The sequence below is a fragment of the Hippichthys cyanospilos genome, chromosome 12, assembly GCF_059441005.1.
Source record: "Hippichthys cyanospilos isolate Australia breed blue-spotted pipefish chromosome 12, RoL_Hcya_1.0, whole genome shotgun sequence".
Classification (NCBI taxonomy): Eukaryota; Metazoa; Chordata; class Actinopteri; order Syngnathiformes; family Syngnathidae; genus Hippichthys; species Hippichthys cyanospilos.
In genome coordinates this window covers 13220374-13352500 of record NC_142380.1, presented here as the reverse complement: position 1 = coordinate 13352500, position 132127 = coordinate 13220374, and the positions used below count along the sequence as shown (strand labels likewise).

Below are 132127 nucleotides of genomic sequence, written 5' to 3'. Positions count from 1 at the left end.
AATGTCGGTTTCTGTGAAGAATCCAGAGGAAATGTCTTGCTTGATGTGTTTTCTCTCCACATGATCCATCTACTCCCCACTCTTAGCTCATTTTTAAACAAAGTAGTTTATTTGTTAATGCCCCCTGTGAATGTGTCAGCACAGTTAATGTGCATTATTGCTTGTGTCGTTTTTTTTTCTCCTCATCATGGTTAGTCATTCTCTTCATCCGGCTTTCTGTGTCTGCCAAGATAGTGTCTAGTCGGGATTTCGCCCGATCCAAAATCGGGGGCTTTTATTTTCCTCCTGGGAGAGCCTCACACAGATTTGTCATGGATTTGATTGTTGGAAATGGTGAATATCGGTACTGGCCATAAGAAAGTGACTTACTATGCTATTTTTTTTTTCTTTTTTTAAATCTGCAAAACATAAAAAATCTTATCTGCCGTTCATAAAGAAAAAATCACACCATTTCTTCTTTCTTTTTTACTATATTATTGGTTTAAAAGAATCAAAATTAGTATTTCTTCACGGCTCTGACATTTTGGTCACAGACATATATTTACTCTCATTTATTTAAGTAAGGCACCAGTTTTGTTCAGTCCGATGTGCTAAAGTTTTAAATTATGAGGGATGTTTGTGAGATAATGAAATATGTTGTACTGATGGTTGTACTCAACATGTCACCATAATTTTACCGGAGGTTTCCAAGGTAACGTAATCAGAGACGCTTACACTACGTGCTGCGATAGCAACTTGATTATTTGCTTGATTAAAACTTCACTGAGCTTTACTGACAGTTTTTTCATAGAATTTTGAAAACAGCAACATGCATTTTATTCCGTCTGACGATGTCATCAGACCACGATCCTGATTTCTGATTATAGCCTTAATATTGTGACATATGTCCTCCACATCCAGTAGCTTAATTCCGTTTATTTAGTTGTTTAGTTGCACATTATGCTCTTGTTGGGAAACAGGAACTGTACGATGTTACTTTGTTGGCAGGGTAGGACAGTCAGTTGTCAAGTGTCACCACAGGGTTCTTGGCATGTAGAATGGGAGACAGAAAAACTGAGGAATCTTTGAGAGGGCAACTTTTCCCAGCCAGAAAGAGAAGCTATTTGTTTTCCACATTTGAGCTTGAGTTACTTAGACAGCGAGAGATTACTTTTTCCTCCATTTTGTTACTTCCGAACATCATTCATTTATCCAATGTCTCTAAAATGGACCTGAAGCTGAACTTGCTGTCGCATAGCATGTGTCTTTGATTTGCTTCAATTTTTTTTCTTAACAGCTTATCAATTAATATTGCTAAAACATATGGCTGCCTATTTAACCATTAACCAATGAGCATATCTTGTTTTATTTCTCCTCTCTTTTTATGCTTGCATTCAGTGGCTTAAAGCCAAGGTAAGAGATAGTTACCTTCTATCTTCCCTTTACCACAATGTATTAAAATTCCATTCTTTCATAATATGCATGCAACTTTCACCCATTTTAAATAACGTAACTGTGAATGGGCATTTTGCTCTGTAATTATGAGATTGGCATTTGTGCTGTCAGCGACAATTGGCACAATGTTAATCAATTGGTTTTAACCGGTCCTTTTCTCTCCAGCAAAATGGAAACAATGCTGCAGGACGAGGAGGAGGGACACTGTCAAGGACCAATCCACCAACCCAGAAACCCCCAAGCCCCCCAATGGCTGGCCGTGGTACCCTGGGGTAAGAGTTGATTAAAAAATAGCGTGTTCATCAATGAGCCCAAGGGTGTTTGTCTGTATGCTTGGTTCTGAATAATGATATCTAATTCAGTACTGTTTATGTGTTTGTACTGCTGCTTGAGTTAGTTAAATGGCCTCTTAAAAGTTTTTTTTTTCTTTTTCTGTACATAGCGCTCATTTAGTCTCCATTCTTAGGTATGGAAAACAGATAATTGTCATTCATTTAAAAACAAACCAAAAAAACAAACAAAAAATTAAATGATTCAATCCCAACGATATTATAAGAGCCCAGGCTTTCATTCCCAGGTACAGTATTTACATTTTTATTAAGGTTTCTTTTCCAAGTGCTTGCATAGGCAAGATCTAAAATGACTGGTAGTAAATACATCATGAACTGAAGTAATCAGTTACTTTAGTACATAATCAATTTTAGATCGATTTCAATCAAGTGTCAAAGTTATGGATTTAGGCATTTCAGTGTAAAAGTAATGGATTACTTTGGTACCTAGGTACTAAAATAATCATTTATATAAATAACTTTAGGGAATTAAACATGGACATTTTAAATATTTGATTACTTTAGTACCTATATTTACCTACCATAATGAATTACTTTAGTTCATAATGCATTTAGTACCAGCCATTTTAGACCCATTTTACCCAAACTCATGAAAAATATATATATACGATATATAAATAAGTACCTGGAATTAAATGTCCGGACTCTTAAAAAAACGCAGGACTACGCCTTTGGGATTGAATGAGTTAAAGGGTGGATTAAACCAGTAGTTCTCAAATGTGGATATGATTAGTCCAGGGGGTATGTGGGATTTTAACAGGGTTTGTGCAGATATTAGCAATTCTCACACCATGCTGTTTGATGCCACCACAGAAACAGGACACTTTTCTTTCAAATTAAGAGCAAATTAATAGGAAGATGAGGCAAGTAATTTCCAAACTGTATTATGATGAAATAAAACAAATTATTTTATACTGCATATCTTCCGGAGTTTCGAAATAATATAAGCCTATAAATTGTGCCAAATTGTTGTTGTTTTTCCATGCAAAATTGCTTGACACTGGTTATTGAGTACTTGACAGAAAAAAAAAAACACAGGGTATATTGGATATCATTGAAAAAAAAGGTACCACTTGTTGGGACTTCTCTGGAAGACACAGAAAACTGAAATCAAGTCATATTCATATTCATTTATCTTTGCCTAGGCGCAATACCCCCTACAAGACACTGGAACCAGTAAAGCCTCCAGTGGTGCCTAATGACTACATGACAAGCCCAGCCAGACTGGGCAGCCAGCAGAGCCCTGCGCGCACAGCCTCACTCAATCAGAGGCCCCGGACACACAGGTAAAGTTGACCACATCTATGCAAACACACTTAATGAAAATTAAATTAGCCTCCTCTGACAAACATTTTTGCTTAGCACACGTTATAGCAAATTATAACAAAAAATATTCATTAATGGAGCTTTTTTAACTTTCTAAATATGAGAGGATAGAGGAACCAATATGAACAGTTAGAAATGTGCACACGTACAGTATCTCTTCTCATTCAGAAAACAATAAAGGCCTGAGGTGGCCGTTCCTGATCAAATAAAATAACTTTTAATTTGTAAAATTTTCCTTGCAAAACTGCACTGCATGATCCCAAGTGCTTTAAGGCCTGGTCAATATGATTTTTAGAGGCAATTTTCAGGAAAAAATACAGGTCACCAATTAATCAGACGGTTTTAAAATTTACAATATAATGATAATATAACATTTGTTTCTCTCTATTGTGTTTCAATGGGCATTATCACTATTCGCTGGCCTGAATTTGTTTTGTTTTGAATGACAGGTGTTTTGAATGATAATTATCAACAAATTTCATGATACAAATTTAAGGATGCAAGACTTTGGCATACTGCATAATGTAGATGGATGTTTGATGAATAATGATATCTATGTTTCCTGCTGTTTCAAACAGATGACTATATGTACATTTAAAAAGTTGGCAAGAATCAGTTATTTTATTGCTTAATTCTGGCCAATGTTTGCCCATTATGTCCAAATGGTTGTTTCTCTCAATCTGACGGGATAGCCAACAGTGTCCTTAGGTTTGTCTCATATATCTTTTTAATAGGTCTTTATTCTTTTATGTGCAGCGGCAGCAGTGGTGGTAGTGGTGGCAGGGAGAACAGTGGAAGCAGTGGAGTGGGTGTCCCCTTGGCCGTCCCAACACCTTCTCCTCCCAGTATGGGCCAAGGTGAGGCCTTGTGGCTCTGAGATACATTCTCTATGCTTTTATTTGAAGTCTGTTGAACATGTTTTCTTATGAAACTAAATAAGACAACAAAGTTTTCAGACTAAAGCGCTATTACTGCTCCTACAGTGGCGACATCTTCTGCGTCGGTGCCACAAGGTCCTGGACTCGGTCCGATCCCCATGTCCCAGTTTGGGACCATCTCTCGGCAGATCTCACGTCATAACTCCTCCACCACCTCCTCAGCCTCCATGGTGTCGGCCACAGGGACGTATCGGCGCGCTCCCTCTGTTTCTTCTCAGCAGCCCCATGTTAACGGCGGGCTAGCATTCACACAAAATTCAGGTGATTGTGGGTTTTTTTGTGTGTTTTTAGGAATTCATTCATTTGTAAGACTTAGGACCCTATTTTGCTCTTCGGGCATACTTCTGGCACAGTGTGCAATCTAAAATTTTGCGCATGTTAGATTTGGGTGAAACGGGGCGTTTGGTGGGACAAAACCAACCGAGTCCGGGCCAATCCCAACTCTATCCCTCATTGGCTTTAGGAGTCAGGATGTGGGTAGAGCAGGCAGTTTGTCGCTGCACAAGTGGCACAATGTTGTGCGCTTTTGCACAGCCGTATCCCTTTGTTTAATTTGTTTTACAGATTAACATATATTTATAAATTATTGTATGATAAAGTCCCAGTTGCATGTTCTTCCCGTGCATGCGTGTCAAATTGCCCTCAGTTGTGATTGTGAGCTTGAATGGGTTGTTTATCTCTGTGTGCCCTGCGATTGGCTGGCATCCAGTCGAGGGTGTTCCCTGCCTACTTACTACCAGCCACCCTAGCAAAGATAAGCGGCTAAAGAAAATGGATGGATGGATGATAAATTAATTCAGAAGGATTGTCACGTTGTCGTCAAATGTATTGTAATATAATTTCCCCCTCAAATGAATTAAAAAAATGGATGATTCTATTCAATCCATTATTTTAATTCATTCATTGAATTAATTTTGAGAATAATTTAGGGTTCAATTGTACGTCTCCCCTGCCCTCCAAAGGTTATGTGTCGACACAAAGTGCTATGAAAACATATATCAAATGGTGACCCCCCCGCCTCTCCTCCTTCTCCCACCGTGTCAGAGTGCTATTGAATTGTTTGTAAAATTATCATAATTATAATTTTTCCAGTGACATGAGTTGTATATATTTAGGGGGATTTTCCCACGTCGCTATCCACCTATCATAGAGCACGGAATCTGTTCACCTCTGCCTACCTCTAATCCACCAAAATCCCATCAGCACCGCCTGCGTCACGTCAATACCATTTGTGCTGCAAAATAGAGCACATTTTAGTTAAATCTAAAATCTAGGCTACCTTTGGAAACCAATATAGCTGTTGTGCCGAACGGTGAGTTCCACCGTGTTTGCCAGTGGGACGTATCCAACCCACCAAATTCACAAACATGCTGAACTAGTCATGTGCTGGCATGAAATGTAAGATGCTCCCCCATTTTTGATAAGCGCAGTTCACAGGGGCAACCATATGTGTGCCGTTACACCCAGACTCGCAAAACTCCACCCCCAAGCACGGTAGACTAGACCTGCGCTGTCACCAAATTGAGGCTGCGCACAGATTTTTGATTGAAATATTAATCAGTGGGCTTTTACAGCAAGGCAAGGAGACAGTTAAGTGCACAACAGCTGCTTGAGAAAAAGAGAAACCCAGGCATTTTGCTTTGTTGTTTGATTGGAGAAAAGCACAGTTTATCTTGGCAGCATCACTCTGAGCCCCTTTCGTCTAATGGCTTTTCTCGCAGGATACATAAAACAGAAAGGGAGGAGGTTTTAGGTCTCATATGGCATGAGATAAAGACCTAGAGCTACATCAGCAGACTACCAAAACTGGGGCATCCTCTTTGAGATTGTTGAGATGTTTTTACAGCGAAGGGACATATGCAGTACATGCTGCCTGGTGTAATGTTGACTTTTTTTACAGTACAAGCAGTCAGATCAATGATGTCTCCTCAAGTGAGTAGAGTGGAGGGCAAATGTGTCTCTACAGTGATTTCTTTGAGATTACAGGCTCCCAGTACAATTCATTCACATACAGTACATGTGTACTGATATATTTATATGAGCATAGCTGCTTTCATATGCCTATTATTTTCTTTGGGTTTATTTTTGAAAAAAAATTTGAAAAAATTTGAAATTTGAAAAAAACAAATCCCAAAATGGGCCTATTTTACAATGCCAGATCACCTCTGTATAAAATGGAGTTTGAGGAGTCAAATAATTGGACACCTGGCTCATAAAGCTTCTTGATGTCATTGTATTTGGCTGTGTCCCTTATTGTGAATTTGGTCTTATGTAGAAACAAATGTAAGATTTGCTTTCCTTGCGATTTCCCTTTCCCAGTGATATATTGTTGTTGTTTCTGGAAGTCAAATCAGTGATTGTTGGGTAAAAGCAGTTTTAAATTCAGTGCTAGTATTCATTTCTATTGGGGATTTTTTTTTAATTACAATATCTCAGGATCTGTTGATCCACTCAATCTGAAATTTTAAATTCTGACTAACCATTTTTATGAATTACCCCGACGCCAAATCTCACTGAAATGGAAGTGTTGGAGTTTTAAAATGCCATTTTTATGGCTGATTTGAGATGGACCCGAAGTTGTTATTGTTTTAACAAATGTATTACATAGTGATCTTTTGGATCCATAAGAAATTCTGAAACTTTTACTGCTGTTTACTTGTTAAAACCATAGCTGTTCACTCATCGGGCAAACAGTCGAGATAAGAACATTTATCATGGAGTTTGCCTATGCTCTAAAACAAACATGTGCCACATTGTTGCTATCCTACAGAGCTATCGCAATCTCACCTCACGCCCATACAGAAGATTGCTGATAATTCCTCTATATGCCCTCCCTCACATACTTAATTGTTCTCTCGTCATTCTTCATTCCTCCCTCTTCGGGGGCCCTATCAAATCCATATGGTGGCTTCGCTCATCACTTGTCCTTTCTCTGTCTACCACATCAACATTCTCTCCGCTGTTGCCTCTCCTCGTCTGGTGGGTTGGCGCTCTAGTGTCTGTTGCTCCTCCGCCTCCTCCGATGGTCCAGCTGACACCACAGATCCCTCTGACCGGCTTTGTGGCCAGAATGCAGGAGAGCAGTAAGTACTCAGTCAATACGTTGCTGCTGGGTGTTGAATTTGCAGATGCGCTTATCACTATGTCACCATGCTACCTTCTAACTGTTATACTTTATTAAATGACGCATCTGAACATTCAATTTGATAACAAGTGCTCGTGTTTTGTTATGACGTATGAGTAGACACACCTTCCCTACACACTCCCAGTGCATGTACTGTTTCTCAGTATCCACATGCTGCTTAATAATGACTCAGCTTGCCTGGCGACTTTTACACTCATACCGCTGCTTGCACTATTTGCCCGGTCCCTGGGATGTCTGTCTGTTGCCATGGCAATGGATCACATAAAGCTTGCGACCTGTTCTAGCTCCAGTGAGGGGTGAAAATGTGATGTGACGCCAGTTCCCGTTCCATCATTTGCCTATTTGCAGAAATACCGGGTTGATATCTATAATACAACACCGCACACTGAATGTCCAATAGACTTCTTGAGTTTGTATTAAAAAAAAAAAAAGAAGCTTTTATAACAGTTGCAATGTAGCAATCAGTGTTGGTTGACATTGTCAGCGATTCATTCATGTTATGATGTTTATATTGTATAGGTGTGTACACTACACCCTACTGCAAGCAATCCGCACCTCAATACGAGAACTGTAATAGTAATACAAATAATAATGCTGTAACATGCTGCCCCAGATTTTAAACATGTGAATTATGTTGCCCTCTACTGAGCAGAAAGATCACTGCATCCTTTTAATTCATCTTCGTTTTTAACGAGGTTGCTGCAAATTTATAGGGACTTAATATTGCTGAATTAATTGCGTGATATAATTAGTTGCCTTGATTATCATCAGATAAAATATGAAAATGTGCACTTTGGCACTCTTTACCCATCGTTAATACAGCACACCATTTTACAATGCTTACACATGTGGAAAATGTTCAATTCTAGCCATCTATGTTCCGTGACTGCGCTCATTATAGTGTCGGGTGAGTTGTCTGTGCAAGAGGACGAGGTTCAACCAGGGTTTGGTCGCCATGGCACAGGTAGAGCAACAACCACTCACATTCACAGCCCATTTGGAGTCCGCATTTAAATGAGGATAAATGTTTTGCGGGTGTGGGAGGAAGCCAAACGACCCAGAGGAAAAATGCACTCAAGCACAGAGAAAACATACAAACTTGGCGAAGGATGTCCGGAGCTCGGATTCAAACCTCAGAACTGATTTGCTAACCATGTGTTTATCTTGCCATCAACAATCTAAAGCAAATGAATATATAGACCTCCAAATCATGACAGTACTATTTAAAAAAACAAACAAAAAAACCTTTTTCCAATTCTCAAAACTTTTCCTCGAGTGTTTTTGCTTTTTCAGTGTTGTTCATTTTGATTCCACTTTGACTTTTGTTTTTTGAATTCAGTTATTTGAAAGGAACTTTTCTAATATCTGTTTTTAATTCTTGAAAATATTTTAGTTTGGTTTTAACATTATTTTTTTTTCTAAGATACAGTATGGAGTTTTTGTCGAGATAAAAAGTGAAAGGTATTATCTAAGCCTAAACAGTCAAAATGAAACTAAATATGAAGTGGAGTAAACTACAATTCCCAAATGAGTGTTCTTTTTTTAACCAAATCTAATACATTTAAAATATTCCCAATAGCTCATCTATGATATTAGCTGGCAAAAGACTAAAACAAACTTGCTTTTTGTTTCGATTTTGCTTAATGACATATTTTTCTTTCAGTTTAGGTTTTTTCCCTAGTTTCCATGAAGTATAAAGTAATAATAACTTGTGCTCTTGTTCACCTCCAGTAACAGACAGCCCAGCTCCACCTCCTCCGCCTCCACCCGAAGACATTGGTGTGTTTGAGGAGCCCTCACCCCCACCCCCCCCTCCGCCTGTCGACTATGAAGAAGAAGAGGCTGCAGTTGTACATTACAGTGACCCCTATGCTGATGGAGATCCCCACTGGGCCCCTAAGGCCTATTTAGAGAAAGGTTTGTTTAAACAAACTCGTTTTTGACGAGTGCGCACGTTTTTTTTTTGTTTTTTTTTAATGCTATCTTCTGTCATTTTGTAGTTGTGGCCATCTATGATTATAGCAAGGACAAGGAAGATGAACTGTCCTTCATGGAAGGGGCCATCATTTATATCATCAAGAAGAATGACGACGGCTGGTTTGAAGGCGTCTGCAACGGCGTCACCGGACTATTCCCGGGAAACTACGTCGAGTCCATCATGCACTATGCTGATTAGTCAGAAATCGCTCCTAAAATGGGCTCTAAGGTAAACCAGTGAAGGTGTACAGATGAATGCGGATCTTACAGCTCTCATCTCTCCTTTTCAATGAAGTGCCATGGCAAAATGTTTGGAAATTTAACATTCTGGATTGGGAGAAGCACAATGGCTGCGAGTTCTGTTAGTTTACACTGTTGACATGAAGGGGGATCAGCGCAGCAGTTTTTATTCCAAACTTCAACTGTTTGCCTCATCAGAAGTGAGAAGGCTGAATATTTGTAAATGTTTGTGTGAATATGTTAGTGCAGCACAGCCAGTGTCATATTTGCAGTGATAAACCCCAGTTCTTCCACAAGGTGTTGCATCACTGGGAATTCAACTTATCAGTGTGTTAGTGCGGCCTCTTGCAGACCGGCCACATTCCAAAGCCGTTCCTGAAAATTCCATTCTACCTTATCAAGACTGAAGTTGGAAAAAAAAAAAAAAACAGAGAAAAACATCATCATGAAGTGCTTTGGCACACAACTGAATGTCAAAACTTTCAGGGATTCATTGCGATATCACCTAAAACACTGAAAATGTTTTCATTCAGGGTGCATACAGCACTGGAATGATCGACAACCGTTTACAATGAACCAAACCTCATGCTTTTCAAATGCGAGTAAAATCAGACTACCTGGATAAAATCCCCTATAAATGCACGAAGAACTCCATACAGAAAGTTTAGAGCCCAGCTTTGAGCTCAGAACCTTTCATTGTGTGGCATTCTAGCCACCCGCAACGGACAAAAAAATACACATTGTGTCACCACTTACTGTACCAGCTCTTCTGAAAAGTACATTACACATTTTCTAATGTTTTAGATGATATTTGTAGGATCCCTTTAAAATGGTGAACTGGGTATATGTAGAAAACGAACAAACTAAACAAGCACTCCTTATTCTTCGCTCTAACTTGTACATAAAGTGTGACGTGAGGAGCTAACAGTACAGTAAAGTGCGTTTGTCTGTGTTTGATTTCCCCCTTGTGAATTTCCATCCGTTTCAGTGGAGGTGGTGCCAAGAGTAGATTACACATTTTGATTATTTTGACTTGAATGTGCATTTTCTTCATCGGCCAACAGTGCCGTCGAATGCGTACCGTGGTAACCGTCAGGCAAACTTGTCATTGCCACTGCATATTACTGATGTGCTGTCCAGCCACTGTAGCAAAGTCGTGTCTTGTCTTGAAGTACGTGAAGCAGTGAGTGTGCGCGAGAACGCCGTGTATGAATAGCTGCGCTGTTTTGGTCCTGTCATTTTCGGACTGCATCAGACTACAATCTTACACATACTGTACCTGTTGCCTGCTGGTTGAGAGCTTGCTGTTGTGGTGCTTTACATTGGTGCTTAACAAACAGTAATCATCAACCCAAAAAAACCTCAAATCAAAATTGAAATGTAACATGGTAGCCTTGTTTGTGTGTGTGCGTGAGTGTGTTTTTTTTCTCTCTCTAGTGGGTGAACAGTCACCCAAGTCGATTGTCTCTGCAATATTGTGAATGTAGTTGATTTAAGAGCGGTGTGATTGGCACAAAGTTCAAACTGTATGGACAGAAGTATGGTAGCCCTGAAGTGAAAGTCACAAAAAACAAATTACTTTAGGAAAAAAAATGTAATTGCAAACATAAATCAAAAGCACATTAAGGAAAACGAAGCAAACGCAAATCAAGGATCACAAATGAAACAAACAAAAGAAAATTATTGGCAAGCAAAACACGAAAACACATGACTAAAGATGAAACAAAAGCATATCAAAAATCACAAAAAAGAAATCAAAAAATGAAAATAAAAGCACATTGCACAAGATGAACCACTAATCAAAAGTCAAACAGAAAAATAAAAGAATATGAATGAAAAACACCGTAGAGGATGAATATTCAAAAAAAAAAAAAAACTAAATGCAAAAAACGCAAAAACACATTACGATACACAATTACATTACATTCATGATTGTATTTTTGTCTTTTGTAATGTTGTTGTTCTATTTTTGTTTTTTTTTGCGATATATAATTTGCATTTAGGTGGCACAGTGCGGTGCCGCGATCACGGTTTTGATCCCAGCTCTGGCCTTCCTGTGGGGAGTTTGCATGTTCTCCCCGTGCCTGCATGGATTTTCTCTGGGCACTTCTGTTTTCTTCCACATTCGCCAAAACATGCATGTTACTCATATTAGACACTTCAAATTGCCCTTAGATGTTTTTGTGAGTGTAAATGATTGTTTGTCTTTGTGAGCCACATGGTCGGCTGGCAACCAGTTCAGGGTGTACCCCGCCTACTGCCCAAAGACTGCTGGGATAGGCTCCAGTACTCCTGACTAATGATAATAAGCGGATAAGAAAAGGAATGGGCAATTTGTGGTTGTATTTTGTGATTTTGTATTTTGTTTGCAATTCATTTTCTTTGTGATTATTGAATTTGCTGAGGTGTTTCATCTTGCGTTTTAGGTTTTACGCTGTGATTAATTTGTTTGTTTTTTGTTTGTGATTTTTGATTTGTGTTGAGGTTCTCCACGATTCATTTTGTTTGTAATTACTTTTCTTTTGTGTTTTAGTTCTTTGTTTCTAATATTTGGACTTCAGGGCCACCATACGCAATTATTGGGGCTCACATTTCCAAATAATCTCCTAAAATCAGATGTATAGTATTTAAGTACCAATAGTTCAAAGGGTGTGCTTTAACCCACAAGGGATCTAACCATTCGTTGAGTGGCTATATTTGAAAAACTTTTTTCCATACAGTGTATGTCATGAGCTGCACACAAAAACCCCAATGCAGCACATAACAAGACTCTTCACATAGTTGCTGCTATTTAAAACAGAATACCTGGTAAGTGGTAACCTGCTGTCTGATGCTATTAAACAATCATATACAGCTCTTCACATAAATGAGTACACCTCAAGTTTCCTTTCAGAATCAATATATAACTGGTATCGAGTCTGTACAATGTTTTGGCCCAACGCCCGAATTTTCTCACCACTTGTAGCCATGTAATGGTAGATGCGCGTCACATGGCCGAGTTAGTTGCTGTCAATACCCCCACAGATGTGCACCTTTGATTGTAAATAAGATGTGTTGATTTGCATAGACAAAAAAAATGGCTACACGTTGTAAGCCTAAAAAGACAACTATAAATATAAAATTAATTGAATTCCCAACATTTTCAATTATGTTGGGTTGAGTTTTCATCAGAATTTTGAAAAACTTCCAGTTTCTTCCAGAGTTTTTATTATAATTTTCAATGGGGGTGCACCCATTTATGTTGAGAACTTTATGCTAATGGGGCTTAATTGTGAACTTTAGTTCAGAAAATGAACAAAAGTGAACAAAAACATGCTGCCAATTCAGTATTTATTCATCCACATGCATGAACATTTGTAAACGGTGAACACATCCCATTTATGATTGTACTTTTCCATCATGCTGTGACTTGTGCTGAAGTAACTAAAATTACTTTTCTATGTATTTCTAGCTTTGCATTCCACTTGTTTTTACATCTACTGTGTGTTTGGAGCAACGGGCAAACATTTGCTCGCAATTTGTATGTAACAAATTTATTTATACTTTTTCATAGAGAAATCATGAGGCAACCACTGGTGTGCAGAATTTTGTAACGTTTTTCGCGTAACATTTCAGGGCATCAGAGGTGTTGACGCCCACTTTTTTTTTATGTCTGTGTCTTTCGTATGGCGGGGAAAAAGTTTGGTAACATAAGTGTTCATGAGAAGACAACTGAAAATTTGTCTGCTCCCAGTTTGTACATAAATTGTGTTCATTGAAATTCGTGTACAGTCTTTTTGTAATAAACACTTCATTGAAAGAAAATGTGAATTCCCTTTTTTTTTTTATCTTTTGAGAAACTGAGATCCAAGTCATTTTACCTTTAAGTACGATAAACGTTTCAGATGGAGTGCAATACAAAAACGTTCCAGTTAATCTTTGCTCCAATTTCAACCATTTCAAATCCACAGGATTTTGTGTACCTTGTTCCCGTTATGTTTGCCGTCTTGTAGCACATTGACTTGTAGTTTTCTTTCAATCAAGCAGGGGGCAGAGTGAGCCAAGCCGGCGCACAGTAAACCTTAGTTACGGTTGCATTTTTTTAACGAAAGAAATTGGGAGCCCAGAGAACTCCATGTTCTCATGTTTATCGTTTTTTTATGTCTTTTATGGAGTTTTGTTCCTCTCCTTTTGGTGACCTATTGTCACATCGTGTTCTTAAAAAAAAAAAAAACAACTGTGTGAAATCACTCTTTTGGTTTTCACTAATTAGTTATCCCGCCGTTGTCACCAAGCAGCATTTTTTTTAATTAAATAAATAAATAGACTGTATTACTTGATATAGAAAAAAAAGCAAACGTATTAGTGTATAGTGTCCTGGACCCTTGAGACCAGTAAGTAAAAGGATACAGTGGGGGTTCAAAGTTCGTGCACCCTGGATAAAAATCAGTATAAATCTCCAAACAGATGCTAAGGGAAGATAGAAAAGTCTCTAAAAGGTATTACTTTACAGATGAGGAACATGCAAACAAATGTAAACATGTAATCATGTTCAAGAACAACAGGAAATGTTTGACAGCCGTAATTGCTCGCGAGGGTTTTTCCTTCTTGTGTTAAAATACGTATGAACTCCCCTTAAATACAAATAAATTCCTGGAAAAAGTATACAGTGTAATTTCCTGCTTTATGTTTGGGTTATTTTGGTATTTTCTTTTTTGATTAGGTCTCTAACAGTAACCGTTTTTTTTGTTTGTTTGTTTTTTTCTTTTTTTTGAGGGGTGGGGGGGGGCAGGAGTAAAGTAGAAACTGGATCAAATCCGGTCAAGTGGTATTAGTTTAAATCCGTTTGTTTCCCCTACTCCGACAGTCTAATCACAATTATGTTTTCACAAACTGTAGTTACAGCATATGGCATGGAGGAGTTCACTCCAATGACGTTTATGTCTGATGTCATAATGATGGCAGATCCTGTTCTTTGGATTGCTCTCATTCAGCTAATGTGCATGATAATGACTCAAACCTCGGGCTGTGATTGCCTCAGTCAGATGTATGTGATGTTTTTCTTGGCTAGTCACTCTTATACAATAAGAGGCTTATACGCTTTACTCGGAATCTGTGGCCAGGACCCGTGGTCAAATCCAGATGCGATGACCTCACATCAATGTGTCACCCTAGAGTTTTTGTATTTTTTTTTTTAAACTTTAAAGGCAGCCGGCCTGACCAGATCATTCCCAGATTGGTGAGGTACACTACAAGCGATTTGCCCCATCACCTCCTGTAACCTTCTGCAACTTCAAAAACGTCATTCTCAGGCCATGCGGCTAGAGCTCATCTCATGTGACCATATTTTGAGGAAGAATGTAACAAAAGTTAATTCACATCATACTGCCTTGTGTATTCCCCCTCACAATGAAATGACCAAATGACCAAGCTATTATGGTACGCTACATTACGAGATATTTAAAAATGTTGACTCTTAAAATAGTCAGATAAATGGGACAGACCCACGTGCGTTACCAATGAGTTCCATACCATTCCGGATCAAGAGAGGCAGGTTCTGCATTAGTTCAAGTGTAAGCGGAGGTCGCACTAAATACGTAATCCTGTAGAAGTTTTTTGTTTGTGTGTTATTTATTTTTTTGTTATCTGACAATTTGGACATTGCTATTCAAAACAAACAAACACTCACGCTTTACAATTCATCATGCGTTTTCATTTCAGTTTTCAAATTATAAAGTAGAAGACAAAGCCTTTATGGTGCAGATATGGTGCAGCAACTACAACTATGCATGTGTTTTCATTCCTAGAAAATAGAAAAGAAAAATACTACAAAAAAACTATGCAAAAAACAACAACTAAGTAATGCAGTGTAGAAGAGGCATTATACATTAACTGCAAGTGTGGCAAATTCCAGTGATTTCAACAGTTAAACAAGTAACAATGCTTAGTGATGGCTCCAACAAAAGGAAGAACACATCTGCAGACTGACATCCTGCAGGGTGCACAGCTGCTTATGATACAAACTTAAACTGAAACCTGCCTTTCTGATTTATTTATCATCATTATCCTATTAGGTCATTGCAGCTTACACAGGCAGCACAAGGGCTCAAATTAATCAAATTTCATGCTATTGATGTTTATGAGTTCAGTTATAAAAAAAGAAAACTTGCATCCATTAGAGAGCTGATCATTTTAAAACATGCATTTGCTGAAATAGCACAATTGAATATGTGGATTTCACATGTGGAAAACTAGATTTAGTTTGTTTCACAGTCGCTTCATGTTTATATCGACCTAGAATACAGAGCATAGGTCTTCAAACATGGCTCGGTTATTTGCAATCTTGAAAACGTTTCCTACGCTCTTAGGGCTCATTTTATTTACATACACTATAAACAGAGTCCATTAAACTATAATGTGGTCTGATGAGATTCACATGAACGTGCCATTTGGATCAATGAGATGAACTTTCATCAATTTCCCAAGTATGTTTTGCCAGTAATGTTTTTCACCAGCCTGATATACTTGTCAAATACATTGGTTGAGACCCAGCACACTCACATTAAAATCAATCCAATGGTTTTTTTTTCTTTAATATGTCACCTGTTTACATGTTTGCCTTACACAAAGTGCTTGCCCCAAGCGTTGGCTAATCAAAGAATGTCTATAAAGTCCATGCTCTCATTAAAAAGATTGCTGACGCTTTTTCATTCTGTGGTCTCACAAATGAACTAAGACAGAACTGGCGGCAAACAGACAGATGCCAAAGCCAAGAGCGTAGTATTGAAGAGTGTTTTATTGAGACTGAGTTGCATGAAAGGAGTCCCAAAGTGTTTCCTGTACGCAGTAAACTCAACATGGTTTCCCTTTCGTGTGGTGGGGAGCTTCTCGCTGTTTTCTCATTATTCTCTACTGGCTGATATGAAATGTAGCTGACGGGTCGGAAAATTAACTCTTGAATAGGGTAGAGAAACTCAGTATTGTACATATTAGTACTGGCCATTTAAAATTATACTTGGAGATGCAATTTGTACAACTTTGTGAGGACACATTTGAGCGGGAGCTCAAAAGAGCAGGAGAGGAGTAAGAAGCATTCAATCGTATTTTGTTTGAAGTATAATGTTGATAAAAATGAATTTTGGATTGAGTTTTTTGTATGCAGTATTCAGTTTACAGCAAGGCGCTTTTGGTGTCTATTCAAAATGCGGTCCTTCCGCTACAGGATGTTTTAATATTGAAAGCACACTAGCTTTGTAAACAGAGAGATATACACACTCGTATTTTTCACCTTTGAGAAATTCCGTGCACCACATCACTTCTCAAAGCACAAAACCTGACTATGAGTGTTTCGGTAGATCTGGTAGCCATGTAATTCGGAGCAGAACAGCCCCAATGCATACAGTATGTTTTGTGGTGTGACTTGGCTGAGTGGCATGTCCGGGAAAGCTACGGGTTAATTTAAGACTGGAAGCAAAAGCTGTTGCCAATTAGGTGCAGTGAACACCACATGTGGGCCATGCATGCAGCTTTCTCTAGTAGGAGCAAAAGGGGGCAGAAACCATTGAGAGCAGTAGAGCTCCAAATCAGTTGCGGACAGTCAAACAAACCTGAAGGATTAAAACAGAAGACAAAAATAACCATCCACACAGTTTGATTTTCAGCACATCAGCATGGCACATATCTCAGTTATGTTTTTTCTTAGTCTCACCTTTTTACCGAGCATATCTAAAAGTACTTCCGAAATGTGCCGCGGTCCTCGGTGCCTCTCTAACCAGGACTGGAGCACAGCACAAGGACGAACGGACACTCACGCGGCGGTGTCCAGACAACAGCTTCATCTCGCAACACAAGCCAGGCAAGGGCAAGTCTACCCCAATTACCAGCAACAGGACGTTCGTTACAATCATCGCCAAAGCAACGGCCTGCTTCAAAACAGAGGCTTTGTACAACAAACTGGACATGATGGTACAAGAAGGACCAACCCGAGGACAATCACTGCTGAGGTGTTTCATCCAGGCTGCGCGGGCGGAACTTGCCCGACCACCGTCAACCGTCAACCGACACCTGATAACAGGGATGCGTCGCAGGAATGCAAAGGGAATGAATGTAACCTGGAGCTCCAGATGCGACAGAAACCAAAACTATGTGTTGGTTGCAACACGCAAAAGGGAGAAGACGCGAGAGGGAAATCTTCACCGGTTCATGTAAGAGACAGAGCAGCGCAATTTACGGAAGAAAGGTCAGATGGCGGTGCTTGGATACAGTTGACATGTGACATGAAATCAGGTTGGTTTTACAAAGATCAAGATATTATACATTTTTTTTTGTATTGGATATTTTGACGGTAAAGAAGAGCTGGATCAAAAAATTGATCATTCATAAAGGCTACATATGTTTGTTTGCTTGAAAGTCTCAGAGTATAACAGTCAAGAGTTTACCAATATGATTGGTGGTTTTGATCTACTATGGGCAGAATGCAATCAGACTTTTACTCGATGATAACAAGGCTGTAGGCATTCTTTTGGGATAACTGTATTAGTTCAAATACTTCTTTTTTTTTCAAAAATTGTGTACAATAATTTTAAGTTGGAACTGTTGAAAACCATCAAGTGACTTGTGGGCTGTCCTGTTCTATTTTCTTTTCTTTTTTTTTTTTTTACTTTTTTTTTATTGCTTTTTTCATAATACAACTGTTCTATTTTTGTGTTGCCTGTGAATATTCTCATTCATCCAAGTCATTTCATTCTCAGGGCAGTGAATTGATCCCAAATTGAATACTGCTGTTATAGTTTGTCTTTAAGCTTCATCCGGTAATGCACACAGACTCGATAGTTCCAAATGGTGCAAAAGCAAGGAGGTTGAGGAAGAATGTGTGACCAATTTCATAAAATTGGCATTTTGTATTTTATGGGTTATCTGAGAAACTCTTCTGTTTTATTGAAGCATAGCACTGACAATGTGGTGAAAAATAGTGAAGGGACATAATAATAAAACCAAAAACTACGAATAAACAATGACTACTTAACTCATTCAATTCCAAAGACATTTTTTTCTGTGTTTTTAAAAGTCCAGACATTCAATCCCAGGGATTTATAATTTTGTCACGTTTTTATGAGTTGGCCTAACGGAGGGACTAAAAACGGTTGGTACTACTGAATGATGTGCTAAAGTAATCAATTACTTAAAGTTATTAAGCACTAAAGTGATCTGTTTCTTTAGATACTATATCTACTGAAGTAATTGATTAATTAGGGTAAGCAAGGACTAGTGTAGGAAAAATCAATTACTTTTAAAAAGCTGATGTAATAGATTTATTTAGTACTTAATCCCCAAAAGTTATCTACTTTAATACTAAATCACCTAAAGAAATCAAGTAATCAAGTAAGTAATTACACTAATAATAAATCAGTTCAAAGTAATCAATTGCCTTCATACTTACCTAAACTAATGAAATACATTAGAAATTGATTGCCAATAGAATTACTTTTTAACTTAATTTATTTAGCAACAGCCGTTTTGAGACCATTTTAGCCAAACACAATAAAATACTTGGAAGAAAAAGTATCTGGGATTGAATATGCGGATTCCTCATTAAACATCTAATAGTAATTTGGCAATGAATAAGTCAATTATAAAACATAGTGGTATTTTGTACAAAATTTAAATCAAAGCGTTTTGCAAAGCCAGTATGTACTAGTATAGACCAGATAGCATTGGTCCTATGTGATTTCTATAGGGCTAGTGGCGCAATGGATAGCGCATCTGACTACGGATCAGAAGGTTCTGGGTTCGACTCCTAGCTAGCTCAGTGTGAATTTGGTTTCAACCTATAACAAAACTGTTCAAGCTTATTTCTTCACCTGAAACGTCAATGTTGTCCATTCACACCACAGGGTCAGGCAGTACTCAGATAACATGTTCTTCATGATAAGTACTGTATGGATAACCGTGATTAGTATTTTGCATTGTGGCCGCAGGAATCCCAGTTTGAATTCAAGACTAAAGTTGTTGAATTTTCTTTATTTATTTTGTTATACTTTCATCGGGCTAGAATCTTCATCTTGTTTGTTTACTCTACTTTACTCCACTCTACTCCACAAAAGTCCAGTTTCCACCAACAAATCTACACAGTGTTGGACCTTTCATCTTTAATTTTAAATTTGAGTAGATTGGAGTAGCTAAGATCTGTAAAAACAGGATTAAAACCTCTACCCCGAAGACAGTAAAAAATGTTTTGTTTTTTTAAATCCATGATATTAGGCCTTGTCTACACATACCCGGGGTTCTTGTAAACTGGCGGTAAATGTCTCAGGTTTGTCTTATTTCCTATACATGCCCGAGCTTTTTTTTTTCCATTAAAACCAAATCTTTCAAAACCTCTGGCCATAGTCGAGATCTGCCCAATCCTCCGATTTTGCGATTGCATGCATGCAACTTTAACCGGAGATTTGCGTCATTGCGTTATTCTTTTTCTCGCCAAAGACTCAGCTACTGGTGACGTCAGAAGTAGGCTTTTCTTTCTAATTGGACACGTCAGAGGTGGACGTTATTTGAGAGAATTTGGCGACACTACTGCTGTGCTGAATTCATTTGGCAGCGAATTGTCATGGTTTAAAGCTTGTTTACCTGTAGACAAGGTCCAAGACTGCCATGATCCAGATTCAAACTGGGGTAGCTGCAACCACAACATAGAGTACTAACGATATGATCATGGCTATCCAAAAGGTCTTAGTAATTTCGAACAAATTATGGTTTCTCAGCTGCATGAGCAAAGAAGCCAACAAGGTTTCTTTGTTAAGAGAACAGTTAAGATAATAGTTAAGAGTAGAGTCTCCCAGGTAGTAGACATGGCAGTGGAGATGCAATGTTCTTTGGTGGAGCCTTATTAGTGTAGCGTATGACACAGCTATGTTTGAACATATGAAGCTTGTGGCGCAATAGATAAGACATTTGCTATGGATCGGCAGATTCAAGGTTCGACTCCTAGTTGGCTCAATACATCTTTTAGGTCTAAATTGTCAGTATTCTTCAAATTCATGCAACTATGTCAGCAAGTTTTGACTGGTATCTTAATTGATTAACCGTTATCAGCTACAACTTTGCACAGCTACTGAAAGCAGTAGACAGATGATTCGTTCACATCATGACTACCTATTGGGTAGCTGTGATCTTATATTGGTTAAAACTGTCTAATGACCTCCGCAATGGCATTTTGAATACAGGTCATGGGGTAGAATCTTTAATCCGGGCAGGTTTCTCGATGGAAACTTGGGCTTTTGTGGAGTAGCTAACATTGCGAAAACAGGGTTAAGCCCTCTGCCTCTACCCTGTCTTACTTGAATTGTCGTAGATGTCTGAGTTCACACAAAAGTCAGCAAGTTTCACTGTTGACTAAGAAACCTTGTTGACTTCTTTGCACATGCAGCTATGGAATGCAGTAGACACATAACTTGCTCAATATGACCAAGACCCATCAGATAGCCATGATCGTATAGTGGTTAGTACTCTGTGTTGTGGCCACAGCAACCCCAGTTCGAATCTGGGTCATGGCAATGATTTTTTTTTTTTTTTTTTTTAATTTTGTCCTCAGGGTAGAAGCTTTAGTCCTATTTCCACAGATAATCTACTCTATGCAACTCTATTCTAAAAATGCCCAGTTTCCATCAAGAAATCTAAACGGCCTAGACCTTTCACCTTTAGTTTTAACTTTAGGGAAGAGTTGAGTAGAATATAGTAGATTAACTGACGTCTGTGGAAACAGCACTAAAGCTTCTACGTCGCGGATCTTTGCTATCCGATAGATATTCGTCACGTCGACTTTTTATTGTCAATGAGATAGAGCCTTTAGCCCTGTTTCCACAGATGTTATCTACTCTATTCTTGGCGAGTTGAGTAGAGGCTCCCAGGTAATGGTGATGGAGAAGTAATGTTCTTTACTGCAAAACCCTATAGAGCAGAGTAGAGCATAGTAGATGGTGTAGAAGGAAACATGGTTTTAGTATCTAGACTAGTCTGCTGTGCCCAGTGATCTGAAGTGGGAAAATCATGAACATCTTTCTGTCCCTTGCTGCAGGGAGCAATGATGTTCCTTCCGATGATGCTGTCATCCTGCAGCTTCAGCTGTCCAAGGATCAAGAGAAGCTTGCTGAGGCCTTGAAGGATCAGCAAGAAGAAGTCAAAGTGATGCATCGGCTTCTCAGCGAGCAACAGGGAGAGCTCGTCCACCAGCAGAAAGAAATACTGGCGCAGCAGAAGAAAATGCATGAATACATGGAGCAAGTGAGATCACAATGGATACACATTAGACTGTTCTGTTTGCTTGTTTTGATTTTTGGGTTCTAGGTCAAGGCACAGTACAACATATTATTGGACACTATCAAGCAAATGTCCATGCAGAACCTCCAGGAGGAGCTGGACAATCACAGGGATATCTTAAGTGAGCCAAGCAGGCCACATCGAGTTCAACAGACCCTGTCTTTGCACAAGGTGGACATGGAAGCCAGTGTCATGGAGGTAAATACCTTCATTATAATAATCTGCATTCAATGTCATTGACACTCTTTTTGTAAGGACGCCTGTACCGTGATGCTCTGAGGTGCAAATTTGGACCAATGTGTTTGATGGCCAACAGGTGGGCCATTCGCTTGTAACCTGTCAGAAGTGTGACTCTGATGAATACTGTGACTTCAGCAGTGGACATCCACACTGTGAGAAATGTACCATCTGTCCTGCTGGGTTCTTCCTGGTTGCCCAGTGCTCAGTGCATGCAGACCGAATCTGTCAGGTCTGAAGTGTTTTCATTTTGGTGGTTTTGTTTGGAGTAGGATCGCTGTCAAAAAGACGTATGCGTGTTTAAAAATTCCTAAGAGTAGGACTCAAAGTTGTGTTGAGTTTGAATTGTTTTCGTATGAGTACGGCTCTAAACTGTGTTGAGTTTACGAATTTAAAACTTGCAAGTGCGAGGTATTATGAATATAACTCTCATTTGCATGACTGTGACCTGGCGAAACACCACTTCACTTCTTTGCATGAACCTCTCCTTTGGATTGGTGGATCTTATCCTTTGATTTGGTGGGTCCGATCCTTTGGATTTGAGTTGAATTTGCAAATTGAGATAACGTCACTCCAAGCTACAAGACAAAGGCTGTCGATCTGCGAGTCGTTAACGACTACGTTTTTTTGACAGCAATCTTCCTCCATAGTATTGGAAACTTTCAATAGATCAGAATGGAAAGAAAAATCCAATAGCATTTGATCATTTGAATTCAGCAGCACACAACTAAGTGTGCAATTGTGGTTGCAGGACCGAGATGAGTGCCTTGAAATGGCTGACCTTTGTCGGGATCCACATAAATGTGTAAACACACCAGGTAATGCTGATAAAGTGGCAAACAATGGGTGCATTATCATAGCAAATTCAAATTTGATACAAGATTTGTATACATGTACTGCTATTTTGAATATTTTATTAGTTGGGAAATGGTTATTAAACAATCAATCTTGTTTTTATTTATCACTGGAGGTGCACCACATATGTTTTGAATTGTGTTTGTTTTACTCCCAAATTATTCCCAGGTGGATTTAGATGTGAGGGAATGATGGAACGAGACGCCAGAACGGGCATGTGTGGCCACGACTATTTCTACAACCTGGACATGGATGAATGTCAAGCCTGCACTGAATGTGAAGGACAACCAGCAACATCACTATGCACATTTACAACAGACACTGTCTGCTCAAGGTCTTCTACTGGCGATGCCCTCTCACTTTCCTGGACTGGAGACGTGAGTCTGCCAAACGCCAAAGGCCACACGGTGACCCTTGCCTCGCCAGGTGTGCAACTTCCTATCCGGGCGGGGCACCGCACAGGCCTGGCATCGGTTGAGGACGGACGCCTGGTGATGAAGAAGCACGGGCTGGTATGGCTGGAGCAAAGTCTCTCTGTGAACTATGGCTGCCGTAGCTTTGTTCAGGTGTGTTTGCACATGAACGCCAGCGATGGCTCTGATAGTTATTACCTCAGTGGTGTCAGAATTGAGCAGCAGGAAGTGAGGTCGCCCCAATGCGTCAGTATCAGTGCAGTAGCAGAGGTTGCTCCAGGTTATGTGATCTCCACCTCCCTTTGGAGCGCAAACCACCATTGCAACCAGACCAACAGTTTGCGGCTTTATGACTCGTCAGCTGCCTCGCTGAGCCTCCTGTGGCTATCCCATGATACCGGTGCCGTCGCCATGACAGCACACGCTGCACTGTCCGCTCACTACCACACGAACCATCGGCCAATCTTTCGTATAAGCTCCACTTCGGACCATTACGTGGTGGTGCTGACTCATGACGGCCGGGGTATACGTTTTGCAGAAAGTGGTACTGTGCGCTTTGTATTTCAACAGGCGTTGTACTCCATGGGCCAGGCATGTGTAAGCGAGGGCTTTCAAATGTTGGCATACCTCAATCGTAATGGTACCGTTGTCGAGCTTTGCCGGACCTTCAAACCCGGGGTCCATTATCGTGACACGTCCATATCTCTCTCTGGGGCGGCTGAAGTTGGATCTGGAGACACAATGGCCTTTGAGGTTCTTTCTCCCGCCCAGTGCAATGTCCGTTTCTTTAGCGATGACACGGGCATCAGTGGACTCAGCTTGGTTTGGGTTCCTGCGGCGATCTCTGCTTCTATCTATGCCTCTGTAGCACAAACTGGCCTTCCCTCAGGAGCTGTCCGAAACAAGCCTCTGTTATTCTATCAGACCAGTCCGCAGGTGTCCCAAATGGGGCTGTCAGGGAAGGGCTCCTCTAAACCTAGCCAAGATTTTATCTTCAGGGAGAGTGGCACTGCCAGTATTGCTCTGGACCTTAAACTGATTCACTCATGCAGCCTGATCAAGGTGACTCTACTCAGAATCAATGTCTCAAAGAGGTCTGGAACTGGCATGGAGGAAAAGGGGACGCGTTCCACACAGCTGGCCCAACAGGTTGGGGGACAAATGCCTGATGGTAGTCAATGGGCCAGCATAAGCCTGCGGGCGTCTCTCCAGGTAAATAATGGCACAACGGTGTTCTTCACGCTTGACTGCGTACGGGGACGAGTCAACCAAGTCAACCATCATGCAGGCAGTGGAGTGTCGCTCCTCTGGGTGGCAGCATAATATCATAACATTTACCTTATTTTACCTTATGTTTTCTGCTTCAGACTGTAAGGTTAGAAAAGAAAAGAACATTTCGCTATGATTACTGTATAATATTATCCAGAAAAACACAAGCATTCTATGTGTGTCTGGTCCTTGGTGCTACAATAATAGTGAACAATTGTCCACGAAAACATTTGTGAGGTTATTCTTGATGACTCAGAATCTCTATTGAAGTATATATGAGGTATATACAAGTTATTTTTCCCTACAGCTCAGAAAATGGGTTTCTTTAACAGTGCAGACATAAAGCTATTTAGTGTGTGTATGTGTGTGTGCGTGTTAAGGATGTCAAAGTAAAAGCATTTCTTTAAAGATCAATTAATATTTTATGAATTAGATTTTTAAAATAAACTCAGTTTTATTTATTTCCTGTGGCAGCTGAATTGTGCTAACTTTGCAAGTTAGATGAGAGTCAACTAGATTTACATTTAAAAGTCGCTCAACTCATTGGAAAAATATGTTTTGTACACTTTACGAAGCCAAGTCAACAACTCTGGGCATAATCTCTCAGAGAGCACCCTGCTCAAGTTTATTGTTGAGAATCATTTGTATGAGAAGACTAATAAAATGCACCAGTCAGATTTGATAGGTTTGTTCAACAGTTATATTTTACAGGAAAATAATCATAACAGATTAAAAAAAAAATCATTACAACACTTGCAATGACATATCATATTTTGTGATGAATTTACGTTTATCCCAAAATATTACTCATATATATATATATATATATATATATATATATATATATATATATATATATATATATATATATATATATGTGTGTGTGTAAATTTAGCAAGCAGTATAAGAAATTACATTGTAACATTGTGTGGATAAACTAGCTTTTATTTAAGTAAAGAAGCTTCAGAATTTGTCCATTATTTTGGCCCCATTTCATGCTGTCAACCACCCCCACCAAAAAAAGAGTAGTTGTTGTGAACATGTGTTTTATGTTAGTCAGCATTTACTAATGTGAATATCTACTGCATGCCTTGTTTAATGGCTGTGTTCTGCTTCTTAAACAGACTCATGTGTCCTACAAAGGTTCTATGAACGTGCGAATGTCTTCAGGAAACAGCATATTATAATACGCCATGTAAAGATGTAACTATCATTTATCACAACTAAGAGGTATTACTTTTGTATTGTACAGTACATTGCTGGAAATAAAATATACTATAAATCAATTTGCTTTACCTGTCTGCCATTATTCTTGTCAGACCATTTCATGTGGTTCCCATTAGACATGAAGCAAAGAGCTCATTTTTCATCAGTCGAAATGACAAAATGATATTTCTCAACCCCCCGCTGGCCCCTTGATGAACCTCTTCATTCCCTCAGTGCTAAATTGTTTTGGCATAAAATATAGAGTTCCCAGGCTTATGAAAACCAGTTGAACATTTGTGGCGCATGCAAGTGTGAGTGTGTAGCTAACCGTATTAAAACTGTGTGAAAGCTAATTGGAATAAATTATATACAGTACTAGTTAAATCACAGGTCAGCTGTACTCAAACACATGGTCAGAAACAACAGATGTATATGAGTATATCTTGATAATCAGGAATATAGAAAAAATTATTTTATTTCAGTTGTACAGTTAAAAAAGTAAAACTCGTTCACTGGACGCTGTCAAATATCTGCTAAAATGTTAATGCTCACAGCAACTGAAAATGAACAATTCAGTTTCAGTAAAATCGCAATGAAGAAAAATTGAAATAGCATAATCATTTAAGTTTACAAAATGGCTGATGTGTGAAGTATACTATGCATTCCATTTCTGAATTGTGATTTTAATGAAACTTTTATACAATATTCAAATTAATTGAGATGTACCTGTATCTTCAAAGGGACTTCCTAGCTTGTTGATAGGATTTAAACGGCTTACCGATCGGATGCGTCGTCTACTAATCTCTCATTTTCATATACAGTACTTCCATTTAAATTTGAACCATATGGCTGCTAAGAAATGAAAGTCGAGAGTCAATCTTATTTTAAAAGAGAGTTTTTTGATATGATCATTGATGTTCTCAAATTACTGCATTTTTTTGTTAGTCATGAGCTGGTACGTTTTGGAGGATTTGCTAACATCTCAGGTGATGTTTTAACTGATTGTTTGACATTCCAAAACTTTTTAAGTGGCACCACATCATGTCTCATCTGTACAATTTCTCCTCTCACAGAGTTGAGGAGCTTTGCTTAAAGTCTTTTAGGATGACGGCTGCGTATGTGACGCTGGGTGGCGTGGATAAAATGCACTCGGAGATGGGTGAATCGAGGGAGGGGTCTGAGAAATCCCGGAAAGGTGAGGGTGGCATTAGCGCCAAGTAATCCCCTGCCACCACCTTGACTTCTTCCTCCTCTTCTTCATCTGGAAGGAGGCCTCTGTCGCACAGGTAACCCTGGAGGATCTCGGGTTCCTCCTCAAAGATTGTGTCGCTGACGTTATTGGCGAATTTATCCAGCGCTTCCTGCCGAGTAATGACGCCGCCAAGCTCGTCACCCTCGTCCTCCTCGACCACATTGTATAGCAGTGTGTCGCGATAAGTGCTAGCGAGTGGCTTGATGATGGCTGTCTGATTGGATGCCGCTGTCGGGTTGGACGCCGCCTGCTGCGTCCTGACGTGCACCGAGAGTCGCTGCCAGATGCGATTACCTTTGGGAGGATGCTGCACATCTGCCGCAGACCAGGGTATAGATTTGCTGTTAGAACTAGAACAAATAGGTAAAGAGCAGGTTAATGACAGGGATTCAACTCTATATCCCTTAAAGGAACACTAGGGATGGTCCATTTTTCACTATGTATGATTTATAGTACGGTAGTTGCTTCCAAACAATAGTAAAATAAAATTAGATTGATAAATTGTTGTTTTTTTCCTAACAAGAACAACAACCAAGTACTGGCTGGTAACACATATCTGCATAATTATAACTTGGGGCACTAATAAATTAAGCTACCGCTTTATGTCAAAACCAACGCTGATGCTGATTCAATGTAACTGTTGGAAGCAACATCAGCAGTGGAAATATGCACAGACATTGTTTAAGTAAAAATTAGCTGGCAGGAGATTCAATCAAGGCATTCACCCACTTGCCACTCTTCTTCCAGTTGAACACGTTCAGCAGACCACTGCCGGCCCGGCACGCCGCCTTGCCGTCTCCCACGTGCATGCGTACGGTGTCCGAGGTGGTGAAGGCACTGCGCACGTTGCGCTCAGGCTTAGCGATGATGACGTACATCTTGGGCGTGAACATGCAGCCCAACGCCACGGTGACGCTCAGGCTGACGCAGAAGGACGTGGTGATGGTCTTGTAGTCGGAGCCAAAGTAGATGGGTACAAAGGCCAGCCAGATGATGCAGGTGGTGTACATTGTGAAAGCCACATACTTGGCCTCGTTGAAGTTGGCGGGCACGTTACGCGTCTTGAAGGCGTAATAGGTGCAGCTGAGGATCAGCAGGCCATTGTAGCCCAATGGCGCTACCACGCCCAGGGTGCTGGTGTTGCAGACCAGCAAGACCTCACGTGTGCTGCGGTGATACAAACATTTTTTTGGTTAACAGTAATATAAAGGAAAAAAACTACAAAAAAACACCTAAATACTATTATGTAACTGAATGAAAAGTTGACAAAAATATCATGCACAGTAGTGCCTTGAGTTTGATTTATTCATCCATCGCACCCATACCCTAGAAAATCCAAATCCCAAATCAGATAAAAAAACATGGACAACAGAATGATCAATTGTCATGCTTATAATTGATCTTTTTCTTTTTATTGTTGTTGTTAATGGACCATTAAATAAGTTACTCATTATATATTTTCAAATCAGCAGATGAAGATACTGTCTGTTGAGACAGCCCAACTCACAGCACTACAGCACTAATATTACAAATTCTATGTAGAGGATAAAGAAAGTACTTTATGACTGCGAATACTGTTTCCATTTGTGTATTTTGCTAAACTGATTGCAGTTAGTTCTAGCATTAACTAGTGGACTAAAAAACTAAGCTACTATGTTGAAACAAAGTGTAATTAATTGTCCTTGGTGCATAGTTTGACAGTAAACATCAGCTGGAAGTGGGAGTGGCCTTTTTTAAGGAAGTTGACGTGCTCGTACCTCAAGTGCAGTTGGTGCAGAATAAAAGACGCCAAACTATTCTCACCTTGGGTGGGAACGTATTGGCTTGGCTGGCTCTGTGACCACCAGCGCCACCTCCAGGGCTAGTTGAGCGGCAATCAATGCCGAAGCGATGGCAACCTGCGCCCATGCGCCCATAAAGCGCGGCTTGCGGGTGCAGATCTTCTTCTTGCCTCCCGCTAGGATGCGAGCAATCCGATTGGTCTTTGTGACTAGCGCAGAGTAGCACATGGCGGGCGAGAGGCCCACAAGGAGTCTCTGTAGGTAACAGGAGGCCACGCTGGGTCGGGCCATAAGCGTGAAGGGGCACAGGTAGCCCAGGAAGATTCCCACCAAGATGATGTAGCAAAGCTCTCGGCTGGACGACTTGACGACGGGCGTGTCGCGATATAGTACGAAGGTGAGGGTCACGAAGGACGTCGCCAGGATGCCCAGACAGGAGAAGACCACTTGGATGATAGATTCCGGACTGCTCCACTCCAGGTAACGCAGCGGGATGGCCTCGCAGCCTGTAGGAAGAAAGCGCAAGCAAGCGTATCGTGATTGGTTGTCACCTGAGCCCTGAGCAATGGCAAAGGAGGGATTTTGTGTCTTGTTCCACAAACACAATATTGATCAGAATGCCGCATTTAGACTCCATTGAAGATACCATTTTAAACATTTATTTTACTTAACTTTCCCTTTAAAGGGATGTGGATTATTCTGAAGGTTTATTCGCTTCAGGTCTGTTCTTTAGCAAAATCAATTCTTTCTAATGTTTGCTGTTCTGGCCATTACTTTTGAGTCATTGCAATGTACAATAAGCCATTGACTCGGTAGTTATCATGTCTGCCTCACAGATCCTGGTTTTGAATGAGGGTTATAGTATTTTTTTTTCAGTTATCCATCCATCCCTCCATTCTTGAGCCACTTATCTCAATAGGGTCGCAGGCTTGTCGATGCCTATCCCAACTGTCTATACGCAGCAGGCGGGGGACACCCTGAACTGGTTGCCAGCCAATCGCAGGGCACAGAAGGTTAACACCATTCATGCACCCAGTCACACCTAAGAAATATTTAGTCAGTCCACTCGGGCTTAGGGAGAACATGCAAACTCTGCACAGGAAGGCTGGAGCGAGGTGGATTCGAATTCTTAAATAAATGTGTTTAAACACTGAAAGGTCATGTATAATAATTGATCACGACATAAGTGAAGGACATTTTTGCTATAGTTTTAGTTTGAATGACTGTTGCATATGTATAATATAAATCCAGTTAGTTGTCATTTTGAAAGCAGCTAATTTTTATTTTGTTTTCCATTTCGATGACCAAAATGTTTCTTCAATTATAGCTTTACGTTTTACTTATATTTTTGTTCACTATAATCGATATGGATGGACACATCATATAATTTCCAACTTGCACATTTCCAGCAACAGGACAAACAATGCCATACAAGGTCAGTACTCACGATGATCCATAAGCGTCTTGTCTTTGTAGTGCAAATAGAAGAGCATTGAAAGTGGGCCAGAGTGTCGGGAAAAGTGATTGTGCAAGTAGGTCTCAACATGATGAATGAAGGACTCTCTGGTGTCATGGGATAACATTGGAACTAGCACACATGGGAAGGAGACGATTCGCAAAATAAATAATAAAATAAATAAGAGAAGACAAAGCAATGACAGGACAGGTTTCAGTTACCGTGGTGACTTCAAACCAAAATGTCTGTGTTTTTTTAGGGTACCTGAGTCAGTTAGGATAGTAATGTCAAAGCATTTTCGTGTTTTCTGTGAAGCATGTTGTTGGGGTCAATTTCATATTTTAGCCCTTATTCACTAGTCATCAAATTTTGATGTCTTTATTATATGTACTGGTCGCCAGGCACAGCTCCGAGTTTTTGTTTTGTTTTTTTTTTCTCTGAGGACTAAAGGAGACATTGTGAAAATAATACACCAATATACTTTAGAACGATGGTTCCCAACCTTTTTTCAGGGACGTACCCCCAGTGAAATTTTTTTTTAGCCATGTACCCAGTGCAAAGCATTTTTGGTTTAAAAAAAAATGACTTAAAGCATGCAATCGGTGTCTGATTCATTAAACTTTAGAACCTATCAAAATTAATTCATATTGGTCCAAAAAAAGAATCAGCATAAAGTGTCCTCTTTTGGATCATAGGAGAGCTGTAAAAAAAAAAAAAAAAAAAAAAACATTAAAAAAAGCTTATATATTATATATTTTTCCATGAATAATGATCAACATAAAGTGTCAGACCTGTTCTCAAAAATAAATGAATAATAAATACATGTTTGTTCACAGAAAAATAGTAAACATGAAGTGTCCTCTTTTGGGATTGAAGTAGAGATCTGTTCACAAAAATAAATCATGAACTTGACAGGTAATGAGAGGTGGCACGTGACAAGTTGGGTCGAAGCAGTCTTGTATGGGGTAAAATCTGGCTTTGTAAAATAATTTCCTTTCCAACCTACCTTTCAGTTCTTGGTCTGGCCACCATCCCAGCTCACAAGCCTTGCAGGTGAACTCATCCTGGACGTATTCGTTGTCTTTGCATGGCGTGCAGATCCAGCAGCAGCTCACCTCGCCCTTCCTGATCACCTACTCCCCGACAACAATAAACCTTACCTGTTCTGAATAAGATGGTGAAATTGAGCCTCACCTTGATTTCCCCCTTGGAGCAGGGCTCACTGCATAGCGAGCGCACCGCTTCGCTGCGGTTGCTCATTATGGCGTCGTCGTCAATGCTGAGTATGCCCTCGTGCCATGAGCCCACGTTGACATAGTCGTACGTGCCGGGATGAATGCTCTGGAAATTCATGATCTCGTACCTGAACAGTGTGATAAGAGCAGTAATAAAGTAGTAATAATGCTCCTCTTCCCAATGTTATATTTAAATACAAATACAGAAGAAGAAGGTCACAACTTCTCTGTAAGCTTGAGTAATATTATAAGGGATATTTAAAGGATAAATAATATGTATCTGTGAGTGTTGTTATTTGTCAAGAGCGGGGCTCAACGGTTTTGGGTTTATTTTGTTTCAACATGTTTTTTTAAAATTTACTTGGTTTTAATTTAATATTTTTCAGTGGGTCTAGCATTGTTTTAATGATTATTTTAGATTCATTTTTAGATGTACTATTTAAGGTTTCTGATGAAAAAAAAAAAAAAAAAAACACTGGCATTTGTAACTGTCATCAAAATGCCAAAAGTAGTAAGCCAGTCTGCACGTCATACCTGCCGGGCGAGTCCCCATTTTGGTCGAAACGGACGTCCTCGCCCGAGACGCCGGCAAAAGAGGTCCTGAGCAAAAAATCCAGGAGGCGGCTACCATCCACGGGTCTCATTGCGTCACACAGGCCCACAGCTGCGGGGCACAGGCTGACGTGCATGTCATGCAAACCATGCGCCATGGCATAGATGGCGTTCACCACAAAACCCATCTTGCTATCCTGCACGTAGTTGTCCTCCAGGCGTTCGGAGCCTGTTTACAACAACAACACAAGGCGATAATTAATTCAATTAATTTAATCTTTTATTTGACTCTTTTTTTTTTTTCTTGTGGGCGTTTTGCATCTAAGTTTCTTTGTTTTTAACATATCTATACACTGTCAAAGTTAAAGCGCTATCTTCAGAGATTCATTTAAATGTTACAATGTGCTAAAAAATAAAGTCATTTCTATTTACGTATTGAGGCAGGTGAACTGTGCAATCATTGGAGCCACTCTTCAACGGTACGAAAATGTATTTATTCATTTTTTTTTTAATGTAGTTTTGCTTTAACATTTTAAATACCTGCTGGATAGCTCATTGAAAAAATAAAGCCAATGTCAAACACTGTATTAGTTGCATATTTTTGGTGTATCATCTCAGAACAACACCCCACTCAAGATAAAGTTTTATGAGATGACTGTAAGAAAATATGCATGTAATGAGTCAGAATTAGTATTGTTCAACAGTTGTATTTTATAGGAAAGAATCATATTAAAGGATTAACATAAAGCTTTTACAACAGCTGTGCTAAGTTTGCATGTTTTCCCCTTGCCTGGGTTCTTATGATCGTTTAGATGTTCCCATCAAATACTTAATTTTATTTTCTTTGCATGTTTCAAATTATTTTTCTAATATTTCTATTGTAATATTTATGATTATGCTTTGAGCCCTTGATTTCTTTGACTCTGGTCAGACTGTACAAGTGTAGCTAAAAACTTGTTGTGTACCATTTGCATTCGCAAATCCATCCATCCATTTTCTAAGGACGTTTATCCTCACTAAGGTCACTTGCTGGTGCCTATCCCAGCCTTCTCCAGGCAGTAAGGCGGTGGACACGCTGAACTGGCTGACAGCCAATTGCAGATTAGCGAATTCCTGATTTGTCGTTTACAAATAGTAACCCATGACAGTCTGTAAACACAGCAAACGCGTAATCACCTGAGCAGTTTTGGACGTAGTTCCCGTTCTCATGCGGGTGCCCGGGCAGGCGGCACTGGAAGCGATGCTGCCAAAACTCCGGGAACCAGGGGTTGCGCATGTTGGTGTTCAGATTGAGGCTCAGGAAGTAGTCATCGAACGAGGCCACCACCTCCGACTGCAACTTGACCGTGATGCCGCCCAGGGCCTCCTCCTCGTAGCCTTCCACCACCTCTATGCGGTCTGCCCAGCCGTCACTGTTAAAGACATCCTGTGGGTTAATAATGCTGTACTTATATTTATATGACACGAAATGGCTTATAAAGCTCTCAGTGTTAAATGAGGCCAAGAATAAACATATATTGAATTTGCTTAATCACTGGGCCCAAGAAATAAAAATCATGTCAACAGGATGATAGTCAGTATTGCATGTTGCTGCTGAAATATGGGGACAGTGATATGGGGACAGTGTTAAACTTTAGTCAGTGAGAGCATCTTGAAATAAAACGTACACAGGGTACATGAATGTTAACTCAAATTAGAAGGTGGAAGAACAGCAAATCTTATTTTGTCTTAAACAGTCCTGAAAAAAAACTTGTGATTCCATCCACTATACTGTGCCATGTAACGAAACATGTGATAAGAATAAAAAAAAAGACAGGTGGTGTTGAAAAAAACAAACAAATTCTGTTGAATGTATTTGCCTTTTTGTTTGTTTTTGTCACTGAAGCTATTTGAAAATGTGGGGCACAAACAGAATAAAACGATTGATGTCAACGGCTAGGGGTAGCGTCCAGTGTAGTTAGCCATCTGCTTGTCACGGTGTCTGTGCCAGAAAGCACTCCAGCTCCCTGCTAATAAACTTTTTCAATTATAATACCTACTGCATTGTTATGCATGGAGGCATCTATCTATCTATCTATCTATCTATCTATCTATGAACACAAAGTATCTTACAATTATGAATTATAATGTTGTAATTGTTTAATGTTTAAATATTTTTTTACAGTTCATCTCTATCGTTTTGGTTCATTTTCAAATCAGAAATGGAATTTGAAAAACTGTACATTTCTCAAAATTATTTGCACAAATGGTAAAACATCAACAATGGTTGATGTTGGATCATCAAACAACAACATGGTTCCTCTGCAAAAGTCATTTTCTGTCTAAAAAGGTTTAATACATTGCTAAAAAGTAAATATATATATCAAACATGGCAGCACTATGTGTACGACAAATCTGTCATTGTGTACAGATTAAAGTCTAAGTGCTTTGTCATGTTGTCAATACTGTATAAAAATAGACTGGAGGCATGTTCTGGTATAAACTGACACCCTTATATATATATGGCAGATTGATTGCAAGAGAGTGGATAAGATTCAAATATCCCTTTTTCTTTTTACAACTGTAATTTGTCAACAAACCATTTTAATGTGATATATAAAGTAAAGAAATATCAGCTCTTCATTGCACATTACGTCTTGAGATGGTATAGCATCTGATGGTACAGCAAAACATCTGATTCAAATAATAAGTATCACTTTCAAGTTTTCAAAGCTTTCAAATGACCTAATCTTGTATGTCAGGGAGAGAAACCTGGAATGCATGCGGGATACCTATAGTCGAGGACAATGCCGAAACATTTGACCCATGTATATGTGCAAAACTGAGCAAAACAAAAAAAATCACAGCTCATTTTTCAGTTATCCTCGCATAAGGCTGCAATGATGGTGCTACACATGCATGTCAATTTTCATCAGCATATTTGAGTTTGTCTATGTAGTTTTTTTTTGTTGCAGGCCATGATTGTTTGACGTCAACATGTCAAAATTTGTGCCATGTTTCAGATGGTAGGCACATTGCTACTCTAAGTGAAAAAGTCCAATTATGAGTCTATGTGCTGTCTGAAATGTGTTACAATAAGCACCAGTGCACCTCGGGCATTTCACTTGTCCCGCTCTACAAAACATTTTTAGCTTGAGTCACCTTGGCCCACAAACACACACACTTCCCAACAAATTGTCCTCTGTGGACACACACACATTTTTTTTTCAATTTCTAGTCTCTACATTTTATAATCACATAATTTTTCCATTATCAATAACCACAAATATGAACTGATGAATGTATATTTCTTCTATAGTGAAGTCTCTTTTCTTCCCCTTCGAGAATGAACAAACAAACAACTAACTAACCTGCCAATGAGAAGGAACTCTCGAGCGACACCTCTGCGCCTCATTGCCATGAGTAAGCCTCGGACTGTCATGCCCTCGCAAAAGCATACCACCACTCTGGCTTTGGGGAGTCTCTGGCGTAGTTTGCGTAGCAATCTGTCAAAATGTTTCTCGCCAGCGTTACTGTAGATTTTGTCCGAAAACGACAGGCACAGTCCTTCCTGTAAGGCCAGCTCCTTGAATACCTCCATGCCGCTTTCGCCGTAGTTCCCTAAATCGCACAAAATGTAAGGTGTTGACACACATATAAGACAAGGCACATTAATCAGAATATTTCTGATTCATTCATTAGAAACTTTTGAACTATAATCTGCAATTCGTATGTTCTTCCCATTTTTGATTTAAAAAATAACCAAGAAATTATTATTTTGTTTATCTAAATGTAATATAAAATACAGTCATCGAAAGAATAGTTTTTTTCCTGTCTCAAGTTTGATCCCATATCAGAAATACGTAAGTGAAAAATGGCAAATGTTGCACTTTTAGCACACACTATTTCCACTCACAACAAAAGAAAACAAAATTCATGTACCAACTTTTTAAAATGTCACCTCCAAAGCCATAGCTCAGATCTGGATATTTTAAGTCTAGATTCTAGAAATTGCTGAAAAAAAAAACTACACAGTTACGAGACACTTTTTGTTTTATCAATTTTAAATGGAAAAAAAGGAACCTCTATTATCTACTTGTATGTTACTTGCCTACTAACTTGCTAAAACTTTGTCTCGATAACTAAATCAGCGATTAAGAGGAACAATTACCTCAGAAGCAAATCAGTTGATCTAGTGTACATAGCTAGCTTGGAAACTAAACTAAATTTTGATTTTTCTGAAAAACAACAAGAACCACAAAAAAAAAATTAATACGAGCAATTCTTCTGGTCTAAATAGCTGCCTCTGCTTGCTTGTAATAGTTATGGAATGTTTACCTGAAAACTTAATTTGGGAATATCGGCCCGTTGGTGGCGGAGTGGCCAACAACGACGGTGAGTGCTTTCACATTTTTGACGTGTGCTTTGTGAAAGGAAGCGACAAAGTGAATAAATAAATAAATAAATAAATAAATAAATAAATAAATAAATAAATAAATAAACAAACACAGACTTAGCACTGACGACAACAGTTTTACGGGATGCCTGTCAATCCGGGGTGGTAAAGACAGTCCTTAGCCAGTGTATTTTTTCACAAGGCTTCACATCATAAAGATCTTGCCAAACGTGCGGAAGTGCTAGTGGGCGTGTGGGATATAGCGACAGTTTGCCCAGCTCTGCTATAATTGAACAAGAATCATGACCAGAGACCAAGAACCACTAAATAAAATTGATATTAACTCGCATATTATCTAGTCAACTTTCATTTCAAACCTGAAGTGTTTGCTGAGGAACTTTTATTTAAAATCTGAGGTTTCTGCCTAGGAACAAAACCCAGGAAAATTAACTAACAATTTCTGAGCGTTGCTGCAGGTAGGCTGTTAAAAATCCATTCAATCTTTAGATGTCCACACAGGACAAACAGAATGAGAGCAATTCCGTTTATGTATTTGCTAGCCTATTAGCAATTAAGCTACATTTTGAATGTCTTACAACAAATCCAGAAATGTACTTGGCATGCAGATGGATGTTGTTGGCCAGGATTACGAAAATTCTTCTTCACGAAAATTGGAAGTGGCAAAAGAGCTGCAGAGAATATGTGAGGAAAAGCCTCTTACCCTCGGTGTGGACAGCAGACACGTAGGTCCAGTTGTACCGCTTAACAATGTCCAGAAGGGCCCTGGCTTGCAGGGTGTCTGAGGGCACCACCCTGAGGAAGTACTGAAACAAGTTCTTGTCACTCAGGTCAATGCTGGTGGCTGAGTATGCGATCTGCGGGATGTTGAAGAGCTGCAGCAAGTTCTGCACCTGGATGGCCACAGAGCTGGAGCCGGGCCCGACCACACCCACTATTGGCTTCTTGACAGGTGATGTCGCCGCTTCCTCCGCCTCTGTTACGCACCACTGGCCGTCATTGTCTTCCCTGATAGAGATGAGCGAGTCACGTATGAACTCGATGCTCTGCTCCAGAGCTACGGACGAATGCCAGCACGAGTCTCGGATCTCACATCCCAGTGTGATGTTGGGCAACAAGTGTGGATCGGCATTGATGCGGTCCAGTATGTGGAACATAGCCTCCACCCGCTGGATGCCGTACTGCTCCCGCACCTCGCCGCACTGCCTGTCCACCACCTTATCGGCCGACGGCTGGTGGTGCACCGAGAAGAGGGCGCCGATGATCACGTCGCCATCCATCCGTGCCACCAGACGGGAGGCTGAGCTTGGCACCATGTACCTCTCTCGATTGGATAACACCAAAGCCTCCAGGAGGAAGACAGGCAGGCACGACGCATGCAGGAAGCTCAAGAGGCGCATGCTGGAGGTGTAGGACACGGGATCAGTGGTTTGAGAGATGTGTAATCACAGGTGCGGGAAACAGAATCAATCACGGGTGCAGAATCCAAGCTTCAGCAGAATAATAACTAGATCACAGAGTCATGGGGGCAAGATGTAGTTGTAGGAAGCAGAGCCTTAGGTGAAGGATTGCAAACGCAGGATGCAGAATCCCAGGTGCAAGATTAAGAATGACAGATATGGGATGCAGAGTCGCAGTTGCACAACAATAGTTGTAGGACACAGGTTCATAGACATAGAATTCAGAGTCCTAGGCGCGAGGTTATAGGTGCAGAATCTCAGGTGCACGGTGTATAATTGATGCAGGTCCTAGGTGCAAAATCATAGGTACAGAAAGTAGCATGACATTCGGAGGAGATCCATCATCCATGTGTGAAACGAACATTTAAACCCCATTTTCTCTGTAATGGAAATTTGCTAATTGGTAACAACTGACAGACTACACAATCTAATCAGGTCAGTGTCTTGCCTAAACAGACTTTCAAAGACCCTAAATCTGCGCTATTGTGTTGTGATTTTCCTGTATGATAAACTCCATTGAAATGAGAGACAGAAGTATGCCCGAGCTGTGTGGAACATTCAGACAGGACAGGTTCCTAACCTAAATATAATAGGTAAAAGTCAGATGTAAAATATATGAAAAACTCCATTGCAATGAGAGACAGAAGTATGCCAGAGCTGTGTGGAACAATCAGACAAGACAGGTTCCTAATCTAAATATAATAGGTAAAAGTCAGATGTAAAAAAATACTTTGTGATCAAATTTAGTGAAATTCAGTCTCTCGTTAGAGACTGAGTTAAAAAATAAGCAGCCAAAGGGTCAAATGCTACTGCACAGAGGAGCAGAGATCTTTCTGGCAAACATACTTCACACTGACAAGATTTAAGGATAAGATTAACTATTCAATACTTTGCCTGCTTAGCTTATGATTTCCCTATAGGGCACTTCATTAGGTGCAGGTGCTGATTACATAAAGATGAACAAACATTTCTTTCAGACCTACCTTCAGCTGAGGACTTACTGCAGCTCAAAATCAGACTGGAAAGTCCAACATGATACAGAGGAGAGCAGTGCTCTCTCTCTCTCTGTCCTATCTTCTTCTGCTGGTCGGCGCCGCATCATGAAAACGGGTCACACGTCGCTGTGATGTTCCTAATTTTTTAAATCACAACCAAAATCCATAAACAACATATTGAAAGCTAATAAAATGGGAAAGAAAAACATTTAAATGAACATTTGGTAAAATTTTCCAAAGATGAAAAGTAAGCAAGGCTACAGCTTTAGCGTTGAATAGCCTTAGCTAACCGTATTAATAGCATTAGCCCCTATTTTTTATTTTTTTAGTGGCTTGGTCAGTGGCCTTCTCTCAGGGCATTGAGATCCGAAGCTGAGCCCTAGATGAAATGGTAACAATTTATTTTCAATAGTTGATCATTGAATTGTGTGTCCTTGTGTATTAATGTTGTGCTGGCCATGTGTTCCTTTGTTCAACAAAATTGCTTAATGGTGTCCCACTGAACAGCAAAATTGTTCAATAAACACAGTATAGATCTTACTTGTACTGTCCCCAACCTGTAAACAATATTAATTATGCTTGTGTTTAAAATAACTTATAGTCAACAGTCAATTATATAATATGAACATGTGTCATGTTTCATCTAGTAAACTTTCATGAAAAGGAACAAAATACTTGCAACCAATTTCAACGTCACAATGCTGCTATCTATAGGTTACAAAGAAAACTATTTAAACTACAGTACAGTATTCCGTCATTTATTTCTTTGTTTTTGTATATCGCTTTCCATGTCAATAGAATACACCAACATACTTGATAATGTCTACTGGATTATGTTAGTATATGACAATGTGACATTCTATTACAGTAGTTACTACCATTGCAGATTTAAATAACATACAATTGCGTACATAGACATCACAATGATGAATAATATTCAAGTCTCCTTTTGTATTACCAGTAGTTTCTAACCATCCTAAAAGCACACAGTTGTTGGTGCATTAAATTAGAAAGTGAGTAACTGTATGAAAATTGCAATTATCTCCTGCAGTGGAATGGAGTCAGACGATTGCACTTTATTAACTGTGACTAAAAGGTCTTAAAAAAATCCCACACGGCATGGTGTTATAAACATATTGTGCCCCTAAACAGTTTAAGTGAAGTAACTGTTCATCACCGAGTCAACCTATGAGATCGGTCGGCACTTACGTGTTGAGTGTCGCGGCAGAAAATCATTTGCATACAAAGAGTATGAAATACATCTTTGAAGCAAATTGCACTACATTTGAATTGCAGCAAAAAAAAAGTGGCTTTTACACAGATAGCTGAGAGGGAGCAATGTGTTTAAAATACAAACTAAACACATCCGATAACAACAGTAATTACTGTACTTATGCTCGTAATCAAACTTGTAATGGATGGTTTCTGTAAATGGGAATTGACACTATGTAAAAGTTGCCATAAGCTAGTCTATAGAATTAAGGCAGTATGAAACTTTCCACTGACTGTATCGAACACATTAATTGGCAGTTAACATGAGGACAACATCTTGCGTCAAGCTGCGAGGATACAATTACACGAGAGTATGTCAACAGACAGCAAGCTAATAAAGAGTAAAGAGTAGAATGTGAACTGGAGAAGGATGATGATGACACACAGTGAACAGGTGAAACAGATGGAGTGCTTAGAAGAGGTAGAGAGAAAGATACATGATTTTGTTAAATAAGGCCATTAAAGAGGAAGAAAAGTGTTTCAGTGCAAGATCTCCAGAAGGAGACGTTTAAAGTCTCCCCCACACTCAGCGTCCAGGGCATCTTTTAAGGTGACGTCGTACTTCTCCAGGTACATGTCCTTCACCGTCTCCAGGTCAATCTGGTGGATAAATGTGTCGTGAATACAGATACAGTAGGTATCTGTAGGCAAGAAATCGCTGTGTCCATTAGCATGGTGGCTGATTGCAGATTGTAGAGAATTATTGCGACATGTATAGCACGAAACCACACAGTGAAATTCTCATAATGTTCACACCAATATACATACCTCTGAGCGACCCACGATTATGCGGATGAGGGTGCCCTCATCGGTGCCGAGTCCTTTCATAGCTGCGTTAAGGCGCCGAGCAAAGTACAGCTGAGGGTTCTTGGCGCACCGGACTATCCAACATACACATAATACACATCTTGGATAAGAAGACAGCAGTATCACCACTGCCATGCATTTTGACAAATATAAGAAGTTTAAGAATACATGGTAAAGTTCACGATTATATGTGTGATCTTCAAAATCTGTTATGATATTGCACCTATTTGCTACTTGCGTACCTAGAGTGATGTAACAATCTTTTAAGGTTCCTGCAGCCTCAGAGTCAATTGTATCCAAAATATCAGTTCCTGAGAGCTTGAATTGAAAGACGAAAATGTGAGACCTTCTATTAACATACTGTCAAATCCGGTTTTGGAATGAGTGTGTGCACTACTTACTGCCTCATATGCTTTAAAAGTGGCCTGAAGCTGCATGTAGTTCCTGTGTGTGAGGATGTAGCTGAAAGTTGACTCATCTGTGCCAAACATGCCTTCTCCCGCCTGGTGGTTAGAAACAATTAAAAGAAGGAAACCATTCATTTCAAAATGGAGCTCATTAAACGGATTTGGCTTGAAGTTCTTGTCGTTGAAGCAATCTTGTCTTTTGGGAAAGTGGGTGTGATGTCAGGCACAATCAAGCCCTAAGACAGTGCACGATCCATTTCGATTAAGATCTTTTATTGTTATATTACTCACTAGATGTTTGCCTTAGGGCACCCTCAAAAAATACGTGTTTTTTCCAAATATCGCCATCAATAATTATTTGGGGAGAAAAAAAAATCACAGTTATTAAAAGAAAAAAAAATGAAAGGGGTTTCTTGTTAAAAAACGACATCTTTAGGCCATATGCATAACTGCAACCTTCCAGTACTCTATGTACCTTAGCTTTTCAACACACGCACTGCTGATATAGTTTATTTGCCACATATACGAGTATTTCTGCTTCTCTTACCTTTTGAGTAAAAGTGAAGCCAGTATTGGGTGTGTTTTTTAAACCCAAAGCACGTTAAAGTGCGCTGCATGTTTGCAACAGAACTGTATTTAACACTGTGAGGGCTGTCGAAGGTTCTGACAACATAATGTGAGGAAATTTTGTCACATTTTCACCGATGAAATATGCATGTACTGTTCCTCCCACATGCATTGCTATAAATGTACAATGTACATAGTGGCCTTTTCATAGAGGAAGAAAATTGAGAAAAAAAATAATACATAATGAATGTATAGGTGGAAAATACAAGATGGCCGCAGATTGCTTCACTTCACACTTCATTGGAATTTTGAAGCTAAAATGAATGTCTTGGACACCGGTTCCATCACACATTGACCGTTAACTACCAAATGTCAGTTTTCCTGATAAATTGGACGGTAAATGGAATAGATTTATATCGAGCTTTCCACAACATATGGTGCTCCAAGAGAATTTTTCCCCCACTGTGAATGGGAAATATCAATGCAGAGCCCCTCAACAAAACAGCGAAACTTAAATTGCATTTAAAGAAGGGTTTAACAACTGTCTTGGGATTACATGCATAGACGCTTTTGTCACGTTGTGATTTCACGTATTTGTAAGACGTCTCAAAATGTACCTCAAACAAAGATGCGGCGTCCTGTTCCGCTAAGCCCTCATCCACCTCGTAGCCCTCGTCTCTGCTCGCCTGTAGACAGGTTTAATGATTGAGATAAAAATATTTATCTTTTATCTGTATTATGAAATACCAAAGCGATGGATGAGACAACAATATCCCCACATATTTAGTGGGATCATATTCATCTGCAACACATTACTAAAGGAGATACAATATTTTGGAAGTCACAGCGCTACGGCTCGGCTTTGAACACGAGTCATGCTGTGTTTGTCATTTTCACAAGGGGAAGGGAAGGGGTGGGAGAATGAGAGGAATGGAAATGGTATGCAGGCCTAACAATGATTTGGTGTGTCACTAAATATCTCAGTAGGCGAATAAAAGCAAGCAAATCTATTGTATGAAAGATATCTCAAGGGGAGATGCAGTCCTAAGTCTTATTTCCCATTTGGTTTCATGGCTCGTTTTATAACACATCAACACTTTAAAATACCACTCCAAAATTAGGTGAAGGTGAGTAAAAACGTATTTACCTGCAAAAGTGACATAAGGAGATTTTTCACATCGCCACTGGTGTCATCTTCGATGTCAGCCTCCAAGTCACGTTCAAGCACTGCAGAGTTATCAAAGTTAAAATTACTTTGCTTTCACACTTTCCACTTAAATAGCGCATATAATTCAGGTCAAAGGTATTTATCCTTATGAAAAATGATGACCAACAGTAACAAATGTATTATCGATCTCAGGGGACATTTGTCAACATGGACTGACGGGACATAAACATGCGGCTGTCAATATTTTATGCAAAATAAGAACCTACCCTGGGCATAGGCCTCTTTGTAACTGATGATATCCTGAGAGGAGGTAAATGAGAAAAGTTTTATTCAGAAAGATGAAAAGAGTCCAAATCTGTAGTCCACTCGCATTCTACCCATGTATTGTTACCTATTTTTGAGGTACTAGCTTGTTAGCGCCAGTAAATTGGACTTGGACAAAAGCGATGAGAGAAATATAACCAATAAATAACGTGAACGAGTATAAAAAATTACTCTGCCACTTTTCTACTGCTGTTAAGTAGAGTTGCAACAAAAACATGGACCAATTGTAACATTAATCAATTTTTGATAGTCAATGAATCTTCTTTAAACCTTATTTCAAATTGTTCGAATTCTCAAAATTTCAGCTTCTGAACAGTTCAATGTTACCCGATTTCTGGAGTACTTAATGAAAGCAGACTGATTATCTTTGTCTTTGACTCCAAAGTAATGCTTTTAGTTTGAAAAAGAATGACTTACAGTTTTGTCTGTATTCTGATATGTCACGGGACAAACCAGGAACTGTATCATAATTAAAATATGTCATCTGATTCATTGATTAATAGACAAAATAATCATTTTGGTTTGCTTCTTCCAAATGCTAAAAATATTGTGCCAGACCTCATTAGTAGCAGTGCACAGGATCTCCACCAGCACAGCTTCATCTGTGCCTGCCCCCTTCATGGCCTTCCTCAACTCCTTGGCAAAGTAGACATTTGGAGGATCCAACATGGCCATGATGGCATTCTCAAAGCTGCCGGTCAACTCCTTTTTCAGGACCTCCTCTAACTCCTAAGTGAACAGAAATCCTGTAGCACCGTGCGATGATGTTGACGATGGGTGCAAGGTGGAGGGCAGGTACTCACATCATCGTACTTTTCAAAGTAAGCCTGTTTGATTTCCAGACGTTGGACTGCTGAGCGATTGGCCAGGATTTGAATAATGACTTCTTCATCCGTGCCTGGAAGGAGCACAAAGCATTGGTATATTTACAAGCAACTATTCATCCATATATTCAAGTGCAGCCACACAGGAGGACCTTGATCACATTTGTCCTTAAAAAATGTGATCAGTGTACTTATTATTGTGACATTTCATATCTTTACTGTGCATATTTGTAACATGACAAAGCATGCTTTAAAAGAAAATGTTGTTAGAAACTATTTGGAAAATTCCAGCCTTGTGAATAAAAGTTGACACCAGTACCCTTTTCAGTCATAATCACGTGTGGCATCTCCAATAACCAAACCTGTATTTCCAGTGTTTGACGGTTGCAGTAAGGGTGCACAACAGGTGCAACTATTACAGTAGTGAGATAGCCTTGCATTTAAGTGTATTTTCTATTTTCAACACTTTTAAATACGTTTGTTTTGAAGACAGCACCTTAGAAGAAATCTGACTTCAAAAATAAACAAGAAATACTCACCTAAACCTTTACATGCTTGTCGAATAGCCTTAATGTCGGCTGTAACATCAAAGTCCTCAAAAGGGACGACTGTGGGCTAGAAATGAGAAACGTAGTCAAAATATTTCACTTGCAGTCAACAGTAAACAGCAAGTAATTTTGTGGAATAAATAACATTCTTTTCACAGCTTTTTATAACAACCAATACACATGTACACAAGTTGTAGATTTACAAAAACGATACAGAGAAATTCATGTTATGATATTTCTTAAAGAGTATTGTTGTAAGGTGCAGGTGTCTACAGTTGCACTGCATCATCACTGGCCATAATTTTAATTGAATGCTCCTGTTAAATAGTGTCGGACAAAACTGAGCATTATCCTCTTAAATTTTTGGTTAGTATTTTCTTAAGCAAGAAGTGTTGTGGCTTGTGAGTAATTTCCTAGTGTACATGCAACATACAAACGAGTAAAAGAGGTGATTTCAATTATCTTAGTTCATACTACCTTCAACTTTTTAAAGGTGGGTATTAGACAATATCTTATGAGAAATTCAAATCGCATCTGGAAGGAGTAGGAGTAGGTTTGGTCAATGAGCATGACATCCAGGCGGCTTGATGACTGCTGCAGCCTGTGTGTTGCTGAGTCATTGCATCCGCCCAACTTTCCTCCACCCCCCTGTTTATACTGTCCAATGCAGCTTTATTGATTAGTGACGCTTACAAATTCCATATTAGCGCCGCATGCAACCAAGTGAGCATCTCTGTGCAGATTGTCTTTGCAAGAAACGTGCATCTTTTGAAAACAAGTCATAAGAGAAGGTGATCTTGCACTTAGTACAAACCATTTTGTTACATAACAGATTGTGAAACTGTGTATTGAAATATAATTCTGATATTTTTAAGACTTACACTTCTCCAGATACCGTTGAAAACGTGTAACACATATTGTGGAAGTAGGGTTTCCAGTTTTCATCTAAATAAGTGAAAAAGTTTACGATTCAGGCCGAGGGGCAAGGTGTGTCCTTTGAAGGGAAATGACGTGTACCTCAATAGCGCCCTCTTGAAAAGCACCCCCCCCCCAAAAAAAAAAAAAAAAAGTATGTTTTGCCCCGCGCACAGTTCATTTAGTGTACGCATTCGTCTAATGAAAGTGCCAAAAACTTCAAAAACATTTGAGTCCACGTTAACTTCGAAAACCTTGGAAACTTCGGTTAATTAACAATTTCTCTTACCTGCACGTTGCCCATGATGATCTGGAACAGTGTTTGCCGTTAGAAAAAGCACAGCAAGAAAGGTTATGAGTGTGTTTGTAGTGTGTTCGGATGGCGTGGATGACAGCTGTGCTGTGTATGGAGGATATGATGAAGATGATGATGATGATGCTGCTGAGGAGGAGTGCCAGATCATGCAGAGATAAGCCCTGTCCGATGCTGCGGGACTGACGTCACCACTGCGTATTAAGAAAAACAAAACAAAAATGCACTTTGTGTAGTTTTTAAACGATGTCTAAAAAGTGCATTGCATTAAAATAGAAATTAATGGGTAACCTACGGAGGATTGTTTGGTTTAGTTTGTCATCGTTGTGTATGCCGCCATTCTATATTCTTCCACAAGATGTCAGTGTTGTCAAGCACCTAAAAGAACGTTCTAAGACTACCGTAGTCCAAGTCGAATTTAGCTAAAATTGCTATTGAAAAACACTTTTCTAAACTGATAGTCGAAAGAAAACAAGTAGCTTTATCTCCTGACAGAAAAAGGCGAACCTGAACTGACAGCTAGAATATTACGACGGACCCATCTTATGTAGGATCTCTTATTGTTCTGCCACTGCACTTCATTAATAGGATAGATCACGTATGGTAAACTGATGACAAATATACATTAAACATTTTTTGTAGCAATTTAGTCCGTAACCAGTCAACTTATGAGATCGGTCGGCACTTACGTGTTGAGTGTCGCGGCAGAAAATATTTTGCATACGAAGAGTATGAAAAACATCTTTGAAGCAAATTGCACTACATTTGAGTTGCAGCAAAAATAAAGTGGTTTTTAAACAGATAGCTGAGACGGAGCAATGTGTTTAAAATACAAACTAAACACATCCAATAACAACAGTAATTACTGTACTTGTGCTCGTACTCAAACATGTAATGGATGGTTTCTGTAAATGTGAATTGACACTGTAAAAGTTGCCATAAGCTAGTCTATAGAATTAAGGCAGTATGAAACTTTCCACTGAATTTATCGGACACTTAATTGGCAGTTAACATGAGGACAACATCTTGAGTCAAGCTGCAAAGACGCATACAAATACACGAGAGTATGTCAACAGACAGCAAGCTAATAAAGAGTAAAGAGTAGAATGTGAACTGGAGAAGGATGATGATGATGACACACAGTGAAACAGATGGAGTGCTTGAAGAGGTAGAGAGGAAGATACATGATTTTATTAAATAAGGCCATTAAAGAGGAAGAAAAGTTTTTCAGTGCAAGATCTCGAGAAGGAGACGTTTAAAGTCTCCCCCACACTCAGCGTCCAGTGCATCTTTTAAGGTGACGTCGTACTTCTCCAGGTACATGTCCTTCACCGTCTCCAGGTCAATCTGGTGGATAAATGTGTCGTGAATACAGATACGTCGAGCACTATAAGCATGGTGGCTGATTGCAGATTGTAAAGAATTATTGTCACATGTATAGCACGAAATTACACAGTGAAATTCTCATAATGTTCACACCAATATACATACCTCTGAGCGACCCACTATTATGCGAATGAGGGTGTCCTCATCGGTGCCGAGTCCTTTCATTGCTGCATTAAGGCACCGAGCAAAGTACAGCTGAGGGTTCTTGGCGCACCGGACTATCCAACATACACATAATACACATCTTGGACAAGAAGACATCAATATTACCACTGCCATGTATTTTAACTAATATAAGAAGTTAAAGAAAACATGATAAAGTTCACAATTATATGTGTGGTTTTCAAAATTTGTTATGATATTGCACCTATTTGCTACTTGCGTACCTAGAGTGATGTAACAATCTTTTAAGGTTCCTGCAGCCTCAGAGTCAATTGTATCCAAAATATCCGTTCCTGATAGCTTGAATTGAAAGACGAAAATGTGAGACCTTCTATTAACATAACATCGAATCCCGTTTTGGAATGAGTGTGTGCACTACTTACTGCCTCATATGCTTTAAAAGTGGCCTGAAGCTGCATGTAGTTCCTGTGTGTGAGGATGTTGCTGAAAGTTGACTCATTTGTGCCAAACATGCCTTCTCCCGCCTGGTGGTTAGAAACAATTAAAAGAAGGAAACCATTCATTTCAAAATGGAGCTCATTAAACGAATTTGGCTTGAAGTGCTTGTCGTTGAAGCAATCATGTCTTTTGTGGAAGTGGGTGTGATGTCAGGAACAATCAGGCCCTAAGATAGTGCACGATCCATTTCGATTAAGATCTTTAATTGTTACATTACTCACTAAATGGTTGTCTTTGGGCGCCCTCCAAAAATACGTGTTTTTCTAAATATCACTATCAATAATTATTTGGGGAGGAAAAACACAGTTATTCAAAGAAAATAAAAATGGAAGGGGTTTCTTGTTAAACAACGACATCTTTAGGCCATTTGCATAACTGCAACATTCATGTAATGTTCGTAGCCTATTAGCTATTCAACACATGCACTGCTGACATTGTTTATTTGCCATATATACGAGTATTTCTGCTTCTCTTACTTTTAGAGTAAAAGACAAGCCTGCATTGTGGCTGTGTGCTGCATGTTTGCAAAGTGTGCTGCATGTTTGCAACAGAACTGTACTTAACACTACAAGGGATGTCGAAGGTTCTTAACAACTTCATGTGAGAAAATGTTTGAGTGGCATTCAGAGAATCACATTTTTACCCATAAAATATGCATGAAGTGTTCCTCCCACATGCATTGCTATAACTGTACAATGTACATGGTGGCCTTTTCATAGTGAAGTGGCTTCACACTTCATTGTTTGTCCATTCATACAGGTCTTCCACCATTGTAGACTACAACCATAATTGTAATTAGAAAGCTAAAATGAATGTCTTGGACACCGGTTTCATCACACATTGACCGTTAACTACCAAATGTCAGTTTTCCTAATAAATTGGACGGTAAATGGAATACATTTATATCGAGCTTTCCACACCATATGGTGCTCCAAGAGCACCCCCCCCCCCCCCCCCCCCCACTGGCAATGGGAAATATCAATGCAGAGCCCCTCAACAAAACAGCGAAACTTATATTGCATTTAAAGTAGGGTTTAACAACTGTCTTTTGGTCACATGCATAGATGCTTTTGTCAGGTTGTGATTTCAAAGCAGATTATGAATAAGATGTGTATTTGCAACACGTCTCAAAATGTACCTCAAACAAAGATGCGGCGTCCTGTTCTGCTAAGCCCTCATCCACCTCGTAGCCCTCGTCTCTGCTCGCCTGTGAACAGGTTTAATGATTAAGAGAAAAATATTTAAGAGAGGTTGAAATACCAAAGCAATGGATGAGACATGAGATATCCCCACATATTTAGTGGGATTATATTCATCTGCAACACATTACTAAAGGAGATACAATATTTTGGAAGTCACAGCGCTACGGTTCGGCTTTGAACACGAGTCATGCTGTGTTTGTCATTTTCACAAGGGGAAGGGAACGGGTGGGAGAATCAGAGGAATGGAAATGGTATGCAGGCCTAACAATGATTTGGTGTGTCACTAAATATCTCAGTAGGCGAATAAAAGCAAGCAAATCTATTGGATGAAAGATATCTCAAGGGGAGATGTAGTCCTAAGTCTTATTTCCCATTTGGTTTCATGGCTCGTTTTATAACACATCAACACTTTAAAATACTACTCCAAAATTAGGTGAAGGTGACTAAAAACGTATTTACCTGCAAAAGTGACATAAGGACATTTTTCACATCTCCACTGGTGTCAGCTTCAATGTCAGCCTTCAGGTCACGTTCAAGCACTGCAGAGTTATCAAAGTTACAATTACTTTGCTTTCACACTTTCCTCTTAAATAGCGCATATAATTGATTTCAAAGGTATTTATCCTTATGAAAAATAATGACCAAAAGTAACAAATGTATTATCGATCTCAGGGGACATTTGTCAACATGGACTGACGGGACATAAACATGCAGCTGTCAATATTTTATGCAAAAATAGAACCTACCCTGGGCATAGGCCTCTTTGTAACTGATGATATCCTGAGAGGGGGGAAATGAAAAAAGTTTTATTCAGAAAGATGAAAAGAGTCCAAATGTGCAGTCCGTCCGCATTTTACTCATGTATTGTTAAGACGTTTTTCCTGGTAGTAATAAGCAAATTTCTTTTCTTTGATTTTAATTAGGACTATTCTATACTGTGGCTTTTTAGGACAAAATGCATCACTCAAACTCAAAATGAAAATATTTGCTTGCTGAGTTGCCATATTTAATTAAGCGCTACCTAGCTGTTTTTTTTAAACCAACATCTAACTGGCATGTGCGCCTGATATGACATTTAGGCTTGAAACAAGTGAACGTTTTAGCATGTAAATTTTCATGCTTTGATTTTGAAGTCTCATTCTTGTATGAATATTACAATTATAAATTTGTTTCTGCATTTGCGTCAAAGTTGAATGGCGTTTGTACAGTTGACCCTTTCCCCAACCCAAAGCAAAAATCTATGCTAATCAATCAAATAACTATTTTTGAGGTATTAGCGTGGAACTGCCTGTAAATTGGACTTGGACAAAAGCGATGAGAGAAATATAACCAATAAATAACGTGAATGAGTATAAAAAAATTACTCTGCCACATTTCTACAGCTACTAAGTAGAGTTCCAAAACTTAAATTGACCAATTGTAACAATCGATTTTTGATAGTCAATGAATCTTCTTTATACCTTCTTTAAAATTGTTCAAATTCACAAAATTTCAGCTTCTGAACAGTTCAATATTACCTGATTTCTGTAGTACTTAATGAAAGTGCACTGATTATTTTTGTCTTTGACTCCAAAATATTACTTTGTTTAAAAAAGAATGACTTACAGTTTTGTCTGTTTTCTGATATGTCACGGGACAAACCAGTAACTGTATCATAATTAAAATATGTCATCTGATTCATTGATTAATAGACAAAATAATCATTTTGGATCGCTTCATCAAAATGCTCAACATTTTGTGCCAGACCTTATTAGTAGCAGTGCACAGGATCTCCAACAGCACAGCTTCATCTGTGCCCACCCCCTTCATGGCCTTCCTCAACTCCTTGGCAAAGTAGACATTTGGAGCATCCAACATGGCCACGATGGCGTTCTCAAAACTGCCCTTCAACTCCTTTTTCAGGACCTCCTCTAACTCCTAAGTGAACAGAAATCCTGTAGCACCGTGCGATGATGTTGACGATGGGTGCAAGGTGGAGGGCGGGTACTCACATCATCGTACTTTTCAAAGTAAGCCTGTTTGATTTCCAGACGTTGGACTGCTGAGCGATTGGCCAGGATTTGAATGATGACTTCTTCATCCGTGCCTGGAAGGAGCACAAAGCATCGGTATATTTATAAGCAACTATTCATCCATACATTCAAGTGTGCCACTCAGGTGGACTTTGATCACATTTGTCCTTTAAAATGTACTTCTTCATTGTTACATTTCATATCTTTACTGTGCATATTTGCAACATGGCAAAACATGCTTTAAAAGAAAACGTTGGTAGAAACTATTTGGAAAATTCCAGCCACGTGAAAAAAAGTACCCTTTTCAAGTCATAATCAGGTGTGGCATCTCCAATAACCAAACCTGTATTTCCAGTGTTTGACGGTTGCAGTGAGGGTGCACAACAGGTGCAACAATTACAGTACAGAAATAGCCTTGAATTTAAGTGCGTATTCTCTTTTCAACACTTTTAAATATTTTTTAAATACTCACCTAATTCTTTACATGCTTGTCGAATAGCCTTAATGTCAGCTGTAACATCAAAGTCCTCAAAAGGGACGACTGTGGGCTAGAAATGAGAAACGTAGTCAAAATATTTCACTGGCACTCAACAGTTAACAGTAAGAAATTTTGTGGAATAAATAACATTCTTTTCATAACTTTTTATAACAACCAATACACATGCACACAACCTGTAGATTTACGAAAACGATACATAGAGAAATTCATGTCATGACATTTCTTAAACAGTATTGTTGTTTTGTGCAGGTGTCTACAGTTGCACTGCATCATTATTGGCCATAATTTTGGTTGAATGCTCCTGTTAAACGGTGTCGCACAAAACTGAGCATTATCCTCTTAAATTTTTGGTTAGTATTTACTTAAGCAAGCTTGTGGCTTGTGAGTTATTTCCAAGTGTACATACAGCATACAAACGTGTAGAAGAGGTGATTCAAATGATCTTAGTTCATACTACCTTTTAAGATATTAAAGGTGGTTATTAGACAATAAACATCTTCTGAGAAATTCAAATCGCATCGAAAGGAGAATGGTTAGGTTTGGTCACTGAGCATAACATCCAGGCGGCTTGCTGACTGCTGCAGCCTGTGTGTTGCTGAGTCATTGCCGGCAGCATCCGCCCAACTACCCCCCTCCCCCCCTTTATACTGTCCAATGCTGCTTTATTGATTAGTAACGCTCACAAATGCCATATTAGCGCCGCATGCAACCTTATAGGGAGTTGTGAAACTGCGTAATGAAATAGAATTCTGATATTTTTAAGAATTACACTTCTACAGATGCAATTGAAAACGTGTAACACATATTGTAAAAGTAGGTGTACAGTTTTCATTTAAATAAGTGAAAAAAGTTTACGATTCAGGCCAAGGGGCAAGGTGTGTCCTTTGAGGGAAATGACGTGTACCTCAATGGCGCCCTCTTGAAAAGCACCCCCCCTCCAAAAAAAAAGTACAGTATGTTTTGTAGTGTAGGCATTCTTCTAAGTGAAAGTGCCAAAAACCTCAAAAACATTGAGTCCACGTTAATTTCGAAAACCTTGGAAACTTCAATTAATTAACAAGTTCTCTTACCTGCACGTTGCCCATGATTATCTGGACAGTGTTTGCCGTCCAAAAAAAAAAAAACACAGCAAGAAAGGTTATGAGTGTGTTTGTAGTGTGTCCGGATGACGTGCATGACAGTTGTGCTGTGTGTGAAGGATATGATGAAGATGATGATGATATGCTAATGAGGAGGCGTGCCAGATCCTAATACAGAGGTGTCAAATTTATTTTTGTCTCGGCCCATTTTGTGGCGAGAACTTCCTTCATTGGGCCAATATGTTGAGGAAACCAAGTCGATTTTAAATAGTCTCATAGTGTTATTACTGTACACAGCAAATTGATAGCTTAGTTGTTTTGAAATCAGAAGCAGTCTAGTTTGTTCATTTATTGTTTACTGTAACAGAACAAACCAAAAAATCTCAACTTTATTTTTCATTATACACGACAAGCTAAAGTTTTGGAACAGAGTTTAGCAAGCAAAACTTACATGATTTGCTTTCACGGGCCACATAAAATGACATGGCGGGCCGGATTTGGCCCCCGGGCCTTGAGTTTGACATCTGTGTCCTAACGGGTCTTATTGCAGGATGTAGGACTGGGGCACGTAGTTCCAAAAATGGCACCAAAAGAACTACACACCCTCGTCCCGATAGGTACATAAAGCTATATTAGAGGGTGAAATGAGTCTAACGTTTACGTCGTAGTTACTATATATCTAATTATATTGTGTATATATATATATATATATATATATATATATATATATATATATATATATATATATATATATATATATATATATATATATATATAAATAATTATCACATAATGCAGTGAAATAGAACTATTAAATGTTGTAAAGCGTTAGAAAAAATAAAAGGTCATCTGACTGTTGTAATTTTGATATGACATTAGTTAAAATATTATTGGATAATGTCTTGTCCCGACAGGTACTTAAACAAAGCGATACTGTATGATAGAGCGAAAATACTGCATCTAACATTTATGTTATATATTTATATCATTTAAAAATCACGAATTCAATATGTGCAATAGAACTGTTAAAAAAATAAATGGTCGACAGACTGTTGCAATATTCAACTGACATTAGTAAAAAATGTTATGGAAAATGTAGTACAGTACTACGTTTTGCATACATTTGTGAAACGTCCTTTACAACAGTTTTTTTTCCCCATCCAAAATGATGATGGTAAAAATAATTGTAAAATGTAAAAGTGGAGCCCAAAATAAATATTACCACAATTGGCAAAAACAATCTAGAAAAGTTATATTCACTTACACACACTTAATAATTTCATTGATAAGTTCACTTTTAAGAAATATCATATAAAATCCATATGGTTCCAAGAAGAACGAGTCCACTACTTCGGCAGTATTGGAGATTTTGTAGGTAATTGCGACTAATATGTATAACAAATAATTCCCAATTTTGATTTTCATAGATTTAAAGAAAACATTTGTTACTATAGATCATACTGTATGAATGGATTTTGTTTTAAAAGGACTGGTATATGAATGGATAACAAGTTACCTGGATGATAGAAATCAGCATGTGCAATTTACTGTAATACCAAAAAAATCAGTTCAGCTGAAGATACCAAATAGGATCCCTCAAGGCTCTGTGCTTGGGCTTATATTAATTATATTATATATTAATGACAGTTGCAGTGTTTCAAAAATGTTTGCTGCAATGGAGTGAGTCTTGAACAACTTCTGATCTTACTTACTCATGACTTAGTTGAATTCAAAATGGCACAAATGATGCATATAACATATAATGGACAACTTTGCTACAGTGTCCAGAAGCTTTTCGCTATAAGAAAAGGCTATTATAGTTTGAAGGGACACAAGCGATTTCAAAAAAGTGTAAGAACTAACATAAGCAGATGTGTATCCCTGTGAAAGATGCTGAACTAGAACTAGTATTTGGTATGATGTAATAGAGAACAAGGCTAGGACTTGTTAGGTTTTTGTGTTAATCATATAAACTGTGATATCATTGATGATGCCCCCCCTTTTAAATTGGGTTTCATTATATTTGTAAATTTCCTTTTATGTTATGTTTTGAACCCTGTAAAAGATAACTATATAGAAAGTTATTTTTACTAGAAGTATTTAATTTCCATTTTACAATGGTCCACTATAAACACCTTTTTCTAATACCTATGTTAGCTGCTATGGCCTGTGCACCCCTTTTTGTTTTAAAATTCAGATACCCACTCCAAAAAAATTAGAAAACATGAGTCAAAAGCACATTTCAAGTTTTAAAAAAAGGCAATCGCTGCAGCATCTTCTTGGACTGAAGTCTGATATGAATCCAAGGAGCTCTCCTCTCTTTCTCTGTCCCCAGTAGCTGTTTGTGTCTTTAAAAATTACATTGCAGTTTCTGCAGGTGATGAGGCCAAATGAGATCCTGTATGTTTCTCTGAATTCTGCAGAGAAATTTCACAAACACAAAAAATAAATAAAAGCAAGATGTAAAAAACATGTGTTGAACATCCCCCTTAAACAAACAAAACATTCATTTTCGGGTTGGTATAAATTGGTTACCATGACAATAAAATATTGTTCCAGTCACAAGCTCTTCTTGATTAATACTGGATTTAAAACTCAGACATACCTCTGTGATGAATAATTGACTTGTTATTAGTTTGCATATGTGAGACAACATATGCATACTCGCTGCTTTTGGTGCATATGCCGCAATAATATGTTGGATAATGGGCACTGGTGTCTGCCCATCTCTATATATGGTTGATGGAAGCAGAGAACAAAACAAAATGAGGAACATGTTATTTTTACACACAACTGAATTTAGTAAAAAAAATCCATGATATGTGTGTTTTGGCTCAGGGGGTGTATCATTTGTTGCAAATAAATCAAAATGTTCCAGATAAAAGCAGAAATAGGAGGCTAGCACAACTGCTCAGAGTCTGCTGAGGTAGGCGCCAGCTTCCTCAAGACCCAAGTGAGGATAAGTGGTACAGAAAATGGATGTGTGTATGTGCACTGCATAGTATGCTAGATGCATCAGTATCCTTCTATTAGTTACTTGGGTATAACTATATTGTCACAAGAATGTGCCTGGAATTACTCTAGATGGTTATTTGATTGACATTAAACTTTAATCTGTTGAATATTCATTTTGTTTAGAATAGTTAAAAAAAATATTTATTGGCTGATATGACACTTACATGGTGGATGATTTTCCAGCTCTATTGCTGGCTCTCCAAATTCATAAACTGTCATGTTTATTTTCCAAATTCATTGTCATGCTTAACAGTAAACAGATTCAGATGTATTATTTTCACACTTCAATTTATCTTGAACAAAGGATATAAACGCCCCCGTCCTACATCCTGATATCAGACCCCTCTCGCCAGATCATGCAAAGTATGATCAGCCCTGTCCCATGCTGCAGGACTGACTTCACCACTGCAAATTAAGAAAAACAAAAACAAAAATGCACTTTGTGTACTTTTTAAACGATGTCTAAAAAGTGCATTGCATTAAAATAGAAATTCATAGGTAACCTAAGGTGGATTGTTTGGTTTAGTCTGTTATCGTTGTAGCTATATGCCGCCCTTCTAGTTTTCCACAAGATGCCAGTGTTGTCAAGCACTTAATAGAATGTTCCAAGACTATCATAGCTCAAGTCGAATTTTGTTAAAATTGCTATTGAAAACAGTTTTCTAAACTGATAGTCAGAAAGAAAACAAGTAGGTTTATCTCCTGACAGAAAAAGGCGAACCTGAACTGATAGCTAGAATATTACGACGGACCCAATATAGAGGCTGTTACGTTATAATGCTGTCTAAATGTATACTTGCAATTAAGATTCAGCCTCGAATGTAATACAGAAGACCAATACCCCTGTTGGAAGTATCGTAGGTTAAAAAAATATCACAGCACACTAACAAAGAAAAATTCCTCACAAAGTAGGCGTGCATTGTGTAGAAAAAAAGCTCACAACTAAATGCACATAGGTTTTCTCACAAGCGCGAATTCTGGGTACAAATCTTTTTATGTAGGCTCTCTCAATGTTCTGCAACAGCACTTCATGAATAGGATAGATCACGTTTAGTAAATTGATAATATAATAAGAAATTAATGTATATATATATATATATATATATATATATATATATATATATATATATTAATTTATTATTATATTATCAATACTATATATATATATATATATATATATATATATATATATATATATATACATATATATACACACACACAATATATAATGCATACACACTGTAAATGCGACTGCGTGTTGTATATACAAATGTGAGAACGGAACGCCATTGTAAAACGAGCAGCACCTGTACAACCGGAAGTAAACATTGTGAATAAACACTGAACGAGGCACACACAGAAGAAACAAGGATCAACAACATAAGAACTTACAAAACGAGAAGAAAGTAGTTTCGGCCACAGTAGGAGCTAAATGGTTGAGGAACATGCATATGGCATACCAGATGGAATTGACATCAGGTGCAACTGATAACGAGCTTGGGCGCGTTCTGATCAGCCGCTCGTGCACGCGGGAGAGTCTTTGGAGGTGAACCGCTTTCCTCCCAGCCGGTGTTTTTAAACAACCACGAGCATGTGCTTGAATGAAGTTCAAGTCTTGAACTTTTCTTGCTGCTCTGCTGGACAGACTGGTGTACAATCCCCCCGGTCAGAGAAACTCTTTTGTGTGTGTGTGTGTGTGTGTGTGTGTGTGTGTGTGTGTGTGTGTGTGTGTGGGTGTGTGTGTGGGTGTGGGTGTGTGTGTGTGTGTGTGTGTGTGTGTGTGTGGGTGTGTGTGTGTGTGTGTGTGTGTGTGTGTGTGTGTGTGTAAGGATGGCTAAAATGAAACAATGGACCGGATCCAATCAGTTGGAAGGATTGATTCATAAAGTGAATCGAACTTTTGAAACTTTCGAAACATCTTACACAGCGATATCTAGTGACTGAATGTAAAATATCACATTCAAATTGAACAGTGTTGTAACTCCCGAGTAAGTAAAGCACGACTTTTTTTTACATATGACATTAAGTGTAAGTACGAAAAAATAAATGTTGCAGACATAAGTAGGCTTGACCACTAGTGGTGGCGGTGCAAAATACACCGATGGACTGACGATTACAATTTCGTCTGGCTAGAATAAATAACGGGTTGACATTGACAGGAAGGAGGCGGGGCTCTGTGGCCCACCTCTAGGTTTAGGTACATGTCAAAACATTGTTTCAGTTTTGCCACCCCCGGTTTTTTGTGCACACCCAATTCCTGAAAGGCGACATAATGAATAATAATAATAATAATAATAATAATAATAGTAATAATAGTAATAATAAGAATAATAAAAATAAGAATAATAAGATAATATATTATCCATGTATTCATTAATAAATGAGACAGAAGGAGTCCAGCGTGTTTTCATATAAATATTTAATTCTGAATTGATATCAGTGTATTCATTGTATATACATGCAACACAATATGAATCATCACAACGAAACACTCCCATATAGGTGCTTAAAAAGTCTGTCACATTTTGGGTGTGAAACCAGATAATGAGCATAAAATACTGGACGAAACATGTATTCAACAATTAACAGAAAAACGTGATACAAATGTTGTTGATTGCTAGTCTTTTAAATAAGCGGGGATCTTTGTTCATGTCAATACTTGTTGCATCAGCTACTTTCTGGAAGCTCGATGAGCAGGACAAAATCATGAAGATCATACTAACAGTAACTTTCAAGTATATCTTCTCTTGCACAATGTATTATTTTAGCTGTTTTTAATTTGATGTGACACTTGTATATTCACAATCATACACACATAATTGATTTAGCATGAGCACAGGATAAAATGCTAAGTGACTGTAACTGTTGTTTTTCAATACAGTATATTGACATGCGATTGGCTTGTGACAAGACCAAATTGCCACCAAAACCTTCTGAACTGATGCACAGGATAGAAGCAAAAAATAAATAAATACAAATTAAAAACACCCTCAGCCCTGTGAATAAATGCACAAATGATATGCATTTCCTATGATGCGACAGAAGACAGATAGCAGATCACTATTAATATTCCACTGTTGCAAGAAGAAACCCAATATACATCCAGATCCATTCAACAGCTACCACATGCGATGGCTATTCCAAGGTGCAGACTGTCGGCCAGAAAACAATATTTTGTTCCTACCATGTTCTTTCAAAACACACGCCATCATCCGAATCGTCATGCTGCGAATAAAGTATTTGGTCTGCTTTCACACAGCTTCATTTGAATGCTTTTTGCGCATAATTTGTTAGTATCGGCTGCACTGTAATAAGCTCCCATGTGAGCCAATGCATCATCAGCTCTTTAGGGAACGCATTCATCAATATGCAAGAACATTTTTTGGTGAAGCATTCATTGTTTGTGTCTGTCCGTGATGAGGAATGCAAGTTCCCTTGAGGAAATGAAGTCAATGCATATCAAGATGAAATGTAGCGAAAAGCAAGCAAAAAATTTGCAGACCAGCAACAATTCATTCATAATGATTTGAAGGTTGCATTGGAAAAAAAACGTAAGAGCAACTTGCAAATGTCAACATCCTTCAGTCATCAATATGCATCTGCTAATTGGTTTTAATGGGGAAAAAATGCTTAAAGACTGGAAAAGTGGCAAACGTATTCAAACATATGTGCGAATGCATTTAAATGAACGCTTTTTGTGATCAAACACATTTTTCAAAGACTATTTGCTACAAAGACTGTAACAGCTTGCCTCGCGTAAAATCTTGTAATTAATGTAAAACCAGAAATTGAAAAACATTTTGTTTCCGAGACTGTTGGAATATGTTCCTTTAATAATGTGATTCCTTTCCCGTAAAAACCCACCATTGCACAAAATTCCGAAAATTGACTAAGGCATTTTTTTAATAGCCTTCTCAGAAAAAGAATTTTCTAAATTTTACATATGTTCATATGTTTACTTCTGCCCATCAGCACCCATACTCCAGCAATGTTTGCATGACCCTGTGGATGTAATTTGAACAGCCTAAGGATGCACAACAATACAGTGCATGGCTTTGCAAAGTGCCCGATTTTCCAATTTGTCAATGAGCCATCAAGCAACCCTTTAACGTCAAACACAAATGTTCATCAATGCCTGTGCCAGTAACTCTCCTCTAAATAAGGGGTCAATAGAACTGAGTCAACTAAGCTAAATTTCGTTTTAACACTTAAAAAAAAAAAATCAACCCCACACTTAATGCTTTAACTTGAATGCCCTAATGTATATGTATTCAAATAATTTTAGATTTGCACATAGTATTAAGAATGTTTGAACTTATTTTCTAATACGTTCAAATGTATTTGAAGTTACGTTCGATCGTATTTGCAAATACTTTCCAAAGTATTTATAAGCAAAATTTTAAAATGTTTGTTGTTTTTTTTTTTTGTATAAGTATGCTTGTCAACACTATACAGTTGTGACAATTGTTTTGGCTCATTAAAGGGAGCTGTTCACTAAAAAGAGCTGTTCAAAAGACTTTCTTTTGTTTTTTAGCTAATTTTAAAACATTGTTTTACACATAGAACACAAAAATTCGTAATACATCACAATTCGTGTCATTTGTCTTACTTTAAATGTTTGAGCGATGGCCGGGACATTAAATATTCTCTCCTCCTAATATACTTTGAGTATGTTCATTAGGCATGTTGGGAATTGTGCCAAACATTGCTCCAGCGCTAAAGAATTGTATGGCGCTAACAAGTTAAGATATTGCATGCTCCAGAAGTGAAGGTGGTGGGTGGGGAAGAAGGGTACGTTAGATTGTAATTAAAAGTATGTTCGAACCTACTTGTAAATATGTTTGAGCAGACTTGCAAGTATGTTGAATGGGTTTGCTAGTCAAAAATGTTTATATTTGTAGCTCCAAGCTTCTATTAAGAATAATAAAACAAAACGAAAAACATAGAGAACAACTCACACTCAAGAACATACTTACACACAAATTATACGTTAAGTGCTGAGAAAGGTATTATCAAATATAATTGCTTACATTGGCCTTACATTGTATTTTCATGAACTGGATTGAATTTGTGGATTTAAATTATAGAAAGTGTTACCATTGTAAAAATATTTAAATCAAACTTTGTTTGAATTTACATAAGCTTTAGATCTATTCAATTAGTTTTTCATTCACATAGCAATGGGATGTGCAGGAAAACAGGTGTGATGCTAATGTGAATAAAAGAAAAAAAAATATAATAACGTAAGATATTCCACTTGTCAGTTGGCAAGTGTGCCATGAAACATTGGCCCTTCTACCAAATTCTCCCATGACTCAATATTTTCTCCAGTGTCATGCTTTTGTGCACAATGGGATACAAAAGAATGGACAAAGAAATCAACGTGCATCAACACGTCATACACAAAAAGAGTTGAACTAAAAATTACTCAATTATTGGTCAAGAAAGGAAGGACATCATTTTTGGTTCAATTTGACTCAACACCCTGGACTGTTTTGCACAAAACCCATAAAATTGTGTTGTTTTGTACAAGAACATGGAAAAATATTGGATTTAGTATGAAACATTCCTGAAAGTTGGGTCCGCTTGACTCAAATATTGGGTCGTTTGTTTTTGTCCCATAACTGGGTTACTTTTAGCCCAAATGATTTTAGAGCGTAGTTGTCTAAAACGATGCCACTGATATAATTTGCGGTGGAATTACAATGTATTGCTTCAACGGCCGTTACAAGAGGCAAAACTGATTTTTGGTTTGTGGTTGACCAGACTCACAACAAATTGTCTTGATAACAATTTGGATCTGGCTACAGCAATAGGCTGTGCATCTCTCATGAACCCAATGAGCGAAGTATTGCAAGGTTTTGTTTTGTTTTTTTTTCGCATTCCACGAGCAACCACACTGTTAAGAAAATGATTGAACATCTCAGTCAAAGGGTCTCAATGAAAAGTTCATAAGCAGGACTTAAAAATGATTATGAGTAAACATTAGCTTTTTTTTGGTTCTTTCTCTTAAATCAAACATTTGAAACGTTGCTTGCTCGTGCTGTTAAGTCTGTGGATACAAATAGAAAAATTTAGCAGTCATCATGCCCTCTCTCCAGGGTCTTGGTCCTCAAAGTCCCACGGACAAACGTCAGCCATTTTTGGAACGCTGCAGACTGCAGTTTTGTGATGCCGCTCTTTCTTCTTGTCAGTGGAGGTTTTAGTCTGTCCAAAACTGCTGTTTGAAGCTTGGCTCTCACAGGAGAGAATCTCCGCCCTCCTCGTTTGCATCCCTTCTGGGTCTTTGCTAGAGCTCCTCCGTCGCTCGGAGACCGGCCCGCCGCACTCGGACGACTGGCTAACACGCCTTCTCTCTGACGGCGGCTTGCTAGAGGAGCTCCGTCTTTCTCGGTTTTTCTCTCTTCCTTTCTCCTTCTCTGTTTTATTGTTGGAAGAACAGGAGCCTTTCCGTTTCTTCTTGTGTGTGGAAGGGCTGCCGCAGCTCTTCTCCTGCTTGGGTGAGGGCGGGCTGTTGTAATCCCACGGGCAGATCTCCACCATCAAGGACGGAGGCTGCAGTAGGCTTCCTGTGGATTTGGAGTGGTCCGAATGGAGTGCCTTGGGTTTACCGTCAGTAGGCGTGACACTCTTTTTGCGTCGGATTCTGTCTGGGGAAATGGACTCCGAGACTTCACCGAGCATGGGCTGCTCGTCAAAGTCCCAGGGGCTCATATCTGGCTTGAGTGGCAGAGGTGACCTGGGTCCGCGAGATTTTCGTGCTTCCCTGCTCTCCTCCCTTTCTCCTCCTTTATCTCTGGAGCGTCGTCTGTTTGAAGGAGACTGCCCGGTTTTCAGTCTCTGCTGAGACCGACTACTTTTGCCGATGCCAGAGCTGCTACTTCCCCTTCGACCTGTGTCGGTTTCCTCCGGGGCGATGGACACGTGCTTCTGTGTCTTGACTTCAGATGGTGTCTGAGCCTCTTCCATCTCCCAGGGACAAACCTCAGATACATCATACAAGTTTCTACCAGTTTCGGAGCAAATGGATGGCTGACTACCGCTCACCTGGATTCATGGAAAGAAAAAAGTTAGCATAAAAGGTCACACCTATTTACCATTTTCAAAATGTACCTGCTGCTTCATGATGCCCATTTTCATCGGTGTCTTGGAATATTCAACGGACTGGCTGACGATCATTTTGGGATAGTGTTCAGGAGTCTCATCCACTTCTGACAAAATCCGTCCTTCTTGCCCCTTCAGACCTTTTTTGCTGGCATCCTCCACACTCTGCGTCTTGCTGCTGAGCCCCGGCATCTTCTCCTTGGCGCTGGCGATCACGCTGAGGGACTTTTGCATGATGGAAGTCCTCAGATGCACAGGTTTTTTTTCATGCGTTAAGTTGTGAACGCTTGCGGACTTCCAGAAGAGTGGAACTGACTCCGTGGACTCGGCCGGTTCCATCTTTGACGGCGGGGCAACTGGTTCCAGCTGCTTTTTGCAATGTCTGCGGCCGATGAGGGAACCGAGAAGAGACGCTTCTCCGCCATTTCCCACTGGAGTCATTTTGTCCCCTGCTGCCGAGCCGCTTAGACTTCCAGTTTCATCATCTTGGTCACAAACATGATCATAGCTTAGAGACTTCTGCAAGCTTATGGCTTTGCTCTTGAGTGAATCATCACGAGATTTTCCTAAAGCAAATTAAACGAAAGATTCTTGGTGTTAAAGATCAGGCGCTAACGTAAATACGACAATTCATAGGATGATATTCGGAGTAGAATACAGTGGACCTGGAGTGCAAAAACAGAAACAAAAAACTTAAAAAGCAATAAAAGGCAATTGCAAACAAAAAAGCAAAAATGCATGACAATAGACGAAAGACAAATCAAAACTCAAACACAAAAAATAAACAACCCCACCAAAATTAATCACAATAAACCATAAACACATTACAAACCATTAAACACACCAGCAAACTCGTATTTTAATGTGTATTTGTTTAATTGTTTCGTTTTTTTGCTTGTTTTTGTTTGTGCTTACGTTTGTTTTTGCTTGAGAATTTCTGAGTTTAATCTTTTATATGTATTTTTTAAATTAATTTTCTTTAGTTTGTGATTTTTGATTTGTGTTAGTGTTTTATCTGTTGTAATGTGTTGCTTGTGTATTTGTTTTCTGAACTTGCACTCCAGGCCCACTGTAGCAAAAGTTAAATGGAAAACCGTTTGGATAAAAAAAATTGGTTTTGATGTAAAAGATGTGAGTGCATCTTACCATACTGATTCAAGATGCTCCTTTTAACACTTATTGAGGTATGTATGAAATTGTCTTTTACGGGAGAAATATATCATTGAAAGAAATGCCACATTTACAATAACCTTCAGACAAGTTCATTTACATTGTAAAATGACACACTCATTGTTTGATATCCCCTTGAACTGAACGGTACTACAAGTATATTGAAGTGAATCGTAATCCATCCATCCGACTTCAAAAATGAACCGTCCTTGAATTATATTGCAACCCAAGTATCAAGATGCGTATCGAATATTTTTTTTTTTTTATTGGGGAGATGTACACCTCTAGTTGTGTATTAGCAGCAACCAATTTAGTGGCTCGGATTTGTAGGTTGCCTTTACTCAGTTGCCACTGAAATATCTTGTCAAAAATTGGATTTGCAGCCTCCGCAGCGTGCAGTCTTATAACCGAATTTTACATGCACCATTTACAGGATGTCCACAAGGTCACTGTCTGTCTCTATTTCATTGCTAATATAGAGCTGACATCATGTAAGCAGGCAGCTCAATGTGTTTGACCACTTTTTACAACTCACAGAGTTGGAGTTATGGAACACATATCTTCTAGGAAGCCAAAGTATGAAATCATGTCCCTATTTAATTCAGCAACGATTTATTTATTTATTATGAATAAATAAAAGAATAAAAGAATACCATAAATCACAGAGTTTTTAATCGCACATTGGCTATCCAAATTATCCAAAGTCATGTCAGTGTACTGACAGCTTGGTCAGCAGTAATCAAGAATATTAATGATAAATAAAACAGGAATGGAATTTATACCACATTGTATATCACGTTAGTTGTGCAATATCTCAAGGCGCCTTGTATTGCTTTTATGCTCAATAGCATAGTAATAACACTGCACATTGATTCTAAAATCATTAATGAAGGCTTTGCTGGAACCAATTTGACTCGATGATTATTAGTTTGGATTCAATATTTTGAATATTATTCTTTTTATACAAATCCATTTTTTAGATGTCCAGGGTCAATATAGCATATCATTTTAAAGAACATAAAAGACATACTTTAAAGATGCCTGCAATGAAGCCCAAGCACTAAGATCTCACCGTGCAGACTGGTCTCAATGTGGTTTCTCCTCAAAGTGCTGCGGTTGCTTCCATGTTCACTGCCATCTTCTCGGCTACACTGGCGATGTATGTGCATGGTCTCTGGGATCTCTGTGATTCGTTTCATCAGGGTACGACCGAGGCCCTTTTTGGAATTTCGTTTCTTTTGGAGGTGAGGGTTGTTGGCGAGCATCTTCTTGCGTTTGTAGACTTCCAGTTGGGCGTACAGTTTTTTCAACTCATCCTAAGAAAGGGAACTGTGGATCAATCTACATTCTGTGCATACAGTACTGCAAATTTCTACTCTCTATTTATGATGACCATCTATTATGAAGTGAAAATTGCAATACATGCTTTTTCCACAAGGCTGATCGGTTAAATCCTTACTAGGCCTGCAGCTATTCATTTTTTTCAGCATTCAGATATTATACACAAATTTGTTATCAAGTACTGTATTCAGATAAATATAAAAAATACATTATTTGCTTTGTGAAAAGCAATTAAAAACACAGAAGTCCCAATAAAACATATTTCAATTTAATTATGAATGACTAATATCATGTTTTGATTCTTTGTTTTTTGTTTTTTGTTTTTAACTTAAACTGTGTTCAGCAACACACAGCTTAACACACTGCTAAATTTTGATGTATGTGCCAGCTCAAATGGCACACTCGTCAGCAGGATTTATTAAAATGTGGTGAGTATAAGGCTTTCAACATCAAAAGTCATTTTGTTTTATCACGCCAGTTTATGTAGTTTATGTAGAGCACTCAAGCATTGCTCGCTAGATGTACCTATAACAGAGCCCAAGCCAAGTAGTAGAAAACTGATATGTCAATATCAGTGAAATAAGGTAATTTGTAAGACTCCCGAATTGAGAATTGTACATGATTTTACAACAACTTTGTGCTATTTGTATCCGGGGACAGGACCAACGGTTGCAGTAGAATAACCGCTCAAGCTATTATGCCATGACAAGATGCCAGTAACAACTTCAAAATAAAAACCTATCAAGAGATTTGTGACCTTATATTATTTGGTAAAGTGAATTTATTTTGAATTTGGCCTTCTCTCTGCCTTTCCGACATGTTTTATTGTCTCGCTATTGTTGCTGCAATTGACTTGGCATTTTTTTTCTGACCTGTTCACTAATAAACTGGAATCTGGGGTAAGGAAAAAGGCCATTCGTGTTATTTTGAAGCGAAAAACTTGAATTATTCAAGGACTCGTTTCAGCCCTATACATAAACTATTACAATTGCAAATATATCATTCCTGTGACTTTATTCAGCATTTTGAAGTGTCGAAAGGATGTGAAGGCAACTAGATCAAACGTGTGTTTCCTCACCCGTATTTCCTCAGGGTCCAAGCTATGCTCGCTCCAGGCTGAGGTGATACTATTGTTGAGGTAAGAACCAGATCTTCCAATGTCCAGCTCCTCTTCATAGGCCTCAGTGGCAATATCATCCCGAGCCTGAGTCCCCTTGGACAAGAACTAAGACAGAGAACTTAGTGAAACCCAGCACACAGTTCCAAAGAAAACAAAGAAAATGTTTTTTTTCAAGGAGCTCTTTGTGTACGTGCAATTATTTTGTCAAATGTACCGTGAAGGTAATCTGAGGTGTGATGGCACAGAACAATCATTTCCTGCAGTAAATATGTTTGCAAGATGGATATTCGGGAATTAATATAGTTTCCTGTCAGAAACTGAATTTGCTCTACTTAGAAAATTGAGCCATTTCTGCCAATAATTCTAAACCGCAGAATAAGGAGAAGGCCACAGACATTAATTTATTCAACATATGAGATATGTATGTATTTCTTCAATTAGACAGTACGTCATGACAGAAGCTTGAAACACAATGACTGCGGAAACCTTTTATGCGATCTGACCTTTCCACCAGAAATGCTTCATGCTTTGTCATGCATAACTTACGTAAGTCTGGTGGGTCTGGTCTCAAGAGAATTTGAACTCACGGATGGTTGCATGATGCACCTACATATGTGAGCTAATTATACGATAGCAAATCAACTGTTGGTCTACTGCACAGGTGTCAAAGTCAAGGCCCGGGGGCCAGATCCCGCCCGCCAACTCACTTTTAGTGGCCCTTGAAATGTTGATTTGACTTCAGGTTTCTGACTAAAATACCAAAATTGCAAGTTGCCTTTAACATTTAAACATTTGGGGGAAGAAAAACAAACATTTTCTTATTCTCCAAATCTCTTTTGAACAGTTTTTGCTGACTTGTGATATCAAATCTTGGTAAATTTGTGATCAACACACTTAAAATGTATTTGAATTCACAGTCATTCTGGCCCTCTGAAAGAAACTATCACTACAATGCGGCCCAAAATAAAAATGTGTTTGACACCACTGGTCTACTGCATGTACTGGTGGCCTCAAACCATTGCCTCCAACTGCTGAGTGGTATTGACAAAAAAAAAAAAAAAAAAAAAAAAAAAATATATATATATATATATATATATATATATATATATATATATATATATATATATATATATATATATATATATATATATATATATATATATATATATATAAAAGCCCCTTTTGTGCTGAGAGGTGAACAGTGGGGTCTTCAAATATTCGCTAGACATCGCAAAACGTTTGGCTAAATATGATGTTCAAAACTAAAAAAACGGAATCCTACTAACAAGAGCTGCGTAATACTTGATATTTTGGTATTGATCGATGCTGACTAGTATCGTCAGTACTGATACAGAAGTGCTTTTATGATGGTATTTGTAAAGAACTTGTCCTGTTAATAACATGCTTTTTTAAATTAAACCCTTGTTGAGTTCTTAGCCATGCCATCATATCAAACTTGTACAAATAGCATGATTAAAATGAACCAAAACAATCAAATGAAAGAATACACGGAGGCAGGCATAGAGATTGGAATCAAAGTAGGACTGCACTCAGGTAAACCAGAAACTGGAATGAAAAACATGTAAAAAAACAATAAACTGTGTTCTGAAACTATATTCAAAAATAGTGAAGACACAAATGCACAAAGTGTGTCCCATATGCAAGCACTGAAAAGCGATTATGTGAAGGAACCATGAGAAACAAAAACATAAATAAATGCATGTAAAGATTCAATACTAACTCTCTGGTCTCAATACAATACCGATATTAACTTTAGTATTAATTTTAATCGAAATTTGACTGATCTGCGCAGCCCTACCACTAACATTGCATCAACCTGCCCTGGGGCTAGTCAGGTAAGTTTGAATTTTAGATAATTATTCAATCTTTTCAGTTTCAAGCATTTTTATTCTCATTTACAATAATTTTCTGTTGTAAAGAACCACAAGAAAATGCTTCAATTTATTGGACACTCAGACAACCCTTGCCCCTCAATTAGATCACTAATGCTTTGATCACTGATGTTCCATTGTACACAGACTTGGGTCACATAAAAGTAGTAGAGGATGGTCTAATTATTTAGTTTTGCTTGAGCAGCGAAAGCGGGAAAAAAAGGGATGCCAAATATTTAGGCCAGACTGAGAAACAGACGCCATGTGAGCTTAACACCCTCCCGTTGTGCTTCATTATCCCGGCGTACTCGAATGTCGGAGGAGCCTAATTAAGACCGAATGAAAGAAGAGGGAATGTTGATGGTGTACTGCTTTTATCACACAGCGGGGCGATTAAATGTTTTCCATCAGACGTAAGAGATTGCACATAAAGGCACCCATGGGAGTGCTTAGCGAAATTACAATAATGACTAACGCCATTTGAATAGGTTTACGGCACAGGCTGGAAATGTGCTTCTTGATACTTTTGTGAATGTATGTTTCAGATTACTCCTATCACACAAGCTTAAGCAGATAAATGAACTGTTGTGATTCGAAACTTCAATACAGCATCAGCCATTATGTAAAGCTTTCTGTGTTGATTATAAGAGTCATTACACTTAGGGAAGTAACGTTTCAGTTTTGGAACTTAGGATGATTAAGTTTGCTATAAAGGATTACCCAATACTATTCCACTTACAATCCGCCGAACCAGAGGTGGGCACAGCTCATTAACTGCAGATAATGGAGCGATACCTTTGGAACAAGAAGCACTCCCACTGTCACAGTGACAGTTAGATGAGTGTGAGTGAAGATCAACACCAGCATCCAGTCAGGGTGAAGGCCTGGCGCCACAGAGAACCTGCAGGAACACCAAGATTTTGCTTAGCCGCAGTGTCAAAGTTGAAAGTTAAAAGCGAGATGAGCCGAGAGCTCTTGCAGTCTGCGAATTCTGGTCTGCCAGACATCAATAATAGCCCATAGTGTTTCTCTACTCTGTCTACATCAACTGTAAACAAAGCAGAAGTGGACGAGTTCAACTCGTACGTACTGTTCACTTTCCATGCATACATACACAATATATACTCTATATCGAATTAAGACCTATAGATCTTTGTTATTAATATCCTGTTAGTGAATGATAACAATAATAGAATGTTTCGTTTTACACAATTTTACTCACATTTTGCTAGTATTGACTGTTCCTTATATTTGGAACATGCAATATAATCAGTCGTATGCTGTTTTACACTTTCACTGTTTCTACATTTCCCCCGTGCATCACTGTTCAAAGACTAACAGTGATAATGTTCTCTACGGAAGTGTGCAAATGTGGTGGAAAAATATTTTAGGTTGCCTCTTCAACACCCTTTCCAGTCATAATGTCACAATATCCAATATTTGACTTTAATAGTGTACCTGTATATAGGACTTTGATACCAGTAAAAAAGAACTTAAAAATAAGTAAAAACTGACTAATACCTAACAGATAAACAATTGAGCATTATTTTTATTTGTATCAATCAAAACATAGGAATACTATCGGAATATGTTTAATAAAATGAAATCATTTTAACAGTTTCTAACTATAACCATTGAACACAAAACAACTGACCATTTTTTTATTAATCTTGTAGCCTACATTACAAATGTCTTGTTGTTTTAGCGAGAGGACAAGAAAAATGCTGTTGCTAAGTAAATGCCAAGCAAAATTCCAAATGCCAGGGTCTTGCCCGCTTCCAATGTGTTTCTGTCCAATGAGCTTACTGCATTATGTTGTGCTGTGCTCTCCCACTTGCGTCTTGCTGGCTCATTAGTTTCTGCTACATTTAGTTCCAAGGTTCCTGTCAGCAGCTGTCAGGGCATCCTTGTCCGTTGTCTTGTTTGGGTAGTGTGCTTGCACTTCTACTTTTCTAGTAAAGTTGTGCATTTTTTAGTTCAGTAAACTTTATAACCTCTCCAGCGCCTTCTATGCCTTTTATTGAGTCCTGTCTGCAGATATTACTTTACACACTAGAACACTCACAAATCAAACAGATAACTCTTGAGACTTATCATACAAGTATTTTGCTTGATTAATCAACAATATCTATATGTCATCTGATTGTTTCAGAAAAATGATAGATGTTTGGCATCTCACAAAAGTGACTATACCTCTAATATGTCTGATAATATGTGATTATAGATTTTTATGGGACAGCGGCAAAGAAATGGCACTGCTACAATGTAAAGTGGTTTGTGTCCATCTTGTATGTATAATGCAGATTTCACCTCCGCCTTGAAATAAGTCTGCACCCCCAGTAATGTTGAAAACACTGACAGCAAAAGTGAGCACACAATACTGTCCGAATTGTGGCCAATTACCAATTTTGTCTCTTGAAATTATATAATAAAATATTCACAAACCTCATGCATTTTAGCTGGGGATTGACTTATCTACAAGGGAGCCACTCAGGTCATATTTCACTGCCAAACCACAAGGAATTATACCTTATAATAAAGCAATTACTGACATCTATAACATCCATTCAGCCATTTTCTATGGCCGCTTGACATTTATAACAATGACCTCTAATTATTTTTAACGAGAAGTCAGCAGAAGATCAAAAATCTGACCCATTAAAACAATGGATGTGATGATTATTGATTTGCTGTAAATAAAGCAAGAAAAATATACAATTTCTAAATGAGCAAAGTCCAGTCAGTATCTCCTCTTACGGCTTCATGGCCACCCTAATGATGCTGGGGTGTGAGACTGCCTGGGTGGGCGGCAGGTCTACGAGATTGAATATTTCAATATTGGCTATGGCTGCACCGTGACAGAAAATGCTTTTTGTTTCCTGGAGTTAAACGTCATGAATAACTGTATACACCAAATGGATTAAATTTACAAAAGGTACCTGAAAGACACTTAGACCATGATAAACTATTTTTTGTTTGTTTGATGAGACAAAGATTGATGTCTTTGGTGTGAATTCCAGGCAACATATATGAGCAATGAAGCATGGTGGTGGCAGTATCATGCTATGGGGATGTTTTACAGCAACAGGAACTGCTAGACTAGTCAGAATAGAGGTAAAAATGAATTCAGCCGTATACAGAAATATTTTGGATAAAGACCTGCTCCAGAGCGCTTTTGACCTCAGACTGGGGGTTCTATTTCAACAGAAAAATGACCCGAAACACACAGCCATGATCTCAAAGGATTAGCTTCAGAGCCACTTTATGAACGTCCTGCAAGAGCCCAGGCTTGAATCCATTAGAACATCTCTGGAGAGACCTGAAAATGGCTGTGCACAGATGTCTATCCAAATTGAGGGAACTTTAGAATTAATGCAAAGAAGAATGGGCAGAACTGCCTAAAGATTCCAACAAACTATTTTTTTTGTCAGATAACTCATCTCACTTCATCCATTTGGGTTTATGTGTGACTGTACAGCACATGTTGCGTGTGTGTGCAAATGTGGTCATTATAATAAAAGTTGTTTTGTTTACATTTGTATCACATTTAAAAATGTGTGGAAGTTACAGTATGTTTTTAAAAAAACAACAAAGTCATCGTAATCTCTCAGTAAATCCATGTTTCAATGGACCTCATTTGCCTAATAATTGCCCTGATAAGTCTGCTGTACTATACATTATGTGTGAATCACTTGTCTTATCTCTCGAATACAGAAGCAAAAACAGAACCAAAACAGTTTAACGTCAGCAAGTGAGGCTGTTTGATTTATTACCAAGGTGACAACAATAATGAATGTGTGTCTGCTGGACCCTTCAACTTCTTAATGGATTGAAAGAAGCTTCCCCGTTTTGCTCTATGATTACACTGAAATTCAGCTCTTGTAAATCATTTCCAATCACAAAGTCTATATGGGAATGTGTAACAAATAATATTGACTGAAAGCTTCCAAAGTTTTCTTTCCACAAAATAAGGACCGGCTGATTGCCACAGGCACAAGGTCAGTGTCCTAATTCGAACTCAATCAGAAACAAAAATAGGCTTTGAAGAACATTACGGAAAAGGACAAAAGTACAAACCAATAGTGAAGTGAACAACTGCCGTAGGACTGAAAAGTAAACAGGACAAAAGAGAAAGACAAAAACAATTGGTACTTGCAAATGTGGATCCTGTATACCAATGATGCTTGAAATAATCAAATACAGACTTGGCTAATTAATCTAATAAGAGATGGATACCACAATGGAACCACAATGTTGGAATATATATTACTACAAAACAATACAGCATACCTCACAAGAGGTAGCGGCTTCAGTGCCTCCCCAACTATAGTACTTACCCCACGCCACTGTTTGGGTTACTTGGAAATGCATTATCTCAGTTAAATAATAGTAAGGAAAAGAAAGAAAAACCTGTGCGTTTGTGTATGTTTTTTAAGACATAGTATAAGCAAGCTCATTCAAAGCAGTGATACCTTAGTGAGTTGATCAATGAGCAAAAGCAATGATATAATGGGACGACCTCAGTTGTCATTTCAGGTGTCAAATATAAGATGAAAAAGCAACAGGAACACAGCTTGTGAAATTATAGTCAGGTATTAGACATCATAAAAATCATCAGCTTCTGGGAAAACATTTTTATGTGTATGAAACTGCACTATGGGACTCACGGCAAAATAGCATTGGGAAATATCGTATTGCTGAGAGGACAAGTCAACATCAGTTATAAGTTGACCCCCCCCTCTTTTTTTTTTTTACTTCGATTTGAATTTTACAAAAAAGCGAATATAAGTCTACCCCTGCCTTTGGTGGTTACATAGATCATTGCTGTCCAATTAAAACACACGGTTTATGTTATTAAAAATTATATATATAATAATTTTAAGCCTGGTAAATAATATATTACTTATTTATTTTGCCTTGGAATGAATGTTATTCACACACAGATATGTGTAAAAAATGGGTCTGTTTTGAGTTATGCGGTAATAATTGAGAGAGACAAAGGGTTGATAGATTGTGGGCATTTCAAGGAGTAATTTAAAACCTGTGTGAATTCCCTTGATGCGAAACAAAGGGTCGGCACAGTTAAGGGGGTCTTTTTTTAATTGCCCTGTGTAACAGATACCTGGAGGCTGGGGTGAACCTTGTAACCTGCCGTCTCTCAGGGAACAAATGGAGAGATAATTTGAGTATAGGTGTGGGTGAGTCGATAAGAACATAAAGGTAAAAGAAAGTGGGTGCACGCACCCTTTTTTGTTTTCAGAATGTGGTCAGGAGAAATTTTGCCTCTAATCAAAATGTCTGAGACAAAGAAGCTACCATTTCCATCACATTCTCATACCAGTCAGAGAAAAATAGACTGCACCTTTGCGATTTATTTTCCAACTCAAATTCTGACCAGTTTCTTGACAACAAATTCTTTCTTTTTTTTTTATTTGACAGTATATGAGGGATAGGTGAAAAGTTTAAGAATCTTGTATAAGAAGTTCTTTTACACTGATAAAAGCGCTCCAATGCCATTGGAGCAAGAGTTCAACTCTTGTCTGTAATAAAAATAAATGTTCAAAAATCTTGTATCCCTTTCATCTTTGCTGTTACTTAAAACCTTTTAAACACCCTTAGTATGAATTTTGCAATATATTGACCTTCTTTTAAGAGTGTCTGGTCTGGTATATTTAGGTTTCATTACAGTTTTCTGCACGCACCTGATGATGTGGAACACGGCCGATAAGAGGAGTTCATTGTAGATGGCCACCGCCATGTAGCGTGGTTCGTGGAAGGCCGAGTGAATGGTTCGGACTGCGTAGCATAGGTAAACACCCCACAGCAGGAATAGTGACTCCGCTGGAAAGCAAAAGAAACAGAATTAAAATTAAGGGGAAACACCCCCATTATATTTACTATCCTGTTGTTTTAAAATATGTTCTTATACTGTATACCGCATCAATGGATGGATTTTCTATAGTCTGTTTCTATAGTCACTGTCACAGCTGACTTTGAACTGGTAACTAGTCAAGCACAGGGCGCGTATTCTTCAATAGTTTGGATGTGTTTGGAAAATGGAAAGTACCCAAAGAAAAATTGCAAGAACAGGAACATGCAAACTGTATTTTACATGGTTCTACTTCTGCAAACCTTATGAAAAATACATATGAAAACTCCTAGTTTGGAGTTGCTGCATTCTATCTATACATCTGCCAAAGTGAAAACAAGGAAGCTGTATTATATGATTGACATGTTCAAAAAGGCAAAAGAGTAGGGATTATATTATAAGGTCTTGATTTATGCCTTCCAGAATCCAAATGGCACTTTTAACTCTACCATCAGCTCTATAAGAGGCCATAAATTCATTTCAGAGTGTAGAGTCTATTAATAGTCATGAATAAATGCGGTCTCTAAATCAGCAAATTACATGCTACTTAGTCTCAGGATGCCTGGGGAGCTCCTCTGGTAGGATGGTAAGAACAACAAATCAAACAAATGCTTGTACTGCTGATATTCTCAGGACTATTGTTATTTTGCAAGGCGGAAAGGAAAAAAGATGTATTTATTTTTAGATAGTTGAGCGCTGCCTTGTTGGCAGTCTTACAACAAAGACCAAACCACTGAGGTAATTTTCAGAGTATGACATCAGTTCAGAAGCAGCTTTGCGGGGGACTTCCTGTTCAAAGCATCGCCTTAACACATCGCTGTGTTCTCAATGGTTGTCATAGCAACTAGCAGGCTCCCTCATTTCCTGTCCTGCACACACTACACGCATACAGATATGATGAGATTGTTGTATTTAATGTCAGTCATTCCAATGAAAGCCCCTGGTGTGTGAGATTCTGACAGCTTTGGCTTATTCATCTACATTGGCTTCAATAATCTCTTTCTTCTCTCCTTCTCCTAAGGGGTATATTGACAATGTATTCTAGTTAAGTAAGGAAGCAACACTATATACAAGATATTATACATGTTATAGTGTGTCAACACACCAATTGACAATTCCGGGGAAGTTCGATAACCGATTTTCAGAGGTTGGCACTCTGTTTGGCCGACGGACCGCCAAAAGACTAAAACCGTTTAAAAATGATGTACAGTACATTTCGTCCATCATTTTAATCTGTCGTTGTAATCGTCACCACCTGTCACCGTCACCACTATGGTTGATCACCTTATCCAGTTAAACCTTCCAAACTTCTGAGAAGTGTTTAAATTGCCGTAAAGCTGGGAGCATGAAGGCATAAACCCTGTCTAAATAGACAGCAAGCATACTTACTCACAGCCAGGAATGCTGAGTGCTAGAATTTGTCATGATCTGTCTGTGTTTTGTTGGGGGTTTTGGGTTGTTTAGTTTAAGTTAGAGGTTCTCTGTGTTTTCCCCCGCGTGTCATTACTGTAGATTCACCTCACCTGTCGCCCGTGTGTGTCCAGTCAGCTACCCCGCCTCTTGTTGTTCCCAGGGGTCTTGCGTTTTCATTAGTCCTTTTAGTATTTAAGCCCCAGTGTTTTGCCTCATCCCTTGTCGGGTCTTTGTACGTCTTCCCCTCGCCGTCTTGCCTCGCGTTGCCCTGATCCCATCCTTCCCGTGCTGCCTCCCGTTCCTTGTCGCCCCCAGTAAGCTTCAGTTTAGCGTTTTTGTTTGTACTTTGTATTTTTCCGTTCTTTCAACCCAGCCTTTGTTGTCATTAAATCACCTTCACTTGAGCCTTACCCCAGTCAGTCCTGCATTTTATTGGTTCCGCCTTTCTCACATTCCGCACCTCCTCAAACCGCCATGCCCCACCGTGACAGAATTATTTGTGTAACTTGTTCATAATTTGAAAATAAAACTTTAGTGTTTAGGTCATGGCATTAAAAAGGATTCAATGGGGGGTGTTAATGACTACTAATAAGGATCAGCACCAATATAAAAATTAATAATAATAACTAACCAAGAGCTCCTATATTGCAATGATAAATAAAGCGAAACAAAAATTAAAATAACCTGGGCATGGTACACGCATTTACCATGAAGTAACTAACAGGGATGGGCCAGAAGTGTAATGAAATACAGAGAGAACTTGTTTCCTGTTAAAGTGACAATGGTCAATTTCATGATGTTTTCCTCCCAGAGCAGCATGCAATGTAAAAAAAACATGTTTTTTTTGTTGTTGTTGTTTTTTCCCATGTCATGCGACTAACAATACCTTGGCGGGCCACCGGTCAACAACGGTCAACACATTGAGCAGCCCTGCTGTATATTTAGTACATTTCACTCTAAAAAGAATTCATATGGCCCCAGTGTCAACTGCAGTCAACTTCCACTTGGATTTACTGTGTTCCAAGTTTATATTTTACTCTTTTAACTGTTGTTTAAGAACAGTACAAATGTTTTTTTTTTTCAATTATTTTTTTCAGTGTGTTAACGTGTGTTTTACAAATGTCTTTAACAGAGAAGTCCACTAAAATACGTTTTATCTAACTAAATGTTCTGTGGTGTTCTGATTATTCATCTGGAATGTTTGCGGAATATATATTAAGCAGCATCTCAAGGGTAGCCATTTTGCCGCTTGCTGTCATCTGAAAATTACATCATATTACCATTTAGAAAATATTAGAATTGACTTATGTTTTAAAGCTTGTATAAAGACTAAAACATCTGTACTGTGTGTGCATGTATAGTATATGGTATTTATATCGAGGGTTTTGACTTATTGCAGGTGGATCTAGAACACATACAAAAAACAGGAGTCGATTGTAAGTGATGTTGAACCAAGATAATGTCTGTTCCAATTTTTACATTACAATGTTGAACTCACTCACCAACAGCCATCATGTAGTCCCACCGGTCCAGCAGACACATACTAAATTGCAACCCTTCCGATGAAAGGCCGGCTGTGATTAAGGCCCGACTTAGCTCGGGATTCTGGCACACTGCAGAGGTCCAGGCCACCAGGAACCATAACACTACCAAGAGGATTATTGTCAGCATCCTCAGGACTCGCCAGCTTGTCATGTAGGGTGTCCTTTGTGCAGTGCGGGATAGGAACACCTTCAACACTCTGGATGGATGAAAAGGTGAGAACCGTAGCTTTAAGACATCATTTTAAACATGCACCCTGTTTAAAGAGTTTATTCAGTCATTTCTTTGGCTCTTCACTTGAAATCATATTTAGCTTTGAAGCAAAAAAATAAAGGCTCAATGTTGAAGGAAGAATTAAAGCAAAATACATGTGCTTTTTGTCACTAATAGGGATTTAGCTAATTAGAAATTTCACGGGGGCTCAGCTAGTAGATCTTTTTTTTCATAAGCTGCATGGTATTTGTGCTCTTCCCTTCAACCACATGATGTTAATAAACCTATGTAAAGGGAATAAAAATAGAAATACAAAAAAAAAATACAAGACACCAGCCAAAAGGAGTAGATGAGGAACCATATGGTATTCGAGATAAAATCATCAACTGCTACTATGCAAACAATCCGTCACAAGGAGCAGCTTGCAAGAGGTCTCCCCTAGGGCACACCACAGCCAAACAGACATCTCAGAAGAATATTAAATTGGTACTTTTGCCAGGAGAACATTCTGATGGGGCTGACCTCTTGCATCTTGTGTTGCTCCTGTCTTAGAAGAACTCACTCAGAAACAAGTCTGTGTCCAAGTAATGACTTCATCTGGCAGAGGTAAATAAATATGATGTAAAATATCCATCCATTTTCAGTAGCTGCTTATCCTCACGAGAGGAGCTGGCTTGCTGGTGCCTATCCCAGCTGTATATGGGCATTAGACAGGAGAGTCCCCGAATTGGTTGCAAGCCAATAGCAGGGCATATAGAGACAACCATTCACGCTTCCAGTCACACTTAAGAAAAAATTAGAGTGTACAATACACCTTTCATGCATGTTTTTGGAATGTGGGAAGAAGCCGGACTGCCTGGACTGAAATCCCATGGGCACGGGGAAATAAAAATGCCACACAGGAGGACCATAGCTAGTAGGAATTGAACTCGGGACTCTGAACTGTGAGGCAGATCTGCTAAACATTCTCCACTGAGTCCCCTGATATAAAATATGTGAAAATGCAAATGTGCTGCATTAAAGTAGATCTGGCAAAGGTTTTGATTCTCTTTAAATTATGATTAGAATAATTAAAATATGATCAGATTACATTCTTGTAGTTTACCTGTACAGCTTGAGGACGATAGTGCCATACATGATTGCAAAACCCAACAGGCGAACCCATCTCAGGAGGATACAGCGAAACACACTAGGGTGGAAGTACAGTATCATAACCTGCAAGGAGAAGCAACACAGAGTCCACACAATCAAAACATTAACAATGATAACTAAACACACACACACACACACACACACACACACACACACACTCACAAACATTATTTTGTTAGGCCCCTTTGGCGCATAATTAGCTGCTAACTTACCTACCTAGCAAAATAGCAATTTTTTTAGTCTATTTTATCCAATGACTAGCTATTATATGATTAGGTAATAGGCAGTAAGATAATATTTAAAATACGTTGGGTCTGTTTACGCATATTTTCTGAAATTAAAACATAGTTCATGTAGTTCATGTCAGAGTAGAAGACATTCAAGAAAAAGAGGCAGTATAAGTTTGAAAGGAACTTGACAATAATAGCACAATTGCAATACTAGACATTCAACGTCTTTTATTTAATAAGAGGCAATTTCCCCAATATATATATATATATCAATATTCTTTCCAAAAAAGAGAAAGTACTCAGAACAAGTCAATTATGAGAAATAATGTAATTGTTCCTTTCATTTATATACTAGTCTGACAGATTTTAACCCTCAACCTAACTGTGTATTAAGCAGAGCTTTTTAAAGAAACTCTGCTTCAAGGTAAATTGCCCCTGATAGATGAGGAATTAATTACAAGGTTATAATGTTAACACATTTTACAATGCACTTCAACCCCTGGAGTGTACACACACACAAACACACACACTTTCTATTTCTTTGCACATTCCCGTTTCAGTCATGTTCCTGTCAAATCCACAGAAAAGGGATATGAAATGAACATGAAGGCAAGTTTCCAGTAGGTGAAAATAAAAGACAGACTTGGTCATGCTTCACAACACCTGCTGTCATCTCTTAGCTGCTCGTTGTTAATACGATGTCATGACTGCTATCAGAATGACATTTAAAACGTTCTTTTTCCTCTTGTGTGGTGAGATAAACATGTGCAAACGTGATTTTAACAGTCCAACTCTTATCATCTACATTTGCAGTTCACTCAGTGTTTGATGTGATGTTTAATTTGCCTTTTTTTTCCTCTTTAGGGAAACATTAGGTAGCAATAATTGTTAGGATGACGTCGGTGGGCATTTTGTAATGACTCGTACTTCAAAATGTATTTTTTTCCAGCAAAGAAAACATTGAAATGTATCTAGACTTGTCTGTGGGATTCGGTACAGGCTGACTAAATCAATACAATTTGGAAAGTACTGAAAAGTCAATGTTCCTGAAGACAAACATCACTGCCTTAGGGCGGAATCCTCATATCGACAAAATCATCACTTTTCAGGAGACCCCAAAATGGCAAGTTTGTTCAAACATTAGCGTTGCGTGGTAACAAATGAGTTGCAACACTTTATACTATTTGTAAAAACAAACACCAACACATGGTTGGCTCAATAGTATTTTTTTTTTTTTTTCAATAAAATTCACCCAAAAATGACCAATGAGGTTTTGGCCTTACCCCAATGATCGGTTAGTAATATGTCACGACAGAAGACTCAGGATTCAAGAGAATGAAAATCGTATTCTTTTGATTTCCCTGAGCAGACTTACCTTCCACAAAATAGAACAAATAATAAAGTAGACAAGTAGGTAATAAAAACAGTAATAGGGCAATAAGGGCAGTGATGATGACGCACTAATATAAGAACAAACTCATATTCACAGATGCCTCCATTGTTGTGTGAATAGATAAATGTGAGCATTAAAAAATTACTTTGAGCAAAGCGTTATATAAGTCTTCTCCCTTTACCATTTAACAATGGATGGGTGATTTCACTACAATGAGGTGAAAAAAAATTACTACACCAAACAATAAAAAGAAACCAAACACAACAGCAAATTAAAAAAAAAAAAAACACACACACACACATAAAGCAACAATAAAACACAAAAGCGCTACCGGATACTTCCCTTAGGCCATTGCTGTACCTGCAAGCCTCACTGACTAATGCTCGGTTTACACTTGATGCATGAACACTCTTTGTGGTCACGCTAGTCTTTATTTGCTGAATCGTACAAGTGTGTGTATCGGTAAACCACTGCCATCAGTTGCTTGTCGGCCATGTTTTCCGTGGTGCGGAAAATCTGGCCCGTGTGGACACGGTGCGGTTGCTGAAACGGCGTCATTTCCCCTCCTGGAGCCATGCAGACCTCACGGGTGTATCAAACATAAACATATGCAACCTTATATTTTTTTAGATTTCCATGTCCTGCAAATCCCTTCAGTATGTGACTCATGCTAACCTGTTGTTTGTATTTGCACGTTACGTGGTCTCTTTTTCCAAGTCTCTCATGACAGACACCCCAAAATAAGCAACAACAGCAAAAAACAAAAATTGACAACAAAACAAACCCACAATGAGGCCTGCTGTTCAGGGTGGAATAGCTGCAGGCATGAGGCTTTTTCTGAGACGGGCTCTTCTAAATTTGAGTGTCCTGTATCTGCATCCTGAGAGTGGTGGGATAAAATATATCATGAACTATGGTAATTAGCAGGCAAAGACTTCTTATCTCTAACAAAGTATGAATTTTACACCTTCTGAACCCCCCCCATCCACCCCCGTCTTTTTGTCTAGTCAAAATGCAAACATGCAAAAAGTCAAGCAGACAAACAGGGTCACGCCCTTTCTGCAGTGCTACCAACATCAACTAAGTCACAGGGGACTAACAATAAAAAGGCACATTTTTATATCACCCAGAGGGAGCGGTGGCCCTCTTTGGTTTGCACCCAACCAACCATGCTTCCTCCATCAATTAATCAGCAGATGTACTGTATTTTTAAAACAAGTAGTGCTAGAACTTGATGGACTGTTTAAAAATGCATTGAGCACCAGAACGGAGCAGCTGCACCATGCTTGGCTGAGGACGCTTGTGAATACAGCAGAAAAGACACAAGCTGTATTTTGTGTGTGTGTGGGTCTGTGTAACTGTACGGGCAAGGAAGCAGACATCCAGGAGAGATGAAGATGGAAATGCTTTAAAGGAGAACCCGGGGAAAGGTAGAGACATACTTAAAAGGTACCAGGATGATAAGAAGTGGAGAAAAAGGGCACAGCACAGAGAGGGATACACCCTCTTAGTTGTGCACATAAGAGAGTGGAAGCATATTTGGGGGAAGCTATTTTTGGTATCTTTTATACAACTGGGGGAACAGAACGGATTGATGCAAACACCAATTCAGCTTGAGGACCAAGTCATGCCAGAAAGAACTTTTGCAGCATCAAAAATAACGGTTGCTTGCTGTCTTTTACAAGATAACACTACAGACACATCAAACACAGGTCTTTATTGGTGAAAATCCTAAAGCTCTTTCTGCTGTAGTTTTCCTACAGAGGATAAAATAGCAAACCGTAAGCCACATTTTATATTTAAAGTGGTATTTAAAGGGAGAGAATCCCCAGTTTGCCTCAGATCTCCTTGTTATGTGCAAATTTCACCCATCTGTTTCCAAGCTCAAGATGTGCTTCTGAGGCAACACCTCAGGTACATGTGACTGATGCACACTGGTATCCACCCACGTGCTCTTACATGTAGACAACACAAAGGCTGGCAAAGGTACACACACTCAAAGACTGAGACATACTCGTAATGCTCGCTCAAGGGAATAAAATATACTGACTTCAAAGGAAATTAAGTTGTAATTATTTATTTATTTCTGGTACATCTGTCTTATTTTGCAACCTGCGAATCGTGCTTTTGGATCCTTGTCAAAGTTTTAAAACTGATGAACCCCATACACATTCAAACCCACAAATCAGCATTTGGCTTTGGGCAAATAATGACAAGAAAACGCAACAGCCTACTGACAGATGAACAGTGGAAATGGCATCTACTTACCGGGAAGTACAGCAGTAAAGCCCCAAACAACATTGCTTCCAGCAGAATAAACCCAGAAGTGCCGATACTCTATACAAGAGGAAAGACAGAGTTATGGCAAAATATAATATACTCTATACTTATTTCATATTACTTAATTTGCATAAATATAATCAACCTATTTGGTAGCTATAGGTGAAGAGACAGCATAGAGAGTAAGTATAGAATGGCAAGCACGAAGATGTAAGGTGGTTGAGTAGGTATGAAAATTAAAGGATTCTGGTTAGCTAAGTTGGATGGGTATGGATGTTTTGAATTGGGCATGTTGTTGCCTAGTTAGGGATAGTGTTGTAGTCAAAAGCACATGCACCGACACCAAGACATTATCGAGACAAGAGAGTATACACCAAGACAAATCCAAGATTTTTGGAGGTCAACACCAAGGTAAAACCAAGACTGCATATATCAAAGTCAAGTTAAAAAAATGAATACAATGACTTATGTTTTATCATTACATTTATTTAAAAAAAAATCTGCTATGTTGTTTTTGTAATAGTACAATAAGATAAATCTCAAATCAAATTTGTGGTTGTAGTGGTAGTGGTAGCAGTTGTTGTAGCAGTTGTCTGGACTAGTCTCGATCAAAAAGCCAGAGTTTGTCTTGCTCCACAAGATCAAGTAAAAATCCCTTAAATTCCAATATGATACAGGGACACATAAAAAGTGGTCTTGAGACCAGTCCCAAGAGCAAAACTGAACTCAAAAAGGATAATATTAGAGGAAAGTATGTAAGTAAGTAAGATGTTGTATTGTGGAGTTTTCTTTAGGTCACAGTTTGCAGTTCATGTCTTACTTGCTTACTAGGGTTTAAGACTAGGGAAATTTAATATTGTTCTTTTTCTAAAATATAATAACTTTTAATTACATGTTTACTGAAATTAAGTCATAGGTAGTGCATTAGCTTGATTGTTTGTAGCGATGCCAAACATTGATTCATTTTGAAATACGGAAAGGCTTAAAAATATGCAATATATATTTTTTAGGGAACATATGCGGATATAAAGAATATTTTATATGCAACGAGCAACGTGTGTAGACTGCACCTGAGGTATTTTGTCAAAGGTTATCAAATCTAGAAATTTTCTACCAGCAGCTTCTCCTCTCCACCTCTCCAACATCACATCATTAGTGAGCACATATGTAGCTGGCCACATATTGTCTATAGTACATTGTATAGATATGTAAAAAAATGTAGGGAGGTACGTTGGAAGGTAAACATTAGAGAGAATAAGTTAGGCATGTGTACTTAGGTGTATGTATAGTTAGTTATGCGTTGCAGTGGTAGTTTGGTATGCTTAGAAAAGTAGGGTAGCCTGTATTATCATGTTCTATTGGTATTTTTGTTTGTTTTTTGTTTATGGGTTACTTTTGGGGATTTCTGTTCATTTTAGTTTGTGGGGCTCTATCTGTGTCATGTTCCCGTCTCTGTCCTCGTTAGTGTGATTGTTTCCACCTGTCTGTATTCACATGCCACCCCGTGTATCAACCAATCAATCAGCTTCCCCTGCCTCTTGTTCCTGTCTAGCTGTTTTGTGTTACCTGATTAGTGTCGAGTGTATTTAGTTCCCTGTTTAGTTTTGCTTTTTGTCTGATCATTCTCTTGTCCAGCTGTGTCTACCTGCCAGCTTGTGTTTATTGCCATGTTACCAGCCTGCCAGTTATTTGTAGTTTGCTGTCCAGTTTTTCCACATCCTGTTTTTGCCTTTCCCTTTGCTATCAAAAATGACTTATCTCATGCAATACCTGTCTCTGAGCTTCCCTGCACCTGGGTCAAGAATTTCTGCAATCACGCTGGCATTTGTCCTAGTCCCGCTGGCCCGTGAGTTATAGTGAAGGGATATGTGACAAAGCCTGCGTCACCAACAGCACATATAGGTACAGTGCATCTGGAAAGTATTCATAGCGCTTCACTTTTTCCACATTTTGTTATGTTAAAGCCTCATTCCAAACTGTACTAAATTGATCCCTTACCTCAAAATTCTACACACAACCAATCACATTTACAAAAGCATTCACAGCCTTTGCTACATACTTTATTGATCCACCTTTGACAGAAATAAATGTGCCCGGCATTAAGCTTGGTTTACAGATATCTGCTTACCTTACTTCTTCTAAAGTGGTAGACCGCCACCATGCTGGCCAAGTCCAACACCATGCACAGACCTTGGAAGGAGGCCACAGCTAGCCGCAGCCCGCTGTCCTCCTGGGCTAGGCAGGGTGTGTTGTCTCGGCAATAGGGACAGCCCACCCGGCAAGGAAGGCACTTACTCACAACCTCAGAAAAATCTTCTCTGTGAGAGCCCTTCTCCTTACCTGAGAACAGAAGAAAGATTAGTCGGACATTTAAATTATGATGAATTCAAAGACACCAGGGCCTTTTGGGAACCCTTCCTCGATTTAGGTTCATAAAGCAATGTGTTTGTGTTTGTATTTGGAGTGACACTTTGAGTGGATTGGCTTAAATTGATTTGTTTAAGGAGTAGCAGTGACTAGTCCATTTAATCAAAATGTCACTGCAATTACAACAGAAATAAAAGCTATAATTAGGGAATGATGAGAGAGAAAGAGAATAAAGCATTGTGAATGCATTTTTAATCACTCATGCCTGGATGGATTTTTCAAATCTGTTCTCCCAGATTGCTTTTCCACCATATCTTAAAGTGTTCTGTGGGTTACTTGAGTTCTAATTCAATTTGTTCTAACAGATTCCAAAAGCACAAATGAAACTGACTGCTTTAGCAACGCGTCTGTTGAGGCCAGATTAGGAGTTAGTCTCATTTGAAATAACTCCAATTTCTATACTGACCATCTGCAGCACATCTGAAAAAAATGTGCTTGATTAATTTATATTCCCATTGTAATTCTTAGTGCTAATATCATATGCGAAGAAGGTAATCAGGTTTTAGATTATCCTGGCAGTTTAAGAAGGGGTGGAAACTATCAATTAACAGTCTCTGGTTGGAATTGTCACCCCTATGGCAGCAAATAATGTTAATGAAACCAGACCCAAGCCAAAATCTTCAGATCAAGGTCATTGTTTATTTGCATTTTGACTGAAAACATGCACCAATTTCATATTTAGGACTTTGGCTATGCTCGTATTAAGAAATGGCATGAATAATGTTGGAGAAGCAAACCATTTTGTGGAAGCTGAAGCCCCACAAGAGCACCAATACAGAGTCCCCACATCACACACTGAATCAGAGAGAAGCCAGCAACAAAATGACAATCTCTGATAGCCAAACTCAAATGAAGCAGAAGCATGAAACACATTGGATACAGACCTGACCATAATTATGGAGGAAAGGATGCTTACAAGTGATTGCAGCTAAGCTCATCCCATTCGGCTACATCATATACAAGATCTGCAGGGACAGGTTCAGCATATATATCTCCATGCAAAAACCTGCCCCAAGATAAATATGCATGACAGAGGAGATTGCTCTACTTGTGCAAAGACACCAACGACTTTCTGAGAACTGAAAGAACAATCTCTCTGAAAGATGTCTGAAATTCCTGTGGGTAGAGGTCAGGCAAATGCAAGCAAGTCTTACCAGATCCAAACCTTTTCTTAGCTATAGCAAGTTGAAGTAAAAAGAGTGAGTCGGCTTCTTAAAGGAGATACCTTTAAGCATGCCAAACATCTGGTGGATAAGAAGGAGTCGAAGGACCAGGTAGCAAATGGAGCAGCATATCAGCCATCCATAGTCATCCTGAACCAAGCATTATTTATTTCCGCATGCAGCTCCAGAGCCGCCGGTTGCAGACACCCGGGCCTGACGTTCCCTCCATTGTGAGGCACTATATGTACAACATCACTTGCCTCCTTCAGACAAATAAACCTTTCAAATCCTATAGCCTGTCACTCAGAACAGGAGGCAGAAATGAGAAAGGAGTCAAAACCATCCCCCTCCTGTCTGAGCAATGCGAACTGTCATGATGAGGAGAGGATCTGGTGTTATCAGCTCACACTTCAGGAGGACGATGTGACCATTAAAAAAACGAGCAAGATCCTTTCCTCTGCCTTGTGTAAGATGATTGGGAAAACATGCATTAGAAGGTGGCTAAGAGTGACACAGTGCCCATTCGAAACAAATCTCTTTGGAATAGGTACACTACATCAGCCACTGAGGTCCACAAGCCTGGGATACAAGCAAGAAGTCCCAGCTGGTGCTGGAGCAATAGTATATGAAAGAGTCAATCACAACAGACATCTTTGCTGGCATTTGGTCAATTCTAAGCCAACCGCCGTGGAAATTTCATGCCAGGAAATGGCCGCCATTTGCGCATCTTTGTAGTGATGATAGTAATGTGGGTCAGGATTAGTTGTAATCATGCACCCTCTCTTCAACAGGATCCACTATTTTCCTTGTTTTTGTTTTTCTTACATGCAATCATGCCATATGTATTTAATGTGCACCAAGTGAAACTGCACTCCCAATTTCATTATGTACCTGCTGAACAATGATGATAAAAGTATTCTATTCTATGAGAGAAATATTCTATTCTATTCTATTCTATTCTATTCTCATGTAGTTTTGATTCTGTACATGTTTTTATCTGTGGTTTATTTCCATCGTTGCTGTCTATGTCTTTTCAAAGCTGACACTCCAATGCACTGTTTGAAGTATTGAATGTTCAACCTCACTTTTTTATTTCTTGTGGTGACATTACACTGCAGTGTAAACAGTACAGCATATTGGAATCATATGCAATTTTCTATCAAGACTATTGATTGTTGAGCAACGAATGATGTTGTGCACCCTGTGATTACGGTTATTTGATATCACATGCGGCATCGTTCCCTTGCGATCGTCACTCCCTTGTGATATGTGCCCTTTTGGCCTGTTGCTAGGGAACAATGCAAAATCGTTTTCCTGCCTATTCTTGTGTGCTTGAACTTTAGGTGTCTTCAAAAAATATGACAAACAGGACCTTGTGAGCCAGACTGAACCAGTTTGATCCTTGCTCGAGTCTTTCTTCACAAAATGAGCCTGAAGACCTCAGACCTCATATCATGGCGCATTACAATAAAGCTGCGGCTTAGCATATCATAGCCTCAGGGGCACAGTATTTCTGGAGTCAGGGATGAGAACCCCTGCAGCCGCTTGATTATTTCTCTCATCAGAGCCAAGCTTCCTGCCTGAGGACACTGCAGTGCACTCAGTCAAAGGTGTCAGAGTGAATGCACTCATTTGAATCCAGCCAATGATCAGGAGAGTTAATGATACATTTCCTATTCATCTGTTTGCTTATCCTGTTCAGGGTCATGGGAACCTGACGCTATTCCAGCTAATATCAGGGAAAAAGCATACACCAGTCACATCACCACTGAGTCGAGATTGAACCCCAGGTAGATAGAAGTCAGGCAAATAAACCTTGACACCATGATGCATTCTAAAATTATTCAAACAAACACAGTGTGATAAAGATTTGCTACTAATCCCTGAATTTGTCTTTAAATTGTAGTCCACGCAATAACATAATTTCTAACTTAACCTATTTTAGCACTGTGAAGCAGATAAGCATATTCAGAGGAATAACCAGCATGGAAATGCCAGACAGGAAAAGACAATATGTGCATGACAATGCTCCTCCAAGAGTTTTTTGTGAATCATGACTGATGAAGCAACAGGCCTGTTATTCAGATGCCACCTGCGGCACCCTCTTATCAAGAAGGATGGAAATTCACTATGCAGTAGTTGTCGCGCCCCTGCCATACGCTTTGTTACTTTGCAGTTATGTACGGAAGATTTAAGTGTCTTGTACACTGCAGAAAGAAGGCATAAAACAAAGAAGAAGAAAAAATACAAATATATTATTCCATCCAAGCAAAATTCCCTGCTAATAGCACAAGAAGAGTTGGTCACACAGGTGACCTGGGATTGCTCATTATTTGAGCCCTGAGCAAACGTTTGTTAGTTTCAGGGGACAAGAAGTTGGAAAATGTGTTTTTAAAGGTATTCATTCTTTGTGAATCTACATAAAAATAATAAAGTTATCAAATTATTTTTATGGAACTTGTTAAATTTTTAGGGACGTTGGAAGAGCACATCTGCCTCACAGTTCAGAAGACCCAGGTTGAGTTCCAGTTTGCCCCAGCCTTCCTGTGTGGTGTTTGCATTTTCTCCCCATGCTCGTGTTCGTCTTCTCCGGGCACTGTGGACTCCTCCCACTTTACAAGAACACGCATGGTAGGTGTATTGGACACTCCAAATTGCCACTTTGTGTGATTATGTGAATGGTTGTCTCCGTGTTCCCTGTGACTGGCTGGCAACCAGTTCAGGGTGTCCAGCGCCTACTGCCTCAAGTCAGCTGGGATAGGCACCAGCACGCCCTTGTGAGGATAAGCGGCTTGAGAAAATGGATGGATGCATGGATGGATGGATATTAACTCTTGAATTCTAAACAAAACTAAATTAGAAGAATTTATTTTTTGTAAGTTTAGTTAATGTTTAATGCTTAAAGGAAATACCCTTATAAAAATTTGCCTTTGAAGGAGAAATATTTTTTGCAAATATAAAATGGGGATTTTCTGCATTAATTTCCGATATGTACTTGTTTGAATTAATTTTTTGGGAGTATAATGTTATCATAAGCATTAAATGTTTATTTATTTATTCGGTGTTGACATATAATTTGACCATATTTTCTGTTGATGCTTTACTTCCTATCTATGTTTTTGCAGTCAATGTCTTTACTTCACACAATGCTTGTACTGCAGACTTGATATTTAAAACATTGAAGTTTACTATGGAGAACATGCACTGTGGACTACAAACTGCCAAACATTTCATGAATGTGCCACAAAGAATCTGAGATTTGAAATAAAAAACAGTACATTATTTTGAATATATAATAGTAAGGCAGTCAACCTGTCAATAATCTATGGTTATATGCCAATTACTTACTAGTTATTAGTTTTCCGAGCTTTTTGAACACAACATTTATACTCAAATAAGGGTTATCATCACGAGACGAATTGTTGTTCTCTCTCTCTTGTTGGTATATGGTACTCGTGGCTCAGTGCATGCTATAAATGCTGTCTGTGCTCGAGGTAGAGGCCAAGAATTTTTTTTTCTCGCAATATTGTTTGTAGTTTGAGCGGTTTGCAATGCTCTCGCCAATTAATATTCCTTCTGCTTCAATTCTGAGGATGTAATAACGCACATCAACAGCTTAACATTTCCGCAGCAGCAAGGATATAAATAACCCCATCCCGAATTTTGCAACTTCATAACCCCCAGGACACATCTTCAAAGTCAAACATAAAATATCAAACAAAAACGCATGGCTCTCAACCATTAAAACGTTTCCCATCAATCCTGAAAGACTTGTATTGGAATATAAACATTGGAATGTGAGATGGAACTGCGATATGTATTATGGAACCAAAGAAGGCTTTACAACCTACTTTTAAAGCCATTCAGTGCCACACGGCTCGGATGGTAAAATCCTCTCTTGCACTGGCACTTGTATTTGTCCAACACAAATCCGTGACCAGCGATGGGCATGCACTGTGGAAAGAGAAAACAGATACAAATGATCACTTTCAGGGAATGTCGGTTATCGACCTCTTTCAATTGTAAAACAACATTGCATTAGCAAAATCTTACGGAAACTCATGAGGTTGTGATATATGAGAGAAAATCATTGTATTCTATACAAGAACACTATCATTGTTTTTGAATAACCAGAAGGAGGCGGGGTAGATGACAAAGCTTGGTACCAAAAAATTCACCATTCACAGCACAAAACCTCCGAGAACTTCAAAAATCCTTCATGTAGCAATCATCAAAGTATTAACTTTAAATGGCATATGTTTTTCATTTTGATGACTTTTTGTGGCTTTCTTGGGTACACGGCCATTGGAAAAACATTGAGACTTGAGTGTGCAATGAAGTGTAATTTACAGGCTGTATAAAAAGGATTTTGAGACTCTATACACTTGTAACGGCATCGTACAACCTGTGATCGTACTTAGAATTCTGCTCTTTCCCTTGCCTGACGTGGCTCGTTTAATGAACTTGCTAAAGTTGTGTTATTGAGTCTGCAATATTATCCACATGCTCCTCTGCAGAAGGAGAACAGCAGCAGCAGCAGCAGGCCCAGCTATAAACACGCCTGGTGTCAAGGGAAATCACACAGCTTTGCCAAGTAACAGGGACACTAATTCATATCTAAATTAAGAATTAAGGGTTGTTTGCAGAATTCGAGCTTCTGCATAATTGCAGCTCAGTTTATACCTCGATAAGTTTACGCACCATCTGGAGCTGACACGCTCACACTGGTTTAAATACACATGTGGATGCAAGTTGAAAAAATGCACTAAAATTAAAGCCGCAATGAATTTGGAATGAATGCTCATAAATACTGTAACACTGCTCTGAGGGGAGGATGATGTGGGCAACTATATTTATACAAGTCTTGGCCACAAAACAGTGCAACATATCACTTCATTGTGTGTCCAGACTTGTCCTCTGCTGATGATTGTGTCACTGGCCAATTTGAAAAGGTTAAATGGTGTGTGTGGGTGTGGAGTGCATTGTTGCCTTCTAGCGCCCTTAAAAGGAGAGCTTGAGTTACTCTTTGGAAAAATATTTTGAATTTTAGTTTATTGTTCGCAGGAGCATTCACTGGGTTGCTTTTTGCTTGCACTATGTCAGTATTTATTGCATAAAGAACATTTTGATCAGTAAAAAGTTAATGTTTTGCCAATGATTAATTTGATTTTTAAATCATTTTCAATACAATGAATACCTTTGAAAAAAACATTTTCCCACTTGCTGTAAAGTGAAAATTATGTTGCATCCTCAGGGCTCAGATAATGACTGATCACACCTCACCTGTATCCGTGGTTGTTACATGAGCCCTGATTACGTGTGATGTAATTTTCGGTGAACAAATGACAAAGTATGTTGGTTTTTTTTTTTAAGATATTGATTGTTCATGAAAAATGTTTTATTATCAAATGAATAATACAAAATAGGTTTAGTATTCCTTAAAAAGATGGCCCTGCATGCAAAAAAAAAGACAACCAAAACAAAAATGAACAGTATGTAATAATATTGACAGTAAATATAGGGTATCTCATAAATCTGCGTCACTTTACATTTCTTATGACTCCACAATGGATGAATACCCAACTCATACTTCCTGGAAGATATTGATTTTACATTTTGGGGGGAAAAAAAACAAAACTTGAAAATGAAATAAAATGAAATCAAGAATCAAGGAATTATTTATTTTACTACATTCCTCAAAAATGCTCAAATGTTAGCCCTTGATTACATGTTGGTGTCCACAACGCATTCTTGTCAAACTTTCAAACACAAAACAACCTTCACCTTTCCAGAGAACAGCAGTATCGTTAAATAGCAATAACATCTGTTTAAATAGCAATAAAATCTGTTTAAACCACACTTTACAAAAAAGAAAAAAATAGACAAACCTACAAACTAACATGATTACAGTCTTTTTGTTTATTTAGCTCGATGTATATGAGCATACAAGGCAATACAAATAAACATGTTCTATTTTTAAAGTTTAAAGACATCAGATGTTACAAATTCCATATGACAGAAGCTCCATCAGAAAGATAGACTGTTGAAACGCCTTCACCATCACCAGGGTATTCTAGAAAAATACATTTTAAGATGATTAGAAAGTTACTTGAAAAACTACCTGTACAGTAATGATAATAATCAACGGATACTGCACAGATCCTAAGTGCAGATCTTGAGGGTGATTGCACTAAAACTGTTCATGTGACAGTAAAGATGCTGTGTTGGAACTAATATTAATGTCTCTCAAGCATACAATATTTGTCTTCTATCTCCAGGCAAAGCTACTTTTCCCTTATAGGATGCACACATACAAACATCTGAAAGCAAGTAAGCCTTTCCAAGGCCTGCCTCATTTTTCTTCAGCCGCAATGAACAAGCTATAAAATGGTCGTTTTAGGTGGTTCCATTTGATGGATCCCCTTAATCAGGTCGCACTCTGAAAGTGAGACGTTATTTAATCATTGCACTTTGGATGCAGAGGGGCTTTTAATCCTCAACTCCAGAGCACTTGGCACGCACCGGGTAAGACGGCATTGTTATTCACAGCTAAGTGCTAAAGCCTTAAAAAGGAGAATTGTCAGGACATAAAGTTTGTTGCTAAAGAAAAACAAACACAGATGCTTGTTGCTGAGTTGTCAAGCATTTACCGAACCTAAGTATTCTACAGTAAACATGTTGACGTAAAACACATTTTATAAGATGACGTTACAATTGCTGAATTGGCAAAGCAATATAGTAATTGTTTAAATGATAAAACCATTGTGAATAATTTTATGTCTAGACACAAAATGCTATTCATTGAATCTCAACTACGTTTTAATCTAAAGAACAGCATAACGGGGATGAGGGGTTCCAAAAATGTACATTACATTTTGACCTGCTCAAACGATCATTTGGCCAGCCCATATAATTGATTGACATTATTTATTTTAAAACTGACTGATGTAGGGATATTGATGTACAGTCATATACAGTATATATTTCGAGAAAATATAGGGTGATTTTCTTTTCCCATTTTGCTTTGTTGTCGTTAAATAAATTTACACAAGGACAACAAACTGTAACATTGTCCAATATTGTTGCTGTTAATTCTTTATTGTTGTAAGGGAAGAAATATTCATCTTATTTTTTGTTTTATAGTCTGAATAATTGGTTATCATAATTTTATTATTCCAGATATCAAAATAGTCGGCAGCCTAATAAAGTCTATATCAGTGAGGCCCAACTTTGCATTAAGGTTTTTTTTGTAGGCCTCAAATCATCTCATCTTTTTCTTATTGATCTCTATTTTAATAGGCAGCTCACATGCACCCGGGCTTAAAAAATGGTGAAGTGGGCAGTCTCCTTTAGTCTTTGGGAACTCAGCAATGCATTCCTCTGTGCCAAGACTGTTGTCTTTCAGACGCTACAGCATACCTGACAATTGTGTGGCTGAAAGCAGAGTAAACATTAGATCTGCTGAAACCAGTGTTCACTCCCACACAAGTACAAATCCCTATCTCTAATTGCATCTGTCTACGAACCTACCAAAATAAAGAAATGTGCCTAGTTAGACCACGATTTGTACTAGACTTGTACTGGGCACAAAAATAGGACCCATTGTGTTTAATACACTGAACAAATTAGACATCTTTGTATATATACTAATCAGCACAATGCCTGTTATCAGGATATAAGATCATCACACGCATAAACACATACACACATGTTGTAAAATACATATGTTTTTCTATCAACTCCACAAAATATTTTGAAATCTCACATGCATCTTCTATTTGGCTTGCATTTTTGTCGGTTTCAATTTTGTTACCACCGAGTAATGTGATAAAAACCAGTGAAGAACACTAGATGGGAGTTAGCAAGAAAACGAGAGAGCACTGAGTCCCTTGGAGATCTATAAATACACTTAAAGCATTAAGCCCTAAAAGCATTACAATTGCTGCCTCCCTTGGGTAAAATAACCATCTTGCTCCTTTTTACTGTTTCACAAGAAAACCAACCACTGGAACAGAGGATCTTTGAGAGGAACAGAGCAGAGACTCTGTGGCATATTTTTTTTCAAATGAAAAGATTTGATGGTGACCTGATATTTAATGTAGCCTACACACCAGGTAATATTAATAACTGTTAGGACAAAAAAGAAAACAAATAAGATTAATTGAAGGGATTAATCAAGACAATATTACATTAATAAGAAAAATAGCCTACAATATGATAAGTGTTACTACATAGCTAAAGCAGATCAAAACACTTAATTACCTTACATTAGAGTGTCACACAGGGGGAGTGGCCTATATTCTTAAAAGTATTCATATAAAATATTTATAAAATCAGTGTTTAGAAAATTGTTTAAAAAGACTCTTTCCCCTAACATGCACGAGAACTCGCTAGAATGTGATCACCCTGACAGATTAGTGCGTTCAAGATCCACACATTCCATTCTATGGTCTTTGCCTCTTTGCCTTCTTGTTGTAATTTACTCTACTCTGCAGACTGATAAGCAAGTTGAACAGAGGAATATTTCTTTTTGTTCAGGTCTTGTCGGGGTTCACTCCCTTGAGTGAATAAGAATCTTTTCTCTTGCGTGTCCCTTCACACTCTCTTACAGCCCACCACACTACTCTGTTCAGACTTGCGTCTTTGAAGCTTTGAATTAAAGACACACACACAAAAATTGTTTTCCAGCGATCTCGCCTACACTCTGAAAAAAAAAAAAAACACAACAAGCTTTATGAAAATAACCAAGTACTTCTTGGTTGAGATTTACATTTGTGCTTGAAATAGCCCTTGTTTTTCTGCTATCCTGAAGTATCATAGCACCATCGATCCGGTTTCTATAGCTGCTTATCCTCACTAGGGTTGCTGGCCTGCTGGCTCCTTGCTGTCTAAGCAGTAGGCGGGAAGGCACCCTGAATTTGTTGCCAGCCAATTGAAGGTATCTTGGCACCTATTGGTTAAAAGCATTATGAAATGGTCTGTAAGATACTGCATATTATATTGTTTTTTTTATGTTATTTTAGTTACATTTATTTAGTTTGTTATTATAGTTATTATATTGTAGTTAGGGTGGCTCGGAGGAAAAGTGGTTAGCATGTCCACCTGACAGTTCAGAGACCTGACTTCAAATCTCCCTCACTCTGGCCTTCCTATGTGGAGTTTGCATGTTCTCCCTGAGCCCATGTGGGTTCTCTCCAGGCATCCCAGCTTCCTCCCAAATTCCCAAACCATGTGGCAGGTGTATTGGACACTCTAAATTGTCCTTAGGTGTGACTGGGTGCGTGAATGGTTGTTCATCTCTGTGTGCCCTGCAATTGGCTGGTGAATGGGTGACAGTGCGACATCTATAGGATGTGTTTGGTGCAACAGGACAAGAAACGTGACGCGAGACAGCCAATCAATTTTTGGGGAAGGTAAAACCAGAAAATGGAAATATAGGGCACATTTTCAGAGCAATCTGTAACAGAACCTTAAGAACTAAAGTGCTTGAAGAATTCTTAACATAAAATAAGTGCCATTTTACTCCCCCTTGCATGTGAACAAGGATGGACTCAAATGTTGGGTCAGTCTTCTTGTTCTTTTCTTGTTAACATAAACACATGTACACCGCTAAGCGCTAAATGACCAACTGGAAAAACAGCGCAGACTTCCAGATTAAAAGCAGATATTAGAAGATAAAATAACATAGGTAAGTAAACAATACAAACTGGAGCGCTTGAAAAAGTCTTAACACAGAATACAAATCTTCTTAATGCCTGTTTGTGAACACCCATGGATTCAAACGTTGGTTCGGCTTGCTTGCTTCTCTTAATCAAAATAATGTGGTACAACCTTGGTTAACAAAAGCTGCTGTAAGCAAATCCTCTGACTGCTAACACCCAAATGATTCAGTCTGCTTCCGCTCTCCCACTCATCCCATGACCATAATTGGTGTAAGAATACATATTAACATCTTCATTTCAGATGTAATAAAGTGTTTGCGGTTCCCAGTGTTATCTTACCCATTGACACCGGGTCAAAATGACTCTATGAATGTTAAAGGTTACCGACCCCTGGGTGAGCTGAAGACTAGAAGGTTTCATTGTGAATGTTATTGTTTTCACATGCCCTTGGCTGGTGACCAGTTCAGGGTGTAAGATGTGTCTTGCCCGAAGTTGCAAGAGATTTTTGTGACGATAAACCATGCAGATCAAGGATGGATAGATGGATGATGGCTTACCTGAGTTACTGGAGGAGCCATATAAAAAAAGCAGGACAGAATAAATTAAGATGCTCGCCTGCATACACATCTCTTGTTCAAGTGTCTCCTCTACTCCTATTTGTTGGATTTTGTTTTGGTTTTTGTCCTGCCATGTTTTTGTTTTTGAGACTTTACTTTTTTTGGCTAAAGTGCTTTTAGTTTTTTTCGATTAAAAACTGTGAGTTTTTACTGTATTAATGCCATGCCTATCCATATAAATGATTTTAAGAAGCTGTCACTAATTATTATTATTATTTTTATTTTTTATTTTTTTTTTAATCCTTTGTGTATTCTGATCAATCAATGTCAGGAAGCTTATGTTAAGACACCTGGGAACTGAAGAAATATATAACATTTCATTTCTCTTTTGATGAAAAAAATAAACTTCAATGTTGAGCGCGACACAAACACAAAGCAAGATACTCTAACGAACATAGCATTGGTAGTCCCAAGTCTTCCACGTGGACTAAAGCCCGGCCCCACTCAATTATGATCCAAACGTGCCGCATTCACGAACCGCTCGCCCATTTAGCCGCTGCAGTCATGAACTGCTGGGGGACAGATTAGGAAATGATTGGTGGCCCTCGATGGAAAATGAATCCTCCTTAACAATTGTCCCTCTCTGCTGTCGCAACCTATCTCTCTTTGTCTCGTCTTCTATACATCTTTGCCCTTGCATACTTCATGCTCTAATGCATGAGTCATCAGCATAATTAAAGATTAAAGAATGGATATGTACATCCTGCAAGCTTGGCAGTAATTCTTTGATCAGTACAATACGTTCTTGGTGGGATTTTGTAGCTTGTCCCCAGAATAGGTTGAGTGCAGCATTGCAGAAAGACCTCATTAGTTATCAATTCAACACTTAACAAATGTATTAGCCCACTTGTCACGTGAATGCTTTCAATTTCAGTCAGCATTCAGTATTTTACTGTTACTGTTACTTTACAATTTTATCTTATCACAACCATTTGAAAGGCCTCATTGGATTTTCCTCTGAAGTCAGAAATTAATCAAGCATGGAATCACGGATATAAGAAATAATGATGAACGGAGTCTGCTTGGAGCCCACCCCTCCCTGATACAATTCATAATAATTAACATGTCACGGCAAATGATTCTGCCCCAAAAAATGTCTAAAAATTGATGACATGAAAACATAAAAATCATTCATTTATGACTGAAGTAACCCCTTAATGTGTAATAGATGTCTGGTTGAACAACATTTAAAAAAAAAAAAGAAATGATTTCTCATTGATTGGTTTATGTATGTTTAAATAAGAGTGTGAGGAATCATTACTACATACCAGTACTTCTCAATTATATTTCGCAAAACCCTACCTAGGAAAGAGAAAACATTTTATCCCCCCCCACACACACACACACTTACCATGCAGACTATAAATAAGATTATTATCTATAAAAAAAAAAAAGGAAAGTATACTTAAAACTGTATCCTTTTTAATAGTGACAGAAGGAAAAAGTAAGCTGAAAAACAACTATTCACTACTTTTTTCCACTATTCATACAGGTTAAAGGTTTGTTTAAGCCAGAGCTTCTCAATTATATTTTCCTTGCCCTGCTCAGGAAAGAAAAAAAAAAATACGTTTTTTGGCCCCACTTCACACGCTGAATAGAAATAAGTTTAGTCAATACAAATTATATAAGTATACCTCAACCTTTTTCCTTTTCAACATTAACAAAAACAGATATATGTCAACTTTCAACAACTTAGTCTAAAAGAGAAAAGAAAATAACTAAGTGCATCAAAATGCCTGAAACTGAAAAAAAGAGAGTTTTTTGACTTCTGCCAAAAAATAACTAATTCTGAATGAGATCGTTACAACTGGTTTTACTGTGTTTTGCATAAATCAAGAGAAAATCTATTAAGCTTTTATGAACAAATGTGAAAAGGCAAAATAACTTCATAGTGCATTTCATACACGTTCAATGTGCTTCAAATAGTTAAAAATAAAACTCAAAAACATTTGCAAACAAAATAATTTCAGACATTTAAAGGCAAAGGTGAAAATAAAGAAAAAGCAAAGCAAATAAATGAAATTTCCACTACTTTACTAAATTTACTGAAAGAACAAACAGAATTTTCTTTTTTTAGAAGAAGAAGAAACTATTTTAAAAATGCTTTAAAAAATCTTACTCATGGGTACTGGTAAGAGCAGTTTTTTAAAGAGGATTTAAAAGCATTTAGAAATTTCAATTGTGTTGAAATAGTGTTGGGCAGGGTCATGGAAATACAGTGTTATGCAATAAACAAAATTGTGTTTTGCCATATTTGCAATAACACATGTACTACTGATGGATGAAACATAGGATAACATTTTTCACCATCGCATAAAGTCCCTCTGGTCACTGCAGCTATTTGATTCCTTTTCTTGGGTAATCCTATCTGAAAACTATTAAAATAACTGAGTCGACTGGAAATAAAATATAGATACTCAACGTGTTTACCAAGCAATTTTCTTTACTAAGATGATGGTTTGTTTCTCAGGTGGTTCTTTGTCTCACTCAGGAAATGCGAAGCAGTTACTGTCACCATGGAAACCTCACACAGTTGAAAATTACACTGATTCAGCCCAACGCTTCTCTGATTTCTGTGACAGTTCCTATCGCTTGAGTGATATTTTTCATTTGTAATGAGAAAAGCAGAGAGCACAACACACTCTACCGAACACTTTATATCATGTATTTCAACTCACAATCTATCATACAATAAAGTATTGATCGCTTAGTCTTAATAACATGACAGTAACATTTACAGCTTGATGTAAAACAAATGCCATAGCAAAAGATTCAACAACTTTGTTGAAAAGACCCATAATGCAAATTTTTTAATAACACACTCAATTAATTGCTTTCATCGGGAAAACGACATTAGCTTGCTATAAATATGTTTTGGAGAATTATGTTGAATAAATAACAAATTTCACACTGCTTCTAAAGAGTAATTTATGAGTATATTTATGTAAAAAATTAAAAATAATCATTACAATATTTTTGATTTTTGGGAGCGGATCATGTTTTTTTCCTCATTTGATGTCAATAAAATATGAAGTGGACAAAAAGTGCAAATATGCATATGAATTTTAGTGGTGATTGGTCACTGTTGTGTTTTGGAGGTTGTCTGTGTTTTTTTTTATTATTATTATTGGTGTCTTATTGAGTTTGTGATAGTGTTTGTGTTCCTTTCTTGTTTTAGGTTTGAGTGTGTTTTTCTAAGTTACTTTAATCTTGTTCAGTGTGATCGCATCTGCCTGTCCTCTTTAACCTACTTCCCTGCCAATCAGCTCCCTGCTCCAATTGTGTCCTGCCCAGGTGTTTATTATCTTGTCTGTTTTGAGTGTATTTTGTGTCCTGTTTGTTTTCTGTTCTTGTTGGGTTATTGTTGATGTTGTCGTAAATGTTGTTGTCGGTTCCTTGTCATCCGTGCTATTCCTGTGATTTTTTTTAGTTTATAGTCAAGTCTTTCTGTACTGAGTTTTTTTGGTCTGTTACTTTTCATGTAGACTTCAATGTTGTTTACTTTTTGTCATCTTTATAGTAACTTATTATTTAGAGCACACCCCACCTGTCTGCCTCCCTCCGTTTAGGTCTACCGCCTTCCACCACCTCACCCAACATGTTGAAACATGACAAATGTTTTTAGACACTAGGTGACAGCTTTTGTATCTTTTCATGCAGGAATATTCCAAATAAGTTCTCCTAAACAACAAATGCTATAGTTAAAAAAAACCTTATGGCGCAATGGACTTTCTATTCTGTCTCAACTACTAGGCAATGTACTGTATGTGCTCACTTCCTTGATGAGACATCTTTGGAATCCAAATTATTTTAAATGGGCAGTAATATGCACTTCTAATCAGTGGTCAATTCAAACATACAGTGACAAACAAATGTTTTCCGTGACAGACTGCATTCATATGATCAAAGTGTAATTGGCAATTTGTAATTCTGCGAGAAAAAAAAAAAGAAAACTTTCAGCAGGTTCACAGCTCTGAATAAAACATAGGTCTCATAACCTTGACTCGAACTCTTGAAAAAAATGGAGCTTAAAGTATATAATAAATTATCTCTTTGATGATCAAAAAGATATGCGCACATCCAAGAAGCCTGCAGGCAAGTATACACTCAAGTTTTTTTTTTTTTAAATACAATGTCCTGAAGAAATATATGCTATGTAAAATATGGTCCTATTCCAATGTCATTTTTCCTTGTGCTGTTCTGTGTTGTGTGTCATTTTATCAGCTTTTATCCACATCACTATTTTTCCGGTATAAATGCTATAGTTAATAAATCAGCTATAACTTGATTAACCAGTGAATCATAAACAGTGAGTCTTTTTGGGTGTTTCAAAGCTCTAAACTGCTACTATCTCTTCATTCATATGTGATCTCAAGCCTTTCCCAACTGTCTGAAAAGGTGAGACACAAAATGGATTGGTCACCAGAAGTAAATAAAAAAAAAAAAACACTCATATTCATTATAAGGTCATTTTTAAGGTCACTTGACGTGCATGTTTTTGGAATGTGGGATGAAGTCAAAATACCCAAAAGAAAAGGCTGATTGTGGGAAACATCACTTCTTTTCTCACTTACAGAACAAAAAGTAAACATCAATTCACATCAGTTAAAAGAACCATTTTCCTTGGGTTTTGTGAGTATAGTTTGCTTATCTCATATAATCCTTTGTGATTCATCCAGCGCTTTCTTAGAATTTATTTGTATGAATGAGTTTTCACTTTTTTACTAGTACAAATGTTACAGTAACATATGTCCTCAATGGGTGTTTGTTATAAATGCTTGTTCTAAATCCTGTTTTGATATTCACTTTAGCGATCATGATGGAATTCCGCACATAAGACAAAGCAACTATTCAAGGTGGGGTCTGCCACTTCCTTCAGAAATAAATAGTTGATATATTGTATACAAATTAATTCTGTTTCAATCAACAACTGTGTTTCCACATACCCCCTGCATTGTGCTCAGTCAGTAGTCATTACTGTTTGATGCACTGAATTATTATTTCTACAAAGATTTGAAAAGTCCCATCAGGTGAACGAACATTGAATTGCATTTATTTCTTTTTGCAAAACCTTGCTTACGAAAAAGAAAATAAAAAAAACACAATATGTGTTCTTCATGTTTTTACAAAAAAAACTAGCAATAAGGCGGTATTGCTTTCACCTAATGCATGCACACTTTGCCATGGCAGCAGATACAGATTTGTTTTCAGGGGTAAGTACACTGCCATAACATCGGCAGCATACGACTAAAGCAACTGGCTCAACTGCTTCCAAACTACGTTGGGAAAAACAGGAAATATTCCTCCACTAAATGGGCAATGGATAGCGCACGCTTGAAAACCAGATTAAATATCTGCTTCACTTTGACTCGCTTCCTAGCCATTGAAAGAGAGGCTTGGGCCGAAGAGCGACCAGGACATGGCCTGCCTGCTGTTGGACAGGCACAGATTGCTGTGTGAAATTGACAATAGGTGACTCAGCAATCTAGAACGAGGGTCAAACTTTGTTCATATCATTATAGTTACATCTGACAATGATGAAAGCTGAGCAAATAGAAAGGGGAGGGGGGTGTTATGGGATGGTGTCAGTTTGTTGTGTTGTGTTTACAGACATTTCTGAGAGAAAAAACGTTTTTTTGCATGAATATAGTACCCATATACACACACACACACACACACACACACACACACACACATACATACATACATACATACATACATACATACATACATACATATATATATATATATATATATATATATATATATATATATATATATATATATATATATATATATATGAGTGATTCAAGTTTATTGCAGCAGTGCGTGAAAGAGCCACATATGTACAGGTGATTAATTTTTTAGATACGAGCGACTCACTAAAAGTACTTGCTGAACTGTTGCTAAAATGAATAGTTTGCTCTCTACAACAACATTGTACGGCTTTGTAAGAATTAGGTGTGCTGAGAATGGGAGACAATGTTGACGGGTCCTGGAAGGGAATCTGTAGATGTTACGTAGTTAAAGGTGCACTGATATTTGCTATCATTTCTGACTTCAGAAATTTGAATGGTTTAAATTATAAAGTATTAGAAAAAAATTATTAGATGTTAAGGTCATTTACAAGCTGATGAATGGAGAAATTAGTCCTGCTGGGGCCTATCTTATTTTTTCTGAGGAGTTAATCAGCTAAATGCAGTAGCAGTATTCAAGAACACCACCTTGAAAGGAGAGTGATAACAAGGGATAAAACACACAAGAAATTGGTGCATAAATAGTCATGGAAACAGAAAATGAGGCAGAGTGCTGGAAAAAAAGATGTAGCAAGGGGTGAGTGGGTAACCCTCTTTGGCTGTCATTACAGTTTACACTCATTAGTGGAGCTCTGCTTGTGAAAGCCTTTATCTCCAATGACACATTTTCTAGAATGGGATGAGACAACAAACACATGCATGCATATGCAAACATACTCAGTATCTTTTGAAGTTTATTACACTTAACCACTATAGAAACCCCCTATTTATATACTCATTTTCATACCATCACGCTCACCAGAACGAATCATGTAGGATCTCTAGTATAATTACACGAGTGATGATGTTAAGAAACCACCATTCTGACACTTCATCCATAAATGCATGAGTATGTGTTTAGATCATGATGATCCCACTTCCTCCACAGTCTTTCCATATGGTAGAGGGATAAAACAAAATGTAGAAGAAAAAATCAGTGTGTATGTAAGTAGTATACAGTATGCTTCAAAAATCCATTGAATGCCAAACACGAGCAGCATCCTTATGTCTATTCCTGATGGTTGATGTCTATTCCCATAGATAATGGTTGCACAACCATCAGCGTTACTATGCATAGCAATGCATATGGAAGTCTTTTTCCACTTTTAATTATCGAAAGCTCCCATTTTACATTTCATAAATCTCATGGCGCACTGCCAAATAAAAAGTATGAATGGTGAGCGAAAAATGATCATGTTTTAGTTTAGTGACAAATCAATGTAGAGAAGAGAATGAGGTTGAATGAATGAATGAGATGGATGTATGGATAGATGGAAGGAATCTCAAAAAAACAACACAATATCTGTTTGTATGAAAAGAACCAGGGGGAACCATGTGTTTATTTAATACCTTCTGTCAACTAAGGGAAGATCACATACATTAATTGCTCTGCTTGTCACTATATATTTGGCATAAATAGACAAGAAACAAGACACATTTTTAATTAATTCATTTTTATGGGACAATCTGCTGTGACATACTTGACAGCATGCAGGTGTGCTTTATAAGGTGTAATTTAACAACAGACAATATTTAAATAAATATTTTTAAGGCAAGTGAAGAATTTACTTTCACACATTATTTAATGTGTTTCCCCCCCGTCTAGACTGAGGACCATGGTCTCAGATTTTGAGGTGCTGATGTTCAACCCAGCCGCTCAGCTGCAAACCACTCCAGTGACAGTTGGAGCATACGGCCTGAAGAAGCCAACAGCATCTCATCACTACTACCAACTCACGAGTTTAAGAAAAGAAAAGTTTTCTATACTTCTGGAAACAAACCAAGCTCCATCTGTGGAAAGTTTGCGTGGCTAACACTTCATGCTTCAGTTACAATGGAAGAGTGCATACAGTATTCATTATCACTCATTCATTGCACTCACTTTTTCTAAGTTTTTCTTTTCCGATTGGCTGCCCAGAAGCAATGTGCAAAAAAAAACAGTGTATGTATTTGTTTATTTTTTCCAGTGTCTCAGTTCAATTTGGCTGATAAAATGTTGGTTTCGGCCAAATATTTTAATTTCAGTCTATCCTTATTTAGAACAGTTGCATATAGGTTTGTATTCTGTTTTAGGTCAATTTTTGGACAACATCCCCATTGCATTTGAATTGGGGATTGCAAAACTTATTGAGGGATGCTATAGGAAAAAAGTAAAAGCCAGCTTTGGGATCTGCAACACACCATGTGACTAAAGCAGACGTTACCCTGGAAGCTTGTTGTATCAAGCAGTTTTATAGGGTGTAATGGTGCGTTTATGGCTTGTTATGTTGCCTTAACATTGCCAAGCAGAACAATTCCCCCAGCTCTCAGTTCAATGAGACATAAAGTTTGAAGGATGAGGCGAAATCACAGTGCCTCTGCTACCATCCTCTGAACACATACGAGAGGTGTTAATGTTGTTGAGCTGCACCGAAGCAACACATCATGAATCGAACTTGACTGAGAGCTGCACACGCTGAAGAGCACATGATCCGCCACCATCTTAACTCATTCAACCCAAAAGACATAGTTTCATGTCTTAATTAGAGTCCAGGCTTTCAATCCCAGGTACCTATTATTTATGTTTATTTTTTTCAAATGTTTGGCTAAAATAAGGTCTAAAAATGGCTGAGACTAAAATAATCAAGCACGGCAGGTAATTGATTAGTTTAATACTTTGGCAGTCAAGTACTAAACTAATCAATTACTACAGTATATATATATATATATATATATATATATATATATATATATATAGAGAGAGAGAGAGAGAGAGAGAGAGAGAGAGAGAGAGAGAGAGATTCATTATTTAGTATTTTAGTACCTACAGTATTTGATTAAGATATTAAGATAATATATTAAAATACCCAAAGCAATATACTATTTCCATATGTGATGAATTATCTGTGATCAATTACTTTAGAGTTAGCAATTATTACTTACAAGTAGTACTAGTATTAAGGATTACTTGCTTAAGTATAGTATTAGGTACTAAACTATTAACAATTTTCAATTACTATCTCTTAAATAAAATATATCTTCAGTAACGAACAAAGCAGTAAAGTGATTGATTAGTTTTAGTGCTTAAGTAACTAAAGTAATCAATTGCTTTATATACTTAATTTAGATAATTAAGTACAGGTATAAAAGTAATTGAATAGTTCAGGCAGTGAACTACTAAATTAATTGATTTTGTACTTCATTTCTAAAGTAATGTATTACCTTATTACTTACAACACAACATTTTCCGTTGTAGTTGTTTTATTTTGCAGTTTGTGCAATTTATACAAAGAGCTTATGATTCAGTCACTTCACCCGTCACTGTCATCCACAACCCAACTCAAGGGCCAAGAGATTTGTGCTTCACCCAAAAAAAGAGTGATACTTACAGTAAATGATTACTTTAGAAAAAAAAGTCCTAAAAGTAGTCAATCACTTCAGGTAATCAATTCTTCTTTTCCTTTCGGCTTTACCCTTCAGGTTACTAATCCTAAAGCAACTCCTTACTTTAGCTCCCACAAGCCATTTCTCCAAACATGAGAAAAATATTTGCTTCGCCCAGAACTAACCAAACTTTCACCTGAATGTTTCATCTGCGGACTCAAGGAGCAAAGTGTCTCCTCTTCCATGCCTCATTTTCTTTCCAGTCTTCATCCACTTCTGCTGCAGCCAGCAGGCTGTTGAACTATAAAAATCATTTGACGGTCCGTATCAAGGAGGAGCAAGTGGTTGGAACAGAAGTGAAAGCAAGCACGAGTAATGCACAATGTGAATAGACAAGATATGAGAATCCACGAGTTAATGAGATAATCCACACATTAGGAACAGCATGAGCTCAATTCTGAAAATGAACATACTGTATATTGGGGATTTTGAAGCTTTGTTATTTTTTGTAGTTAGGCTAGAGGCAATTTCACATTATCCGTGCATTTATAGTTTTAGTTATAGTAAAGACAAATAATCGTGATTTTGCAACAGGGAAGCTTGTGTTTCATTAGTTTTTGATACAACCCTCACCACACTTAGCATTCTGCACATGCCTGACAATTTGTTTTTGTCAATTCCTTTCATGTAATATAAAAGACATTCCATTTGAAAAGCTTCCTTATTGAAATTTCATACCCACTTCTTCCATAATTGAATGATATTAGAACACAGAGTCCACCATGTGTCTTACATCAAAGTTAATGGGTGCATTAATAATGAATCTATTATCTGATCTGTTTTCATTGTCTAACCTCTTTTGGCCATCCGTGATAGATGAGACTCAAGATGCAGCGGATGCAAGGACAGCTGCAATACATCTTACTTAGTTAACCCTGGCTGAAAAATATTCTGCCTGTTTTGATTACATCACTAAATCAAATTATCACTGGCGAAGTAGAATTCATGATTTTGTCAATACAAGCCTTCCCTGACAAAACATCTTTGGCTATGTATAGTATTTGAATCAAGCACTGTGTAGCAATGTCTTAAATCTCGCCTCCCACACTCCTACTCAAAAACGATTGACAACAGTGATGACTAAGTTGCTACTGAATCACTGCCTCTCTGTGAAATGTGGGGTGTTAGGAAGATCATCATTAGCCAATAGTAAGAATTGATAAAACATTGAATGTTGTCATGCACTCTAATAAACCCACTCACTCCACCAAAACATAAAACTTACAAACTACAGTAAAACCCCTGTACAAACGAAACCTGCATGTGCAAAAAAATCCCACCATGTGAAATAATCTTGCATGCATTGAAGCCTTTCCCTCTTTCTTACTTGCCCCTACAAGGAAAAATCCCTGTTGCATTATACAAAAAGTTTTCTCTACATTTGCCTAGCATTGAAATTAGTGATAGCGAAAACAAGCTTGCAGGAAAAGTCTAGCTTGGTTTATGCTTGACGCACCAGCATGTGTTTTGCAGCACTTTATCCTCAGTGCAGCTTTCCCCCATAGTCAGACAATATTCTCCCATACTCTAGGTGACAATAAGTAAAGTGTACACCATACAAACAACACCACTCTGTAACAGAGGTAGAGAATCCTGGTAGATTTAAACGATCTATATATTGCCCATCTCTCCCCAGCGTGGTGCTTGTCAGGAGTTGTTTACAGTATTTAGGTCAGGGTAGTCCTTTTTAGTCGATTCATGAAGGTGTTAGTACCGGCGAACTTCCAAAAGCAATTGTTCGTCCACCATGTTTTCCGCTCGTACAGAAATTTCGAGAGGTACGTGTTGCAGAAAATCTGTTCCGCGCGGAGGGGCGTGGTTGTCGAAGTAACGGCATTTGACGCACGGAGCTCACGGACTCGTCAAGCTTAAACCGAGTTTAGCACTTGAAGACAAGATAAAAGTAAGAAAGATAAAAGACGGATGATGAAAAGTGAAAGAATATATGCTTTTTATAGATTTGGCCATTTCTTTTACTTTTTTTCCAATGTGGGCTAGTTGGACGGTTTTGTTTTTAACGTCAGTCAGATTGTAGCTATATTTCACAACATGTTTTTTATGTTTACATCTAACACATAGATTTGCTACAGTGAAATTCCCCTTGTGATAAATGTGCGGCTGCAAACGTGATTTGGTTGTAGAGGAGTTCTTCTGTATTCAGCTATATGTTACAGCAAATAGTTTTAATGCAGTGTTTGTCTTAAAATGTTTCAAGAAACTTGTCTCACTTCACTTCTACTGTTTAGTGTTTATCACTGAGCTGAAATTGCAGTCTACATTAAGAAGGAGCCAAGTTAACTATTTACTTTTACTTTAACAGATTCCTGATTAATGCTGGGCATTTGCATATCAAGTAGTTTGCTTTTTTTTTAGTGTTGGGCGGGGCTTGAGGTGCAAAGTGTTGCCTGAGTGCTAGCGAGATAAAAGGTGTGCTCATTTTAGTTTTAGACATCAAACATAAAGCTGCTTAGTCCCCTCGTGAGCTCTGCTGTTGTAAACAGCTCACACTGCTAACAGGGAGAACAAATTACGCAATGACAAGATATTTTTCTCCAGGGTGCGTTGACGATGTTTACGTTTGCATTTTGCTAACTAAAGTCGACATTATACCATACATTAGGTAGCAAAGTTCCTGAAATGTGACATCTAGAACACAGTTAACTGTCAGAGGGATCCTACATTAATGTTTATGTGACAAAAAAAAAGCTGAGGTAGAGTTTTCATGGCCTATTTTAGACTGATCAAAATTGCTTTAGTTGCTGCAGTTCGTAGTACCTCGTGTGATAGATGTTTCTTTGCACTAAAAGTGATCAAATCGCACACGAACTTTGACAGGCAGCCAACTAAAGTCTCTCTCAGTCGAAGAGATGAAAATCTTTTGGTGTACGTGTATTCGGTTCTCACTCAACGACATTGTGAAAGTGAGTGTTATTGGTTGCGGAATTACTACAAGCTCAGCATGTAGTGCGCTGTTTTTTGTGGCTGGGCAAACTTTCTGTTGATCTAAGTACCTTTTCCTATTGGAGGGAAGGTAATTAAATGATGTAATTATCCTCATTTTAAACTGTCCTAAAAATTTTGTGAAAACCCTCAACTATTTTTTTAGATACACTGTGTTATTGTGACAGATCAAGAGATTGATAGACACAGTGGCAAAAGTGGCTTCAGGAATTTATTTTCTTTAACATGCTGTTGTAATCGTTTACCTTCTGCTGTATTTGAAATTTGTCCCAAGTACTGGCTACAAACTTTAGTTTCAACCATTAGCAAGAAAAGTACTTCATTGTTTTTTCTATTGCCAAATAATTAGAAATTAACATTAAAATAAAACATTGTCAAATATGTTCGTCCAGACTTGACCTAAAATGGGGTGTTTTCGACTTTTAGTTTGGCAAAGACCTTTGCTATGGCTCACTAAATCAACATCTTTGCTGCTATCATTAGCTGTGGCTGCAGTCACAGCTCAGTGCTTTGCATTCATGTGTTAAACCGCTAATCTTATACCGCTTCTTTTCTAAGCAAGCTCCTTTAGTCGAGATTTGTTCACAAAAATAAGCCATTAACTTAATTATTAATAAATATTTAACCACAAAAAATAATCAAAATAGTGTCAGACATGTCCACAAAAGAAATAATTATAAATAAATATTCGTCCACAGAAAAATACTCAACACTTAAAATGTCCCCTTTTGGGTTCATAGTAGAAATGTGTTCACAAAAGTAAATCATTAACTTGACAGGTAACCAGAGGTAGCACATGACCTGTTGTAGTATAGGGTACGGTCTGTTTTTTTAAATAATGAAATTGAAAATCCAACGGAACAATAAATTTATTTTATAAACTTATATTTTCCTGAAACATTTAATTCTTTCAATAACTGTTTGTTATGTTTGTTTTATTTAAAATCTCGAGTACCCCCTGATAACTGTTTGTTATGTTTGTTTTATTTAAAATCTCAAGTACCCCCTGGAGTTCCTTCAATTACCCCCTTGAGTACCCTGGAGTTAAGCCATATACATACATATATATACATATATATATATATATATATATATATATATATATATATACATATATATATATATATACATATACATATATATATATACATATATATATATACATATATATATATATATATATATATATATATATATATATATATATATATATATACATACATGTATGTATATATACATACATACACACACATATATATATATATATATATATATATATATATATATATATATATATATATATATATATATATATATATATATATATATATTGTTGCAACAAAAACAAAAAAAAACAAAAAAAACTGAGCACACAGACAACAGGCATGGTCAATTATTCAAACCATCTTGATGCAATCCATTACACTGCATTTATTATACATCATATGGCCAGTGACATACCATGCACACATGAACGGGAACACTACTCCTCCCTGCTTGGAGTTTTCCCACATCCTCTGAAACTCATTGGCACTGACAAGAAGGTGGAAGCTAACACATAAGAGCCCTCACAGAGTGACTGACACAGGCGGATAGAACATGGACCTTCACTGTCTCTTCATCATGTTGAAATGAGACAAAACATGATGTATGACAGCAGTCCCCAATGACCAGTCCACACCGTTTTAATTAACAAAAAAGAAAAACAATAATGCAATCACTTTTGTTAATATATACTTAATCCTTCATCGGAAAAAGCAGTGAAAAAGCCATTAAAGTATACATCACTTACGTCCATACTGGTAAGATTGCAGCGATGTGTCCCTGCAAACCAACCACTGTCGGAACACTGGTCAATATCCACGTCTTGTAAGTTCACGTCCACACGAACAACACCCCTATCAAGTAGAAAGAATAGACAAAGGCTTAGGAGAAGAAAAAGGATGCTAGATAATTGGTGGGACCAAAGCTGTGGAGATGACTCAAGGAAGAGACTAACAATTGTAGTTGGAATAAAGATTTAAGGTCAAGAGTGTAAGAAGGGAGCAAAGATTAAGAGTGAGGAAGGCAACAAAGGGAACACTTGTGCAGGCTGAAATCTTTTTTTGGAAATAAAACACATCTTTCTACACATGGGAATAACCTTTCTTGTTAGTAAAGCACTAAAGTAATATAAACACATTTTATTTGAAGGGACCGTGTGTAAGAATTAAACCGTTTTTTCATTCAAAAGGAATAAACTAAATAATTGTAAATTTCAAAAACTTGCAAATGGATGTATTCTTAATGACCAACGATATGTTTTAAATATAATCATAGGTGTAGTTGTCGTTAAATTATATTACATGGAGGGTGGCACTCCGGGGGTGACCATGTTTATTATAGCTATGGAAAATGGTAAACAGAGCACCTGCAGAACCTCCTGCTGGCCATAACGAAAATGGTCTAAATCTTACACTCTATCCCTTTAATAACTAATCCACAAGGATGTTACTCAAACAAAGTGTAAAATAATTAACCCTGCAGTACTTTCTGGTAGATGGAATATGTGCAGCCGAATCTACTCCACCCCCTCCTAAAATGTTAGCAAGCTTCATGAAATTGTTTTCTCTTGGCGTCATGATGAATAAATCATTGCTATTATTATATAAAAACTTAAAAAGGGCCTTCAATGATTTTGCTAATAAACAATGAGTGAGAGGTGACCGTAGTTGTCTAGAAAAAATTGACATAATCTTGGAGTGAATAGGAATTTAAAAGAGCATTTATATATACAGTCGGCCCCCGGCTTACGAGCACCCTGATTTACGAACAATTCGCCTTACGAGCGTGGATCAGGGAGATTTTTGTCCTCCGCTTACGAACAAACCTCTCGCCTTACGAGCAATTCGACATGCCGGCCATTGAGTATGTAGAACTGTTCTCGTATAATTGCGTCAATAAAATCAACAGTAGCGACATCATTAATCATCAGTAGATACTTGTGGCAGTTACGTGAACGCTATTGGTCTTACAACGTCACACTGACTGTCTCACTCACGGTGTCTAAATATATTACCATTTAAGTGTAGTGTTTGTACAGCTAAAGGGAAAAACAGCTGACATGAAATTAAATGTGCCGATTGCAGGACAAAGAATTGTCATTGGTTTAAATGTGTGTTTTTTTTAAATTAATTGTCAATACATTCCAACCGTTTAAAAAAAAAAAGTGCGAATAATTATCAGTCAGTCACGGAGATGCGAATATGCTATTGGTCGATTAAGGTCACCCGGTCTCACTCACGGAGATGCTATTGGCCGGCGTCACACGTCAATCACAGAAATGCCGATATGCTATTGGCCGAACGCCTTTATCTAGCTTGAAGGGACAGGATGGGAGGAAGCAGAGAAAATTAGTGAAAAACGGAATGTTGTGAAGACTTTGCAAACTTTATCTGTTAGACATAGCTTCTAAAATTACTAGCAACGGTAAAGAAAGAAATAAGAGGATGATGTTTTAGTATCTGCGTGATTTGCACCCTGACTGAGTTACTGTAACACTGTAAGACCAATAGCATATTTATCGCCGTGTTAACCTTGAGCGTTGGACTCTGTCCCCTATGCTTACACCCAGCTCAAGTCTCGTCGTTTCAAAGGTAAAAGCAATTTATCCAATGTCTTTATTATAAAATGCAAGTGTGCAGTAGATTATGTCACTCAATTTTAATATATGTATACAGTGTGTCGTTTTTACCTAAGACTTCTGCGCGCGGTGCACGCATTCACGAATTAACATGGGTTTGGATTGCCCGCTATACGAGCAATTCGAGACACGAGCGTAGCCGCTGAACGGATTAAGTTCGTAACCCGGGGGCCCACTGTATATATATACACATATATATATATATATATATATATATATATATATATATATATATAAAAATAGCGAATCTAAAACCTTTATCTATTCGTCACAACACAATTCTGTTTATAACGAACCAAATTAAAAAATATGCCTTAACCCAAACTCTGAAACCCAAATCTTAACCGTTGCTCCCCAACGCTAATGTGTCATTGTGTTCAAAATAACTCCCAGGAGTCACAGTTTGAAATGTCCCTCTCTCCTTTTCTCTTTTGTGTTTTTTGCAGATGAGCCTGACACCCGCTGCCTCCATCTGCCTGAAGGGAAGTGGAACAAACAACCATGGAGAGAGGATTTCACCAGCACCTCTTCTCCGTAGTACACAAGCAGACCGAATAAGAAAGAAAACTAGTCAGTGTGTGTGCGACGACAGTCAAAGAGAGAAAAGATGTGACAGCAACTTCGACATCTCTCACTCTCAGAAGGTCTTTCTGTATTGTGAATTTTCACATTCAAAATGGCCTATTCAAAAAATAGGGAACTATCACAAGAATATGGAGGGATGCTTCAGTTTTTCTGACCAGACATTCTATTTTTAGTACTGGCATCACAGCACTGAGATGGCAGGGGGAAGTAGCTAAACATTTGGAGCTCACATGAACAAGAGGAGGAATTAAGCATGCATTTTGAATTTAATTAACACGTGGGTAAATTTTTTTTCACAAGTTTGTTGGTTTGATGTCTGTATTAAAAGACCATTTTAATGTCTACCACAGAGTTTCTGCAACACCTAAATCCAGAGCCGCATAAATATTTTTGATCCCTCAGCTGTGGCTCTACAACTTTAAAAAATAAATCATGAGTATTTAATTTCATCATGGTTTTATTTTAGCTTATAATAAATATATTTCGATATAATTAATAATATAATTTTCCGGCGTCCTCCCACATTCTAAAAACGTGCATGGCACGTGGATTGGAAACTCCAAATTGTCCTTATGTGTGATTGGGTGTGTGAATGGTTGTTTGTCTCTGTGTGCCCTGCAGTTGGCTGGCAACCAGTTCAGGGTGTTGTCCCCCACCTACTACCCATAGACAGCTGGGATAGGCACCAGCAGGCCTGCGACCCTAATGAGGATAAGCGGCTACAGATAATGGATGGATGGATTGATGGATGGACCTCATGCTGTGTGCACTTCAGCTCATCCTGGTGTCACTGTCAAAATCCCACTCTTTATACGTCCATTATTGTTTACGCAAAGTATTATTGATTGCGGCACCTCTCTCTGCCGTATGAGAAGCCTGGTTGTTTAAACATGCATAATTGCAACGTATTCACACTAATGACACTCTGGAGGGCTGCGTAAAGCCTGCAGTGATCCTCAGAAAGTATATGCATGAAGATGACCTGCCCAGCTGTTTTGACAAGAAAACATTTTAATTAAAAAAACCTATACCTTTACATCAATGAGACTCTGCTCTCAGTTCATGAAATAATGTTCATGTATTGTACAAAATAGTATGAGATAATTGAATCTTAATTTTTCAGGCACACATTTTAACCCCTCACATGTATTGTCATCTTAAGAACTATGACGGCTTTAACCACAAGTTACAATTAATGCTGGAAATATCAATAACAATATAATATAGTTGCTACTTCTTTGAAAAAAATATTTACAGAAATATTAACATTTTCTTTTCAGATTATAGCATTGTGATTGGAACATGAAGTATCACGTTTCTAAATTGTGTTATAGCAACTTCTTTGGAAAATGCAATCATTAATGCATTAATTTTGTTAAGTTTTATACGAACGGGTGCGCATTATCATTAATTTCGCAATCAGAGACAAAGACATGGCCTCAATGACAGCCATTTTCCCTCCATTCATCTCCCCTTCAATGCACGTCATTTCCTTGGTGAGATTTTGACAAATCAACATAATACTCACAATTTTCCAGTCAATATTGATGGACCTTTTGTCAGTAAGCCTCACAGGCTTACTGATTGCTGACAACGTCACCAAGAAAATAACGCAGATTGAATAGGAGATGAACGAAAAGAAAGATGGCTGTCAACAATTCCATGTCACATCTCTATCCTCTCTTTGCAAGCATGCCTGTGTGCATGGTGTCTCCTCAAATAATTTCCTTTATGTGCTTAAGCTTGTTTAAGCTTAAACAATAAACGAAGCTTGTTTTAAAACAACTAATGAAAAAAGAAAGACAGTACATTTTCCTTCTGAGCACTGCAGGTACACTTTAAATTCATATTTGAGTCAACAAGGGTGAGTGAATACTTTTGGCAATCAAGTGTAAGTGCAAAGTCCATTTTGGGTATTTGTAATACTCACTATTGGGGGTTGGTATTCTTCGGAAATAAATGCTTACTGCATGTATGCAAATGTCCTGATGACTCAAAATAAATTGTTTTTCCTTAGAAACTGGGTGGCGATAAATCCGTTTTATAGAATATCAAATCCAGTTCCTCTCAACAATTGAATAACCATGATCACATTGTACACAGACATTCCCTAAAATTGTTGATGCTTGTTTCTTACGGTGAAATCTACAAAGCAGTGAAAATCATGATGTCAGACCGAAAAGTCAGCACTCCAAACCCTCTGATCTTAGTATCACCCACATTTGCTGTACATCATGATTGTTGAATAATGAATTAAATTTATTTGAAATACTGTGTAACTGGTATCTGCATTCATCATAATGATGAAACACTTTCTGGGAAAGTTAATCAAGTAAAAATGATCTAGTGTTGTTTTTTTCTTTATATTTGTAAAAGTGGGTATGTGTGGGTTTTTTGTTTGTTTGTTAGTTTAAATTAAAAGTGATCGATTTTTTTCACTAGTGATTTTGGGCAACCCGTGCTCTCATCTCTATGAAGTGTCCACAAAAAGGGGAGAAACAAACTTATACTTCTCGTGTGTTAAATACCATGTTCTCTGTGACATTTCAGTGTTTGGTTAGCTTTAATTAGCTACGTGTTTCCCGATCCACAACAATGTCTCTCACCTGAACTCTAGGGCGGAGTCTTTCTTGAGCCCATAGAAGCCGGCTGACAATGTGAGAAGCCAATAGGGGACGAAAGCCCCATGTTCGCACTCCAGGTAAGGTGCAGACCACTTGATCTGATTCTTGTCCAAAAGATAAGCCCCGCTTTTGGGGTCCGACCCCCTTCTATGCGTATGTGCTAGCCTTCTTTCCCGAAACTCGTTCAACCACTCGGACTCGGGGCTCCTGCTCCTTAAGAGCCGCTCCTGCAGCACCACCTCTTTTTGGCTCCTGGTCGCCTGCAGAAAAACGTGTGGGCTCGGCGCCGGTGCGTCCTTGTGGAAGCTTACCACGGCTCTGTGGATTTTGGGGTCCCCCTCTAGCATGCTCCGAACTAGCGCGTGATACCAGTGAAGGTCTCGCTGCAAGGTGTCCTCTCGGGACCTGTTGGCCTGCAGTATCATGTTCAAAAAGTTGGTGGCGTGCGTCATGGTATCCAGGATGCCGTGCAGCGAGTAGTGGGATGCGACGTGCAGGCCACCTCGCAGGCTGCTCAGCTCGTATCTCCGCGAGCAGTTGACCTGCCTCAGCGCCGAGGAGTCACCGCTGTGGAGGAAAGCGGTCACCACCCTCGGCAGGTCCTCCTCGATTTTGTGCGCCACGACCGCGCGCTCGGTAGCCGGCGGCGAGTGATAATAGGTCGGCTGGTGGTGGGGCGGCTCCCTGTTGATGCCTTGGGTGCTGAACACTGAAGGGTTCTCGTCTCGGTCGTTTTCCGACCATTCCACATAGCCGTAGTTCGAGCCCAAAACAAGCCCCGTTTGTAGAAGCACGACCAAGAGAGCCATCCTCTTTCGTTTTCTTCTTCTTCAGGGACACCGAGGAATAAGAGCTTGGAAAAGTGTTGCAAGCATAACCAACAGCCTCGCAGATTTGAGAAGCAGTGGCAAGAGGATGTGTCCTGCTCAATGAAGATACAGCCGACAGAAATTGCCCTCAAATTACCTCAAGCTGCGCAACAATGACAATCAACGCGTTTCCGTCTCAAACTGAAAGCCACTCCATGTGATAGGTGGATGAAAGGGAAAGAGCGAATCGTTCGTGAACTTCCCCCCTTACGAGAAAAAAAATCTCAATAGACCACCTGAGGTGTCGCCCAAACCCACGACTGTGTGTGGTCTTTGCTCAGCGCCAGTTTGCCTGAGGTGGGCGGGGCGTGGGAACGGACTGGAGCTGTCCGGTTCCGAAAGTAGCGCCCGTGGGAAGTAACAGTGAGGGTGCAATATATAATGCGATTGCATTGTGCAAAGTGACATCGTAACCCCTGATGTTGTGACCAAATACAATAGAAGCAACAATTAGATGTTCACCTTCAGCATAATGAAGTTAAAACAGGTCCTCACATGGTAGTCTAAAACACACAAAAGTAATTATTGTACCTTTTATAATAATTATGAAATCATTTTTGGAAGCATTTCAGGGTGGTGGAGGTGAGAACAGCCTGGACTTTTCTCCTGTCACTGGCAAAGGATGCATGAATAATTGGGCTGCTAACTACTATAGCCAACCTAGCTATCTCACAGACGATATTAGAAAATGCATGGCTTTACCTTATTGAAACTGAGCTCAAACATTCAACCATTAATGATTACTGCTGCCAGCAGTGCATTGAACATGCCTCTCACTCTTAGATGGCCAGCATCAAAAATTGTCTCGTTGAATTCCTGCCAAGTACATGTGTCACTCTTTATTCCTAGCTGAATTCTGTCATCTGTAGACAAGAACACCAATTGGAGCATTGCTAGCAACGTTGTGAAAACATGTCTGGTTTTCTCTGACACTTTGCAGGAATGATCACGACTGAAGATGGCTGAGGTGACTCAGAGGCCGTTGTCATGGCAGTAGAAAGTGCATATTGCAGAGCCCTCATATGATGCCCAACACAACCAGGAATGAAGATGGAAACCGGATTGGCCCAAGAGCAATGGAAATTACACTAGGTCTCACTTTGTGACGACATAAGACCAAGGTAAATATTGTGAGTACATGTGTATTAAGATGATATATAAAAAGGAGAAAGATGACACTGCGTGCGATGAGTGCTCCTGACCCATCTTTTTCATCCTCTTTTACAAGCTGTACTGCTTCGCCTAACCCAATGAATATTTCATAGTCATTTGCTTCTTCATCTGCATGCTTTACAACTTGGGTTTGTGCAGCCACAACCACGATAGAGACTGCACCAGCCATCTTTTCTACACATACTCTGCTTACTCAGAGTTTTCTTGGGGTTTGATGGAGGGTAAAAAATTGTTTGGCCAGCAAAATGCTTTAACAAGCAAGCTGCGTTTAAATACACTTATATAATGAGAAGTAGTTGTAGGGCATGTGTATTCAAGAAACAGTTACAGGTTTCTTTTTGTGCTTTGTGGGCATTTTGTTTGTCTGTGTAAAAGTCACAGACATGGTTCAGTCAAAAGCATGAAATGTATTTTTCTGGATCAGCCATATTTTTCAGAGAAGTATGTGGGCATATACTGTTTCTCCAGCAGTAACGATGAAGTCCGGTAGAATGTTAATCTCCATTGCTTTCATTAGAATTAATCACAGACATTATACGCATTTGCAGTTGGTGATGGTGTTTCAATTCAAGCGAGGCAAGCCCAAACATTTGTACAGAAGTACGTATTTTTGTTTTCCATCACCAGCATCACACACCGGTTACATACAGTATACGTAATACAACCTTTGCTGCCCTCTAGAGGTATTTTACTGTTTTAAAAAAAATCCAAGATTGTTCATTTGCATTAATTCAACGGATCTTTAACATTTTCAAATTAAATTATGAATAGGTGTTATTAAAAAAAAAATCCCAAACCGTGTGAATAATGCACTTTTTTACACTGGGATTCTATGTGGATTCATGAAATTGATCCAGTATTTCCGACAGGTGGCTGGTACTGTGAACGCAATCATTTTTGACGACACCGGAAGTGGTTGACTAGCGTGAGTTTGTGTCCAAGCTTGGTATGTAATCTATCTGAAATCGCCATTAAGAGCTTGAAAACGTATTTTTGTGAATTTGTATGAAGTCCACGGTTGACTTGGTGCTGCGCATTTCCTGGATGAATCTTAATGTGCGACAGAAACAGTACTTGACGTCTCCAAACAACGCTAGCAATACTAGTTGCTAAAGTTAGCTGGGAATGTTTACTTTCTATAATTGTCAAGTTTAGTTTACGGACTTCTCAAATCGGAATCTTGAGTTAAACAAAATAATTCCTGTTGGTTTCTCTTATTGTAATCTGGGTTTAATGCAGCCCCTACCAAACTTTTACTTTACAAACACGATCAGGGAAGAGCACTGTGGTGACTCATCGTTTATTTGTCTCATTGTTTGTATCCTCAGAGTGTTTTATACTGCACATGGATTCTTCTCGGCAACCGAAGAGGGCAAACCCCAAACGAGAGGCGAAAAGCAGTCAAAGTGAGCATAAAGCTCCCTGTCGCAAAGATGCCTATGCCAGACTTCTGAGCCAGCACCGCAGCAGTACCTTCACGAAGTTTTTGGAGCAGTATGCCAAGGAGTCGTCTCTCCATTGGGAACATAACGGACCAAACACACTGCTTCAAGCTCAGAGTGAAAAGATGAGCATACCCCAACGTAAAAGGGATCTAATACAAAATCATCTGTCTGATTCTAGTGACTTCTCCCCTTCTTCCTTAAAAGACAAAGGAGACGAGAGCTCCTTGTCATTGTATAAGGTTAAACTGAGCGTTCAAAATGCACAATATGACAGCGAGAGGAAGCCAGGTGTATCTGAAAAGCACAGGAAGGCACAGAGAAGGGATACTGCCACTAGCCAAGATGGAGATATTGAGTCAGGAGAGGAGCTAAGTTCTTTAGGTCCAAATGACTTCAAGAAGCACCAGCGCCAGCGGAAGAAAAATAAAGACACCAGCAAGGAAAACTCCTCTAGGGATGGCAGCCAGTTTGTTGAGAATGCTCCAAGTAAAGCTAGTTATCTCGATCAAGAGGACATGAAAAGGACAAAGAAAAATAATCTACCCAAGCAGCAGGAGGAGGGGAAGACAAAAGATTTAATATCCAAATGTTCAGGTGACAATAACAATTCAAAGTCCCCACATGATTTAAGCAATCTACAAAAACTCACAGGTAGACTAGAAGTAAATTCTGACTATGTTCATTAATGTATATGTGAGGTTCTACCCATAAATGTCATTTCAATTTATTTCAGCTTCCAGTACGAACTCACCCGCGGACAAGAATAAGAGCAAAGGAAACAGAGGGCCAAGGAAACAAGTGTTTGAACCTTATATGAACTCTGAAGAAGTTTCTCATGGCCTAAAACGAGGAGAACTTATTCAGGTACAGTTGTTGTTTAGAGGTACTATCTGAGGTCTCAGATTGTGACAAAATTTGTGAGTTTGCATTTAACTAAAAGTATAATGTACATAAATGTGTGAGTTACTGGGAAAAAAAACGCTATTTACTGAAAACTATCTTTTGAGTTATTCATTTGACCCTGTATACTGAACTTTGCTTTCTTATTATACTGGGACCACAAAAGGAATTATCGTGTGAGCAATGTAGCCTCCAATGCAAGATTATTATATTTTCCAAATTGTTCTTTTCTCAGGGACAATTGCGAATAAACCCCAAGAAGTACCAAGATGCTTTCATCCCATCTCCTGTAAGTGAATCTTGGCTGTATTTGCTATGATAAGGCCATCTTAATAATATTTTGATGATTTTCTTTTTTTTCTGCCTGCTTCTAATGTAATAAAACATTTTTTTGGGTTACAGGATGACATCCGAGATATATTTTTGGACGGTATAATTGCTCGTAACAGGGCATTAAATGGAGACATAGTCGTGGTGCAGATCTTACCACGGGAACAATGGAAGGTATGTTTCACTTACCTATTGATGCATCCAATGGTATGGTGTCAATCGGCACCTGACGACATAAGTGTAATTCTCAAAGCTAACTTAAGTTATGTTAGAGTTGAGTCACCTGATTAAACTTTTTCCCATTAAGGTTGTGAGGTCTGACACTGATTGTGAAGGAGTCAGCAAGTCAGAAAACCAAAAGGGAAACCTGCAGCAAACCGACCAAAAGAAGGTGCAAGCACCACATCTTTCTGTGCAAGATCAACATGGTCAGCTCAAAAGCAAAGGTCAGTACGGCCCTTCCATTTATACATACTCTATGCATACACACTGCACATGATTAGATACACTAGCGCATTATAATGAAGTGAAAAAGTCAAAAATATACATTAATAGTATTGCTCCGGTTGGATAACACGTGTATTTATGAACTTGTGGACAATCTCTGTATTGTAGTATGTAAAATGTGAGTAATCTGCTCAAATAATTTGGCTGCTTTATTTTGCCTCCTAACTTAATACATATAATGGCATCAAAACTGTCCATAACATCTTTGTAGAGACAGAATTGTTGCTCCTGCACTCATTCTGGATATGATTACTTTTTGCAGATGTACCCATTGGGATTTTATGCACGTACATACAGAAAGGACTGAGGCCTGCCACAAACTAGGAAAAAACGTTAATATAAGTAGTTATAATCTTGGATGAGGACACATTTCAAACTTCATATATACCACAACCCATGCTCGCAAAAGAGGCACATGTCTTATTTTAAAATCACCTTTCTAAGTCCTATTACAAAACAACTCTTAAAAATAAACATCTTTATTAATATGTTTTGATCTCGAAAATAATGAAATAAAAGTGTGCATGTACAAGCACTCTTGGCAAAGACTAAATCGTATGGACAAACCAGGTTCAACTTGACTCACCCCAACATACAAAGCTGTTTCTCAGTTGGGTTGTATCACTTCAACATGAGCGTATAACACTAATGACAGTAGTGCTTTCTGATTTACACATAGCTTTGGCATAATCTTTTATGGCATTTCAGAAATTGCAAAAAAAAGTTAAAAAAAAAAAAAAGGACCTTGACGAACCAGGAATATGCAGGCAAGTTTTGGTGTGAATCCAAACTCTTGAATGAACTAAATCAGCTGTTTTTTTTTTTTTTACGTTTGCAGACGATCTGGACAACACCTTTACATCACAGTCCAATGGTGAAGTACTTCAAATGACCGCTAAAGTGAGCTTTCTACTTAATTATTTCACTATAATTTATTTTGAAATAGATATCAACTCTGGCCATAATTCTTCTCAATCCCTTATGACACCTTTCTCATTATCAATTTACCAGGTGGTGTACATTGTTGAAAAGAAGCACTCAAGAGCTGTGACAGGCTCACTAAAATTTCTACCTGACAAGCCTTTTGCCATGTTCTCCCCTGTGGACCACCGTGTGCCAAGGATTAATGTTCCCCTATCTGATTGTCCTGAAGATTTTGGTTATCGACCTGACGATTACGCCAACACACTTTTCATCTGCCGCATCACCAACTGTCCGGCTGACAGCAGCTTTGCAGAAGGGTGACTAAGCCAGTGTCTTTACCGCACATTGATTCCCATGTTAATTTTCGTCTCCTGCTTTGTGTTCCATCAGTCGACTGGCGAAGACTTTGGGCCAAGCTGGGGAAATCGAGCCGGAAACCGAGGGCATTCTTATAGAGTACGATGTCGATTTTTCAGAGTTCTCAGATGAAGTGATAGATTGCTTGCCCAAGAATGCGCCTTGGATCATCCCACCTGAAGAGATGGCCAAAAGAAAAGACCTAAGGTGGGAATTACCTGTATAGTAGACCTATGCTTATCAAGGTTTGCTTCTCAACAGAAACCTGAATTTGTGTGCACGTAATATTTTATTTTTCCTAGCCTCCCCTAGGAAAGAGAAAACATTTCATGCCCCCACCACTTACCACCATAAGTAAGATTATTATCTATAAAAATTGTATTAGGATACCCAAAACGGTATCCTTTTTAACATTGACACAAGGAAAAAGCAATATAAAAAAAACTTTCAACAACTGTTAACCAATGTTTTTGATAGCACAGGTATCAAACTCAAGGCCCTGGGGCCAAAATCGTCCCGCCACATACTTTTATGTGGCCTGATAAATGCTAATTATGACTTTTAAGATCCTGACTACAACACCAAATTTGCAAGTTGTTGTCAACTTGAATTTATTTATTTTTTTTTTAGAAAGGAACAAGCATTTTGTGTTCGCAATCACCCTTTTTAACAGTTTTTGCTGGTCTCTGATTTAAACGAGGTAAATGTGTGACGATCACACTTAGAATTGATTTGACTTCACAGTCATAACGGTCCTCCGACACAAATGAGGAGTACAGTTTGGCCCCCGATAAAAATGTGTTTGACACCCTTGTTTTACAGCAGTTATGCAGGTTCAAGGTTTGTCTAATCAGAAAAACACCCAAGTGCATCAAAGTGTCTGAAAAAAAAGATGCCACTCCTTATTTTATCACAATTATACTTCACATAGCAAAAACTAATTATTTTCGCCCCGGGTTATCCGCACCCCTCGTCATTTACTGTTGTATACTTGTTGCTACTTGTTACAGTCCCAATTACTGCAAGGGTGTATTTAGTTGCTTCATTTATTTACTTCACTAAGAATATTTGTATATGTATTTTTAGGAAGGAGTGCATCTTCACAATTGACCCAGCGACAGCCAGAGATCTGGATGATGCCTTGTCCTGTAAACAGCTTCCAGATGGTAATTTGCACTTTAAAACTTGGAAACTGTTGGCTTCCTATAATTGGTTGTATGGAAGTCTTTCACGGTCGACTTGCTCTCAAAGTATATTTGTATTTATACAGGCAACTATGAGGTGGGGGTCCACATTGCTGACGTCAGCTATTTTGTGGAGCAAGGCAATGCTTTGGATAAGATTGCCAGCCGACGGGCCACTAGTGTTTATCTTGTACAAAAAGTGAGTAACCTAAATGATTAGTCACTTAAATGGTCTGAATAATTCCCACTGTTGCTTTTCAACATGATCTTGTTCTTTGCTATTATTCAGGTCATCCCAATGTTGCCAAGGCTGCTTTGCGAAGAGCTATGTAGTTTGAACCCTCTCGCTGACAGGCTCACTTTCTCTGTCATTTGGAAAATTACACCTGAAGGAAAGGTACATTCATAGGAGAATCTTTAAGTAGTGATTAGTTACAGTGAAAGGTGTGGTCATTAATTCAAATGAAATTTGAAACAATATTCAGTTGCCCGCTTCGTAAAATCGATACTGTATTTCTCATTATTCTTTCTGCGAACAGATTCTGAGTGAGTGGTTTGGCCGCTCTGTGATCCGCTCCTGTGTGAAGTTGAGTTACGATCATGCTCAGAGTATGATCGAGGCCCCTGAGAAGATGTTTACTGCTGAAGAGCTACCTCCTGTGGATCCAGAGCACCGCATTGACGTGATCCACCGAGCTGTGCTGAACCTGCATTCCCTTGCAAAGAAACTCAGAGCTCAGCGTTTTTCTGGAGGGGCGCTCCGACTGGATCAAGTTAGTTCTGCTGTACAGTCTGTGGAATGTTGTTCTTTTTAGTGTGAAATTTGATGTTTCTTAAAAATTAAGAGCTATGAACTTACACTGGTACTAAACTACGTATATTGCCAACATCAGCAGTAAAGCCTTATTTTCGTCGACAGGACTGATAATGTGATGTCATGTAGTTATCGAAATGAAAGACAAAATGTTAACTTTCAACAGGCAAAAATGGTTAACCAAGTGTATTCTTTTTTTTTTTTTTTCTTGTTTTAGCTAAAACTCTCCTTCATGTTGGACAAGGAGACAATGATGCCCCAAGGCTGCTACATTTACCAATACAGAGATAGTAACAAGTTAGTATTTGTGCTTCTATATTGTATGTCCGAATCTTTAAAAGCCATTTTTATATTGATAATTTAGTCACTTTTATATTAAGTATGTTAAGAGAGTTGATATTTTATGAAATGACCTAGATTTCAACTGCCTTTTTCCCCTGTTTTCTAGGTTGGTTGAAGAGTTCATGTTGCTAGCTAACATTGCTACAGCCCATCATATTTACAAATGCTTCCCTGATCTAGCACTGCTCAGACGCCACCCCCCACCCAAGGCTAAGATGGTGGATGAGCTGCAAGAGCTGTGTGAACAGCTGGGCGTTGACATTGACTTTTCTTCTTCTGGCGCATTGAATGTTTGTATATTCCTACAAACAACACAGATGAACCCATTTCATGCTTACAGTTTGAACACTAATTGTTGAAAGTCGGCTGATGTAATTGTCATCTTTTCACTTCTGTGTTTTTCCAAACATGTAGAAAAGTCTACTCTCCATCCTTGGCGATGATAAATATTCCGTTGCCCGGAAAGAGGTTCTCACCCACATGTGCTCCAGACCTATGCAGGTTTGCTTGATTGTTTCATTCTATTCTTATGACTTGTCAAAGTGCAATTAGAAAACACATATACACTACTCATGTAACAAAAACATGTTGCTTGTTGTTGTATACCAGCCCAATGTGTACTGCATTTATGGATAAATAACAATATTCCTATTTTTGTTTTTTTCCTCCGGGCTTTTGTGTTTTCTAGATGGCGTTATATTTCTGCTCTGGTGTACTCAAAGAGGAAAAGCATTTTAAGCATTACGCTTTGAATGTTCCTCTTTACACTCACTTCACATCACCTATCAGACGCTACGCTGACATCATTGTGCACAGACTACTGGCATCTTCATTGAGTATGTGCTTAACACTATTATTTGTAAATTTTATGAAAGCAGCCACCTATGTATATTTGCCCTCATTTACGGGACATTTTCTGCCTTGTGTATTTTTTTTTTTTTTTTCAGACTGTGGTCCCAAGTTAGAACTGTCAACAGAAGAAGTCCAAAAACGGACATCACACTGCAATGAGAAGAAGACTACATCCAAAAGAGCACAAGAGCTGAGCTCTGAGCTCTTCTTTGGAGTTTTTGTAAAGGTTTGTCAAAAGTCTTTCATTGTTAACGCAAATACATTTTTAGGTCTTTTTAGAATCTAATAACCTCTAGTTTTGGTTCCTTACAAGAATAACCAGGCTTTGTTCTTTGGGTGTTAGTTAGCACTATATTCATTATTGCAGTTGTGTGTATTTGGTTCAGTATTTTGGTGATCTTATTTGGCTGAATGAGGAAAAGGAAGACCGATAATTAGAAACAGAATTAAGAAGCAAAAAATGATTATCCTATTGTATCCAATAAGGATGGGACAAGACACAAACTCCACCACACCAGATGTCTCAAGAGATGAAATGTGTAATATAAAATCATTTCTAATACACATGTTTTCAGAATGTTTTCTTTTTAATGAGTAGATTTTAAGAAAATTCACAATCTCACGTGAACATTGCACATTCAACAGCCAAAAGAAAATAAATGTCATGCTGTGCAAATGCGAGAAATCTCGTGGCCTTCTAATCTCATGAGAGCTTGTCATACGAGCTCTGGTTCCATCCCTGGTATCTAATGTTAAGCCTGTATTTTGGAAACAATTGACCCATGTTCTGTCTTTGTAAGCCATACATGAGAGGTAGAACTTTTTCCACGATTGCATGCAAGTATCCTTGTCATTTTAAGGCTTTGTTCAACAGGACTGCGGCCCCCTGGACTCAGAGGCCATGGTGATGGCCGTGTTGGATCAGTCCTTCGATGTGCTGGTTCTGCGCTATGGAGTACAGAAACGCATCTACTGCAAGGTTGTCCATAATGTAATTTATTCACAGATGTTTCAGAACGTTCATGATTTGCTTTCATCCCATTTAATCATCATTGAGGACAAGCATTGTCAGTCAGTTGATTGCCAGCTGCTCCGAGCCACTCCACTGGCTAATTGTTTGAAACCGAAGTGCTGAATCATCTGTGACCTCATAACTGTTGATAAATGAGGCAGATTCACTGATATTTGTCCACCTGGAGGCCACACTTTTTGAAAGCAACGCCATGATCACATCTAAGCAGAAAATTTGCCACCAGAGACGCAGGACATTTGAGCAGCGGTTTGGAGTTTGATTTATTTCAACCAAGCTTTTTTTTTTTCCATGTGACCATCAGTCTATCACTGGCCTGGCCTCATTCCACCATCGTAAGGTGGGCAAGAAATCTGAGCTGATTCTCCTGTGGACACCACAGGACCCACAGGAGTCCGTATTGGAACAGGTGAGACTCTTCTGTTTATATCTTCGCGTAGTCTTTGTGAATTTTCTGGGTGTTCTTTTAAACTTTTTTTTTCTTTGCTTTATTTAGAGCATTAGCAAATCCCTACCAACTAGCCTCGCGCACATGACGCCAAGTACAGTATTTGGACAAAATAAAAGACAAAACAGTGTCTTTTTTTGTTTTTAAGAATTCTATAACGTGCTCTGTCTAGACCATAATTAGTGCTGAATTGTATGAAGCCAAAAACAGGTGCTCACATTGCGGTCAGGGTGGTAAGATTTGGTTGCAGTTTTCAAAGGTGTGTCTTTAGGCTCATGCATTGTTGATTTCACAGGTCATTTCCATCTTTACACTTGTGGAGGTGCAGCTCACATCAGACGGCATGCCCATGAAATACAGTGCGTTACTCAAGAGGCCCATTGAGACTGCACCATAAGTACTTGGCACATCATGTAAGCGGTGTTATTGTTTTACACATGGACATTACCATTTTCATGCAGTCTGACTGTGACTTGAAAAAAGAAAAACTGCTAACGCCGTGTGAACATGCTAATTATCATTGTGTGTCAGTGTATTTAGAGATTTGTACAGTATAGTTTATTAAGTAGGCCAATAATAGATCATTTTAGTTTGTCCAGTGTATTGTACTGAATCTTAAGATAGAGACAGTTCTTTAGGTGAATTTATCACTAATTGCTTTGCAAAGCATATGTTTTAATGGCTTTGTTTTGTTACATACACCTTTACTGAGTTATAGTGCAGTTAACATTTGCACACATCTAGTGGTATCCTATAACTAGGATTATTTTTTGTAGCTACAACATATCATTGACATTATACCTTTCATTTTCATATAGGCAATTCATGATACCACATTTGAATATGACAGGTGTACATTTCCTGGAAATGGGTTCGACAAGGCTGGAACTTTGATCTTGTAATGCCTGTTTGTCAGGGTTGGCGTCATGAGATGAATAATTTATTCACTACTTTTTTAAAGGTTTGGACTTGAACATAAATTGCTGCTAAAAATGATTATTGTTTTATGCTAACTAATGTTTTTTTTGTGTGGAGAGTTTTAGAAATTTCAGACTCAGTTATTTTTTATTTGTACTGTACTTCATTATAGTACATAATTTAATTGAACTGTGCCATTTCATTTGGTTTGCCTTGGTATATGATATGTGCATTGTTTTTCATTTTGCTACAGTCCTGAGTTATAAATGTACTTTAAAAGGTCCCATGCCATCAAATATCAACATTGGCCACTGTATTTTATATACATCTCAGTGGCGGTCCGTGGCTTTGACACATTACTGGGCTACACAGGCTTTTTTCGGGAGCTTTTAAACATCAATAAACTCACATCAGCCATTAAAACTTATTATATGTGATGCTATCAAAACTTTAAAAAATCAATAATAATTTCCATTAAATATCCACGAAATTTCCATGAAATTTCCAGTCCAAAATAGTCCAAGTTACAAATCCCAGTTTAATAAAAACATCATCTTATTTTTTACTATTTGTCAGGTTCATTTGTCAGACATTTGTAAGAAATTGTACACAAAAAAGGAGACAAGGCAATCTTCCCAACTCATGCATGAGGGGAGCGAAGAGGAACCGGCCAAGGACAATTCTACTGCGCTCTGCCAATCTCTCCGACTCCCCTTACTTTTATTTGTTACAGAGATCCCTAACTACATGAAGGTCCCGGCCCTCAAGGGGCAGGAAAAAACGCAAGTCTATGGCCGGGACCTTGTGTACTTGTCCTTCTATGTGTGAGCATGTGGGTGAGAAACTAATGCATGTATGAAAAAATACGTAGCGAAACATTCTGATAATGCATAGCAAAAACATCGATAAGAGTCACAGGTGTGGGAACGCTCCGACTGGCAGGCTTGAGCGGCCTTCCTTCTGCTTGAAAGAAAACAATGACGAGACAGTTCTTTTCCCACAAACAGTGCACTCATTCTCCCAGCGTACCATCAACATACCTAGCAGTACATCAGCAGTTTATTCATTCATTATTATCATTCAGTATGTGTTTATTCATTCACGCATAAAAGCATTTCTTCATTGCGAGCATTAATATTTTGTAGAAAATGTATAATCACTATATCTATAACTATTCTAACAATAATTATTCTAACACTATTACTTAAATATGAGCAAAATAAAATAAAACAAACATATTAAAAACCAAACAATAAATAAAGGTTTGCACTCACCAAAACAAACGGCAGTCACAATCGATCAATCTTTTCAATATCCTGACTTTTCTTGACCTCCTCATGCTCTCTTTGTCTTGGCACTGAGATGTACAGTTTATCCACTCGCGTTCCCAAAAGTCTTTTAAAAGCACCAGAGCGCATTGAGGAGCTCTCTTTACCTTCAAACTGAGATGTACAATACTGTATAGCCACTCGGGTGTCCCAAGGAGTTTTTAAAAGCACCGTAGTGTGTGTGTCCAGCCATGCTTTGGTGTCTCGTTGCTGCCTTGGTTAAACAATTGAAGTTTGCAAATACAGTGTAGCTCCAAACACCAAATCGAACCTTTGCAAACAAAAAGCATTCCCAGCAGAACTAGAACTAGAACGCCCCTGGTAGCCCAGTCAGAAATATGGCCAAGTCTGGGCATTTTAGCTAATAGCTACGCTACGCCTCTAAAGCAATCAGCCAAAGCCAACACCGTGTAGATTGATTGTTGAGCATTGCACAGCCTTCCTGCAGTGAGCATCCACTCACGTCACGTTCAACGTGAGGCCTCTAGATGGCGATCTTATGCCTCGATTGGCTATTACAACTGTCTATTAAGTTATACGGCGCTCACATATCCATCTGTGCTTGTGCAGAAGCCCGCAACTGTTGACGCGAATACCCTAGCGTCTCCGGGAGCAGGCAGATTACATATAGCCTGGCGACACAAGTTATCTGAATTCATTTGGCTAAAAACTCCAACTTAAAACTACAACACTAGAAGGAACGTAACCAAATGGATATAATATGACATGAAAAGAATAGAATATGGAGAAAAATGTTATGAAGATAATCTCACTAGGGAGAAGAACATTAAAAGGTGATAAATACCATTTCTTGTCGCAAATAGGTGGCACTATGCATATGTATAACAAAAGATTTTCATAAAGATGCCCTCAAGTAGTGATTCATATTATAGTACAACAGATTGCAACTTCTTGAAGCAGGAAGGGGAGACTTAAGGCATTTCCTAATATTTTGCAAAATATGAAATACAAAATGTATGCCCTGCTCCCATCATCTAGTGTGTCAAAAATTCTGTAATTTTCTTCCTTTTAAATGTTGCATGTCGTGAGAAGTTACAGACCAAGTTTTAATCAGATAAAGAACAAACAAACACACAACAGAGACAGTGCTTCGTTGAGGATTTGATTGGGCTGTACAACAAGAAAAAAATCATAATAGCTGCTCTAAAAATGTGCCATGGGACCTTTAAAGTAAAAAAAAAAAAAATGTGTGTACTTGACAAATAACTGGTTTCTGTTCATTTTTATGATTTGTGTCATAAGCAATTTAAAGTACAAGTACTTTGTTTTGCAGTGTTCACTATAACGTGTAACTTTGTTTTTGACAATATTCAAAGTGCAGTTTTGTTCCTCTGCCTTTCAACCCTGTGCTCAGCTATTTTCACAGCCGCCATCTTTACATGTGTGTATATTTAATTTATTGTTAAATATGTCATGAGAAAATAGCAATAAAAGAGGTAGAGAAAGCAGTTGAGACGTTGAACATTTTTCCCCTGAATATATGAATACAGCTGAGATGCTTTCACAATCTGCATTGTTTCACACTTTGGAAGGAGGAAGTGTCAAATATAACACAGCACCTTATGCTGATATACTCATACACCCATATTTAATGCCTTATAATCAAAGGGTGTGGCAATTTGACATGGAATTACAGTGGTTAAAGTGTGTATAAACTTATGCAACCATAATATTTTCGATTTTAATTAACTTTGTTGCCTGCCCATAATTTTTTTCCAACTGAATTTTGAAGGTATTCTTTCCACATAATTATGTTTTGATTTAACCCTTTCACTACGGATTTTTTTTTGGGGAAAAAAAGAAAACCTATGGCATATATTACTTGTTTATAAGTCTAGGACACTTGGAAAGTTATTTAAATAAGTCCCATTTCCATAGATTAGCTCTATAATAGCATATCATCAATATATATGAAAATACAATTGGAATTATATATCCAATAAACCACAATACTTGGGCAAAGAACGTGCCAAAGAAGTGAAAATGATCACCAAGCACCTACAATACATATAGTAATCAGAATAATCTTTAGTAACACACGTATATAGCACTTTATCAATATATTTACGCAGTACTAGATCATTAATTCACGAGAAATTGTACAATGCAAGTTAGCTTGTTGACAGTGAGCCCAGCACTAGTATCTTGAAAAGTTGCTAAATGCCACTAGAATCTGTAGATACGTGTGTAACAAACCGCTGGGATGCCATTTCATGTTACTGCTACCATTCCTATACCCACTACAATTTTGTAGAAGCTGTGGGATGCATTGTCCCAACAGAAGTGAAAGGGTTAAGCAAAAGCATTTATATGTAGTGCGTCAAATTTTGATATCACATGCACCTTAGAAACATCACAAATTCTTCTGTTAGTAAGTGGGCAAAACTAATCTTTGGATCCAACGTCATCATGATCCAACAAGGCATGTTATTACCACACCTACGCACTACAAGCAGTGGTGCACTGGTACACTGGCACTGGTACCTTAAATCATAACACCCTTTTCTAATTTCGAACAGCTTCTGGATGTTGATACAAAGTTGGTTATTGAATACCTGGTACATTAATTGAGCTGTTTGAACTCAATATAAAATATATATATATATATATATATATATATATATATATATATATATATATATATATATATATATATATATATATATATATATATATATAAGCAAATGTGTGTATCTGTTAAAGGTGTCAATTCATGGAATAGCTATGAAATATAACTAAAAAGATGTATATCTATGGCTGTGTTTAAAATGTTTTAAAAATGTATTAGAAAAGTACAAAAGATCATGTATAAACAAAGTAAACTTGTATAAAAATTTGTTACACATGAAAAACAAGAGATACTGTATCTATGTGTGTGTATGTATGTCATATGTGTATGTATCTGTGTGTCTATGCATATATACATAAAGTATAAGAATATATATTTACAGTATATAGACATACAACTATATATGAATTACATTAGGACCTTGTTTACAGTATATTAATGCTGACATCTCATAAGTATGACTCCTTCTGTCTTTGTGATGTGAAACGATATATTAATATCTGAGTAAATAGAATACAAGAAGTAGGACTAGATATGTTTTATACTACTTTCTACTTCCTTTTGAACGCATACAGCAAATCTCACTGAACTCAATATATACTGACAATTTCTTTTATTTGATTTTTTTTGTGCTTTTCATCTCAGATTTTGAAATGTGTTCATTATAAGTTCAATCAACCAAGCAACCAAC

At 38.2% G+C, this 132127-nt stretch overlaps 7 protein-coding genes and 1 non-coding gene across 14 annotated transcripts in view; 4 read left to right on the top strand and 4 right to left on the bottom strand.

Moving 5' to 3' along the window:
* The window catches only part of LOC148414964 (abl interactor 1-like), a 21160-nt gene extending 7952 nt beyond the window's left edge, over nucleotides 1-13208 (top strand). The window contains exons 4-11 of one of the 3 annotated variants that reach the window (XM_088429996.1): nucleotides 1378-1392; nucleotides 1600-1706; nucleotides 2930-3070; nucleotides 3867-3967; nucleotides 4094-4309; nucleotides 7045-7131; nucleotides 8925-9110; nucleotides 9194-13208. In XM_088429996.1, coding sequence (XP_088286122.1) covers nucleotides 1378-1392; nucleotides 1600-1706; nucleotides 2930-3070; nucleotides 3867-3967; nucleotides 4094-4309; nucleotides 7045-7131; nucleotides 8925-9110; nucleotides 9194-9369 — 1029 coding nt within the window. In that variant the 3' untranslated portion in view covers nucleotides 9370-13208. The remainder of the gene's footprint in view (nucleotides 1-1377; nucleotides 1393-1599; nucleotides 1707-2929; nucleotides 3071-3866; nucleotides 3968-4093; nucleotides 4310-7044; nucleotides 7132-8924; nucleotides 9111-9193) is intronic. The other 2 variants (XM_088429998.1, XM_088429999.1) reach the window with 2 other exon arrangements.
* Nucleotides 13209-17034: 3826 nt separating this feature from the next.
* Nucleotides 17035-25209, top strand: LOC148414962 (uncharacterized). Its single transcript, XM_088429894.1, has 6 exons — nucleotides 17035-17675; nucleotides 21463-21668; nucleotides 21732-21902; nucleotides 22021-22173; nucleotides 22693-22759; nucleotides 22965-25209. Exons 1-6 carry the CDS (start codon nucleotides 17060-17062, stop codon nucleotides 24530-24532), a joined length of 2781 nt encoding a protein of 926 aa, XP_088286020.1. The 5' UTR covers nucleotides 17035-17059; the 3' UTR covers nucleotides 24533-25209.
* On the top strand, nucleotides 19125-19197 carry trnar-acg (transfer RNA arginine (anticodon ACG)). Its single transcript has one exon. It is a non-coding gene; the product is annotated as a tRNA-Arg (tRNA).
* Nucleotides 25210-25369: 160 nt separating the features above from the next.
* On the bottom strand, nucleotides 25370-37753 carry LOC148414961 (metabotropic glutamate receptor 1-like). Its single transcript, XM_088429556.1, has 9 exons — nucleotides 37057-37753; nucleotides 35311-35560; nucleotides 33137-33372; nucleotides 31943-32189; nucleotides 31368-31536; nucleotides 31180-31306; nucleotides 28740-29223; nucleotides 27666-28103; nucleotides 25370-27286 (listed from the first exon to the last, which is right to left on the bottom strand). The coding sequence occupies exons 1-9, from the start codon at nucleotides 37751-37753 to the stop codon at nucleotides 26752-26754; spliced, it is 3183 nt and encodes a 1060-aa protein (XP_088285682.1). The 3' UTR covers nucleotides 25370-26751.
* Nucleotides 37754-39545: 1792 nt separating this feature from the next.
* LOC148414960 (annexin A13-like) lies at nucleotides 39546-46098 on the bottom strand. 2 transcript variants are annotated; one of them, XM_088429374.1, is made up of 11 exons: nucleotides 45930-46098; nucleotides 44717-44792; nucleotides 44157-44251; nucleotides 43912-44082; nucleotides 43296-43329; nucleotides 43009-43088; nucleotides 42479-42547; nucleotides 41289-41390; nucleotides 41130-41205; nucleotides 40849-40961; nucleotides 39546-40680 (listed from the first exon to the last, which is right to left on the bottom strand). In XM_088429374.1, the coding sequence occupies exons 1-11, from the start codon at nucleotides 45942-45944 to the stop codon at nucleotides 40561-40563; spliced, it is 951 nt and encodes a 316-aa protein (XP_088285500.1). In that variant the 5' UTR covers nucleotides 45945-46098; the 3' UTR covers nucleotides 39546-40560. The 2 variants fall into 2 exon arrangements, with proteins under 2 accessions (XP_088285500.1, XP_088285501.1); XM_088429375.1 differs by having other exon boundaries at nucleotides 43912-44079.
* A 1024-nt stretch (nucleotides 46099-47122) lies between these two features.
* Nucleotides 47123-53342, bottom strand: LOC148414959 (annexin A13-like). 2 transcript variants are annotated; one of them, XM_088429377.1, is made up of 11 exons: nucleotides 52744-53342; nucleotides 51647-51722; nucleotides 51154-51248; nucleotides 50909-51076; nucleotides 49909-49942; nucleotides 49622-49701; nucleotides 49099-49167; nucleotides 47885-47986; nucleotides 47726-47801; nucleotides 47445-47557; nucleotides 47123-47300 (listed from the first exon to the last, which is right to left on the bottom strand). In XM_088429377.1, the coding sequence occupies exons 1-11, from the start codon at nucleotides 52756-52758 to the stop codon at nucleotides 47181-47183; spliced, it is 948 nt and encodes a 315-aa protein (XP_088285503.1). In that variant the 5' UTR covers nucleotides 52759-53342; the 3' UTR covers nucleotides 47123-47180. The 2 variants fall into 2 exon arrangements, with proteins under 2 accessions (XP_088285503.1, XP_088285502.1); XM_088429376.1 differs by having other exon boundaries at nucleotides 50909-51079; nucleotides 52744-53336.
* A 4827-nt stretch (nucleotides 53343-58169) lies between these two features.
* On the bottom strand, nucleotides 58170-116538 carry gpr158b (G protein-coupled receptor 158b). The gene is made up of 13 exons (XM_088430229.1): nucleotides 115408-116538; nucleotides 110327-110432; nucleotides 89928-90030; nucleotides 84615-84826; nucleotides 82475-82543; nucleotides 78537-78646; nucleotides 77179-77417; nucleotides 74097-74235; nucleotides 69190-69295; nucleotides 66461-66607; nucleotides 65114-65357; nucleotides 62881-63437; nucleotides 58170-62814 (listed from the first exon to the last, which is right to left on the bottom strand). Exons 1-13 carry the CDS (start codon nucleotides 116232-116234, stop codon nucleotides 61852-61854), a joined length of 3822 nt encoding a protein of 1273 aa, XP_088286355.1. The 5' UTR covers nucleotides 116235-116538; the 3' UTR covers nucleotides 58170-61851.
* Nucleotides 116539-118363: 1825 nt separating this feature from the next.
* On the top strand, nucleotides 118364-130315 carry dis3l2 (DIS3 like 3'-5' exoribonuclease 2). 3 transcript variants are annotated; one of them, XM_088430105.1, is made up of 22 exons: nucleotides 118364-118413; nucleotides 118796-119563; nucleotides 119646-119776; nucleotides 120048-120101; nucleotides 120215-120316; nucleotides 120450-120588; nucleotides 121488-121549; nucleotides 121661-121890; nucleotides 121964-122137; nucleotides 123017-123096; nucleotides 123201-123313; nucleotides 123404-123511; nucleotides 123654-123887; nucleotides 124146-124225; nucleotides 124377-124560; nucleotides 124685-124771; nucleotides 124959-125106; nucleotides 125218-125348; nucleotides 125997-126101; nucleotides 126457-126561; nucleotides 126896-127013; nucleotides 127419-130315. In XM_088430105.1, exons 2-21 carry the CDS (start codon nucleotides 118813-118815, stop codon nucleotides 126995-126997), a joined length of 3120 nt encoding a protein of 1039 aa, XP_088286231.1. In that variant the 5' UTR covers nucleotides 118364-118413; nucleotides 118796-118812; the 3' UTR covers nucleotides 126998-127013; nucleotides 127419-130315. The 3 variants fall into 3 exon arrangements, with proteins under 3 accessions (XP_088286231.1, XP_088286230.1, XP_088286232.1); XM_088430104.1 differs by having other exon boundaries at nucleotides 126896-130315; XM_088430106.1 differs by lacking the exon at nucleotides 118364-118413 and having other exon boundaries at nucleotides 118804-119563; nucleotides 124959-125348; nucleotides 126896-130315.
* The last annotated feature ends 1812 nt before the right edge of the window (nucleotides 130316-132127 follow it).

What these genes read in the sequence shown, in the direction of transcription:
- gpr158b (XM_088430229.1), bottom strand. Translation starts at nt 116,234, where the DNA reads ATGGCTCTCTTGGTCGTGCTTCTACAAACGGGGCTTGTTTTGGGCTCG. An exon ending in GCCGTGTTCCACATCATCAG is followed by an intron (nt 69,296 to 74,096) that starts GTGCGTGCAGAA and finishes GTGTTCCTGCAG; the next exon opens with GTTCTCTGTGGCGCCAGGCC. An exon ending in GAGTGCTTCTTGTTCCAAAG is followed by an intron (nt 66,608 to 69,189) that starts GTATCGCTCCAT and finishes TCTCTGTCTTAG; the next exon opens with TTCTTGTCCAAGGGGACTCA.
- LOC148414959 (XM_088429376.1), bottom strand. An exon ending in ACTTTGAAAAGTACGATGAT is followed by an intron (nt 51,080 to 51,153) that starts GTGAGTACCCGC and finishes CTGTTCACTTAG; the next exon opens with GAGTTAGAGGAGGTCCTGAA. An exon ending in TAATAGTGGGTCGCTCAGAG is followed by an intron (nt 47,301 to 47,444) that starts GTATGTATATTG and finishes TTTATCCACCAG; the next exon opens with ATTGACCTGGAGACGGTGAA.
- dis3l2 (XM_088430106.1), top strand. Translation starts at nt 118,813, where the DNA reads ATGGATTCTTCTCGGCAACCGAAGAGGGCAAACCCCAAACGAGAGGCG. An exon ending in TACTTCAAATGACCGCTAAA is followed by an intron (nt 121,550 to 121,660) that starts GTGAGCTTTCTA and finishes TCAATTTACCAG; the next exon opens with GTGGTGTACATTGTTGAAAA. An exon ending in GTGTTTATCTTGTACAAAAA is followed by an intron (nt 123,314 to 123,403) that starts GTGAGTAACCTA and finishes GCTATTATTCAG; the next exon opens with GTCATCCCAATGTTGCCAAG.
- LOC148414961 (XM_088429556.1), bottom strand. Translation starts at nt 37,753, where the DNA reads ATGCGCCTCTTGAGCTTCCTGCATGCGTCGTGCCTGCCTGTCTTCCTC. An exon ending in CCAATACGTTCCCACCCAAG is followed by an intron (nt 28,104 to 28,739) that starts GTGAGAATAGTT and finishes GTATCACCGCAG; the next exon opens with CACACGTGAGGTCTTGCTGG. An exon ending in AACTGGAAGAAGAGTGGCAA is followed by an intron (nt 27,287 to 27,665) that starts GTGGGTGAATGC and finishes TATTTGTTCTAG; the next exon opens with TTCTAACAGCAAATCTATAC.
- LOC148414962 (XM_088429894.1), top strand. Translation starts at nt 17,060, where the DNA reads ATGGCACATATCTCAGTTATGTTTTTTCTTAGTCTCACCTTTTTACCG. An exon ending in TGCATGAATACATGGAGCAA is followed by an intron (nt 21,669 to 21,731) that starts GTGAGATCACAA and finishes TTTGGGTTCTAG; the next exon opens with GTCAAGGCACAGTACAACAT. An exon ending in TGGAAGCCAGTGTCATGGAG is followed by an intron (nt 21,903 to 22,020) that starts GTAAATACCTTC and finishes GATGGCCAACAG; the next exon opens with GTGGGCCATTCGCTTGTAAC.
- LOC148414960 (XM_088429374.1), bottom strand. An exon ending in CAAAGAGGCCTATGCCCAGG is followed by an intron (nt 43,089 to 43,295) that starts GTAGGTTCTTAT and finishes ATAACTCTGCAG; the next exon opens with TGCTTGAACGTGACTTGGAG. An exon ending in AGATTGTTACATCACTCTAG is followed by an intron (nt 40,962 to 41,129) that starts GTACGCAAGTAG and finishes TATGTTGGATAG; the next exon opens with TCCGGTGCGCCAAGAACCCT.